This window comes from Phoenix dactylifera, chromosome 6, assembly GCF_009389715.1.
Source record: "Phoenix dactylifera cultivar Barhee BC4 chromosome 6, palm_55x_up_171113_PBpolish2nd_filt_p, whole genome shotgun sequence".
Taxonomy (NCBI): domain Eukaryota; kingdom Viridiplantae; phylum Streptophyta; class Magnoliopsida; order Arecales; family Arecaceae; genus Phoenix; species Phoenix dactylifera.
In genome coordinates this window covers 1525193-1652938 of record NC_052397.1, presented here as the reverse complement: position 1 = coordinate 1652938, position 127746 = coordinate 1525193, and the positions used below count along the sequence as shown (strand labels likewise).

The 127746-nt window shown below is 39.4% G+C and overlaps 9 protein-coding genes across 15 annotated transcripts; 5 read left to right on the top strand and 4 right to left on the bottom strand.

The window, feature by feature from the left end:
* Positions 1 to 26829: 26829 nt before the first annotated feature.
* LOC103701959 (5-oxoprolinase) lies at positions 26830 to 31843 on the bottom strand. The gene is made up of 2 exons (XM_008784191.3): positions 31568 to 31843; positions 26830 to 30841 (listed from the first exon to the last, which is right to left on the bottom strand). The coding sequence occupies exon 2, from the start codon at positions 30802 to 30804 to the stop codon at positions 27034 to 27036; it is 3771 nt and encodes a 1256-aa protein (XP_008782413.1). The 5' UTR covers positions 30805 to 30841; positions 31568 to 31843; the 3' UTR covers positions 26830 to 27033.
* A 4297-nt stretch (positions 31844 to 36140) lies between these two features.
* Positions 36141 to 46008, bottom strand: LOC103701960 (probable apyrase 7). Of its 3 annotated transcripts, XM_017841527.3 has the most exons (4): positions 45846 to 46008; positions 39987 to 42045; positions 36657 to 36976; positions 36141 to 36556 (listed from the first exon to the last, which is right to left on the bottom strand). In XM_017841527.3, the coding sequence occupies exons 2-3, from the start codon at positions 41839 to 41841 to the stop codon at positions 36681 to 36683; spliced, it is 2151 nt and encodes a 716-aa protein (XP_017697016.2). In that variant the 5' UTR covers positions 41842 to 42045; positions 45846 to 46008; the 3' UTR covers positions 36141 to 36556; positions 36657 to 36680. The 3 variants fall into 3 exon arrangements, with proteins under 3 accessions (XP_017697016.2, XP_038983000.1, XP_008782414.2); XM_039127072.1 differs by having other exon boundaries at positions 36141 to 36976; positions 39987 to 42037; XM_008784192.4 differs by having other exon boundaries at positions 36141 to 36976; positions 45846 to 46007.
* Positions 46009 to 56968: 10960 nt separating this feature from the next.
* Positions 56969 to 63177, top strand: LOC103701961 (phosphate transporter PHO1-3). The gene is made up of 14 exons (XM_039127071.1): positions 56969 to 57501; positions 57955 to 58255; positions 59016 to 59409; positions 59618 to 59666; positions 59776 to 59847; positions 60022 to 60151; positions 60243 to 60363; positions 60464 to 60713; positions 60970 to 61074; positions 61160 to 61204; positions 61584 to 61736; positions 61831 to 62109; positions 62328 to 62464; positions 62893 to 63177. The coding sequence occupies exons 1-14, from the start codon at positions 57271 to 57273 to the stop codon at positions 62978 to 62980; spliced, it is 2355 nt and encodes a 784-aa protein (XP_038982999.1). The 5' UTR covers positions 56969 to 57270; the 3' UTR covers positions 62981 to 63177.
* Positions 63178 to 64982: 1805 nt separating this feature from the next.
* Positions 64983 to 68995, top strand: LOC103701962 (ribosomal RNA small subunit methyltransferase nep-1). Its single transcript, XM_008784196.3, has 7 exons — positions 64983 to 65449; positions 66480 to 66572; positions 67161 to 67305; positions 67422 to 67532; positions 67606 to 67691; positions 67780 to 67837; positions 68366 to 68995. Exons 1-7 carry the CDS (start codon positions 65159 to 65161, stop codon positions 68443 to 68445), a joined length of 864 nt encoding a protein of 287 aa, XP_008782418.2. The 5' UTR covers positions 64983 to 65158; the 3' UTR covers positions 68446 to 68995.
* A 644-nt stretch (positions 68996 to 69639) lies between these two features.
* Positions 69640 to 71612, bottom strand: LOC103701963 (classical arabinogalactan protein 9). Its single transcript, XM_008784197.4, has 2 exons — positions 70744 to 71612; positions 69640 to 70032 (listed from the first exon to the last, which is right to left on the bottom strand). The coding sequence occupies exons 1-2, from the start codon at positions 71368 to 71370 to the stop codon at positions 69940 to 69942; spliced, it is 720 nt and encodes a 239-aa protein (XP_008782419.2). The 5' UTR covers positions 71371 to 71612; the 3' UTR covers positions 69640 to 69939.
* Positions 71613 to 77328: 5716 nt separating this feature from the next.
* LOC103701964 (acetyl-CoA acetyltransferase, cytosolic 1-like) lies at positions 77329 to 88650 on the top strand. 2 transcript variants are annotated; one of them, XM_008784198.4, is made up of 15 exons: positions 77329 to 77412; positions 78360 to 78427; positions 80751 to 80849; positions 80933 to 81106; positions 81221 to 81326; positions 82805 to 82943; positions 83614 to 83691; positions 83782 to 83847; positions 84497 to 84582; positions 86280 to 86379; positions 86937 to 87047; positions 87132 to 87173; positions 87366 to 87452; positions 87893 to 87978; positions 88391 to 88650. In XM_008784198.4, exons 2-15 carry the CDS (start codon positions 78388 to 78390, stop codon positions 88422 to 88424), a joined length of 1248 nt encoding a protein of 415 aa, XP_008782420.1. In that variant the 5' UTR covers positions 77329 to 77412; positions 78360 to 78387; the 3' UTR covers positions 88425 to 88650. The 2 variants fall into 2 exon arrangements, with proteins under 2 accessions (XP_008782420.1, XP_008782421.1); XM_008784199.4 differs by lacking the exon at positions 77329 to 77412 and adding an exon at positions 77479 to 77615.
* Positions 88651 to 88682: 32 nt separating this feature from the next.
* LOC103701965 (protein HYPER-SENSITIVITY-RELATED 4) lies at positions 88683 to 94111 on the top strand. Its single transcript, XM_008784200.3, has 3 exons — positions 88683 to 89474; positions 92094 to 93122; positions 93303 to 94111. Exons 2-3 carry the CDS (start codon positions 92139 to 92141, stop codon positions 93723 to 93725), a joined length of 1407 nt encoding a protein of 468 aa, XP_008782422.1. The 5' UTR covers positions 88683 to 89474; positions 92094 to 92138; the 3' UTR covers positions 93726 to 94111.
* Positions 94112 to 95919: 1808 nt separating this feature from the next.
* LOC103701966 (tRNA(adenine(34)) deaminase, chloroplastic) lies at positions 95920 to 103710 on the bottom strand. The gene is made up of 4 exons (XM_008784201.3): positions 99796 to 103710; positions 99612 to 99699; positions 96874 to 97001; positions 95920 to 96411 (listed from the first exon to the last, which is right to left on the bottom strand). The coding sequence occupies exons 1-4, from the start codon at positions 103500 to 103502 to the stop codon at positions 96153 to 96155; spliced, it is 4182 nt and encodes a 1393-aa protein (XP_008782423.2). The 5' UTR covers positions 103503 to 103710; the 3' UTR covers positions 95920 to 96152.
* A 925-nt stretch (positions 103711 to 104635) lies between these two features.
* On the top strand, positions 104636 to 127003 carry LOC103701968 (G patch domain-containing protein TGH homolog). 4 transcript variants are annotated; one of them, XR_005512095.1, is made up of 18 exons: positions 104636 to 104861; positions 107280 to 107370; positions 107456 to 107550; positions 108824 to 108927; positions 110938 to 110999; positions 111104 to 111178; positions 112389 to 112537; positions 112688 to 112763; positions 112850 to 112936; positions 113094 to 113171; positions 114773 to 114914; positions 115131 to 115617; positions 115754 to 116038; positions 116127 to 116255; positions 118343 to 118561; positions 118753 to 119860; positions 125754 to 125861; positions 126754 to 127003. XR_005512095.1 is itself a non-coding variant. In XM_039127069.1 (17 exons), the coding sequence occupies exons 1-16, from the start codon at positions 104730 to 104732 to the stop codon at positions 119818 to 119820; spliced, it is 3279 nt and encodes a 1092-aa protein (XP_038982997.1). In that variant the 5' UTR covers positions 104637 to 104729; the 3' UTR covers positions 119821 to 119860; positions 126754 to 127003. The 4 variants fall into 4 exon arrangements, 2 of the variants coding, with proteins under 2 accessions (XP_038982997.1, XP_008782424.2); XR_005512094.1 differs by lacking the exon at positions 125754 to 125861 and adding an exon at positions 120470 to 120633; XM_039127069.1 differs by lacking the exon at positions 125754 to 125861 and having other exon boundaries at positions 104637 to 104861.
* The last annotated feature ends 743 nt before the right edge of the window (positions 127004 to 127746 follow it).

Here is a 127746-nt window from a genome sequence, read left to right as displayed (position 1 = left end):
CCATGATAAATACTCCTTACAGTTCATGTTCTCCAGAAACCCGTCATTCCTAATCTTCCATCGATACAAGGCATCGGATTGTAAGTGTGAGGACCCGTGCGGGCGTGTGTTTAGTCCCACATCGATTATTCGCTGAGTAGATCTTGGGTATTTATACAGGATCAAAGAACTCAAATAATACCTTCCGGCTAGCCATTTTGGGTGAGGTCCTGAGTTGTTACAAATGGTATCAGAGCGGACTCGGCCCATAACCTATGTGGACTAGGGGACACTACAGCACAGATCTATTGGGACTGACCACGGGCCAATCGTGGTGTTTGTGATTAGATTTGAATAGATATGAACCCTTAGCCTGACGAGGACGTCAGGGCTTGAACGGGGGGAGTATGTGAGGACCCGTGCGGGCGTGTGTTTAGTCTCACATCGGTTATTCGCTGGATAGATCTTGGGTACTTATACAGGATCAAGGAACCCAAATAATACCTTCCGGTTAGCCATTTTGGGTGAGGTCCTAAGTTGTTACAGTAAGTGTGTAACAAAATAAGATTTTCTGACAATAAACCTTTTTAGGAAAAATAAATCTCTGCTTAGAGACCTCCAAGTAAAGGTACCATTTAAACCTTGGATCTTAAATAGAATTTGAAGAGATTGGGGACAATGGCAAAGAGAAGTGAGTAGATGAACAGGTAATGGATATCTGGGCGAAAAAAAAGAAAAGAAAAATCTAAGCTAGTATTAAGAGAAGATTAAAGATCTGGATGAATTGAAATCAAATGATCCTAAACAAGTTCATAATTGATGAGCTCTTCATGTTTTCCCCCTCTTATTTGACTCTTGAACAAAAATGTAAGCCCTCTGTTTATTAAAACCATTACATATCTTTGTTTTGAAGGACCCCTAATTAACCAGTTTTCTGACACGTCATTGAATACCAGTCACTAAAACCTCCTATAATTTTCTTCTTTTTCCATCATTTTGGAGGCCACCCACCTTACCATTGTTATCTCTACTATGCTCAACCGGCATGTTAGTGTTGTGGGATGACCGGGAGTCCCAATACGAGGACTTCACTCCTTAGGTTTTGGACCCAGTCATTTATATCAATCCTTCCCCTTCGCATTAATTAACTGTTTGGGCTAACCTCACAAATGATCCGCAACAGTTAGCACCTCTTTGTTGCCCAAAATTCACATTCCAACAGGATTGCTAGCCTTTATTTTTGTAGGTGGCAGCATATTTATCTCTCCCTCGTTCCTTCTCCATATGATATAGGAGTGTACACTTGCTTTAATAAGAACATAGCATTCTACTATCGCATTTCTTTTATTTGATCATTTTCTATCGTACTGTTATCTTAGAATTTGTAGAATAAGACTCAAGCATTTGACCAATGAATTCATGCTACCTTGAATTATTGCAGGATCTCTAGCCTCATTGTACACTTCCATCTTTATATCTTATTCATTATCAAGATCTCATCATACACATGATAAAATTAAAATTCAAACATCTGGCTATACCGTACAGTTATTTTCAAATATTTATTACCTTCACTTTCACAAAAAATCTGATAGCACCATCAAGTTCCTTTGAACACCACAGATCATTGAAAGGAAGCTCAATTCTATAGCCTTCAGGCAAGAAAGTGCTGAATCCTAACAATAGCTGAGGATGTCCTCTAAACAACTTCCTCCCCCTTATGATAAACATGTTGAGGGAAATCCTGCAACCAACAGGATGATCTGATGGTAAACAAAAATTTAAGCAAGCCTGACAATAGTATCAAAGGTAACACAACATCCAAACCAAACCTCTGTTCCATATAGAGCTCTACGATTTTGAGAAAGTTGGCATATTTTTGTAAATTGTCTTGAAATGCCTCCCTTACACGTGACTTAAAGTCATCATCGATGTCAATTGCTGGTTGGCCCAACATCTTGACCTTCCCCTACCAAAATTGTCAACCATAAAGACAGCCAGAAATGCATTACCTCCAACAGATCAAAACGCCATACAATAAGTTTCTATAAATGCTGAAGTAATTTGAATTGTCAATAAAATTGGGAAAATAAAATATTTGAAAAGAACAAGAACCAAATATTCCTCCGAAGTGGATCACATAGGTTGAAGCCTGTTCCTCACCAGCCACTAGAGAGTACGACAACTCCAAGACATACTTGAGATTGACTCATGAGAGAGAAACTTAGTATTACATCACGAACGCAATACCAAGAAACCCCTTACATTGATCCCCAAACATCAAGAAATTTCTTCTTGAAGTAAACTCTTGTAATGACTTAAGCGAAAAACGAGAGGAAAGAGAACAAACGCTACCTCCTCTTTCATAAATTTCTTCTTGAAAACAGGTAAACTCTTGTAATGACTCAAGCAAAAAACGAAAGGAAAGAGAAGAAACGCCACCTCCTCTTTCATCCTACCATTTCACCGCTCTTCCATTGAAAGAAGAAAAAGGTTTTCGACTTAAATGACTTCTTGAAAAGAAACGAACAATTAAAGAGCGCACACACAAAAAAAAGATCTTTGAATAACAAGAAACCAAGAAGAAAGATTTTCCCAAAAAGATTTTCGCCTCTGCTCCCTCGCCCGACCATCGGAAGGTGCAAAAATTCCAAAAGAACTATAAATATACGCAAGAACAATAAGTGAAGATCGCACATTCAAGAAAAAGAAATCGGAAAGAAACGAAGAGAAGAACGGAGCAGAGATCAAAACACAATAGAAATATACGCAAGAATGAAAGCTAATGTTCAATAGGAAGATAAAGATCCAAGAAGCTCACAGTTGCAGAGGAGAGGGCCTTTTCTTCTCAACTCGGGCAAGAGCAAGCGAGTGACCTGCGCGAGGGGAGAGAGAGAGAGAGAGAGAGAGAATGGCGTGAGGAGGGAAAGGAGTGGGTTTTATAAGACTCTAGTTTGTAGGGACTTAGATGTAATTTTGAGATTCCCTGGAGAATTATGTACAGTGGTCCCTTCCTTAGATTACAATTTGGATTGAACTCTCGTATTATGGACACTGTTACAAATAACCCCCTCCAAATAAATGTTACACGTAAGCCTCAAATGGAACTTGGGGAGCCACGGTAAGTTTCATAAGTTGATTTTTGTAATAATTGCTTCCCTTGGCGGAGACATGTTATGAAACCATTACATGTTACTCAAAAATTTACATGTTGCATGTCACCCATGAAACCTAAATCTCCAATTATATTTTATTCTTTGTGTTCAGTATTCCAAAAATCTCCTATCCCTTGCGGGGATATTCACATTCCACCAACCATGAATCCCTCTTTTCCGGTATAAAGTTTCAAATTGCATTTCCAGTTCCATTCATTTGCATCCTGCTTTGAAATACCTCTTGAACTCTTAAAATGGGGCGATTTGCATACCAATAAGTTGTGCTCCAAATCATCTCATACCATGGTTGCCCACATTTGAATCATATCATTATGGTCTCTCTAAGCATATCTATTTATTTGTATATTGGAATAATTATTGGGATATCCTCTCAACTTAGGGCATATCTCAGAGATACTTCCTCAACTTTAAAAAATTTTAAATTGATCCTTCAAATTTTTAAATTGTTAAAAATAATCCTCCGGCTCCTCGGCCGGTAAATCGTGTTAGCCTGCCATTGTATATAACCAAAACACCCTCATTTTCTTCCAAGGGCAGATGAATGAAAAGGTTTGTGATGCTTTGGAGATCTGTGTTGTGGTTGAATGAAGGGACTCAGCGTGCTTTGATACTTGGGTGGTTGGTGATTCTTAACTAAAGGTTATATAATAAGGGTGCATATTACAAAAGTCAATATTATTGCATGGAGATTCCTTCCTAATAATTGGACTCTTGATCCAAGTTTATTCACTATAACTTTAAAACAGAGCACCATAGAAGTCCACTTGCTAAAAATGCGTATGTATTTATTAAGTTGCATAGAAATTGGAAAAACCTAGTCATAACTTCAACTTTCTGTGAATGAAGCTATCAAGGTTCTGATATTCAGTCATCCATTGTATATTGAAATACAATAATGATCGTCATGCTGGCTACTCAGCTGCTGCAGCAGAAGATAACAAAAAAAAGGCATTGTCTGCTGAACTTAGTGTCAGTAGAATATTTTGTTTCAAATTGTTTATAGTAAAATAGTATGATATATATTTTGATATTTGAATCAAAAAATTGAATATGTTGAAATCAGAGGCCAGACGTATGTCTTCATTGAATGATTACCATGTAGCATAATTTTAGGGTTAATTATGCTATCTTTATCTGAAGTTGTAGAATGTTTGCTATGGAATGGTTGTCCCCCTATCATGTCAGTTTTTAGTGTCTAGTCTACCAACTGAAGTGTCATTTGTTCTGATTACATTGTAAAATGATATTTTCTATGAGAGGGTCATTTATCTAACTGTGAAATTTAGGGATATTGACATAGATAGACAACTATCCGATCCGTATCCAAATATCTAATTCCATTTGCAACCCTATTTAATTTTATATAGCAGTCATAAAATTTTAAGAAAAATAAATAACCATGTTAACATGCTATTAACTTGATATATTATCTATTTAGTAAAATTTAATTATCCGATTTATATTTCTATTTATATCCATCTTTTGGTATCTGATTTATGTCCGTATCCATTTAGAATAAATCTAGATATAGATTTTTGCATCCTACTAACATCCATATCCGTGTCTACATTCATTAAATAAAATAAATATAGATATGGATAACTAGTATTCGATCCGATTTCAGCCCTATTAACACTGTATAATTTTGTTATGGAATGGTTGTCAGCCTATCTAGTGTCTAGTCTAGCAACTGAAGTGACATTTCTTTTGGTTACATTGTAAAATGACATTGTCTGAGAGGGTCACTTAACATTGAGGCTACATAATTTTGTTACCCAGAAAACCCTAGAATTGATGACATGGTACATGCATTTTGATAAATGCATCTTGCTTTGATCTTTCTCCAAGATATCTCCAGAGATTGAAGTTCATCCATAAAGACTTGAGGTCACCAAGTCATGCTACTCTTCCTCTCGTTTTGGGCATAGAATTTTACAGCCTGCCCATTATGCGGAGAGACAATCGGAGGTGGAGATAAACCTCGAGCTTTCATATACCAGAGATGAAAATAATAAATCATTGTATGATCATCAGGGTCAACCATTTCATAATCATTCAACTTAAAGGCTTTACAAAGCATTGCCACTAAGATGGTACCTATCCAGTTACAAGCCAGTGATTGCTTTAATGTGCACCAATCTCAATCGATTGTCTAATCATATTTGGAAACATTGTTAGGAAAACAATTAGTCAGTCAGTTCAGTTCCTTCCAGGATTAACCAACCAAATATAAGTGAAGTCAGCACAGATGTTATCAATTAGATCACACATATTCTCCCGCTTGAATCAAAATTCGGAAAGCTAAAAGCGAATCCAATCACAAATTGAACTTGAATTGAGCTAAAAGCCAATCCTTCCCTTCCAAACTTTGAAGCATGTAGGAGTCTTATTTCTCAAGCATTAATTCTTACTAACCAAAATTTTTTTCGCAAATCCCGTCTCTATTGCAAAAAATATTTTAGTACCACATCACACAAAGATATAAGGGAACCAGAAGAGCTACAGTATAATATGAGGGCATACGAACATTGAAGCCATACTTGATGGGGTCTATGGGTGATCAAAAAGACCCATGGCATAAGCCAGTGGCTTACCTTCTCCTCCTTTAATTAAAGGGGAGACGGATGTCATAATTGCGATCCAGGGCATGCCCCCACAAAATCCTGAATTGCTATTATTATCGTTAACAGAAACATATTAACAATGATTTGTAACATTGTAATCTCTACTTTTTACCCTAACATGCAACAATTTATCAGGATTACAAGTAAACAGACTATATAAAAAAATAAATTGATATGACATTTTATTTTCAGCATACGACAACCTCATCCATGGGTCATAATGACATTTTCAAACCATTAGCATAAGAGGATGTAATTAAACTGCACCACTAAATGGTTCTTTGTGCTACATATCCAGTGCTTGAAAGGGCTTTTACCCCTTTAAAGAAGACAGCAGTGCAAATACAACAGCAGAGATAGGTGGATGACCGAAACGAAAAAATGAATTAAAACCTCTCGTTTTTAAGCAAAAGGTTAATGTAGCAAGCCTGCTTATCTTCAGATGCTTTTCACTAGTTGTAGTACGAAAATGAGTATTAAGGTGACAGCATATCAAGTGGGAAGGCCTGATGAATCAACCAAGCATCACTCTGAGCTCTTTCAATCTCCCAGTCTTCAGTTTGTTGATGTAAGGCGAGCATTATAATATGTCTTGGTGGAATCAGCCTGGAATTAAACTGGATTCCTGTGCCCCTGAAGATGCATCTTCTATATGCAATTTTTCAGCTGCACCAGAAAAGTAAGATTTCATGATCCCAGTTAAAGACCTGAAAGACTAACCAACCAGAACATCTTGCCTAATCGAACTTTATTGGTAATTCATTATGATCTTACCGTGGAAAAACAACTATCAATGCTAGTATGTTGCCAGGAATGTTTCCAAGCTGAGATAAAGTTAGACCACCAATAGCTTTGTGTTTATACCAACCTCAACCCCTTATTTAAGATTTCAAGCTGTAGCCAAGTCAAGCTCTACATACCTACATACATATGCATAAGTCAACCCCTTATTAAGATTTCAAGCTGTAGCCAAGTCAAGCTCTACCTACCTACATACATATGCATAAGTCAACCCCTTATTTAAGATCAAGATCCCCATCATCCAATTGAGACCTGATTGGATCTGAATGGACATCGACTTAAGTGTAGCCAAGTCAAGCTCTACATACATACATAAATACATGCATACGTGCATGCATGCATGCATGTATATATCTCTCTGTGTGCGCGCGCGATCTCTAAGCAAGCTATCCTTGAATACCAATGGAAATGTGGCATTTAAGCATTCCCTAAAAGCTTGCATGGTTGCATTCAAGAGTTTGAAAGATACAATATGGAGACACGAGTTTTCATGAAATAACTCACTGTCACCTGGTCCTGTTTAACGAGACAACGTCCCTGTGAAAACCAACACCTCGAACAATTAGGAGTCAAATAAATTTCACATAGTTATCATTATATCAGCAGATTTTAAACGTAGGAATATGAATATATGGTGGGTAGCTAATGAAACACAAGGTACTAATGATATATCTGTGTGAAAAGATAGCGTGGCATGCCCAAATAAAACATATGCATTTCTCAAGTCCTAAAACCAAAGACAAAAAAACATATTATTAGTGTGATTTGTCACGCCCCCGCCTCTGCGAGGCACGTGAGGCACCCAGTGCCCACGTGGGGGCCACATGAGGGGGGAACACGGGGCTCCCCTGCCAGATATTGTCCGGTTCTGGGGCTTCACGCAAGCGTCCTTCACCCCTCCCCGGTTTTGTTTTCCATCCAAAACGCGTCTGCAGGATTTGGAGACACCCGCCTCATATGCCCAGGCTCTGGAACGAGTCTTTCCGATGTGGGACTATTGGGCCTCACACCCTTCCCACCATCGGATAAGAGCCGTCCTCGGCTCTGATACCAAATGTCACGCCCCCGCCTCTGCGAGGCACGTGAGGCACCCAGTGCCCACGTGGGGGCCACATGAGGGGGGAACACGGGGCTCCCCTGCCAGATATTGTCCGGTTCTGGGGCTTCACGCAAGCGTCCTTCACCCCTCCCCGGTTTTGTTTTCCATCCAAAACGCGTCTGCAGGATTTGGAGACACCCGCCTCATATGCCCAGGCTCTGGAACGAGTCTTTCCGATGTGGGACTATTGGGCCTCACACCCTTCCCACCATCGGATAAGACTCGTTCCAGAGCCTGGGCATATGAGGCGGGTGTCTCCAAATCCTGCAGACGCGTTTTGGATGGAAAACAAAACCGGGGAGGGGTGAAGGACGCTTGCGTGAAGCCCCAGAACCGGACAATATCTGGCAGGGGAGCCCCGTGTTCCCCCCTCATGTGGCCCCCACGTGGGCACTGGGTGCCTCACGTGCCTCGCAGAGGCGGGGGCGTGACATTTGGTATCAGAGCCGAGGACGGCTCTTATCCGATGGTGGGAAGGGTGTGAGGCCCAATAGTCCCACATCGGAAAGACTCGTTCCAGAGCCTGGGCATATGAGGCGGGTGTCTCCAAATCCTGCAGACGCGTTTTGGATGGAAAACAAAACCGGGGAGGGGTGAAGGACGCTTGCGTGAAGCCCCAGAACCGGACAATATCTGGCAGGGGAGCCCCGTGTTCCCCCCTCATGTGGCCCCCACGTGGGCACTGGGTGCCTCACGTGCCTCGCAGAGGCGGGGGCGTGACATTTGGTATCAGAGCCGAGGACGGCTCTTATCCGATGGTGGGAAGGGTGTGAGGCCCAATAGTCCCACATCGGAAAGACTCGTTCCAGAGCCTGGGCATATGAGGCGGGTGTCTCCAAATCCTGCAGACGCGTTTTGGATGGAAAACAAAACCGGGGAGGGGTGAAGGACGCTTGCGTGAAGCCCCAGAACCGGACAATATCTGGCAGGGGAGCCCCGTGTTCCCCCCTCATGTGGCCCCCACGTGGGCACTGGGTGCCTCACGTGCCTCGCAGAGGCGGGGGCGTGACATTTGGTATCAGAGCCGAGGACGGCTCTTATCCGATGGTGGGAAGGGTGTGAGGCCCAATAGTCCCACATCGGAAAGACTCGTTCCAGAGCCTGGGCATATGAGGCGGGTGTCTCCAAATCCTGCAGACGCGTTTTGGATGGAAAACAAAACCGGGGAGGGGTGAAGGACGCTTGCGTGAAGCTCCAGAACCGGACAATATCTGGCAGGGGAGCCCCGTGTTCCCCCCTCATGTGGCCCCCACGTGGGCACTGGGTGCCTCACGTGCCTCGCAGAGGCGGGGGCGTGACATTTGGTATCAGAGCCGAGGACGGCTCTTATCCGATGGTGGGAAGGGTGTGAGGCCCAATAGTCCCACATCGGAAAGACTCGTTCCAGAGCCTGGGCATATGAGGCGGGTGTCTCCAAATCCTGCAGACGCGTTTTGGATGGAAAACAAAACCGGGGAGGGGTGAAGGACGCTTGCGTGAAGCCCCAGAACCGGACAATATCTGGCAGGGGAGCCCCGTGTTCCCCCCTCATGTGGCCCCCACGTGGGCACTGGGTGCCTCACGTGCCTCGCAGAGGCGGGGGCGTGACATTTGGTATCAGAGCCGAGGACGGCTCTTATCCGATGGTGGGAAGGGTGTGAGGCCCAATAGTCCCACATCGGAAAGACTCGTTCCAGAGCCTGGGCATATGAGGCGGGTGTCTCCAAATCCTGCAGACGCGTTTTGGATGGAAAACAAAACCGGGGAGGGGTGAAGGACGCTTGCGTGAAGCCCCAGAACCGGACAATATCTGGCAGGGGAGCCCCGTGTTCCCCCCTCATGTGGCCCCCACGTGGGCACTGGGTGCCTCACGTGCCTCGCAGAGGCGGGGGCGTGACATTTGGTATCAGAGCCGAGGACGGCTCTTGTCCGATGGTGGGAAGGGTGTGAGGCCCAATAGTCCCACATCGGAAAGACTCGTTCCAGAGCCTGGGCATATGAGGCGGGTGTCTCCAAATCCTGCAGACGCGTTTTGGATGGAAAACAAAACCGGGGAGGGGTGAAGGACGCTTGCGTGAAGCCCCAGAACCGGACAATATCTGGCAGGGGAGCCCCGTGTTCCCCCCTCATGTGGCCCCCACGTGGGCACTGGGTGCCTCACGTGCCTCGCAGAGGCGGGGGCGTGACATTTGGTATCAGAGCCGAGGACGGCTCTTATCCGATGGTGGGAAGGGTGTGAGGCCCAATAGTCCCACATCGGAAAGACTCGTTCCAGAGCCTGGGCATATGAGGCGGGTGTCTCCAAATCCTGCAGACGCGTTTTGGATGGAAAACAAAACCGGGGAGGGGTGAAGGACGCTTGCGTGAAGCCCCAGAACCGGACAATATCTGGCAGGGGAGCCCCGTGTTCCCCCCTCATGTGGCCCCCACGTGGGCACTGGGTGCCTCACGTGCCTCGCAGAGGCGGGGGCGTGACATTTGGTATCAGAGCCGAGGACGGCTCTTGTCCGATGGTGGGAAGGGTGTGAGGCCCAATAGTCCCACATCGGAAAGACTCGTTCCAGAGCCTGGGCACATGAGGCGGGTGTCTCCAAATCCTGCAGACGCGTTTTGGGTGGAAAACAAAACCGGGGAGGGGTGAAGGACGCTTGCGTGAAGCCCCAGAACCGGACAATATCTGGCAGGGGAGCCCTGTGTTCCCCCCTCATGTGGCCCCCATGTGGGCACTAGGTGCCTCACGTGCCTCGCAAAGGCGGAGGCGTGACATGATTAAAATGGAAGGAACATATTATCTCATGAAGCTCAATTTCCTTAATCTACTTTCGTGTTCTAGCTATGGGAATGACTTTTAGTTACAAAAACATCAAAAGAAATTGCGAGTCTGTCTAGTTGATATTAAAGTATGCACTAAAATACTCAAATCCTAGAATAAGGCCCAAGGTCTTCATCAACCAAAAAGAAAAAAAAAAAGAAAAGGAAAAGATAGGGACTACCAGGGTATACCGTACCGGCCAGTACGGGCTGGTATGAACCGGTCCGAGCTGGGACCGATACTGGATCAGCGTGGGATCCAGTACCGGAAGTTTTGATTAAAAACTGGCCGGTATGACTGCCGTACCGGTACGAAGCCGGTACGGAACCGGTACGGGACAGTACGGGGCCGGTACATACCGGTACGCCGACCGATACCGGTACGGCGGACCTTAGGAACTATCAACATCCCTAACAATGATAACACTCATAGTAGCCAAAACTTTATCTATCATTTTCAACAAAAAGAAACCGATCAGGGTTCAGATAACAGTTTGATCTATGTGATCATTCCCATATGTCATTTTTGGAAGCAGAACAGAGCAGCAACATATGATCATTTTCTGGATCTTTTACTAACAAGCACTTAGAATTTGATTTCTTGTAGAAACTGCTACTAAAAACTTCAAAATATTCAATTAGTGCACTTGAAATCCTATTTTGGTATTTGAAGTGTAGATGTCTTTTACTAAATAGTCCACCTCGTAATTTATGAAGTGTTTAGAAAGAAAATAATAATTCTTGAACAATGAACTCAATATTGAGCATAGGTCATATATCTAGCAATTGCTCAATTATGTGTTACTTACCAAATCATCCAAAATGTAAATATATTGTAGGTTTTAAGCTTTTTTGTATGTTACAATTACTCATAGAGCATGTATCGGAAAAAGCCTACTGTTTTGTTTCTTTTCCAAGGGATCTTCATGATATACATATGAATGGAAAAGAGGAAATAAAAGTGAGAGTTATCTCCTTCGCATATTTCTTTCTTCTTTGTTGTTGTTGCTGTTGGTGGTCGGGGTCTGCAGGGGGGGTGTGATAACCCAGAAATTTTCTGGGGCTCGTGGGCAAGCCCAGAGTGGCCAGGCCCAGCCCGATCCCGTGCAACCCAGCCTGTGGGCCTATGGGTTGGCCCGAAGAGGCCAGGCTCGATTAGCCCAAAGGCATGCCTGTTGCACGTGATGGAGGAGAAGACTCCAATTGGGAGTCTTCTTCCTCCCACGACTCAGACGAGCTCCGGAAGTCCTAGAACAACCAAAGACTGGCCAAAAATCCCGGGGACTTCCTCTATTTAAGGCTCCTTCCTCCTCCGAGCTCCATCAATGAAGACCCAAGAATGACCGCCGATTTCAAGTCTTCCTTCTGAGTCTACTTGATTCCCTACCGCAAACTTCGTTGAATCTTCGTCGGTAAGACCCAACCCACTCCTCTCTTCTTCTTTCGGTCTTCTAGCCATGTTTTCCTTTGAATTAGGCTGACAAGTCACCGACATTCATCCGAAATAGGGGTACCCTATTTCGACAACTCCTCCTCCCGTGTTTGCTGCCGGCGACCGTCGGAATAGGCAGGGGTTCTTGCCAGAGCTTTGGTCCAGCTCTACTACCACAGTCAAGCCTTGATCGTAGGCCAGTGAGCCACAATACCCAACTCTTTCTATTTTGGGCCGACCTAGCAACTACCTTCTCTTCTTTTTCTCCACTACCGACCGACGTGGGTGTTGATGCCGCCGTGGTTATCGTTGGAGGCCGGACATCGAGCCGCTATAGCCGCCGCCGCTGCCAATCATCGGGGGCTGCATCCATTCCGATCAAACCTCCTTTGTTTTGAGAAAGAAGAAGAGAGTCTTCTCTCTCTTCTTCCCTCCTCTCTCTCTCCTCTCTCTAATTCTACTCTCTTTTATCTCTCTTCCCACTTTCTCTCTCTACTTGACTCGTGGAACGGATACATTTATGATCCAAGATGGCATGTGCCGTCAACGGATCAAACCCAGACCCCTGGCTGAACCCAAGCTAAGATTCTCTCTTCTCTCTCTCTTTCACTCTCTAGACAGACTTAGGGATCCTAGTGTAAGCTTTGCTCTTCTTGTTGCTTGGATCCAAGTTAACCCAGTTTGGAGATCTTGAACTGCCTCGGTACCCGGGCGGTAGCCGGCCCATTACCTTGACGTTATCAAATCTCTTTGCTTGATTTCTAAGATAACATAAAGTTAATTATATTTTAATAATATTAAAGTAGGCGAACCTGACCCGTCTAACTGGAGTGGAATTTTGAAGTGATAAGAGATAAGTAAGCTAATACTTCAAAGTGTGTTTTCCAAATTTTTGGTAAAATGAAAATTATTTGATTAAGTTTGATTTTGATATCTGTTTTATACTTAGTCAAACGAATTAGGCATGTTAATGTTATGATAGTAATTATTTTAAAATATGTTATGTGCTATGTTATGAAATCTGAAAATATGATTGGGCAAATGATGAAAAACTTGTTTTATATGTATGTATTCTCAGCACGGCTATGATCTAGCCCTGCCAATGGAGATTATTTATTGGCCCTATCGACTTGTAATTTGTGAGAACTGGTTTTGACACCGCACCACTAGTAATTAGAATAGTGATATTTGGACACCGTACTATTGATGGTTAATAAATAATAATAGTGGTGTTTGGCACTTTGTGCATTCTGACCCATGCCACTAGGTTACGTAGCCATAATCTGATGTCGGATTTCTAGTATTTATTTATGAAACTAATAGTATACTTCAAAAAAATGCATTATTTAAAAATTATTTTTTTAATTAATATTTTGTGCTTTTAACTAATTATTTGGCATGCTGGACCCCACTTTGGGGTGTTATGTTGTTTACTGGGCTAGTGTAGCTCATTATTATATTTTTTCTATTTTTCAGATCCAGATGCATGATTGCTCGGGACTTGAGGAGCGCGTTAGTTCTTTTGAAAATACTTTCAGTTATTGGAGTTTTAGTCGGACTAGTTAGAATATTTTATTTGATTTATGTTAATAGTTAGCAAATGTTGACTTATGTCACTTTGGAACTATTGTAAAATTTATTTGGCTAAGTTCTTGATTAAATAAGTTTTTGGAATTATTGTTGCTTTGATATGCTCTGCAGCCTTGCATGCTTGTATAGTTTGCCATACAGATATGCGATGTTTGTTACGCTCTAGGTTTGGGGCATGATACGGGGCATGGGAGGGGGTAACAAAATATACTAGGTAACATCCTCCATGCATGCAAATAGATCCCACAAGAAGCATCTTCGAATAGCATAAGCTATAAACATGAAAGACGGTTGGCAATGAGTTCTAGCGGTAGAGAAATAATAATTGAAGTTAACTTTGCAGAAACAAGATTTTCCTTTTGTAATACTAGTAGAAAAGTTCATAAAATTGTTCACAAAATATGTATGTGTGTCATATAAATGTATATGTATATATATGGATCTGTAAATCCGTAGAAAATATTCTATCAATTTGCATCAATTTATAAACTAAAGTGTTTGTTCACCTAAAGGTCAGCTAAGTAGTCCATTTAACATGAATTGGATGGCTTATGATATTTTAGAAAATTAACAATAGTCAGGAGAAACTGCATTAATTTTTTCGAGAAAAGAAGGTGAAATGTACCAAGATTAAGAAAAGGAAATTAAACAAAGAAGGCAGCAATCATAGATTTTTATCCTGGGCATCGTAGAGTTTCTCTCATTGCAAGGAGGGGACGAAGCAAGGCTTCTAGTACTTGTCCTCAAGGGATATAATAAATTTGAGAATTCCATAAGCAGATCATGATGGTCTCGGATGAGCTGCACCACCTATAAGCAGGTAAAAAACAAACAAACAAATAATGTAAGTTGTTGACTTGACTAACAAAGACTTCATGAGAAGCATGTGCTCCAACCGCATGCATTTGTCCTTGTAAAAACATTAAAAGTAAGAGATATACCTGTAGATAGTCATCAAACCAGAGAACCTTTTGCTTCAAATGGAAATCGATAATATCAATGAATGATTTGCAGAACTGTTCATCACTTTGGAAACAAGACTGCTTGCACATATCCAAAAATAAATGAATGGTCCTTAGATAAATACAGAGAATTTTGATTCGACAACATAGCAATCAAGAGAATTAATAACGACTATAAGCAAGAAAAGTTTAAGACAACTCAATCATGAAATGAAGTGATGAATGATACAATCAGAAAGAGAAAACAATAATTAAAAGTCAGATGACCCATGACACAACAGGATCCAATCAGCGGGAGACAGGTTATTATCACTCGGTGCAATGCAGAGATTTGATTGGATTAAGCAAACACAATATAACAATAAGAAACAATGTCTATTCAGCTTTGACTCTAAGTGTTGACATGTTTAGCCAGTTGTCTGAAAATATCCTATGAAGTGAAAAAATACCAATGCTGAAGGAAATACTAACAGGTAAAGCATATTTAGCTCAACATGTTTGCAACTGAAATGATGCTTGTCCCCCTTCATGGTTGTCGCCAACCTATTTTTAACAAACAGTATATAAAGATAGTGTAAATAGTATACCGATGCTAGATTCCTAGATACCTATTATGACAATCATAACAATTGTTATTTCTGTAAAAAGTTTTTTCAACAGTGGAACTTGGCTTTTGTAGACTGATGATAGGTCTGTGATAGGCTTAGAATAAATTATTTGTGCAAGTAATCTACTAAAGGATCATTAAAATATTAAAAAAACAAAAGAATTTATCCAGAACAGACTTCAGTGGGCTCCAATTATACCACAACTTCTTATGTGGAGATTTTGGCTCCAAGTCCTATGTTTGGAAAAATAAACAATATCTTAAATCCAAGTCCTTATGTCTGGAAAAATTGACAACCATCTGTCATTGATTTTATCCTATGAAGTCCAAGTCTGAAGTTCATATCAAGTCTAAACACAAAATTATACTTGGCCTGCTAAGAAAAGATGGTAATGGGAAATTTTAGTGAAAGAACATTAATACCGAAGACTAGCTTGTGTCTCTTCTAGGACTTACAAAGATGAAAACATGCTGCTCCATCTGTATACCTTAGAAAGCATGAATTTCTTATTCTTAGTTGCTGCTTCTTGACTTTTGTTGCCAATCATATCACGTCGTTTAGCATCCACTAGTGTTGGAGTTGCACGATTTGCTCAATTTCAGGCTTCAATCCACCAATATATAGTTCAATGATTTGCTCTTCGAGTTTCTTAGTGCCGCACATCATGAGAAGTTGCTTGAATTCCATTGTATAATGCTACCGAAGATTGTAGAGCTAAAGAAATTTATTCTGGCAATAGTCTTCAGAGAGAAACTTACGCTTAAGCTCACAATGCATCTTGTCCCATGTTTGAATCTGCCACATCCATTACACTAATGACGCCATTTCAGATTTTTCCACCAAATTGATGTGTACTTCTTCAGCTTGATGGCAACTAGCTTCACGCATCGATCATTGGGAACTTCGTTAAGCTTGAAAACTTGTTCAATGGTGTGGAGCCAATTCATGAACTTGTTAGGTTGTAGGCATCCTTCAAAGTCAGGGATATTTATTATTACAGCGCCAATGGATGTGATATTGTCTTTGTTCGCGTTAGCGACAGAAATCTTCTTCGCTCGATCAAGATGCTTTTCTATTGTAGAATAGTTTGAAATCTTCCACTTCTTCACCGGAACACTCATTTCATCATCAAATGGTTCTCTATCAGATTAATGATTGGAACCCTGTTGATGTCGGTGTTTACATTGCTCTTGTGTTGACAAAACTGTTGATTTTCTTCTTGAAGTTGTTCAAGCTGGTGGCACAATTCATTTAATTCAATATATCGCAAATTTTGCACACATTTAACATGTCCATTGATGTTGCGGCGGTGGGGCGGCATCTTGAAATCAAGCTCTATTACCAATTGATGCTAGGAAGATGTTAAACTTGGACTGAAAATTCGAAGGAGGAAGGGTATGTTGATGCAACAGATTGTGGCAAGGTAGAAACCCCACTATGGTATGTACAATGCAAGATGCTAGAATGGACATACTGTAGTTGGAAGAGGAGAAGGGTGGATCACTCTCTTCCAAGGCCAAAAAACACTATCTTGGCTGACCACTCCAAGGATACAGCTCTGACGATGCTCCCTCGCAAATGCTAGAAATCCGCTAAAATGCAGGAAAGAGAGAATAGAGAGAAGGGAATTACAATTCTCATAAGAGAATTCTTACTAATAAATAACTCACGTATCTCAAGTATGATTACAAGAGGAGCCCCAATGGAGGTATCGATAAGGAGTACAAGCGGACCCCCTTTTCGTCAACTGTTCAATATGAGATTTTAAGTCTATTTTGACTCGAAGAACCTTAATTACTAACTTTCCTAATAACATCGAAAGTTCTCAAAAAGAAAGTTAATGAAAAACAAACTTTCTAAAATTAAATAACATCAAACTTTCTTAACAAGACAAAACTCATGTTAGGTTCTGAGACCCAGTCGTACGAGATGCGCGACCCGTGCAGTAGGTCTATGTGCCCTAGGTGCTTTGGCATCATAAACGATCCCAAGAGGTGGGATAGTAGCATCATGTTGCCGTAACAACTAGGACCAAATTGTACAGTGGTTGGCACAAGGAGTTAAACATTTAACCTAGAGAAATATATCGTTACAATCGTAGATGAAGTAGAATCATGAAATAGCTAGTTAAAATGCCCCATGTTAGAAACAATAAATATTGTTAAGAAATGTGAGAGCAATCCATAGAGACCAATTTTAGAAATAGAATTCTGCAATGGAGAGCAGATATAAACTCATGTTACATTTTAGAAAATAAGGAAGGGAAGAAACTAATTCGTCAAGCTTTCAAGACCAAGAACCTACTTGGCAAAAGGAACGATGATCGGATTTGTACTAAAGAAGAAACTATGATTTAGAAGGCCTCTTGTTTAAAGTTCAGGCTGGAATGTCCTAACTTTAAAGGAGAATAGGTCCAATCTGAGATCAGCTTTCATGAAAGAACAAAGGGAAGAAATGGAGATAATCATGTCCATGATAAACAGGCAAATTCTCAACACCAAAGAACTTAATTTACTAACAAATCTGGAGACCCACCTTGTCATAAGGAATAGAAATAATATGGTGGTCAGATTTTAATGAGTTACCACACCTTTTAATTTAATTATTCCACAAAAATGTAATGTCCTCTCCTTGCTGAAAGCTGAAACCTCCGCAGATCTTTACTTCAGGGACCAAAATTGCTTTTCAACATTTTATCATTAATTGGCACAGCTTTAGAGCCTCGTAGAGTGATCTTCTTGCTTGTACATTTAGAGATCACACATCTACTTTAGGATTTTTATATTTATGATGCTCAATCCATGTGTGTTCGCCCTCTTTAATTCCATTTTTAAATATTTAAAATGCTTTTTAATAATAAAACACTACCTTAATGATTGTGAGTGGATGCACACATGTTTGTATTTCTCTCTTTATTTTTGCTACATTGGAGAGGAAACATGACAAACAGATTGGAAATATAAGGATGACAAAGAATAAACAAGGAATCAGACATAAATATGTATTACATTTTCTCTGGTTACCCATCATCCTGTTATTTAACTTTCTTTGTATGCAATACTTTCCCATTTTACTGTACTAAATATTTTTTAACATATAAAGTTAGAATAGCATTCAAAAGCACAAGGTTTATGCTTCGAGGCTACCCTGATTTATTATGGGATTATGAGCTACATCATAAAATTTCCACCTGCCTGATCTCTTTTATAGATTGTCATGTTCCCATCATAAAATTCAGCCACAATAAATGAAGCTTTATTTTCAAATATTTCTTACCTTTGCTTTCTCTACAAAATGTGTAGCATTTCCAGGCTCCAAGGGTATTTTATTTGAAGACCACAGGTCATCGCCAGGGAGTACAACTTCACAATGTTTAGGCAGGAAGGCATTGAAGCCTAATAATAGATTAGGATGTCCTCTGAACAACTCCCTCACCTTTGATCTATATATGTTCAAGTTGATTCTGAAATAACATGGCAATGTGATTGTAATTGAATGTTTGAACAAATCTGAAGAATAAAATCAAGGCAAAATCTGAATCAGACCTCTGTATGCAGTAATATTCTAAGATTGTCAAGAAATCATGATATTTTTTCCTGTTGTCTCGAAATGCATCCTCTACATGTTTCAGATAGTCCTCTGCATCATCATGTTTTCGTCCGATAGCAGCAACATCAAGAGGTCCTTCTATATGGAGTTTTGCCTACCTCCATTACCAACCATAGAGCCAGTCAGAAAATCATTAAAATCCAACATCAAAGCACCAGATAGCAAGTTGTTTCTAATTAATACCAAGTAATTTAAATGATTATTGGATCATTTGGCATAAGTTTCTAGAAAAATGTTAAATGGAATTCTTTTTTGCTGGGAAACAAATTGATGAATTATTTGTTGAACAACACAGTTGAATTGCTTAGGGAAGATGCATTCAATCACAACAGTTGGCATCGCTAATCTATTACCCTGGCCCCTTCACCAACCACTGCGACATCCAAGATCCAACATATGCTTGACTCTCATAGAAAGAAGTTAATACCGTCTCTCATTTAATATATAGCCCAGAAACCTGTGACATTGACCTCAAAATGTTTAAAGAAGAAATTCCCACTGAAATAACTTCTTGCAATATTAGTACAAATGCCACCCTTCTTCTCATCCTGTTATATCTTCATTCTTCAATTAAAACTACCAAAGACCTAAGAAAAAGCAATAAAATTTGTGAAACATATAATTTCGTTAAATAAGAGAGTGAGCCTTGGCACAATGATAAGTTTACTCCATTGTGGCCTCGAGGTCAGGGGTCCAAAATATGGAAACAGCCTCTTTGCATGTGGTTATGGCTGCATACATCTAAACCTCTTCAGACCCCACAATGGTGAGACTCTTGTGCAGCTGCCCTTCTTTATTATTTCTTTAAAAAGATAATTTCTTAAATGATTAGCCACAACTAAAAGCAAAACTTGATAATTAATCTTGCATGTAAATTTCTTCTTCAATACCAAAAACGATAACATTTGGCAATGCTCTTCGCAATGATCTACAATTCATTCTCAAAAAATAGTACCCTTCTTTCAAATCCCATCATCTCCCTGCTATTCCATCAGAATACAACGTGGAGTTGCTAACAAAATAAGACCATCTGACAAGAAACATAAGAACCTCTGCCAAGAAATTTTCATATAAAAATTCCATTTGAAGCAGTATTCCAAGAAAGTTGAAGAGATTGAAGTGAAAGGCCAAGCAGAGAAGAGTAGAGACAGAACCAATAGATATGTATACAAAATGATAAGATTCAGATCAAAGAATTGGGTGGACTGAGATCAAAGTATTTCAAACTGAGTTTATCATTTATTAGTGCAATTTTAAAATTCTTATTCTGTTCTTCTATCCTTTTGGACATAATGAACCACCTTTTTGTCTTTATGTCTACCTTGCAACCATGCCTTTCTTTTTTAGACAGCAAGGAAAGAGAAGGGAAGGAGGCCTACCAGCTTTTTGAACTACCCATCTAAATGATTGGGGATATGCTACCCAAGACTTGGATTTGAAACCCTTTTGTTAGGAGTGTGACAATGGGGGCGTTGCCCAATTCACAATCTCTACTATGCTCAACCAACATGTTTGTACCCTCTTTGTTACCTAAAATTCAAAAACCTAAAATATTACTAGCAGCCTAGCCTTATGTTTGTGGGTGGGTAAATCTCTCTCCCTCTCTCTCTCTCTCTCTCTCTCTCTCTCTCCTCTATATATATATATATATATATATATATATATATATATATATATATATATATATATATATATATATATATATATATATATATATATATATATATATATAATACATATAGATAGCTAGATAGATATAGATACACACGCGCACACACGTATATATACTTAATACACATGCACACACAATATACTTAACACACACACACATATATATATGTATGTATGTATGTATGTATTATGCATATATTATGTGTGTATATATATATGTATGTATGAATGTGCGTATGTATGTGCAACCGATGATGAAGATAGAAATTGTAACTTTCTTCAGAAACAGCTGGATGGATAGGGTTGGAGAAAGGAAAATAAACAAGAAAAATAAGGGATTTATATTCTGCCCCAGCATTCTGTTGTTTTATTTTCTTTTCATTTAATGTTTTCTCATCTGATTGCTATTTATTTCTTATCAAATGTTGGAAAAAAATTATATGCATTATGCTTCATGTCTATCATAAATTATTGCAGGGTCATTATCATAGATTTCTACCTTCTTTCTCTTTTATAGGTTGCTGTTGACCGATAATATTAAATACTTGCAAAATTCAAATGTGAAACATGGAGCTTTATTTCATTTTTTTTTGCCTTACCCTTACTGTATACATAACACGTACAGCATCCTCAAGAACAATGGCCTTTTTCTGTGCAGGCCTCTGGTCATCATCAGGGTAGAACAAGAAACGCTTAAGGAAAAAATAGTTTAAGCCTAACAGTAGATCAGGATGTCCTTTGAACAACTCCCTCAACCTTGAAGTAACCATATTGAAGTTAATACTGCAAGAAACTAGAAAAAATATTATTTGGCCGTAAACAAAATTTTTAACATATCTAAGAATAGTATGAAGATTAATCTGAATCAAACCTCATTAGCCTGAATTCATCCAAGGTGACCATGAATTCATCATATTTTCCTTTCTTGTATCCAAATGCATCTTTAACATGTTTCAAATAATACTTTACATCACTTTTTGTTCTTGTATCAGAATCATCGGTGGGCACTACCTTATGGCTTTTCACCTACCATCATTGTAGCCAGAAAATTGTTAAAACACGGCCAATTAAGAAAGTTATATAAGTTATTTCAAATGCATAACAAGTAATCTAAGTGGTTACTAGATTATTTGGCACATCAAATTTAAAAAGAAAAGGTGAGGAAACAAAAGTATCTTCGAAATATGTTATGTCTATTTGCTAATCAAAGTACTGAGGCTCTTCACCAAGCACTAAAACACTCGCAACTCCCAAAAATACTTGAAAAATACTTGAATTTAATAATATTAGTCATCATCCATAACTATAAAATACTTCAAAAAAAATCAGGTAAAGGATTAAGTGATATTTCTCCTTTGAAACAGCCAAAAAAACATCTCTCAAATGCTCATAATAGACATCACCCTTCTTCTGAAATTCCATCACTTACCCATCAAAATAACATATGGGAATGCAACAAATTGAGATATTTAAGAAGAAAACAGAAAAATATCTGCTAACAGACTCCCGAAAAAGACAGCAGCTGAAGCTTAGGCATCGCAAGAACAATTGTGTGGTGGGGAGGTCGAATTCAGAAGAAGACAGACTCCCAAAAAAGACAGCAGCTGAAGCTTAGGCATCACAAGAACAATTGTGTGGTGGGAAGGTTGAATTCAGAAGAAGGGGCTGTCCATTTAAGTTATCAAACAGGTGAGGGGAAGAGGGAAATAAGTAGATGCTAAACAAGGACCATATCAATGAACGTTTTGTTTAAGGACCCAACAGAGAATCCCACAGCAGATAGGTATCTTCCAGACAGAGAGTGCTGCTGCTGAGGCTGCTTTATAAAATCAGGCATAAAATGTGAAAAACCATTGACTAAATCTTGATGTCCATTAAAAAGCCTGACCACCTGTAAACAGTTAAAAATCCATCAGAAACTGTCAACAGCATTGCTTCTTTAAAAAAAAAGAAGAAAGAAAGAAAAAAATCAACAGCATAATGGAAAAGGCATAAAGGTATGACATGTGTACCTTTTCATAGAGCTCATCCAATGGCATGCATTGTACAGGGTATGATTCCAAGAGATGCAAGAATTGCTTATAGATGCTGTTGGCTTGGAAACGGCTCCGCAAGTGCAAAAATAGGAGTCGGAAAAATGGCTAAGAATGAAGCACCATGGCTTTCACATACATAACAGCACTCAACCATGTACTAGTTTTGTCCTAGCTTTCCTTGTTGACAAGCATAATTGCTTTCACATATCTAAAAGTTCATTTCATGGGTAAAAACCTTTAGCTGGCAAGAAATATGATATATATGAACCAGTAAAATCATCAAGCAGATTTCTTCTTTAACAGAAAAACCATAAACAATTTACATTGATATGTTAAAAAAGAACTAAAAATATCTGCTTTAAAACAAATTACCCCCAACAGATACTCATTGAAAAACATCACCCTGTTTCCAAAAGCCCATCACGTCCCCATTCTTCCATTAATGTAAGTCATCAGATTGTAAGGAAATAAGATCTTTTGACCATAAACCTTTAAAAAGAAAGATCTCTGCTTATAAAGCTCCTAATAAAGACACCATCTGAACCCTGAATATTCAAGAGAACTTGAATAGATTGGAGAGAATGGCAAAGAGGAGAAGAGAGTAAATGAAAAAGCAATAGAGAGCTACACAAAAAATCTAAGTGAAAGTTAAGCTAAGATTAAATATATGGGTGGATTAAAATCAAATGATCCTAAACAAATTCATCATTCATGAGTTCCTGATCCTTCCTCCTCTTATTTGCCTCTTGAACACAAATGTAAGACCTCTGTCTATTAGACCTTCAAAGATCTTTGTTGTGAAGGACCCCTATAAAAATAATAGGTTTTATAACATTTCCTTGATATTAAATCATCCAATAACATTCTTCTTGTTCCATCCTTTTAGAGATCAGCCACCTTAGCATTTGTATGTCCACCATGCTCAACCTGAATGTTAACACTTCTTTGTTGTCCAAATTTCAAATTCATGCAGCATTGCTAACCTTATGTATGGGGGTGGCAGCATATTTATCTCACCCTTGTTCCTTCTCTATATGATGGAGAAGGAGGGTAAACTTGCTTAATTAGAATTTAGCCATCTATAGTCGTATTTCATTTATTCGATCTTTTCCTATCGTATTGTTATCTTAGAATTTATAGGTTAAGTTATTGAGAATGAATTAAGCATTTGACCTTTGCCTTCATGCTACCTCGAGTTATTGCTTGAACTTCAGCCTCATCTACACTTTTGTCTTTAATATCCTTATTACTGTCAAGATCTCACCATATAAGACATAATTAAAATTCAAGCATTTGGCTAACCATAAAGTTATTTTTGAAGATTTATTACCTTCACCTTCTCAACAAATTGGACAGCATCCTCAAACTGACTCAGATCATCAATAGGATGCTCCATTTTGTAACCTTCAGGCAAGAAAGTATTGAATCCTAATAGCAGCTCAGGATGTCCTCTGAACAACTCCCTCACCCTTGAGATAAGCATGTCAATGGAAATCCTGCAACTGACAGGATGATCTGAGGGAAACAAAAATTTAAGCAAGCCTGGGAATAGTACCAAAGATAAGGCAACATCCAATCCAGACCTCTGTTCCATATAGTTCTCTATGACTTCGATAAATTCAGCATGTTTTCGTAAATCATCTTGAAATTCATCCCTTACACGTGACCTAAAGTCGTTCCCGATGTAAATTGCTGGTTGGGCAGATGCATTATCAGTAGGTACTACCATCTTGACCTTCCCCTACCAAAATTGTCAATCACAAAGAAAACCAGGAACACGTCACCTCCAACAGATCAAAACACCATTTAATAAGTTTCTGCTAACGCTAGGGTAATTTGAATTGCTATAAAAATGGAAAAAGGCAAATATTTGAAAGGAACAAGAACCAAAAGTTCCCTAGAATTGGATTACCACATCGATTTAGAACAATGTGATGGATCACATAAGTTGAGCCTGGCTCTTCAAGCATCAACAACTCCGAGAAATAATTGAGGTTGAGTGCCTCATCGCAAAGAAATCTAGCATAACATGGCTAACACAAAACCAAGAAACCTTTTAAATTGATCTCTAAAATGGATAAAAGATCTTCAAAATGGGTCACCTCTTAGAAAGAAGTAGAGCAAAAAGTTTTGCAGAACAAGAAACAGAGAACTCCTCTTCCAGCTTCTTGATCGACCATTACAGTGTGCAAAAATCCGAAAAAATAATCGAAAATAGATCTCATTATCTACCCGTGGACGCAGAATCAGAAAATGTTTGACATGACTCTTATAATTAATCGTCAAGAACACCGTCCATGTACGAAAATCCCATTCTTTTCCCTTTTCTTGATCGAAACAGGAGCTGGATTTGGAACAAGATGACATCAGTTGTCGAGAAACCACAAGAGACTCTTGCAAACAAAACTCCAAGAAATAAAGAACATTCTCGATCTCTACAGCTCAGATGTTCAAGAACAAAAAAAGCATTGAAGAAATCGAAGAGAAGGGTGGAGAAGAGATGAAAACCGATAGAACTGCGCGCAAGAAACGAAGCTAATGTTCAAGAAATGGGCAGACGGAGATCAAAGAAGCTCACAGAGTCGCAGAGGAGAGGGCCTCTTCTTCTGAACCCGCGCGAAGGCGAGCGAGAGAGAGAGAGAGAGAAAGAGAGAGAGAGAGAGAGAGAGAGAGAGAGAGAGAGAGACTTGGGGAGGGGTGGGAGGGAAAGGCGATCTCTTAAATGCGCTGCGGACGTCCTGGACTGGAAATCGTAACAGCGTGAGTCTTCGACAAATTTTAATATTAAACTCAATAGGGGTTTATATGTAAACGTTTGTGCGATTTGACAACGCGCCATTGGTTCCAACGTACAGTGCCACATTTACATATAACTCCCTATAAAAAATATTTCACAGAGTTTTACTCACCTATGGTTGCGTTTAGTGTTTCCTTCTCGGTGTTTATATGTAAAATTGATTATGATAATGTAAAACTGAGTTATACGGATTGGGGCGGACTGGGACCCGTTTTTTGATTCAAAGATACGGTTCCAATTCACGTATAACTCCCTATAGAATCCATATATTTTACATAAGTTGTGCATTAAGTTTGAATCGGTCCCTATAGGCCGTATTCGTTATGAGGTGAGTCGTACTAACATTTTTTATTCGACTCAGCATTTTTACGCATAAATACTTTCCGAATATAAAAATTACGTATTAGTTTTTTTTCTTCTAAAACAGATGTATCCTACATAGCGGGTACGAATACACTAAAAAAAGTCAAAAGATAATAATTTTCAAAGTGCTTCGGGCAAGTCCTCCTCCCCTAGCCAAATGATCTCCAGAATGATTAACCACGTAAGAGACTACCCAATCTGCTGCCCCGTTGGTCTCACGGTACGCATGCTTTACCTTAACGGCCATCCCCCAACACAACATAGTCTGAATGTCTCTAAGCAGCGGGTGGCTATCGCGCACACCACCCGCACTCTGTTGAATCTAACTGATGACTGTCAACGAGTCACCCTCTAGCACTATAGCGTATGAAGATAAAAAGTGACAGACATAATTTAAGTCGGACCGGGCCGCCCTCAGCTCCGCTCCCAGGACACGTATTAATTTACTTACTATAAAGGTTTTACATGAGAAATTTGTGTTAAGTTTGGATTAGTCCCACCACGCCGAGTGCGAGGATTATTTGCAAAGTTAAACAATGCTTAACACATCAATCTCTGTAGAATATGAAAACCATATGCTAGTTTGCATTAAGCTTATACAAGTCCCGTAAAGCTGAGTGTTGAGATCGAAATAAAGCTAACACGCCATTGTTAACACATGAATCCCTCTCGAGCATAAAAATCACATATTAGTTCATTTAATCAAGGGGCACTATGTTTGAACCATTCCCTGCAGTTGGCCTGCTGGGACTAGTTCTACGCATGAGCCGATTAAAAAATAATGATAAGAGGAAAGTCTTGCTGTGTTTGTTTTAGAGGAGATAAAATAAAAAGGAAGTAAGGTGGACAGGCAGGGTTTGCATGTTTCTCAATAAGTTGATTCAAAATGTTAGAACTTCTAGAGTATGGTTTCACGTCTCTGATTCTTAGTGTTTCTATCATATATGGTAGATTCATAGTTAATATTCATCGTCTCGGTACTAGATCCTGTACTGGTACTACACTAGCAAAGTATTGGTACGGTACAAATTTTTTTTTGGCATATTAATATCGATAAACCATCTGTACCATATACTGATATTGAACTAGTATAGTATGTTTCATACCGCTCGATTCGGACTGATACAGTGAACCATATTTATAGTATGAACTCCACGTCTCAGCCCTTACCCCGCATGTATCATGATTTAAAACAGTTGGAGCAGCGATTGCGAACAAAGAAATCAGATTGCTACAGAGCAATAAAGATAACCAGGGCATCGTGAAAAATCTGGATGGCAAAGCATTCCAGATTACACAGGAAAAAGGTCATATTTTCATTTCACTGATGGATTTTTTTTTAAAATGATGCCTTTTATTCAGTAAGGAAATCAATTCCTGAATGCTTCACAAACTTTAATTTTATTTTCCATAAATTCCCTGATAAGAGGATGCTATGCTGCCTGCAAAGGATGAAACATATGCAAAGGAGAATGACAAGAGGCTGAAAGAAGATGTCAACGAGGAGTGCCAAACCCACCACCTCCAGGAGTAAGAATCTGAAGAATCTCACCTGCATCCACCTCGACAGTGTTCTTACCTCCAAGATACACCTTTCGCTTGTCTTTCCTGATCAGATAGTTCGCCCCACGAGCCCCATCCCTTCCTCCCTTCAATCCTCTTGGAGCATGCACTCGCCTCTCTGAGAGAATGCTCACTGTAACAGGCCGTCGGAACTCTATTTCCCTGACAAGGCCATCACCCCCTCTATGATAGCCGTCGCCCCCACTGTTGTCTCGAATAGCAAACCTGTGCAGAAGAACCGGGTACCGCTGCTCAAAAATCTCAGGATCAGTCATCCTAGTATTAGTCATGTGACACTGAACTCCACTCGTTCCATCCCAGCTTGGTCCTGCTCCACTGCCACCTCCAATAGTTTCATAGTAGCCAAAAGTGTCATCCCCAAAGGTCAGGTTATTCATGCATCCCTGGGAGCAGGCGCATGCCTGGAATGCAGTTAAGATAACATCAGTTACCCTCTGGGATGTGAGCACATTACCACCCACCACAGCAGCCTTATCACTTGGAGAAAGGAAAGAACCCTCGGGAATATGGATTTTCACAGGAGCCAGGCACCCTTGATTCAACGGTATATCGACATCCACCAGACAGCGGAGGCAGTAGATCACAGCCGCAGTTGTTACCGCTTCAGGGGCATTCCAATTACTATAAACTTCTGGGCTTGTCCCTTCAAAGTCAAAAGTAGCTTCACCCTTCTTGACATCAATGCTGAGCTTAAGGTGGATAACAGATCCATCATCCATATAGTCTTCTTCTTCGATAACAGCAGACCCTTTTTCTTGTTCAACTCTACCAGCAACTACTTTGAGCATTTCCCTCACAGCATGTTCAGCATTTTTCTGAACATGGGTCATGTAGGATTGAACAGTATTCAGACCATATTGATCAATGAGTTCTTTTATAAGTGTGATTCCCCTCTGGTTTGCTGCCACTTGGGCTCGAAGATCAGACATATTATCCTGAAGCCTACGGGTCCCTGGGACCTTATGACACGAATGTTCATCCCAACCAGGTGTCTGAAGAAGATGAATGATTCCATCTTCTTGAAAGACACCTCTTTCAACAAGCTTGAATGCTTTAATGGCCACACCTTCCTCCCATATAGCTTTTGAGAAGGGTGGCATGCTTCCTGGAGTTATCCCACCAATTTCTGCATGGTGCCCTCTGCTTGCCACAAAAAATACCAGCTTGCCATTATCAAAGACCGGAGTAATCACAGTTATATCAGGCAGATGGCTTCCTCCTGCACAAGGATGATTAGCTACCAAAACATCTCCTTCATAGAGGTTTTCACCCCAATATTTGAGTTGCCAACACACTGTGCTTGACATGGCCCCGAGGTGCACGGGGACATGAGGTGCATTTGCAACAAGTCCTCCATCTGGGCCAAACAAAGCACAAGAAAAATCCAGCCTCTCCTTTATGTTTGTTGAAATAGAAGTTCTTTGAAGGGTCCGACCCATCTGTTCAGCAATGCCCATGAACCGATGGTTGAATATAGAAAGCTGCACCACATCCGCAACCCTGTCTGCAATCTCTACGGTGCTTGGGGCTGAGCTAACCTCAATCTTTATGTTACCATACTTGGTAATGATGGCTCTGCAGTCAGGTTCGACAATCACCGTACTGTTCCCATTCATGATTATTGCAGGGCCTCGCAAGACGTGCCCATAACCCAGCTTCTCAAGCTTGAATAATGGTGTGTCTTGCCACCCGTTACCAAAGTATATCTTATAAGAACCTTCTGCTACAGGATTTGCCAAAGCTGGTTCAAGTTCTCGAGGCTTCAAGATGTTGGTGACTCCAATACCTCGAACCCTCACATCACAGATAAGGATTTTCCTGTTTTGTAGTTTGAATCCATACTCCTGCTGAAACAGCCTTACAAACTCAGAAGCATAATCATTCCCATCTTCCTTTGGTTTTTTAACCATGATGGCCGTATCTGTTCCCTCATATCTCAAGTTTAAATAAGACTCTGTCTTGATGCTTTCATCTCTAAAACCCTGTTCTTTCAGCTTTTGTTTTACTAGTGTTAACAGAGCAGCCTCTCTTCGAGACGCCTCGAGCACAGAATCTGGACCATAAACAGAAGAATATGGCTCCTGTGCCTCTTCAACAACATCAGCCAAGCCCATTCCATAAGCACTCAATATCCCACAAAACCGGTGGATAACGACTTCAGACATGCCTAGTGACCTGGCAATAGCACATGCATGCTGGGGACCTGCACCCCCAAAGCAAGCCAGTGCATGGTTTCTTGTTTCATGCCCCTTCATTTCAGTTAGCTGACGTATAGGTCGGCACATTGTTTCATTTGCCACATTCACAAATCCAAGAGCAATCTCCTCCACCGTCATAACCTTTGCTGAAGGGTCCTGGCTTTTCCTGTAAGAATTTATTTCAACAGATAACTTCTCAAATGCTTTTCTTGTGGCTTCTATGTCCAAAGGCTGATCCTCTTTAGGGCCAAAGATGGATGGGAAGTAGTCAGGAATAACAGTCCCCAATATCAAATTAGCATCTGTAACAGCTAATTCCCCACCTTTCCTGTAACAAACAGGACCAGGATGTGCCCCAACTGATTCAGGTCCTACCCGGAAGGATCCAAATTGAAATTTCAACTTAGAACCACCACCAGCAGCAACAGTGTTTATGTCAAGCTGAGGTGCTTGTATTATAGCCCCAGCAATCTGGGTTTCGAGAACTTGCTCATAGCTTCCATCATAGCGGCTTACATCAGTGGATGTGCCACCCATGTCGAACCCAATCAGTGGTTTAGATGTTTCCAGCCCAAAGAGGGTTTGTGAGTAGCCAACAACCCCTCCTGCAGGACCTGAAAGAACTGCTTTGTGCCCAGAAAAGCTTTGTTCTGGTGCAAGGCCTCCATCTGATTGCATAAACAATACATTCATCTTCTCAGCACCCCCTTCAAATCTTGACATGAAGCCTGACAAGTACTCCTTAATGACTGGAGTCAGATAGGCATCAACACTAGCTGTCAGACCTCGGGGCACAGCACGAACCATGGGAGTCAAAGCTGATGACAGAGAGACATGCCTGAAACCCATACTCAAAGCTAACTGCTCAACCAAGATTTCATGATGAGGGTAAGTGTACGAATGCAACAGCACAACAGCCAAACAGCTTATCCCTTTATCAAGGAGACCTTTTAGTGAAGGTTTTAGTGCTTCTACATCCAGAGGCTTTGCCACCCTGATAAGCTCCCCAGATATTCCTTCTATAGAAGAAGAAGAGTCCTCTTTATCCAACACAAGTTCAATTCTCTCATCCACCTCTATGACTTCCTCATAGAGGTTCGAGGGCTTTGAGGCCATGAGGTCGAAGATGTTCGGCCGAGCTTGGTTTCCAATCTGAAGCAAGTCTCCGAAGCCCCCAGTCACACAAAGAGCAATCCTCTCACCTTTTCGCTCCAGAAGAGCATTTGTAGCAACAGTGGTGCCCATTCGAATCCACTCAATTTTGTCTGTGGGAATCTTGGAAGACCGTGGGATTTTCTGACCGGTATACTCTTCTAGGATCCTTCGAATCCCTTCAATGGGAGCATCATCATAGTTTGATGGGTCCACTGATAAAAGCTTCATCACGCAGCAGTCTGACTGGCCTGGGACTTCTGCATAGATGTCTGTGAATGTTCCTCCCCTATCAATGCAAAACCTGAATTTCTCTTCCTTGATGCTCCCCATTTTTTTGTTCTGCTTTCTTAGAAACTACAGGATCATGCTGCCATACATATCTCAGAATTAAAGTCTTATGATGATGCTCAGAAATTCTCAATCTTTATGTTTGTACTAATTCAATTCTCAAACACGCAATTTGTGTGCAAATATAAGAGATGTCTTTTTATACAGGTAACGAGCCAAGGGTTCATAGCTAAACATGAAAAGGACTGGATTTTTCCCCTCAAACCAAGTAATATCTGCTGAAACGAACCAGCCTTTAAGACTCCAGACTTGGATTCTATTGTTTCAATTTTCCATCAACAAGACTAGGACAGGCATAAACACATCAAATCAAAGTACCCTAGCGGATTAAAAACTTAAGGGCTTCAACAAAACAAGCAACAGCGTTTTGAAGCCCTAAAATGCACTGACAGAAAACACATCACGTTTTAAAAAACGTTTACCTTAAACAAGAGCTGAAAAGGCAGTAGAACAAGCAAAAAAAATCCAACCTTTTGATAGATCCCGAAAAGTTGTGGGTGAGAAACCAGCTCAAAGTCGTACCAAATTCCAGGGTTCAAACTACCCCACCACCGGCGCAAAAATCAGAAAAAAAAAAAGCCTTTTTTTAAATTCCAAAAGAACGCCTTTTGAAGACCAAAAATCATTCCATCTCGTGTGATAAAATCTAATCGATCAAGCAGACGTAGAAGATATAAATCACCCGCAAGACCTATCAAAATTATATATATAAAAAAAAAAACATTCATCAGTCTAAGTAGCTTACCAAATCTCTCGATGGAGGAATCAATATCCAGATCGATCGGTGGAATGGAAAAGCGCTGTTTGTCTTCGTTTGGGGCTCTTGCACAGCCTTTTATTCCAACCATTCTGGGAAGCGATCTTGGAAGAAGACAACAAAAAAGAAAAACGAAAGAAAGAAGCGACATAAAGATGAACCTAGACGGGCGCAAGCAACACGTTCTTGCGTTAAACAACTTGAACCGGACTCAAAAGGTCAGAAATAGGCGGGTAATGTGGACCGGGACATGTACGAGTCTGAGATTTTCTTCAAGTTGGACAACGTAGCCTGATCATTTGCGGCTCACCCTGGCAAATGACGCATAAATTCATGGCCGCTGACCCTCACCAGTTTTTTTTTTTTTTTTTAATAGTCAAAATGGCTTTCTATTCATATATCTCTAACATAAGTACAGACCGCTAAATCTAATAAAAATAAACAGTACAAAACATATAGAATACTAGCTAAGTTTGTCGAAAAATTCTTTTCGAAGTGCCGGACGACATACAAGGCGATCCAACCGACTGCACTATTCGCTTTTCGATGCATATGAGCTATCCGAAAAGGAGATTAACTTTCTCACTAATGTACAGATGTTCCGTATCAATGGCCATCTTCATATCTATCTGCTTTCCTGATCCAGTCAATTATCTGTTCAGGACCCAAACGCACAAAGTTGTGTCATAGTTGAGCTTCTGTCATTGGGCTTGGCCATAAATCTAAATTCAGCAAATACAAGAAGAGCCGCACCATGAAAAAAATACATAAATATAAAATTAAGAACATCTTGGAGGCTATTGAGGAAGCTCAAATTGAGAGACAATGTTCACTAGCCCATGTCCTTGTTCTTCAATAAATGCATCAGTTTAGCCCTACGATTCCCTTATGGCAGGGATGTGTCTCTGAGTTTTGAAGGCCCACCTGCAACAAATAGGCTTTTTGCCGGAAGGAAGGAATTGAAGGGTGATTAAGTTCCAAAGCTTGAATTTCAGTGCGGATCCACGTGTGATTAGCTTCCAAGGCTTGAATTTCAGCGCCTCACATGAAGCCACCATTGGATCGCACGAGGGTTGCTTCGGGATCTACACAAGCAAGTGGATAAATAGACATATTCGGCATGTTCGGGGATCATGCACTGTTTCAGTGCACATGGGCGAGGGCGGCGTGGCGTGCGGCGGGGCTAATATGGGAGGATTGGTCTCAGGGGGACCAATTCTTACGGACCATCCGTTGGTAGTCGGGCAACGCATTGACATGCTAAGAGGCAGTTAGAGCGACCTGCACAGCATACCAGATATGGCTGGCAAGGAATGTTCGAACCTTCGGCGAGCAGAGCATGTCGCCAAAGCTCATGGTGGAGAGAGCCCGGGCGCAGATGACAGAGATTAATCATGTTTCCTCCTTAGAAGGACTTTTGATAGCTCGGGATATCTGAAGTTCCCATTCTGCCTCGGCAGCTTCTCGTACGGTGTTTTTCACCGAGGAGCCCCCACCCCCAAGCTTCCTTAAGGTCAATTTTGATGGGTCGATGTTGGATGGTGGCACAAAAGGTGGAGTGGGATTCGTCATTAGAGATCCGAACTTCAGGATCGTGGCGGTGGGAGGCTGTCAGTTATTTGACTGGACAGTTCCTGTAGCGGAGCTGAGAGCTGCCTGGGCGAGTCTTCAACACGCTCAGCGTGTGCTCTCAGCTAGTTCAGTCATTTTGAAGGGTGACTCGGCTACGGTCATCAGCTGGATCCAGGGGGTCAGAGGGTTGGTGCTGCGGACCATCCTTTGATTTACGATATCTGGATGATGATGAGGAACAGAGAGGTGGTCCAGGCAAAGTATGCATTTAGAGAAGTCAACGGAGATGCGGATTGGGTGGCTACGTATGTGGCTAACCATGCCAGTAGTACCCTATGGGCAGGGAATGGGGAGCTGCCCCGGGAGCTCCGTGATATTTTGTTTTCCGATTTTATTAGGTGTATTCATACACGTATTGTATAAATTATCCGGTATAGCAAAAAAAAAAAAAGTGCGATCCAACGAGTGACATTGTGAAAGAAGATCAAATATTTTTTCGTGTGAAAGATGCAACCTGAACACGACCTTTTTTTTGAGCTCACTGAAGCTCCTCCATAATATGGTCTCTTCCTGTTTCTGAGTTCTTATCTTCTTGTTCAATTAAACTGAGCATGGCTTCCCTTAGTAGATGATCCAGCTTGGCTATTCTTCTCTTTGTTTCTGATGGTTTCTAACTCCATTTCATACTTCTCTTGTATTATTATGCTGTGGGCTCCTCCTCCTGTGGGCGCCAGTCAAGTTTACTAACATATGTTCCTATTCTTACACAGGGGCGGCCCAATGCATTTGGGGGCCTCGGGCGAACTCACTAAATGAGGCCTTTTTTAAAATAATAATAATAATAATAAATTTTTAATAAGTATAAAATACTTTAAAAAATTATTTAAAAATAATCCGTCTAGCTTTTTGAGATGCAAAATTACTAATCAAACTTTTGTACTCAAGATTCATTAAAATATTATTTTCAATCGATAATATAGCTGCTCCTTTTTGAGATTGAATGAGTTTTTCGATTTTTCTTTTTTTTTTAAGTTTTTCATATCCACATTCATATTTTCTATTAGACATTTGAATATAAAAATTATATTAGTAAACAAAACAATTAAGATAATTACTACAAACAAATTAAAATATAAAAGAGAAAAAATAGAAGAGAAAAATTGTAACAAAATTATAGAAATTGCAATAAAATTAGAAAAATTAAACACTGGATGTTGAAAATATAATCAAACAACAAAAGGGGGTTAGAAGGATCACACCATATGTTGTGCACTTGTGCTACAGTGACTAGGCCCACTACCCAGTAAGGCAGTAACCCACTGACTCACTGAGTCACTGTCAGTGTCACAGACTGACAGTCTCTCAGTGATACGGACGGGAGGGAGGGCTGAGGGTGAGGGGACGGCCGGGCCTCTACTGCTTCACGGGACAACGGGAGCCGGGGCCGGTGAGGGAGGCGAGGAGGTCACGCCGTCTGCCGTGCCGTCACGGGATCACGGGCTCACGGCCTCACGCCTCACGGGAGCCGGGGTCGGGGGCGGGCGAGGAGCGGAGGAGGTCACGGCTCACGGACTGACGGCCTGACGGCTGACGGTGTCACAGGCGGGGTCCGGGGACTGGGAGGCGCTCAGGCGGAGGAGACGACCTCGCCGGCTCGCTGGATTGAGCCGGACGGGCCGACGGGCGACGGGGTCACGGCCTCACGAGAGCCGGGGGCCCGAGAGGCGGGAGGGAGGCAAGGAGCCGAGGAGCCGAGGAGCCTGGATGGCTGGATGCCGGGGAGGCGGGGACGGTCGCGGCCTCGCGGGATGCCGGGGCCCGAGGAGGCGGGGAGGCGGACTGGCGGAGGCGCGGCCACGCGGGGGGAGGCGAGGAGGAGACGAGTAGACGACCCAGGCGGCAGCCGGCAGGCAGTCACACGGTCACACCTTCACGGAACAGTCGAACAGAGTTACAGAGTAGAAGAGGTTTGAGGAAATAGGAATGAGGAGCAGAGGAGGAGGAAGCAGAGCTGCAGAAGTAGCCAGAGGATGCGGATGTGGAGGAAGTAGAGCTGCAGGATGAGGCGACCCGCGTCTTGTCGAGGTAGCCGTTGGCTCCTGCCATCCTGCGGGCTGCGGCTAGCTAGCTAGTAGAACCTATATTTCGTGAGCTGGGAGGGTAGAGGCGTAGAGCGTAGGATGCCGTCGAGGGGCCTTCTCCCGAGCCGGGGCCTTGGGCGACCGCCTAGGTCGCCTAAGGCTTGGGCCGCCCCTGTTCTTACAAAGGAAAGCATTAGATTAGACACCTAATGAATTTTTCTTTCCTCGAGAATTATTTTTATTATTTAACTCGAGCTTTAATGCAATAGATGCGAGCTGACGATAATATATGGGTGTTTTTCACTCGCATGCAGAAGGGAGACGAAGCGGTGGAGAAGGCCTTGGAGTGATGGGTTACGTAGGATTCAGTTCAGGCCAATTTGAACTTTGCTATTGCTATATTCCGTATGATAAGATAAAAAAGTGATGAAATAAACAGATAATGGACTTTAGATAATTAGTAGAAATGACTCCTTGTCTGAGTTAGAAGCAAAAGATCCATCGGTTCGGCATTTGTTTCCGGTGGGAACTGTCACTCTGTTGTGATGCTGTTCTTGGAAATTCTATAGCAGCATTTATTATAGCAAACAAAATAGGTTGCTGTGCAATTTACTGTCAACAAAAAAGAATAATGGAAGGTTTTTACGTGGCAGAACACAAAATTTTGTGGTCTAACACCAAGAATCCTTACAATATCCAATAGGAAAAATAATGTACATAAACCCATCATAGAGGAATCATGAACATAAGTGAACATAACTGACATATGACCCCAAAAACATAACCAATGGAAGGCATCCCTCTTCATGCTTGTCGCCCAGCGACATAAAAAGGCAGTTATGTGCGGTGGCATTCACCAATGTTAGTATAAGACTGATGAATGGATGAAAAATAATTACAATTAGAAATATTAAAAAAAATCTATTAGCAATTATGGGAAAGAAGCAATTTACTGTGATGTAAAAATTGAAAAAAGGACAAGGCATCCTGCTGAATCTGCATCACATCAGGAAACAAAATTGAAGGGGAACACAAGCACCTGAGGCAGGAGACTTATCGAAGAATATGCTGCAGTGATGCAGGGTGGCGCATTGTCTTGCAGATTCTGGTTTGTTACAATATCACACCTGCTTCAATGGAATCGCTTGAAAATATTTACAACCTATGAGGATTTTGAGTGTTTGAAAATGAATCAAAAGCTCCACTTCTCATGGTATTCTCAATGTACTATCGAAAGATAATGGCAGTAACCAACATCATGTAACTCTTTCAGCATATCCTTCCGCCTATCTTATGATGCCTTACGGTACAAAATGATTTTTTTCTGGTACAGCGGACAAAATGATTTTTGTTGGTTAAGAGTAAGACATCTAATAGTTCTATGCTATTATAAACATGGCTTGTTAAAAATTAAGGGTCTGTACCAGCTTGTCAACAGCACAGATATGCTAAACCTTTGTTATATGGGCTTCTGCCAATGAAGCACTGAGGTCTTCTCTAGATTGTGATCTTCGGCTTGAAAGAGTTGTCTGACCCCTGTGAGGTGGCCAGAAGGATCCCATTCCATCGCCAGACTGTATCTGACCTAAGCTACCAGTGGAATAACTATGAGAAACACCTAATGGGTGCAAAGACGATTCCGTAAGCTGAATGGTGCTACCACTGAATCCATATCCCATGCCGAAAGGGTGCTGCTCAGAGCCAGAAACAGTAGGACTAAGCGGTGTCTTTACTCTTCCATCACCTGAAAGGAGAAATTCAAATAATTTTCATCAAGCCTTGTATGGGTCATAGCAATTGCAAGTACATACTACATAACTCATGCTTATTGCAGAATGAAAATAAAAACGACATGTTAACGGGTAGAGCACTCGAGAATACAAAGAAAAAATGTTTGGAAAAGGAAAGAAAATAGCAACAAAAGATTCACAGACTCATCCAGTATCTTTGCATCCACAAAACTAACAAGCGAGATAAAATTCTGATACTTCGAGGCAATTGTTACGGGCAGAAATGGGTGCCTAGCTGGTCCCCATCTTGGCACCCTGGCAACCCCACTGCCTATGTGTGCCTACAGAATACAAGGGTCCCAGGCTTATTGACCAAAGGGCCTGCATGGGTCACTGGGCACCTGACAATCAGCTAGTGCTCATACTCGCACCGTTACATATATGCTGCTATTTATAGCCCAATTATAAGTTGTCTGTAGTCCAAATTTACACTAATCCATGCCTTTATGTAATCTATCATGATTATGTTTTCTTGACAAACTAAGGCAAGCTACAGATGCAATGTACTTCATTGATAAATTCTGCCTCATAATCAGAGTTCTAACCTACTGGAAGAGTATGTGTTGATCCGTATATTAGTTGAGTATATTGGAAGCAGAGTTTAGACTCTTTAAACCATTTCATGAAGAGTCCATGTAACTGAAATGTATGCAATTAACATAAATAATTAAGGTGGTGAACAACATACACTTAATATTTAGCTGTCCCATGTCCTGTGCTCCTAATATTTGCCATGCTGTATGTCCATGTGCATTGCCATATTGTATGTCAGTGTACAGTCATATTCTGATATTCATTCCATGTACCAATGTTCATCCTCTCTCTCCAAGCTTTTCCCCATTAAATGTGGACTTCTTTAGAATAAATGGAAGTCAACAAGATCCACAAAAGCTTTTCCCCATTAAAATGAGGGCTTCTTTATGACAAATGTAGGTCAAGAAGATCCACACGAGGATTGAGTGAACTGTCATGACATGTCATCAACTCAATGTCAACCATCAAGAATCAGAGCTTAATTTTTAGTTAGGGTCACCTTGGGCAAGGAAAGACTTTGCTAGGAGATATAAAGACTAGACATGCATGATTCCATGGGTGGATCAAGGGGGTGATAGAGGGTCCCAAGGCCCCCCAAGATCCGAAAAACCTCTTATATAGCTTTTATAAGAGTGCCCCCCAGGATCCGAAAAACCTCTTATATAGCTCCTATAAGAGTGCCCCCCAAAATCCTAAGCCTATACATATATGCCCCCTCTCCCCTCCTGCTTGCATTCAACTTATACATACTAGTTTAGATCAGTAAATCTTGAATTTAGTATAATTAGAATTTATATGGAAATAGAATTCTACAATTTCATTAATACCATGATTGTGTAATTAGCATACCTTCCTTTTCTTTTTTTTTAGGGGGCGGGGGGTGCACGCGGTGTAATATTAGAATACCTTCCTTGACAATCCTTAATCCTTATCCATCCAAATAAGGAAACCATGTTTGTGTGATATCTTTTTCATTCCTAATTTACTCCCCTAAGCAAACCTTGGGTAATAAACATCATTAGCTATTAGTTTCCATCTGGTTTTGGGAAGTGTGAACAATTCATGAGAGAGAGAGAGAGAGAGAGAGAGAGAGAAACCCGGGTTAAAGAAGGTAGTACCATGAGAATGGAAAGGATGTAAAAAAGAAAAAGGAACCTGTAGCATGAAACAATGAGGAGGCTTGCTTCCTTTCTTCTCTCTTTGCTTCATTTTTTTCCCATCTATTATTGATTTTTTAACATCTTTTTGATCCAAGAACTATGATGTATGCATGTTAATTTGCTCTCTTATCTTTGTATGCATATACACAACACCTTAAATACAATCCATATTTTATTATTTAGTTTTAACAATCTTCGGAACTTCTCTCTAAACCACTTTGTCCGCTACATTTTGTTTTTGTAGCAGCACCGGTATCCCTTTGTCTCTATAATTATGTCCTCACTATTTAAATATTTTTATTGTTATGTTAAAAAGTGAAGCATGTTGGATTTTCTTACCTTTCTCTCCTAAATAAACAAAAAGGTTCTAGTTACAAGCATTTTAACACAAATGAATTGGTTTTCCTTTCACTTTTTTTAAAAATCAAGTGCACATGAAAATGTCAATGTGCACAATAATTTAAAAATATCAATAAATTTTGATTAATTGAATATTTGATATGGGCTCCCTCGAGGGTAAAAATCCTCAATCTGCCCTTACATGTCCAATTCATATTCATGAATAAAAAATGGTGAATTTGTCATGGCAATTCAGTTGGGACATCAGAAAAGAGTCCAGCTATTGCAGACAAGATTTATTCACAGATGGATAAATCAGATCTCCTTAGCATAAGGTGGACATGATTCAAAGAATCCTGGTTGCTAACTTTTGTCCCAGTCCTAAGATAGAAAATATAATTTTCCTCATATAACGAAGCAACAGAGGCGAGGGCTGAGCCTTGGTGCAACAATAAGGTTGGACCATGGTAACCAGGTTGTCACAGGTTCAAAACATGAAAATGGCCTCTCCATACAAGGGGGTAAGGTTGGGCACATATGACCCTCCCTAGACCCAGCAATGGCAAGAGCCTCATGCACTGGATGCCCTTTTTTTCTTAATGAAGCAAAAGAAAGCCCTTAGACATGAAAGAGTTAATAATGTTGTTCCATCCATCAACCAACTCCTACTTGATGAATACCACTGCTCAACTTCAGATAGTGAAATCAAGATTGGCCATGGCTCTTAGTTAGCATTTTAAAAAAAGATGGATAACAAAACCCAAGCTTGATACTTTCCTTTTTATTTTTTTTGAAACAATGTTAAACAAGTAGAATTTATAATTGGACATGCAAAGAAAACCAAAGGCCTCAATGCATGAAGCAAATTTATTTGGAACAATCAAGAATTTATCACAAAAGGGCTGGTAACAATGCTATTGGAAAAGCATACCTGAATTTATGGGACTCCATCGTTGGAAAAGAAAAGGAGATGATTTATTGAGAGCCAAGTTGGTTGCACTGTTATGCCTAAAAAGTGGGAGATATGATCTCTGGAGAAATCCTGGGGTCCATTTGCTAACACATGATAGTGCACAAAGTAAGAGTATAATCGACACCAAAAGAAGGAGAAGAAGATAAGTCGGATTTATATCTGTATGGAATATTTTATAGCTCTGAAGATCAATTCTGCTCGACAATGCTCGTCCGGCCTCTGCTAATGCAACTCCCAGTGTCCAAGTAATACTACCAGAACCAATGACCACTTGGTTATCTTTGATCTGCAATCCCTCTCTTAATAGTGAAGCAATGTATGGTGCCCGAAAGCAATACTGTTCTATGAAAGGTTGTGGAGCAACACTGCTCTTCGCAACTTCCCATTTTTTTCCACAGAATTCCTTACCCAAGTTTAGAACATCATCAAGGGTAGCCTCAGAAGTCAAGTTGAAAAACCGAAAGACCACAAAGAAACCAGACATGGCATAGAATTGTCCATGCGGACGAGGTAAATTATCACTGAGAGCACATGGCTTGAGTCTACAATCAACTGCAGAACTTGTACTAGACCATTCAGACAGATTAACTGCTATTCTTGCAAGTGCACTGCATTCTTCCCAATTAGGAGCACCAAGCAGTTCAATAACCATTCCAGCCATTCTAGCATGCCCAGAACTGATTCTCCCTCCAATCAGAGGATTTTCTTCTTGATTAAGTGTAGCACAATGAGGACAGGTATACTCCTCTCTGTACCCCATGTGCAAGCACGGATGCCTAAGCTGAACTTTTCCATTTCTTAAGCCAGCAACAGCAGTGCCTGAGAAACTTTTGAGAAGATAGCTTACAGATTTGTCGAATGCATCATTTAGTCCATAGCCAGACAGAGAATACGCACTTAAATAATGACTCACAGTTCCAATTCTCAAATTTATGCTAGTCTCATCATGCATTGGCTTCTCGGTCTCAAAAGTAACTTGCAATGATGAACCACCCATATCAAGTGCACCAAATGTCTTTTTACTTGGTGAGGAACCTAGCATACCCATATGATGATTAAGAGCAATCCATCCATAATAAGCTTCCTCCATGCCAGTTATGATCTTGACCCAATCTCTTTTACAGAAAAATGATGAACTTTTCAAAATATTCCATGCCTTGTCCAGAAGCCACTCTGAATCAGAACTCCGTAGCCTACGAACCCCAGCTGTAGCATAAAGAAAGAGAGAGGCATTTCTGTGAGCACGCTTGGGTATCTGTCTCTCAGCCCACTGAAGAAGTGGCATTATTGCAGCCTTCAACCCAGTTTCATTGTGGACAAGTTTATGAAAACCAGGTTCCGTTTCCATACGCTGATAAGCATGGCCACTCCGTGCACTAAATTTTCTTTGCGAACCTTCAGGTAATGATCTCAAGACAATAGGTAAATCTGAGTGGCCTTTATTTCGATTAATAGACCAGTCATAGACATAAACTCGAGTACTAGTACTTCCGCAATCAAGTATGACATAATACTCTGATGCTTCATGTGACAAATAAGTACTAAGATATCTTGAACATATGTAAATGAATAAAAATAACAAGAGAATGACAATAACACCTACAGCTGCCCGTATCCATTTCCTTCCTTTAGTTGGGGTTGCTAGAGAGGACTTCTCCTTTGAAAAGCTATATCCAGTAGTACTCTCTCTTTCTAGAGCATGTAGAGGTTTTGCATGGTCATTACTTCTAACAGTTTCAAGGTCAAAGTCACCCTCCACCAGATTTAATTTCGAGAATATTGGCAGTTCATGGAGAGATGTTGAAAGCTGCATGCTGGTTTTCTCTTGTGGTTGACTGAAGCCAAGCTATGATTTTGGCATGCTGGGACAAGAAATTACATGGAGAAACCAAGAAATACAGTAATAGAGCAGAGACAAAAGAATTGCTGCAGTCTTGTTAGATTGCACCTGACTGAAGCTGATTTTCTTCACTAGATAAATTTTGTAAAGCAATTCCAGAACCTCGTATCTGTATGTCTGAAAAGACAATGAATCAGGACACTTGGAGAAGATAAATTATCAACATTTCCTTTATCATAATCCAAAAAATACTAACAGCAGTGACTAAAAAAATGACAAACAGCAAGAATAAAATTCAAATTCCAGATATCATTCAGAACAGTAAATAAATGCTCTATCAAACAATCAAAAGATTGCCGCTACTTTCTATAGCAGTTTAATAGTGCTTGACTAGAAAAGCTATTGGTTAATACACAATAATGCAATCTAAACAGTTATAACATTTTTCTAAGAATGCACCTGCAACTACCGCTTAAAGAAGTAAACAAGAATAGTGAACCAACCATCAGATATAATATTTTGGTCAAACATTGGATTACAAGCATAGAACAACATAATGCATAAATCAAGTAACATAAATTTCACAAGAAAGCCTAATTTTTATACTCTGAGTACTCAAGCAATAATTTGAAAGCTAACTGTTCAAATAACACTTGGATGCCATAAAAGTAGTGCTGTCTTATCAGAATATGGATGAGACACCGAGGAGGAGCATCAGGTGGCAGCTGGCTACTCCATAAACTCAATAAAGGTGTCATTTCCATCATGGAACAGGTTATTAGAAATGAGTTGAGGTAATGCTCTCTTATGAGAATATGGATGAGACACCAAGGAGTCGTCTCAGGTGGCAGCTGACTATTCCATAAACTCAATAGATGTGTTATTTTCAACACACAGCAGCTTATCAAAATGAGCTTCCATTATCCTTGGGTTCAAAGGCTAATCATAAAAGTTCTGCAAATATAGTGCAAATTTGTAAACATAGCATACAGAAACTCCAATTTTAAATTCAAAAATCAACAAAAGGCCACTGGAACAAATTTACAAGTTCTCGTGGCTAGGCTATCAACAAATAGTTTGTAACTGCTCTCTCTCACCTTCATCTACCTTATCACCCTAACCTGCTGACATCAGCACATCAACAACCTAAGTGTATGCAGTCATCATAATTTGAGGCCTAAATATTGTCTCCTGAAAAAGAAAAAACAACTTTTATTTCTTCTTGGGTGGTTGAATTGCCTGATTCGACACTTCCCTTGCCAAGCTAGCTAGTGGAGAGCTAATGCTGGATTGGCAGCTGGAAAAAATGGTATTTCTAAAGATTGGCTAATTAGTGGAGAACTCTATTAAGCACATCCTCTTCATCCAAAACCCTAATCCTAGATCCCATAAACCTTATTGAGTCTGGAACCTGAAATATATGCCGTTTCCTATTCCAGATTTAGCACGCTACTCCTAGTCTATCCAGTATACATATCTTGAACACAGGTCTGTAGTATTTATGGGCCCAGAACCTGTAATCCACTACCATGATCAAATAGTGTCAACTCCAAGTCTCCAACCTTTGTCTTAGAAAAGGCGGCAAGCTATAAGTTGTTCAGCCCCTTCATCTATTTATTCTCTAACTATTTCTTCTGTTTACTGCTTTGTTGAAAACCCTCTTAAGAGTTTATGCCACCACTACCTCCCTCCAACATAATGAAGCCCCTCTTCATCAGCACATGTATGAAGTATCATGTAATTATGTAGTTAAGCCCCATTCATTTATCTTACCTCTCTAATTGCTTCTTTCATTTACTTATCTGTTGAAAACCCTCTTAAGGGTTTCTGCCACCAATAAATCCCTCCAACATAATGAAGCCCCTCCCATTAGCACGCTTATGTATAACACATGTACACAGTATCACATAATTATGTAGATTATACCTATTCATTTATTTTATCTTTCTAATTGCTTTTTCCTTTTACTTCTTTGTTTGACAACCCTCTTAAGTGTTTCTACCACCACGATCTCCCTCCAACATAGTGAAGCCCCTCTCATCAGCATACATATGTGGAATTGCACAATTATGTAGATTTTGTTGCCATGCTTGAGTATATGAATGTCAAGTTATAGCCAATCCAATACTTTGCTATTTCACTATCTCTGTTGATCACATTGAGAAGCATCTATATTGCAGCATGAATGTCCATTTGGTCCAAAAATCACCCACCACCCATGTGACATGGTACATCCTGTTCAACATCATATATATGATGCTATGACATGGAGTCATAGATTAATTGACAACAATTGGCATCAAGGTTTTAAATCCCATGGGATGGAGGCGTCCCGATTTCTCCAAGGAAAGGGACTCCCTGCCATCCCGCCGCTTTCTGGCATCAATCCCGGTCGAGCATTCCAAGGAGTACCCTCTATCTCTCTCCCCATCTTCTTTCCTCTGTTTCTTTCTTTTCTTCCTTTTTCCTTTTTCCTCTTCCTTACTTCCTTTCTTTTCTTCTCCCTTCCTTCCTTCCTTTCTTTTCTTCTCCCTTCCTTCCTTTCTTTCTTTTCTTTTCTGCTTATTTTTTTCCTTTATTCCTTCTTTCCTTCCTTTCTTTCATTCTCTTCCCCCTTCTTTCCTTTCCTTCATTTATTTTCTGTTTTCTTCTCCTTTCATTCATTTCTTTTCTATTTCTTCTTGTTTCTTTCCTTTTTTTCCTTCTTTCTTCTTCTTTTTCCACATGGATGGGTTTTAGAGTCCCACCCCCATTCCGATCCCGGTCATGTTTTCCACAATAATGGGACGGGATGGCCGGGATGCGCCCTTTCCCATCAGGATATAAAATATTGATTGGCACTATATGAGTCAAATGCTGTAAATTCTCCTCCTCCTACCTATTCTTCTTGACCAACAAGGCATGGGGCATACATCTTAAAGGTCTGCACTCCCACTTTTGAATGATCTAACTGTTGATTTGATAAATCCCTCAGGAAACATTCACTACAAAGCCCAGTCAGCTTTCCAATTACAAGTGCAACACCTTCAGGCATCATCTCTGCCATGGTATTGTCCGCCACTACCACACATCACCAAGGTGAGGACATTAAGCACTCTATTCCCAACAAAATTCAAATGCTGAAGCAATTTTTTTTTAAAAAAGAAAAGAAAAGAAACGTTCAACAATGCTTGCTTGTTCTATCCGTTTCATCATAATTCTTTGTCCTCTACACCACCCTACATTTTCCTCCTCTGTCCTGTCAGCCATTTTCTCACTCCTTAGCATGAATCCCTGACAGATATGTCCCGAAGCCCAGCTGCGAACTTACACTACCATCCTTCTGTTTCATGCTATCCAAGGCCATTCCCAAACTCCCCACTCATATGCATCCTAAGAAAACTAAACCGAAAATGATAACATGTAATCTTTGATCTCTTTTTTCATATACCATCAATGATCCAATGTATCCCAGAACTGCTACTGCAAATCCTAGAACATTCCTTTTCCCAAGCTATGGGTCACATTCGCAAAGATCAGCAGGTATGCCTCCTAACCAAAATCCAATTCACATCCACAATTTGAAACCTAAAAGGCTACCTAATACTGTGTTCCATCACTCTCCCCCTAAATCCAAGAAACCTATTAAAAGACCTCACCTTTACGTCTCTCAATCCTCCTGACAACAAAAAAGTTCTTCTAAATGCCATTAGTACACTGCAAATTCGAACTATCCCACCATTAGTCAAAACTAACAAGATCAAGCGCCGCCCTGCATTACCCAGAACACATCTCAACGTAAAAATCCCGGTAGAGATCTAAAGAGGAGTAATCTCTCGATCGAAACTCCAACCAAACAAAACGAGAGGCAGCTTCGATCAAATCCTGGACCCAAACAGAAACTTGAAGGGATAACGAAAAGAACATTATAGTTTTTGTGAATCCTCGAAAAAATTTATGGATAAAAAACTCCGAGAAAATGAAGAACGACGACTGACCTGTGGCTTTGGATGAATCCGGCGGCGGGGGATGCACGGGCGGCGACCGTCCGCGCCGCTGGTAGAGAGAAAGAGATGGGTTGGCGATCGATCGGGGGAGGACGGGAGTAGGACGGAAAAAAGTGAAGGAATTAGATCGACGGTATGTTTATTGCGACCTGAATGTGAAACCTAAAGAGACCAAAACCTATGTTTGTGGACGGGGTCCGTCTTTGGGTCGCATCGGCGCGGTCTTTTTTTGTCTGTACTCTCTGCCGTATCTTCTTCGGATCTAATGTATACCAATGGGGCGTTTGGTATGGAATTATTGTCCCAAGGTCAAAGATATAGGCCGCCACATTAATTGCACCACAGTAATTTTATATAACAGTGATACTAAATGACCTTACCAACTCAAGTCACCATCCAACCCAACGTCCTCAAAAATTCAATATCACCCTAAAAGTTGAGAATAAAAATCTCACTCAATCTAACGAAAAAAATAATATATCAATATACTATTAATATAATATATTAATATTATATATATTAATATAATATATTTAAAAATTCTATTAGTAGGCATTAGTAGGCATTGAAGAGGGAAGAGACAATGAGCAAGCGAGACAAGCGACCAAACAAGCGAGGAGAGAGCGAACACTCTTTTAAATATTTGGCCCAGGGGAGAGGATTATAAACCAAACCAACCCACCAAAATGCCACGATTTGGTGACATTCGAATCACCCTATTAATAGTCTGGTTAAAATGGTGGAACCCGCCAATCCCGTTCAGTTTAAAAATATTAGTACGGATTGAACCATCCCGTTCATGCTAGTACGGTGAATGTTAGATATAATTCTTTTACGTCACCTTTCCATCCTCTAACCTGTGTAATCCCCATGCATCTTTCCTTCCTTTACTTCCCCCTTTCTATGTGATCTCTCTTTTACCCTCTTCATAACCTTAATGAAGCTGGTGTAGCTTCCTTTCCATCGCTAGGTAACTATTGTCCAACACTAGATGATTCTATCAACTCGACTAGTTGGCACTCTCAAAATACAAATATATTAGACATGCACCATGCTTTATGACACTTTTCTTTTTATTATATCGAATGATAGTGTCCAGGAATCCTTCGTTTCTATTCATGTAACAAAAGAATATAGGTATCAACCAATCTACTCTTAACAAGATCTGCGGAATCCACTATATGATATGCTCTCACCTTTACTTCAAAAAAAAAAAAATTCTCTCACCTATTCAATATTTACTTCTGTACTGATGTATGATATGATCCCCGTGTCCAGCAGAAGCATAATGTAGACATGTAACTGTGCTATCATGTGATGATACATATTATTCAGGGAATCAGACCTTTCCAACATTCGAAAATGAGGTCCAAGATAGTTTTTTTTTCTTCTTTTTTACAAGTTCGCAGGTGTAAGGTTGGATGTGTGACAGATGTTGCCAAGGAAATTTAAGAAAAATGAGGTGTTCATCTTATGTAGGCCAATCCTATAAGAGAGAATCTATTCTGTTTTCCTTTTTATATAGATGAGTGAAGACTAGGGTAGAAACTAGAAACCCTATCTTCTCCTTGTGCTTCAAGAGATCCTGACCTTTTCTCTATTCTTCCAACAACTGAGAAGCCACCTTATCCTTCCTTGATGGTAGGAGATACTGTTTTGATGGAATTTACGTCTAGTTCTTCCTTGCGAATACGTCATGATGCCCATGTAAGACTACCAATAGGTTGCAGCATATTATCTTTCTGAACAAAATGATGTATCATATTATTACTTAAAATCCTGAGAACTACCTGTTGCCATATACTCTTACACCTATGTCTGTAGTTCATTAGTCATATCATACACAATCTATTTTGATTAAATTAACTTTGCACATCCAGGCAGTGGAATCATTCCTTTAAGTTGAATGAATGGAAGGTACAGGCCTAGCTTCCTTTTTCTTGTCTATCTTATCAGAGTGCCCTGTTATTGAATCATCTGCTTTCAGGTAAGATAGTAGAAACTGACAAGGGATCCAAAGTATTTGCATAAAGATAAACCATATAATCCTAATACTATGGCAACTTCTTTTTCTCCCCAGCGGCGCAAATACTATCACAATAGTGACAGGAAAACGATTACCTGCTGCTTAAATATCCTATATATATTGAATTTTTTTTGAGGGAAAAATTCCTATATTGGAATTTATTAGTGGATCCTTAGTTAATGATTTATTCTAGGGCATTATAAACCTAATACATGAAACGCTATATGGAAAAGACCAGACCATTGTCATTCATTTTTAAGGTCACTACTCTAAGCTTAATTAGCGTGCATATAGGTAGAACTGTAAGCTAGGATATGAAATGACTGCTAGCTTAATTAGTATACATCATTCTATTCTTTAGGTTTATGTTCATGTCATCAGATCAGTCATCAGATCAGTCAATAGTATCGGCTTGCAGCTTATTTCTTGAATATAACAGGTATTTTCTCTGGCATATTCGAGTTTGAAGAAATGTGAAACTTCAATCTTATGATGAGTCTTGGACATAAACCAATTAGGTAACTCCAATTCTATAACATGCTTTCTGGTCTTCTTTGGCTTCTTAGAAGTCTTGCTTGTTGTACAAAAGATTATGCAGTGCATTAGATCGCATTATTTCATCCTAATATAAAGCAATTCCAGTGATGCAGTCCCAAGAAAATGAGCGGGCCCGATAATAGTTTCAATTGAGTGATTAAATAGGATTTTATAAGTTACCACATAACTGGAAGATAGTGATAAGCTCTTGCAGGACTTGATAGCTAACTTATAGCAGTTACACAGAAATAGGAGCTGCCTATCAGTATTTTGATGCCATGCTTAAATATTCCTTCTAGGAATATCTTGTTATTCTGATCAATTGTGCTGTGATTCGAGAATTCTTCCTAAAATATTCTCTGTCAGTATTTTGAAGAATTAGGCTAGATCGACTGCGTACACATTGGTGACATACATGGACCTTTAATTCATCTTCAATGCTTAATTTTATGAAATATATTCCTTCTACAATGATTGAGAATCAGTTTATCCTTGGTATATTACGCTTATTCTTTGTATCAAACCCATTGATTTATTACAGAAAGAACTTCCATGGACAAGCATCTATAGTCCATACATGTGAGACATAACACTACTAAACTAAGACGAGACACATGGTATAGAAATATGGCCCTTAGGAATAATTAGGTAAGCAATCACCACACGAAAACATTTCTTCAGGACTATTCATTATTATTATTATTATTATTATTATTATTATTATTATTATTATTATTATTCAAAAGATCAAATGATGTCATGAGACAGGTTCCTGGAAGGCATGATCTAAAGGTATATTTCAGTAACTCCTTTTTCCATGTGAATCTTTATCCATAGAATTTTCTATGTCCTAATCTTTGCAGCATATATCAGGTAAGTAGTTGATTCCAGACATCAAACTTACTCAATGGAAGCATAAAACTATGTGCTTGGAGCGCTTAGAGCACCCACACATACCACTGAAAGATGCAAAGCAGAGCACATAGATACTCATGGAAAATTATTCATGGAGCATAGATCCCAACTTCGATAAATGCGCACTTGGAGAATATGCTCTGCTGTATTCGTTAAGAAGAGTTTGCAAGATGAGGATGAGCTGCAGAGAAGCAATGAAGTTTGAGTCTGCTTTATATGAGGTCATGGGTCTTCCTTTTGTCCTACAAGGGATTGTGCCCTTCTGTCAGTATAATACACTGTTAGGAATCCATATCACCTTAAGAATCCTATACCCCAACATCAATCCCTTTAGCTGATGACGAATAAGACTTCATTTTGTTTTTTTTTGGTGAAAATGGGAGGTGGACCCACCCAGAATTTATTTGTATAGGTTATTTACAATGATGATCGAAGTAAGCTGAGAACGGCCCACAAAGGTAGTTGTGGATTAACTCTTGGGATTATTCACGTTGATACGGCCATGCAATGTGACTTCCAGAATCCTCAAACCTGAATACTCTGTTGTTACGCTCTTTCCAAGTACACCAGCAGATGAGCCCAATCTATAGCCTCCGGTCAGTTTCTCTATTCGAAATATTTTATCTAAAAATTACTATATTTTTATTTTATAGAAGTATTATAAAAAAGTCCACTAAAAATAAAACCAGAAGATTGAAAAGAGCTTGTCTAGATCGAGGTGTATGATATACACTACCCGTGATTCGCTTCCTACGTATAGATTTGCGGCGATCTCGTTCTCAAGGTACAACAAAAACTCTTGGTCCGTAGTAGAAACTCTCGAAAAACTGAATACTAGTGAGAAAAAGAGAGATCGAATTGTTTTTGGATTAATTTGGAGTCTATTTATAGACTGATGGTTCCAAAGATACGGCATGTTTTGGAAACATCATATCTTTTCATAAACTAACCTTTTTTTCCCCGAAAAACCACCGTCTCACAAAACTTTTTTAAAAAAATATTTAATAAATAAATATTTTTTAATTAAAACTTCAACAGTTCCTCCATCGATGGAGGAATCGGTCTCATCCTCTACTCCACAAAGAGGTCATGCTGGTGGGCCGTTCCGGTTTCTCTTCTTCAGATTTTCCGCTATGAGAATTTTGTTTCTAAAAGTTAGCCAATTGAAAATTTTCATCTCAGGGGCATGGTAGTTTCCAATTTTTCTTTCCAAATACCGATGATACACCTCCATGACAAAGGAAGTCATAGCACTATTTTACCGAAAACGTTTTGGATTTGCTCCATTTCCACTCTACAGAGTCTTCCTCTAAGGTCTTTTTTTGTTCACAGAAATACCTACACCACCATTCTGTGAGCAGGCAAAAATTCAGCAAACGGATGTTGATAATGCCAAATATATAGTAACCTAGGACCTCACTTACCCAAGATCTTCACATCGAATAATCAATGTGGGCCTAAACATACGCTCACACAGGTCCTCACATACTTTTTTCGTTCAAGCTCTGACGTATTCATCAGGTTAAGGGTTCAAATCAATTCAAATATAATCACAAGCACTATGATTGGCTCGTGGTCATCCTCCATGAACTTGTCATGTAGTATCCTCTTAGTCCACATAGATTATGTATCGAATCCGCTCTGATACCATTTGTAACAATCCAGAGCCTCATCGAAAATGGCTAACTAGAAAGTATTTTTTAGATTCCTTAGTCCTATATAAGTATCCAAGATCTCCTCTATGAATAAATGATGTGTGACTAAACACATGCTCACACAGATTCTCATATAATCCTCCAAAATTTTTGGTCCACAAACTTGCTTCCATCGAACCAGACAGTGGCCACTAGAGCACGCTTCATTGCCTCTCTATAGAAATTTCCGCCGAATAAGACTTAAGACTTCATCTTGAAGTATGCATCGAGGAGTTTGGTTTAGGAATAGCATTTTTAGCCTTGATACCCAACAAAGGTTACATCAATGTGCATACATGTGAAGAGACAAAAAATGCTCGAGTTACAGGTAGGTGAGATGCTTCGTATCTCTAAGCACACCAAATGGTCGAACGGTCCCCATTGTGGAAGCCAACATGTTAAGAAGGATCAAGTGAATTAGATGTGACCAGAAACTTATAGGAAGTAGAATCATCATCATGATCACAAGCTTCATGGCAAAGAGTTGGATTGCTTCCGATTCTCATTTGGATTGGAGAGCACCTCTCTGCCAATCACAGATGTATAAATATGGCGCGACGGACATGATTGAGCAGGGCTCACAAAATCGACGGTCGATAAATCAATAAAGTGAGCATGTTCTAAACAATCGACGCTCGTGTTGGAATGATTGATCGATCTAGGTCCAGTTGGACCTCGTGGAGATGTAGAAAAATCCAATCGATGCTCGAAGAAAGTTTGGGAGCAACTCATAATTCCGCTTTGCTGGCAGATGTGGCACGAAAGAAACTCTCAAATTTTCTCGACAAAACTCTTGATACTAATTTCCAGCAAGATGATGCGATCATTGAGATCTCCTGAATTCTCTGTCTCCTTTGATGTAGCTTCCCATAACTGTTTCACTATTTTTCCTTCATTTACTTACCTCTGTAATTACTCCTTTGTATTAACTTAGTACTACATCTTGGGGAAGTGTTTCGCTAACTCCATTAACCATGAAAAGAAGAAACAAAGCCTCTCCATGAATGACAGAATCTTTTATGCCCATCAAGTTAATTAGGAGATGATAGACATGCTGCTAAAGGATAGCTTTGCAGCATGAAGTGATCAGAAGAAGAGGGAATGGTGGGCGAAATTGCAATCCGACTAGGAGCAGCATTTAGGGTGCTTGTTATTAGTTCCGGGAACAGAAGGGGACTGATGATTCGGAGAGGGCTATCTTGCTGGTCCTCAGAATAAAGCTTGTGTAGTTGTGTTCCATCCAAAGGTGTGAACCAAAAGCCTGAAAGGGATATGGTTGCCCAACAAAAAATGTAAGGTGTGGCTAAAAAAAACAGTACAAAGCAAGATTCAAACATACCGATCCAACGTTTCAACACAATGTAAAAAATTTGGCATCATATTGCGCCCTAATTGACTGTATACTAAAATGCAAGAACAAATGCTCTCACTTTGAATTCTATCATACGAAAAATATTGCAGCAATTGTTCCTTTTTGAGGTGAAGAGTTAGGCAAGCCTAACATTCTTTCGTTAAGGTAATAAAAGATTCAAAGAGTGCGAATAATGCAATTATTGTCTCACTTTGTATTGTTAGCATCCTAATTGTGATTTGTTCATGAGAAGTACTAATTATGGCAATGCACATGGATAAAATCATTCACATGTTTTTAATATTCAAATGCTAGTAACATCTAATGTTAACATATTCTATATACACGCACTAATGCACCGGATACCATCAAAAAGATTTGTATATATTCTATATACGTGGCGAATGTCAAGTCATACAAAGACACCAATATGAATAGTGTAATGTGATGCTCGGCTGGCCTTTGTATCAATGTCGCTAATTGAAGCGAACTAAAGAGAGAATAACCTAAACAATAAGACTAGAATTTTCAAATTCTCCTTTCTATTTCTCTTTGCTCGCACAAAACAAATTGATTTTTTACATTTGAAGATCCAGGATATATCATATGCACGAAAATCATCATGGAACTTTTATAGGGTTCACTTTTAACTCCTTTAGCTTTCATTGTCTATTATGGATTGCGGTGGATATCATGATGCGCAGGAATATCCACTGAACATTCCCCCTTGAAATTAGAATACCTGAAAGACCCTTGCCTGTTTTGTCAACAAATGCCTGATACTCTCATACTATCTACATGCCAGGGTTATACTTTACATACTCTCAACAGCTTTGTGTCCAATAGGTCAAATCACATTTGATCTTACTAAAGTTAAGATCCCTTTAAAAATATAGAATGCTATTCTTCTAGCAGTTGGCCAGCTAAAATTTAAGCATCTTAGATCAATTATCCAAGGTTTCTAATTCCCAAACTGAGTGTGACTCATGTGATAGAAATTTTGCTGACATTAAATTCTAACTCTAATCCTGCATTTGGTTTCAAATCCAAACAAATAAAATTGATAACTTGTGATCAAGCATATCAAGTCAAAGGTCCACTTGATTCTTAGGAGGTAGATCTCGACTTTTATATCAGTTCTGCATTCTGTCGCTCCACTTGATTCTTCTCAGATGGAGAGCTATACCTAAAAAGCAAATTTTTGTTTTGATCGGTTCATTTCAGACCCCAAAAGATGAAATTTGAGCTCAACCATTAGTGGTGCCGCCCCCTAAAGGATAGGGCATCACATTGTAGATCTTGAAAAACTGTCGATTTAAAAAGAAAAATCATAATCTCAATTGAATGTCGTATGACCAAGTTATTGCCTTTGGAGGTTTGGCCTACGATTCGATTTTTCAATATAGCGAATCTTGCTTTTGGACCTTCCATTTTCATAGTGGCCAAATTGATCCATATCGAATATGAGGATCCTTTTGGATCACCCGTCTCATAAAGGCTCACATCATAGTTATCGGCTAGACAAATATACCATGCAATGGAGGGCCCCATCATATGCAAAATTCTGTAAACTCTATACCGACTACCTATACGTATTTCTCCTTTTACAGGTCAATCACTGTCAGATGTCTCATCCCAAAATAACAGACATGAACAAAAACATGAAGGTATTACAAAATTTTGTATAAGATATTTTATGCCTATAGGTCGGGTCGGGTCAAACAAAACATTCGACAAGCGTTCTACGAGTGGAATGGCTTTGTCTCGACACTCAACCATTAGCTCAGACAAATTATTGCCATCCTATATTTGCCCCAAGCCCTTTTCCCAATCGATTTGTTCCAAGCTCAGCATGTGAACTGCACATGGCTAGTGGGCGGCGTCATTACCTACTAACAATGATCCATAAAGTTTGGCAACTAAAGGAGGTTTGCATTTCTACCAAAAAAAATAAAAAAAAAAAGTTTACATTTTAGGTTTAGGTTGTATCTTTCATACAAAAGAATGATTAATCTCCTTTAATGACGTCAAGCGTTAGATCGCAAGAACGATTGATGTTACGAACAAAAGTGAATCATTCTTCCGCATGGAAGATACAATTCCACTCCTTGCATTCTTGCTTGGTTAGACATGCTTACATTTCATTTGAAAAAAAAAAAAAAAAATTTATGCCCTTGATAAGTGTCAATACATGAATATTGTTGGATCAAGAACAGTTCGACCAGTATCTTATTTGGCAACAGTAAAAGGTGAAGTACGGGGTTGGTGTAGTTGATGGAGTTGGCCACCTCTGACTTCCCAAAGAAGTCGAATTTCTGTGGTAGTGTCAATTGATAGTGCTGCCACCGGCGACCAAAGGGAATGCAAAGATATTTAGAATCTTTTTAAAGATAGAGAGAGACACAGTTTGTTCTCAAATTATATGGTCTCAGAAGCTGGAGGTAAGTTGGAAAGTAGAGCTGGAGCGTGTCGTCACATTATATATTCCAAATTCCAAAAAGAGCACTTTGTTTGTAACAACAAACCAAAAATTATTTTCTTTGGTAAAACCAGGATTAATTTTTCAATCTGGCTCTAAAATTTCTACCAAAATCATGGAAACATCTTTAGATTTGGCATTGCTCAAAGAACGTAGTGGTGTGTGAAAACAGGACACTGACCTTGAATGATTGAGATTGTTATGTTAGATTAATATCACAAGCCACAAACAAGTCCAACCAAATCTAATTTTGGCATCCATCATGTGTAGTTGTCACTCATATCACAGTATCAGATTCTAGCATGCACTAAGCCAAACAATTAGCTAGATCGAAATCCTCGACGCTCGCAATATATATATATAAATGAAGGCCCGATCAATTTTCCTATCTGGATGTTACGCCTCTCCGATCATTGGATGACAGAAATAACAAATCATCAATTCCTGTTAATCTTGATATGCATTAAGAATTTCTCATTGGAAGCCACTAACGACGGCGAGTCGATCGAGCGAGATACGCCAACAACTCTTTTGGAGCAAATTAAGGATAAATAATGAGCTCATTGCATGATAATCTAGGTATTCTTTTAAGCCATGCAGCTAATCTTGTTTATCTACAAGATAATCTTTTAAATATTAAAGTTAAGCAGCCTTTTTTGGAGTGGGAGGCTGTAGGGTCTTCAAATACTCAATTATTGAATAAAGGTTCTTTTATCCTCATGGTTAGTGCCCATCCGTCTGGTCTAATGAGACCCCTTTCTTGTGAGCTTATTCAAAGTCCCATACGTCTTTTCCTCTTGTTTCAGCAAAAAGAATTAACCCCCCTCATGAGATGACCATCACACCCTCCACATCCTTTAAATGAAGCAAGGAGAAATAGCTAGCCTTCTTTTCATCCTATTCTTGTAACAACGGTAATCAAGAAATTATTGGCATAAAATTTTAATAATCATGTCAGTGTAGCAATCCTCGTATTTGAGCCAGCTAAGTAATTCTCAGCATGATAGATCTCTTTGCCGACCCATACTTTAACTTGCCTTTTTATAGATGCAAAAAGAGTTTCTTTTGATCTTAAAGAAACTGCAGTCAATTACGTACATTTGCTAGCTTTCGAACATGTGTCTGATTTCAAGCCTTACATTACTAACATCAGCCATCAAATTGAGGCCCTGAAAAATTCATTAACAACACCACCAATTCCTGATTGCTCAAAACTAGAAACGGGAGACATCATTGTTAAACGCGTGGACATCGTGTTGAGGTCCTCTCTTTTTCTTGAATGAAACTCATCGATTAATCTAAGTGACCTTTTTAGCTAAGGAAATGGTGTGTATTCATTGAATCAATAGGCTTTCTAATGTGCCCATAAAGAGTAGAGCATCAGCTTCTTTAAAAATTAAACAAGTGATTCAAAGCACATCAATCATAAAGTTTGGAATGTAACTTTTGACCCAAAGTTTGACCTATACTAAAATGATGTGGAAACCATAAATGTTGGGTCTTTGTAAAGGCCGTTTAGCTTGCACCATAGGAGAGTAGACTGATTACGGAGTCATTATGGGACGAACTCTTCTTACTCCTCTATTTTCTAAAAAAAAAAAGGAGAGATTTTTGGAGACATTATTTTGGGTAGGCATGCAAGACAACTTTCATGGCTTCAGTGGGATCAATATTTAGGACATCTTTATTATGACTTTGGTATAGCCAAATTAGCCTTAGTATCTAACATATATTATATCTATGTTTATAAATTTTGATTTTATGGAGGCAGATGCATCAAGCTTCAGATGAATGAATGTCCAACAAACTTATCATATTTTGAACAAGTAGTGAGTATTGTGTAAGCAAGACCACCAAGCTCGATATCAATGGCGATAGTGTTGTAGTCATTTCCTTTACAATACCCAAGCTGAAAAAGGGCCACTGAAATCTCAAAGCAAGGGCACCGAGGTCACCAAACTCCTAAAATACTACAAAGGTGGCAAAAGCGTGCACTCAGCACCCAATTGAAATGACACCTCCTGCGGCCCCCACCCACTTCTCAAGTTCTCCCTCTCTTACATGCCACCCCGTCACCTTCGAGTACCCAAGTTTTCATCCCAAAAAGATTGCCCAAGAGTTCCCCTCCATTTCGCCCTCCTCCTCTTCCTCCATCTGCCTCGGAGAATCCCTGCCACCATGACCCCAAGTGGAGGAAGGTGCCGAGTATATTAGCACAAATCTTGCACACTGGATACTTAGAATGTGCTGTCCCCCAACACCCAAAAATGATGCTTTCTCCCACCTCCTCCCCCATAACGCTTCCCAATGGTAACCTCATCAAATATATATAGTCCTTCGTGGGCGTCTCTTCAAAGACCCATCCAAAGTCTCTACAAACTAGTCTAACGTAGAGAAGAAGCAGGGGAGCTGAGATGGTGAAGTTCTCCAAGCAGTTTGAGGGCCAGCTTGTTCCGGAGTGGAAGGAGGCTTTTGTTGATTACTGGCAGCTGAAGAAGGACCTCAAGAGGATGCAAGTCCTTGGTGCCGGCCAAGGTCCCACAAACAAACCACCACAAACTCCTTTAGCCCATAGGCTCCTCTCTCCCTTAAGGAAGCTTCCCTTTTTCGGTTCATATGGTCGCAAGGATCATGAAGTCATACAGGCATTTCTTACTACCGACCTCTTTATTCTACTCTCGCATTTACTCATTTAATGTTGTTACATTTAGTCTGGGTCTATGAACTACGTACCGAGTGTACGCATGAAGATTTCTTTGTGAACTCCATTTGCTTCATCTTCTGTGTCTTGGGGAAGTCATTAATGGCCTATCACGTAGCTCCAATACCACTCCTTTCCACGGCGTCCTCATTTCATGTGTGCGCTACTCGAGTAAGGGATGCTCCTCCTCATGCATCCTTCGGCACAAGGACATGGGTGCCATGTTCTCTGCCTCTTCTTTCTTTTGGTTACCACTAGGTGTCATCCCTCTCGACACCACAAGATTCTTATTTAGGTTTCAACCCAAATGGGCGAGAGATCGATCTGTTTGTTGAGTAATGATTTATTCTTTTCAAGGTGATTTACTCGGCTTTGATATACTTTTATGCTAATATAGGTACATAAGAAGCTCACAAGCTCGGCGAGCAGGGGGGTGTTATATGAGACGGAGCTTCTAGATCAGTTTGCAGACACTGATGCGGCAAGGGAGTTCTTTGCTAGGCTTGATCATCAGCTCAACAAGGTGAATCAGTTCTACAAGGGGAAGGAGATGGAGTTTGTGGAGAGAGGAGAGTCCCTAAACAAGCAAATGGGGATCCTCCTTGAGCTTAAGGCTGCCCTCAAACAGCAGCGCGAGAAGGGCTCACTGAGTAATGATTCAAAGGAGGATCCTTCCATATCTTGCTCAATTACATCTGGTGAGAAGATGAACTTTTTGCTCTCTCTCTCTCTCTCTGTGTGCGTGTGTGTTTCACTAGCAATGAAGAAATTTGGTTGTTGGAGGGGAGAGATCACAAGTCTAGATGCATAACAAAAGCATGTCACTTGATCAACTACCTTAACTAACTCTGGCTACTGGATGAGCATTGCATTGTTCATGACCGCCGAATTAAAGATGGGTGACGCTTTACGCCAAAAAAAAAGTAAAAAAAAAAAAAAAAACATGAGTGACGCCAAGTCGTCCACGGTGAGATCTTTAGATTTTGGTGAATATAGATGGTGACCATTTCATCTCAGAGTTCATCAGTTCAATTCATGGCATTGACACAGCAGCAGGTCACAAATGGTTTGTATCTAGTGAATAGTAGAAAAGGGTATTATCCTTGTACTTAGATATTTTGGTAGTTTTATCTCATAGATAAGCAAACTTGTTCGTCTAATTTCATTTTTTTCCAGCATAAAGATAATATCATCATTATTATTTTTTTTTTTGGTTGCCTATGTTAAACCATCCAATGATTGAGCATAAAGTGAGAGCAAAATTTGCATAAACTAAAATGTTCTAATCTACTTATATTGTTCAGGAGTTTATGTTCTAGAATAATGAAAATAAGATTTCCTGCATTCCCACCGCTTATCCTCACCCTCAGCCAACCAAAAAATAAAATAAAAAAATGCCTGTGTTCTTTCTTTTTCCTAGTGTTCATTAAAAGACCATCTTCTCTTTGTTGATAATAGAGGAAGAGTCCATCAAGGGTACCATAGATCAAGACCAACCCCAAGAGATCTCAACAGCTGAACTTGAGAAGTGTGAGGTCCAGTTCCCTGTATCTCCTCAGAGACCAGATGACTCAGGGAAGCTGGAGAAGGCCAGGAGAGAGGAAGGGAAGCTTAGAAGCCTCTCTGGTAGAGTAATCGACTGCCAGGGGAAGAACCTAAAGATCAACATACCCCTGACCACACCTTCGAGGACTATCTCCGCCCTTGCCGACTTACTTAGCCAATCAAAAAAGGGTGGCCCAGAAGGTGGCAAGCTCAACATCAACAAGACTAAGCTTCACCATGCAGAGAAGATGATCAGAGGCGCCTTCATTGAGCTCTACAAAGGGTTGGGGTATCTCGGAACCTATCGGTGAGAAGATGTTCATGTTTCTTATTTTGAGCATTGGTTTTGATATTGCAAATGGAGAAAGGGAGCAGAAAAACTGAAAAAATTCGAGCAGCAAAACTGACGGAGTTTATACCATTATTTTGTTTGAGTGAAGAATTCATACCATTATTGACCTGTTTTAAAGATCAATTACTTTCTTACTATCTTATGCTGAGCATTTTTTTTCCAGAAATCTGAACATGCTGGCTTTTGTAAAGATTTTAAAGAAGTTTGACAAGGTACAGATCATTTCAGCTAATACTTGGAGACAGAACTTGGAGACAGATCAATCTTATAGTTATCCATAAATAAAGATAGAAGGGGTTTTAATGATTATTTATGCTTCAGGTGACAGGACAAGAAGTCCTCCCCACATATCTCAAAGTGGTAGAAAGTTCATATTTCAACAGCTCAGACAAGGCTAGTTTCTTTCTCTATATTTTTGTGCTCTTATATTTTTATACATATGTACATACATGTATACTTAAAAAATTAACAACAAATTCCCTCCCAACTCCTAAGTTGTATATATTTCGTCTAGATAGAAGCATTAAAGGAATAGCCAACGTTCTAACTACCCCTTCATAATAATAGGCAATTAAGTTAATGGATGAGGTGGAGGAAATCTTCATCAAAAACTTTGCAGAAGATGATAAGCAGAAGGCCATGAAGTATCTCAAGCCTTATCAGCATAAAGAATCGCATGCTGTCACCTTCTTCATTGGTAACTGCCAAATTCCTGAACATAAGCATCTGAATCAGTTATGAAAACAGAAGAAAGTATCTTCTAATGGTCCCATATTTATCTAAATTAGGCCTATTCACGGGATGCTTCATTGCACTGTTCATTGGATATTGTATCATGGCACATATAGCTGGGATGTACACCGGGCAATCAGACTCTGTCTACATGGAGACTGTCTACCCTGTCCTTAGGTGAGTACTAAACTAGCTAGTACTCAAATCAAAATTTTGAGTATGAGCCATGATCATCTCATATAACATGCCACTGACGTTAGATTTTTTTTTATTGTAGCATGTTTAGCCTCCTGTTCCTCCACTTGTTTCTGTTTGGGTGTAACATCTTCATGTGGAGAAAGACACGCATTAATTATAGCTTTATATTTGAATTCGCCCCTACCAAAGAGCTCAAGTACAGGGATGTGTTCTTGATATGTACTATGTCCATGAGTATAGTGGTGGGAGTCATGTTTGCCCACTTGAGCCTCACTGCAAGAGGGCATTCTTCTACCAAAATCCAAGCAATCCCTGGCATTTTACTTCTGGTAATCTTATCTTCCTTCTCATGCAATCCATGGTTTTTATACCTCAGCTTTAGCTTTCATTGCAACCTCTCATGTAGGTGGCTGCAATAATTGTGTGCTAATACAAGTGGAGTGCTCTGCTGGGTTCTCCATTATCGATGAGATAAACATCAGTAGAATCTAGAATAGTTTTGATGTGCTACATAAGTATAACATATTCTTGCCACCATATGGAAATATTTTGGCATAACAAGGATTCCCATCTAATGTGATGCAGATGTTCTTGGTGGTGCTTGTATGCCCTTTCAACGTTGTCTACCGATCGAGTCGCTATCACTTCCTTAAAGTTATCAGGAATATCATCTTGTCGCCGCTGTACAAGGCAAGCCACTTGCTGATCAGTAATTGATCGAATCAAACTTTTTCTAACATAACTAGTTGATAATTTACAAACATTTTTTCTGCAGGTAGTCATGGTAGACTTCTTCATGGCCGATCAACTTTGCAGCCAGGTATGTCTTTTGTATTTTAAATTTCTGCAGAAATTTAGGTTAACCACAGTGGATTAATTTTGTTTAGTTCTCCTCTAAGAATTCCATCCAAGATCAGGTTCAAAAACATCTGTTTTATTTCTAGTACATATAGATGACCTAATTTTTCAGCACAGCTCACGTAAACAAAGCCTATAATCGAAGTTGTATAAGATTTTCAGGTTATAACTACAGAGGAATCCTCTTCATGTAATCATGCTTATAACTTACTTCAAGATTTGGTATTAGAAAAAATGCTGCCCCTTGTTCAAAATTGAGTTTAGAGAACATTTCCATCTGAAAGATGATATATCTTATTCTAAAAAAGCAATCAATTAAGATATTCTTCTGATGAAAACAGGTTCCAATGCTGAGGAGTCTGGAGTATGTGGCTTGCTACTACATAACCGGCAGCTATAAAACCCAAGACTATGGGTTTTGCATGAGAACCAAGCATTACAGAGACCTGGCTTATGCAGTGTCCTTCCTCCCTTACTACTGGAGAGCCATGCAGGTTCAACACTGACAATTATTTGAGCAAAAATTATATCTGCTTTTCTTACGATAATAATATATAGAATGAACATTTTCTGCAATGGATTTGGCAGTGTGCACGAAGATGGTTTGATGAAGGGCAGACAAGCCACCTCGTCAACTTGGGGAAGTATGTTTCTGCAATGCTAGCAGCTGGTGCCAAAGTAGCATATGAGAAGGAGAAGACCATTGGGTGGCTCTCCCTCGTTGTTGTTATGTCGAGCACTGCGACTGTGTACCAATTATACTGGGATTTTGTCAAGGATTGGGGCTTGCTCCAACTCAATTCAAAGAACCCGTGGCTGAGGAATGAATTGATTCTTCGTCGGAAGTTCATATACTTCTTGTCAATGGTATGTTCCTAGCTCCCTCTTCATCCTTTTTATAAACGACATTAGTAGAGAGTTTTTCATAGAGCTTGCTCTTACATAAAGGAGGAAAGACTATAAAATGTACATGAAATGAAATGATCTGCAAATGGCCTTCACAAAAAGGGTCCAACATGATTTCTCATCAGTTTATGTTTGATCCTTGCAATGTTTACGTAGTTTCTGTTTAATTAATCTTGCAGGGTCTGAACTTTGTCTTAAGGCTTGCTTGGCTACAAAGTGTTCTTCACTCCAGTTTTGGGAGTTTGGATTATAGAGTGACCTCATTCTTCTTAGCAGCCCTTGAGGTGATTCGGCGAGGGCATTGGAATTTCTACAGGTAAATTGTTGGCAATGTAAATATTAATTGCACATGCCTGATTGAAATTATCTTGGTAAATTCAGAAGCATAAGTAGCTCCACACTTCTCATTGAAAAAAAGAAAGTATACTTGGCATGGGTTCATTTGGGACTAAAGTATATTCTTGTATTTTGTTACATAACCCATATGATCATTTTCTTACCTCAGAAGACTGCACATAACTCCAGTTTATGCCATTTGTGCTATTGTTTTACATTCTTTGCTGCTTTTTTCCATGCTTGCCCCTTTTGCATATAATTATTTGTCTTGGATGAGCATGACAAATCTTAGATGTGCCTCATTTTCTGATGACCTAAAATATTCGATTTCGCCTACACTAAAATATCTCAATTTGCTATGAAATAGAAGTGTATCATTACCTCTAACAACAAGCTACTATATTTCAGGTTGGAGAATGAGCATCTAAACAATGCCGGAAAGTTTAGGGCCGTCAAGACAGTTCCACTGCCTTTTCATGAAGTGGACCAGGATTGATCGGCCGACGACTAACAAGCCCTCAGCATTACATGGCAAAGGAACCGGCCGGAAGGGGTGGGGGGAGGTTTCCTCTTCCTGTGATTGGCAATTTCTTGGATCTGTAATCCCATTGATGTTAGAAAGTATGCATACTTGTATACGATTATTCATTCTTGATGCTACAAATGAAAGAAGCATCATATATCCATGTTCTATGTTTTCCTCTCAAGATTGAAATGACAGTGATATCTTAAAATTCTACAATAAAATAGGGCCAAAAACAATGTAGTAATTGGTTAGGCCAATGCATGCTTTCAGAATAGATAGCATCTCATGATCCCTCAAGTTTCTCTTTTGGAAGTTTTCAGCTCCATGAAATTGATTAGGACATTAGCTATGACCAAGACTATGGAATTGTAGAAATGATCAGCTCTGAGGAAAATCAATAAATGTCACAAACAATGGAAATTATGAATTGATTTATTGGCTTTTTGCCTGTCCAAATCCAAGATTACAAGGTATCTAAGTTAACAGACCGAGCATGCAGCAGGGGCAGATGATCATCAAGAGTTAGGTCTGCAAAAGACGATCATCAAGAACAGCAGCAGCAGCATAAACTAACTGGACATCCAGGATATCATAATTCAAACTCCTAGAACAAATAATCACCTCCACATTTTTTATCTTATTTATAATTAAATTCTATATTATTGTTGTTAAGTTTGGCCGTCTCGGGACTCGACCCTATACCAGTATCATCTTACTACAACATCGGTACATGGTACGGTACAAGACGATGAAGTGTATCAAGTGTCAGTACGGTACAAGACTGCATACCAATTTGATAGCAGTATAGTATGCTACATCTGATACGGTACGGTACCGATCGGTACGGCAGACTTCAATCATTGTAGTGCAGCTCTGTAGCCTAACAACACTTTCCTTGTATTTTTGGTTTCCAAATCCTTTCCCTTTCTATAATCACATTGTGCACTAATAAATTGCTCGCATAAATATGCTCTTCGTGATCAGAATAACAATAATAAGAAGGTTTACCATCCCGAGTGGACCTTTAGTTAACAAGATGCATAAATAATAATAATCTATATAAATACAAATTCATGATAAATAAGTGAAATATTTGACACTTATTTGCCTTTTCTTCCTAAAAATACTTAGAAATAGTATATCCAAGCTGATAACGTAAACATAGCCACCAATTTATCTTATCTAGGGCTATAAGTGGGTCGGGCTGGGCCATGCTATGCCCCTACTCTAACCTGGTCCGAATTTTTTTAGGGTTTTAGGATAAGCTTAGGCTCAAATTTTTTTAGATAATCCAGATCCGAGCCAGACCTGAGCTCAAGCATAGGCCCAACCAAACCCGATTGGGCCAGACCGAATTACCTATTTGGGCCAAAAATAGATCTAGTCCGAACTCGATTGAAGTTTAATATTTTATAATATTGTTTCACAAGTAAATAAGCTAGTTAAAATTAGTTTTTCTCCTATAACATAAGTAAATGATTCATGATACACTATTATCAACTAAACCCATTTTAATTTGTCCTTTACTTTCTTATTATTCTCTCTAAATTATAACATGCAAACACAAATTGGTTTGAGCCTAAATTTGGGCTTGAATTTGAGCTCCGTTTTGGGTCTTATTGGGGCTTGAGCTCGGACCAGACGTGGGCCGAGGCCAATAATATACTCAAACTTGGTTCGAAAATAAAATAGGCTCTATATTTAAGCCGAAATCTAAGTTGAACTCTTTCGAAGTTAGCTCGTAGCCCGACCAAATTAGCCTATTTTCAGCCCTAATCCCATCACTTGCCATAACTTTCTCGTACTTTGGAAATTTTCATCAATTCATGCTTTCCCTATTGGGCATATCCTCTTCCGCATATGAATCAGCCCTCTCCACCAGTGGGCAGTTGCTAGGCCTCAGTCATGGATCAGGTGATCAAGTACCGTTAAATAGTGGGACCAACCTAAATGGACGGCGAGTGATTTAAAGGAATCTTCTAGATATATACACCCCTCCCCTCCTCAACCCACCCCAGCCCCCACCGCCTCTCCTCTCTTCTCCGCCTCTCCAAAGCCTTAAACCCTCAACCTGTTCCCGGCCTCACCTGTGTTGCGCGAGCTTAGAGCAAGGCGGAGAGAGGGCAAGGGGGAAGAGAACGAGAAGAGATGGTTCGTCCTCACGCCGTGAAGGGGAGAAAGCACAAGAAGAGAAGAATGGAAGAAGCAGTAGAAGAGGAGAAAGATGAGGTCTTGGAAGCGGAGGAGGAGGAGGGTGTGAAGGAAGAGGAGGTGGGGAATGGAGGAGAGGCAGTGGCGGCGGAGGACGAGGAGAGGGCCGAGGAGGCTGTGGAGCAGATGGCGGGGATCCCCGTTATGCCTCCCGTCGAGGGGGCGAAGAAGCCCGGCGTCATCTTCGTCCTCGAGAGGGCGTCCCTGGAAGTCGGCAAAGTCGGGAAGGTAAGCGGCAAGCGGCTCTTGGAGTGATTTATAGTGTTCAATATTGGATTCTGGGGTGAGGGTTAGGATCTAGGTGTTAATTATGGTTATTGGATTCCTTGGAATCGTGATTCCTGGTCACCAACGCAGCGAAAGTAAACGGAAATGCCTATTTCGGTGATCCTTGACGATCAAGTAAGGATTTTTGGTTTTTGATATTAGGGCTTTCACTGCAGTTCCGTTAGGGTTTAAGGTTGGATTGGAACTGTGGTTTCTGGTTATCAGAGTTGGAAAACGAGCAAAAGTGCTACTGCAGTTCCATTAGGGTTTAGGGTTGGATTGGAACTGTGGTTTCTGGTTATCAGAGTTGGAAAAACGAGCGAAAATTGCCACTGCAGTTCCATTAGGTTTAGGGTTGGATTGCAACTGTGGTTTCTGGTTATCAGAGTTCGAAAAACGAGCGAAAATTGCTAGCAGGTTGGGATTTTGGGATTAGGGTTTTGCTCCAAGGAGGGCTTTTGAGTTTGGGATTTTGCTTTAGGGCTTGATTGAGTTCTGGGTTTGATTGGATTCGTGGTTAATGGTTGCCAAATTTGGTGGGAGGTAAGTGAAAATGACCACTAAAGTTGGAATGGCAAGTGAAAATCGCTCTTGGGATTGGATATTTTGATTAGGATTTTGCTTTAGGGTTTAATTAAGGTTTTGTTAGTATTAACCTTGTGGTTCCTTGGGAGAGCATCTGTGGAGGTTACCAGGTGAGCCGAAATTGCTTTTCAGGTAGTTCTTACTTACTTCATAGTGTTTTTCCAGCAGATTTTTCCAGGTTCATATCAATTTAGTCATGTAATTAGGAGGTTGACATGAACGGTGATGCCGAATGACAACAGTTGTTTGCTCTGCATCAACTAGTTAGATTTTATACCTGGGTTTAAAGGTTGATTTTTTTTTTTGTTGCAAGATGTTATCACCATGAACGTAGAATATGTATTCTTGAATAAATTTCTTGTCATTTTTTTAGGTAAGTTAACTAATTATCTTTTCTCATGTTCAGACATTCCACATTCTAAACTCAGATGAGCATGCGAACTATCTGAAAAAACAGAACCGTAATCCTGCTGATTATAGGCCAGATATCATTCACCAGGTTTGCCGATTTCTTTATCCTGTTCTTCATTTTAGTTTGCAATTTGTAATCTCCTTAAAGTTACACTTCCATGTGTATATATATTATGTCACTTTAACGGTCCATCTTTTATGCTTACTACAGTTTTCTCATAGCGGGCATGCCCGTCAATTTTAACAATACAAATATCCTACTCCATGAAAATCCCTTAAAAGTGTAACAGCTTATGAAATGGTCTGGCTTCGTAGTCCATGAAAATTATTACTTCAGATGATCAGAATCTTTGCATTTTCAAGTGCAATTAGTTCAAGATGTGGAGAGGTAATTTTCATGTGGTATGATCATTTTTTGTCGAAAGGAAGCTATAAACTAGTAATACCTACCAAATCAGTTTTTCTATGAAAAGAAAAATCAGATTTCCTCAATGCTGTGATGTAGTTTCTGACTGTAAAATGTCTCGTTTTCTTGTAAAGTTTGCCCATTTTTGAATTTGAATCAGTACTCCTATTATATGACATTCTTTGGGTCTTTGGGCCATAGCTTTTGTATAATGTGTTTGTGACTTCACTTGATTTTAACCACTTACATGTCAAATGATTATTGTATCAGGCACTTCTTGCTATTTTTGATAGCCCTGTCACTAAGGCTGGGAGGCTGCAGGCTGTTTACGTAAAAACTGAGAAAGGAGTGCTTTTCGAAATTAAACCATATGTACGCATCCCACGTACATTCAAGCGGTTCGCTGGGCTCATGTGTAAGTTATGATAAAAAGCTATTTTTATTCCTCCGAAACTTGATAAATGTTGTAGTTCTTGTAATTGTCTGCCAAATCAATAAGTGTTGGTGTATGCTTTGTTTTTGTTTTTGTAGTGCAATTACTTCAGAAGTTGAGTATAGCTGCTGTTGGCAAGCGCGAGAAACTTCTTAACATAATAAAAAATCCTGTTACACGCCACTTGCCTGCCAATTCCCGGAGAATAGGTGAGATTTTTTTCCAGCAATTTCTAAAGTATTAATTTTTGTTATAAATGAATGCTTACCACTCAATTTATAGGCCTCTCATATAGTTCAGAAAAGTTGGTTGATTTGAACAATTATGTTGCTGCTGCGGCTAATGACGATGTCAGCCTTGTTTTTGTGGTATGTGGGAATGTTGATAAATCTTTTAAGTGAAGGGGCTTGCTATGATCATATTCATACTTATTACTTTATTGGACCATATGTTCAGGTCGGTGCTACGGCACATGGAGTGATCGATAAGGAATATGCAGATGATTTTATAGCAAGTAAGTTTTCACTCTCAATGAGTTAATGTACTACCAGTGTAGAGTATCGGTGAGTACTGTAGTATGCCACATGATACCCTGCTAAGTCCTCATTGGTATCATGCTTGTCCTCTAAGTTTTAGTGGGTATTTATTAAACTAACAAAAGTTGTGGTTACTTTGTATTAATTGCATATTAATTGGTGCACTGACTCATGACAATGTATGTCAATATACCTGACCCATGTTTTTAAAGAAAGAATCTGTCATATGGTTTGATATTATTTTGACTATGAATTAAGGGTGCTACCCTGTATCATACATTATCCATTGTGCCGGCGCTGGTACATTCCTATCTACATAGGCCTATGTCAGATTAGCCTAAGCAGTATTCCTGAGAGATCTCACGGACAAGTGCCCCATGTTTTTGTGATTCGCTCTATCATTATAATCATAGGAAACCTCCTCCTCTGTAATTCATTGTTCCTTTTTAATATCAACTGCATGATACTGATCTGCTAGTTAAAACTTGCCACCTTGTTCTCTGCAGTTTCTGAATACCCGCTAAGCGCAGCATGCTGTTTAAACCGGATATGTGGTGCACTTGAGCAAAAGTGGAGGATCAGATGAACCAAAGTCCACCCAGAACTTTTCTTCAGTCTTTGTTTATCTAATTATTCGAGCTTTCTTCTTCCTGCAAGCTAGCCTTCCCCAAGTCTCTCTCATCTGTTTATATGATTATGGTGAATTCTATTTATTGATGAGCCTACGGTTTCTCCATTCCGTCAACATCTTGGTGCAAGATATGGGCAAGTTGAGATTAGTTCAAAACTGTACAAGTTCGACTATTTTTGTTTCTATTTGAACACATATTTTTGCCTTATGTGGCTTGATAAGTTTGAATTATATACCGATTTTATGATGACTGGTTTGAGCCAAGGGGCTGGAGCTTGTTTGAAGCGAGACTGCAGAATTTTTTCAATCGGAATTGGCTACAGGGAGTCTGTTCATATGATTCGTTCATTGCTGTGTTTCAGCAAGAGTCATCCTGTTCTAATGGGATGGTTGAACTTGATAGCATGCTGCAGAATATGGCGCATGTGTAGTATTGATCTACACATGCGATTTCTCATAACGGTGTATGTGCTGTTTCAGGGTGTACCTTGTAGCATTTGATATATCTTCTTGGCTGGTATAGTCATCATAGTTAGGAGGATGGATTGAAGATGGTGTGGTGAAATTTAGTCCTCTTTTGATTCTGTCTTTTAGGTTAGCTTGAAAATTATTTCTTCTGAAATAAGTCATCATCCAATGTTAAATTTGTTATCATTAAGTTTAGGGAAACCTTGTAGGGCTGCCATGCAGGTGCATAATTTTGGAGTTTGCAGCTCTACAGGTATCATGGCAATTAGGTCTTCTGCAACTTGAATTCATTTATTCGGCAGACTTGATGATGAAACTCTTGCCAATAATCATGGCTTTTCTCATCAGATGTATGATGCATTTAAAGGACCAGTGCTTGTTTAACATCCTTTGTGCTGTTAGCTGTTTCTGTCACAATCTTATGGTGAGGTGATCAAAAGATATTTCCTTGATGTGTGCTGGGAGCACGATTTGAGTGATGAGCTGAACGCATTGCGTGCACGAGTACAACTTCGCTCTGCCGCAGTGGTTGTCGCTAGATGCCGAGGTTGTAGTTTTAGATGTGATGTTTCAGAATGAGATATGGATTGAAATGCGCATCCTACTCAATCAATGGAAGCTCCCTCATTTAGAACTCAGATTTGGGGAGCCATCATATCGAGCATGCGTCCTACCTCTTGCTCAAGGCTAAATATTATTTTCCTTTTCATCCAGCTTGCCTCAATAAATTGGGGATGCAATTTTAGTTTATACAGAAATGCAGCTGTTACTAAGAATCAATTCAATTTTCTTGTCCGAGACAGATGAAAGAGTTCTCTGGCCTTATTACACAATGAAACTAATGTGCAAATAAATACAAAGATAACATTTGTAACTGGCGAACAATGAAGATGAACATTTCAGCAAAAAAACAATGAAGATGAACCTCTGTAGTATGAGAAATCCCGGAATTGTTTTATGGAGCTGCAAGCAGTGCGGACTTCAGACCATTAACAGCAGCACAAAGAAGGCCAATGTGGTTGGCACCCAGTTTCGGAGCATCCCTCCATTCCCAAACATCGCAATGCTTCCATTCTAAAATCGAAATGAACACGAAGAGTGTTAGGGTCAAGCAAAATCTTGCATCAGCCAAAGCTTTTAAATTCTCCGAACGTGGGAAACTCCAGTTATGATGCAACCGATGATGTTACACTGCTACCCCAAGCAAATTAAGATTAATGGTGGTGCGCTGTGCATTTGTGTTCTATGTATATACTAAGAGTCTAAGATTAATGGTGGTGCTTTTAAAATACTTGATTGTAACAGTCATACAAAAAACTATTGTTTTATTATTTCTTATAAAGTGGTTTTGTCAAACAAGATAAGTCATAAAACATTTGAAAAAACGAGTTTTGTGATAAATAAAAATTTTGCATATTTTATGAAACTTGTTTTATGGAAAATATTTTTTTGTGATTATTTATTATGATGGTTGTTATTTGTGCTATCGTTGTTATAAGGTAAGCATTCTACCACTTAATGGTCTTAACAAACATTAGTTTTTTTTTCTTTTCTCTTCTTTTTTTCTCAAATTTATATCTTTTGTGACATTTTCATTTTCTTTTTTGAGAAAAAATGACCCTTATACATGCATTAATCACAGCTATTAAGTTTATTGTACACTACCGGTAGAGCGTCTGATAAAACATAATCCTTTACTCTTAAAGAATATAAGTATTTTCTTATATTAATCGCACCCACATTAGCATGCCTAAAATAATCTAATTTGAAATTCTGGCTGGTTACCAGATCCATCGGTTGAGGCGCCGGAGTCGTCACATCCTCTGAATCAGGTGGTGTGGGCGCAATCGGTGCCGGCGGGCTCGGCACCGTCGGCGCTGGCGCTGGTGCATGCTTCTTCCTATGCCTTCTCTTCTTATGCTTCCCCTTACGCTTCGCTGGTGCTGGTGCTGGTGCTGGCGCAGATATCGAAGGTGCTGGTGCCGGCCCAGGCATCGCTGGAGGCTTAGCCGGAGCAGGCACTGGCGGTGGTGGAATTGGTGGCGTCACTGGCGCTGGCACCGGCGGTGACGGCACTGGTGGCGGCAGTGCTGGCGGCGGCGGCAATGCTGGCGGCGGCGGCAGTGGTGGTGTTGGCGGCAGTGCTGGTGGTTGCGGCAGTGCTGGTGGTTGCGGCAGTGCAGGTGCTATTGGAACAGGAGGTGATGCCGGTGGCACTGATGGTGGTGGAGTAGAGACTGGAGGTGGTGAGCTTGGAGGGCTTGAGGAGGGTGGTGGTGTCACGGCTGGAGGTGTGGCGGCGACCGGTGTTGGCTGCCCGGAGGGTGCAGCCGCCGGGGCTTGTGCTCCAGCTGTGCCGAGTTGAGTGAGGAGAAGAGAGGTGGCGAAGCAAAGCCACCAAAGGAACTCCATGTTGAAGGACTTGTGGGGTGGAATGGATGTGAGTGTTAACTGGTGGCTGCTTGAGTTTATGAAGACGAGAGAGAGCTGCAAGGATTGGAGATGAAGGAAGGTGGTTAGATTGGAGGATGGATTAAAAGGACCCAGGAACAACCATGGCCTGTATTTGAATGGCTTGGTCTGATCTGAGTCTTTACAACTCCATATGTACAGAGAGAGAGAGAGAGGGAGAGCTGTCTGTGTTAGTGTTGAAAAAGATTTTGTGGTCGTTCATGGTTCACATTTAGTTCATTTTTCAAGTGCTGGCAGGACAATCTTTATGGTTAGATTTGGAGAGAGTTTGAAAGGACTCGAGAACCACCATATGGAATCATTGGAATGCCGTGGCTTGGATCTAATCAACATAGCTGTAAAGGGCTCGAGTGTTGGCTTGAATGAATGCAAGCTATCATGAAGTTTAGCTATTTTGGTTCACAAATGGTTCATACGTGAGCTGTATATCTTTCTATGGAAGATGAAATGTCGACTTTGAAGTGAAGGAAGTAGGTACACTCAACTATATAAGAAACTTGGTATGGTTTGCTATGCCTTGGCGGTGGTTTGAAGGAACTGCCACCTGTTAAACCGAAAAAAAAAAGGAATTGCCAATTCTCATCCTGACTGTCTAAAAACTCAGTTGAATAAGTTTCAGGGAGGCTTTTGGGGGACGAAAGAAGCAAGATCCAGGTGTTGCTTGCTTAAGGTGAGTGGTTGAGACCGGGATAAATCTAGATCACCCTTACGGCAAGTAAGAGAATTTGGAGAGAATTAAGATTTCTCAGAGATCTAGTTGACACCTGTGAAGGTATCAAAATATGGTATAGTTGTTGGGGGGCGGATGGGGGATCCAGAACTTTAGTCCCACATCGAAAGAGTAGCGGAAAGGATTGTGCCTTATAAGGAGAGGACACCTCCTTTCGTACCAGAGGGCCCTTAAAGCTGTGAGGAAAATATTGCCCATCAAGAGCTGCGCATGATGTAAAGCATGTGCGTACTTCCCCAAAGCGGACAAAACTGTGAGGAGAATATTGCCCATCAAGAGCTGCGCACGATGTAAAGTACGTGTGTACTTCCCCAAAACAAACAATACCTCGGGATGCAGTCACTTTCCTGCTCTAATAATAATAAATCTAGAATTCAAATAGATCGGATCGGGTCGGACCAGAAATGCTTGATTTAAGATCTAACCCAATTTCATATTTCAATTATGATTTCGAACCTGGACTCAACCTATAAGCTAATTAGGTCAGGCTAGGTCAGGTCGACGAAAAGGATTTTAGATCCAACTAATCATTTAGGTTGAGCCAAGTCAATCATTTAGGTTGGCTTAGGGTCAAGCATGACCTAGGCCCGATCTAAATTTTTTGGATTTGGATTAAATTGGGTTTACAATTCAAGACAAGTACCTTGCTATTCTTTTATAACTAAAATATAATATTGAATAATTGAATATAAAATTGTTAAAGAGATTAATAAATAGAAAAGAGCTAGTATAGACTTGAACTTTTATTCAAAAATGATTAATTTCATTCAAGTAACTAACCATCTTAAGTTTGCAAACTATAATTTTTAAAATGTATATTGATTCGTGCATTATAAATATGATTAAATCAAATCAAATAATGAAATATGGATATTCAAACATAACGAAGCGAAAACAGATGAGAGAAGATACAATTATCAAGATGAAAAGAAGAATTAATGCAAAAAATAGTTCGTTCAAATTGAGTGAGAAAGATATTTACAATAAAGAATGGGGTTTATATGATTTGGGTTTTTAGATTGAGCTAGATGGGTTCGGATCATGCTGGTTCAGAATGAGAAATACAGGATCCTGACTCAACCTTGAATTTAGATCTATTTTCAATTTGGAATCCAAATTAATTCATAGATCTTGGTACAAACATACTATATCTGTAGATATCACCAACTTTATAAATTTATATTGAGTGAGATAATAGGGTCAATATTTTTTGAATATTTCATATCAGGAGGTGCTCATACTGATGTAGACAAAGATCTTGATTTTTTTGGTACATAAACCAAGATCTTGGTTGACATGAGAACCTATAACTTGACTTAAATCCAAACTAAATTGGCTTTCAATCTGAGACTTTGATACAAATTCAAGAGTATGGACGTGGCAAGCCGCTGGGGTTGAGTAAAAACTGTTAGACAATAACAGGTGAATGAGAAAATAGGCTCAAAAGTAACCCACTTAAAAGGTTGCTTCTTAGAAGAGGTGAGTCTCTTTAAAAGAGATGCATCTATTCATTTGTATGGATGCATCTTTTTATTTTAAAAACATGACTATACGTAGGGATGTATCTATTCATTTAAAAAGAAAAGACATGTCTCTTCACTTGGTGTCTGTTCTGAACAATCACCATGAACTTTATAAATAGACCCTTCCTCCAACTATTGTAAACACTGAATTTTGTCCAATTCATTTAGTTCTTTCATTCTAGAGTTCTAAAAGAGCATTAGTGAGTTCATTCAAAGAGAGTACAAAAATTTAGTTTTTTGATTCGCCGTACAAACAAATCGGTGTGCTCCTTTTGTTTGTGAAGATCATTGTATCCTGGGAGGCAGACACTCAAAAGATCCAAAGTACCTATGTGGAAGGCAAAATTTGTCTTAAGGATATAGTGTCAGACACTAGCCTTGATCTTGCATAGTTATGATAAATCTTCATTCGAGATTAGATTCATTTATTCATCTATTTATTATTTAATTTATTTTATAAATTCATAACACACACAAACAACAAAAACCCCATCCCATATTGCCATGTTGGGTTGGTGCTAGGGTTCAAGTTCAAGAGCATATACCCAAACCAATCTCAAGTACCATCACTAGCAGAGAATTAAATATTAATCTAAAGTACCATCACCCGCGGAGACATGAGCATGCATTGTACCCAAAATTTTCAATTGTTTTGGGGCAAGTTATCATCCCAGATCTATTGAAAAGTTTAGATACGCTTGACCCAATTATACCTAACCTAAAAACCCTATCGACGTCCCCTTAAGAGAAAATCTCTACATTTTGGTAAACGTTCAATAGATTTTGTTGCATCGTTGCTGCCAATCTGGGCATCAGCATGGGAACTGAAAAAGGATAAGAAACGGACAACGTAATCTATGGTGCCCTGACAACAGCCGAGCTTGGGGAGTCCGTCAGCCAATGCAACCGCATGGATCAATTCACCACAAGAAGATGATGCATACTTGATGGAGCAAAGTGTCATGCAATATAAGCAATGTTATATCATTAAAACCTTTAACGATGCTAACGACAATGATCGACGACCAAGGGCGGCTCAATATATTTGGAGGCCTAAGGCGAATTCATTAAAAGAGGCCTTTTTTTTTAAAAAAAAATAACATTTTTTTTAATAAATGCAAAATATTTTAAAAATTTATTTAAAAATAATAGCTATTAGATGTTTCTAAATTAGTGCTTACAAGTAGTGAAAAGCTATGAGAATAGGGCCCATTTATGCTCAGCTATTAGTGTTTAGAAATCTAAACCTTTCAGCACCCTTTAACAACCTAGCTATGTGCATTCATCTACACCACAAATGCTTTCCAATGTATGTGAAGAGGCCCTGGCCCAAAGAATTTACAACATACCTCATCACATTAGAAGATAGCCCAAGCTAAGGCCTTGTTGAAGAGAACATTTCCTTTTATCATGCTCACCACAGACCTCACCCCCTGGCCCCTAGAAAAGCTAATCAATCACAAACAAAAAAAAAAAAAAAAAGGAGGTTGAGCTCATTAAACCACACAATATCACTCCCAATTCTCAGGAAAACCCACCCCTCTACTTTAATGGCCAGATGCAGCCCAAACCCCCCACCACGGCACCATACCACCATACTAAACCCCTCAGCCTCCATCTTGAGTCCCTGACCCAATTCCTCCCTGGCTGGCGCCTGGCTGGCTCCCTCCATCCCTCTCCAGAAGACACCCCACAGTCCCCACCCCCTCCTCCCTCTGTCCCTCACCAGTCACCACCTCACCCCCATGCTCACCCGCCCCAAAACCCCGCTCCCTCAAGTCCTCAACTTCGAGTGGTGCATCGCTCTCCTCCAGACATGCAAATCCCTCCTCACAAAAAAAAAATAGAACAAGATTAGAGATCAAAAAAGAAAAAAAAAGGGAGGTTGACGAGATCGAGAGGGATGGAGCCAGGAGGGACTAGGGAGCCCGGGTTCTTGCCTTCTTGTAGTCGGAGCCGGGCTGCCGGAAGACGGTGGACGTGGACCATGGTCTGTGAACCGTTGGCGCTGACAAGATCGAGAGGGATCAATGGAGCCCAGAGGCCGCGGAGGCCGGAAGTCGGAGGAGCCGAGCTGCCGAGGAGAGCTGGTCGCTGGAGTCTGGAGAGGAGAGGAGGTCCGGACAAGACTCCGGAGCAGGGGCGGCCCAAAAACTGAAGCTTTGAGAAATGGGAAGCCTCAAGGGGGGAGGTTTAGCAAAGAAAAGGTTCAGGAAAGAAAAAAAAAAGCTCTGGGAGAGAGGGGGGGGGAGCACTGACACTGTAGCCCGTTGTTTGTCAATTCTGCCTGCCTACCTATAGCCCGTAGCCTGCTGCCTGCTGCCGCCGGAAAGCACTGACACTGTAGCGGTGCCTCCTATCCTAGGCAAAAAAAAAAAAAATCGGGGCCTTCCTCAGGCCGGGGGCCTTAGGCGACCGCCTCAGTCGCCTAAGGCTCGAGCCGGCCTTGTCGACGACGGTCATTGTAGAGATTACTATAATTTAAACTTTAGATATGATTCTAGATAATGATTATAACATCGGTTTTGATTTAAGATAACAACTCTGTCTTTCATTTGAAACATCAAAAAAAAAAAAGAGCAAAATCTTACTGATACTTACCCATATAAAAAGGAGGCCAACAAATTTGGCACTAGCCATATAAATTTTTATACAAGTTGCTCGCAATTGCAAATGATCCAAGGTTGGATTTCTTATTAGATCATGCACAAAATATGTTTTTCAATATTAAAAACTAAGCGATGTAAAGGCTTATAAAGAATTACCTACACTAAGATTTAGATATGCCAAAAAACAACTAATAGCAAGAAACATCCTACAAGTGCCACCAAGGTATGCAAAGAATCTCCGAGAAAGAAAGAAAGAAAACATTTTAACTAGAATTTTATTGAATGGTGCTGTTTTGCTAATAAAACTTAGGTGTTAGGATTTAATCTTTTCAACTACATGCATAAAAATATCAAATAAAAATAGAATTTTTTTGCATGAATACCCTTCTAAATATTTAAATTTACATGAATACCCTCTTAAAATTTATATTTATTTATGTACTTTTATAAAATACTCTTTTTGTACAAATGTTTTTAATATAACGGTTTTTCTAATATCGTTAATAAAAACTATATTTATTTTAATTAAAAATAAAATAAAATATTGAAATTATTTTTTTGTCCTCCATCACGATCGGCTTATAAGTTTTTTTTTGCACATCCATTAATTTTTTAACGGCATTATATGGCGTGGGTACATATGCAAAAATAAGGATAAAAAAAGGAGTAAAATAGCAAAATATGTGTTTTATTAGGGTATACGTGTAAATATCAATTTTCAAAGAATATTCATGTAAAATTTAATATTTAGGGGATATTCATAAAAAAAATTCCATAAAAAGCAACTTACCTCCGAGATGTTTTGATATCTAGAAGTGGGTACGACCAGGGATGCGGACGACTGTCTGCTTAATTCTGTGCGGATTTACTTCCGCATAGAACAGTTATGCACGCGTCCGTACGTTTCCACCTGATGTATATTTGTATATCCTCAAATCCTCATCACTCGATCAAGATCCGATGGCTGTCGTTTGGTAGCACTGTTCTCCATATAAACCCATCAGTGTATGAGCGTCACACCGCAGTGTATTTAAGATACCTTGCTTTTTTTATTTTTATATTTTCCCCTTCGCCGTGTTAATCTTGTCTTTCTCCACACCATAGTGCGGAGGGAACCGAGGTGAGAGCTCCCAAACTTCGCCATCTAGAAACCCTAGTAATTAAATTTCAAGATTGGATCTTTTCGCCATTTTTGGAAGCCTCGATCGGATCTGTTTCATTACTGTATTTATCTTGAAAGTTCTTGCAGTCTTTTCGGTCTTGCCCACGTTGTTAGATGTCTTTGTAAGAGCCGTAGGTTTCTTGATCATCAGTCGGCTGAAGGTTCGGCTCTTTTCAATCAAAATTAGGGCAATGGTCTGTGATTCTTGTCGGTTTTCCTTGTCATGGATACTTTTCTCTAAATTCCTTCTTTGCTCTGTCGTAAATTCTCTTTGTTCAGATGGCCTGGATCTCTTTCTCTTCCCATGGTTTATTATAATACCATTTTTTTTTGTAATATTTCATAGTTTATACATATATGAAGGCTAGCTCCTTTGTCTTTCTGATTATCTCACTTGAAGGCTTGAGCTTCGGGCTTTTCTATTGGATGATAGGTTTCAGTCCGTTCGCTTGAGGTGTAACTTTTGACATCACATTCATTTGATAAGTATCATTTTCTTTCATCTCTATGTGGGAGAAAATGATGTGTTGGTTTTCAGTAACAAATGTCAATTTTACTCCCCTCCTTTCTTGGTTTTGTTCTATTGTTCCTACGAAGATTATCTAGATTTTATTTCTAGAAGAAATTTTTTGTTTATAATCTATAAGTGCCATAATTATTAAATTGATCCACAAACGTCATGGAGAAAAAAGATGATAACCATTACCGTTATTTTTTGTGCATAAATTAGGTGTTTAAGAAAATATTAAACATTTGTTGGTTCTTTGTTCATGCTTTTTACTGCAAATCTAGCAAGAAGAATAACCTGATTTTTTTCTAATTTTACTGCCGTAAAAAATTTATCTATAATTTGATTTTACGTGAATAACTGATGCTATTTTCTTTTCCTTCATCATTTGCACTAGGAGGTACTCAAGTACATTGTATCCATTTATGGCGCCATCTGGGTTTTGTGACGACTTAAACCCTAGAGGTATATACATTACTTACTTAATTTCCAAACCAGAATAATTGTTTAAGATATTCCATGTTAGGTATTCTATATCTCAGTCATCCAGGATAATATTCCACTGCGTATCCTTCTATTTTCTGCCATGTTTTACTAAGAATTTAACCCTTGAAAGATAGGAGTACCAATGGAGTGTTTGTAATCCAAAATAGATCAGATAAGGCTGACTAGCAGGCAATAATTATTTCTATCATTTTGCTTAACATAACACCCACATTTGTTCTTGTAATATTCTCTGTAAACCATTTTATGGATTTATTATGTCATGGTGTATTCTCGTGTTTGGTGTTAATACTTGAACAATGTAGACAGCTTTCTATGAAAAATGTCTACTGTTTGTCTCAATAGCAATGTCAGCATGTATTTGTCCATCCTTTGGATCCAGTTATTCTCTTTTGTTGCCTTGTATAACTCTTATTGCTCCAATATGAAGAGACATTATACAATCACTTTGTAAAGTAACACTGCAAGTGCAAACATCAATAATCTCTTGCAAAACTTGCGAGTGCCTTGTGTTCATCAATGTTGATGTTTTATTAGGTTATTTCTTGGAGAACAAGTGACTGACAAACAACAAAGATGAGAAGATTATAACGTTTGAACCAACTTTCGCTGAACTAGTACTGGTGGGCGTACCGAATAGTGACCGGTTCGGTATGGTATGGGTTTGTACCGTGCAGTTCTAAGATGTGCCAACACAGGGAGATAGAGAGGAAGAAGGACTGGGAGGGAGTGGGAGAGGAAGATGGAGAGAGAGGAAGAGAGTGAAGGGCCCCCGGGGGGGGGGGGGGGGGGGCTCTCCTGGAGACGTGGATTGATTTGTAGCTAGGTCTCCCAAGTCTGGCGGCAATAGCCGGGGAAGGAGGGGGAGCGAGAGAGAGGGAGGGGCTAGAAGAGGCAGTGAAGGGGCTGAAGGAGGGGGGATCCATGATGGAGCAAGGGCAATCACGAGTGGAGGAGGAGGCAAAGGGGCCAGAGGAGGGGGGAAGGGGGATCTGCGACGCAGGGGGTGTGGGGTGTGGAAGGAGCGATCACGAGCGGATCGAGCCATAATCGACTTGGGAGGGGACTTGTTCATAGGTCCAACCTGCTTACCTAGCCGACAGGAGGAGCGATTCCGGTTTTCTGTTGGTTCGGTTCGGTACGCCCTGTATCTAGTGGTTCAAGATGGTATAGTAAACCTTAATATGATACTTTTAGATAAATGAATAAGTCTTTCCAGCCATCCTCCCATGTTATGGTACAGAGAAATACTTTCTCTCATACCATTTACCTTTTGGGGATTTTATCTAATTTTTGCCTCTTTCACATAGATCAATGCTTATATTGTAAACATTTTGATAATAGAATTGTGAAACATGTGACTATCCAAGTGTTAGCCCTTCCATTGGTCAATGCAGATTGTTGAGTTCCCTCAATTTATTGGTAACTTAACAACAACAACTTAATCTCTTCTACTGAGTGCTATTTTTGGAGACGGCTTTGATGTTCAACACAAAACCCCCGAGCCCTTTGATTTTGACCTGGATTCATGCTTAAGGGCATGAATCTAGCGTTCATACACAAGGAATTAACCTAGAACTTGACCACTACTGATCAATCTCAAAACCTACAAGATCAAGCGCAGGATTTTGCAAAAAATTACAAATTACAGGATTTATCTAGCCTCTCTTCAGGTTTCCAGTGCTGTGAGCTCCAAAATACAAATTACAGTATGGAAGCTTCCCATTGCCTCTCACTCCATCTCCCACCTTGAAATGGTTGAAAAACTGAAAAATATAAATGATTTAAGATGTCCAGCTGGGTACTCAGCAGTCCTCCGCAGTTCATTCTCCGTTTAAGCTTCATCCCTTGATCCAATACAATACAGTGATTCAAGCCCAGTTTGCCATAACTAGGACATAGAAGCCCCTTGCACCAGTTCCTGGCCAGTATGGGGGTGGTACACCTTATCTCCATCCTGTTAATATTACAGATCAATTGAGTTTTTTGTTTTAAGTCATAACTAGTCTCAAGTTGGTTGGCAATGTTACCTGTAGTTTCAAGGCCTTAAGATATTAAATTTTTTGTCCTAAAAATTGTGAAATATAATTGTCCATTTAATGGAAAACGCATATAATAGAACAATTTTATTCATCAATGTCGATCTGGAAAGTTATCACTATTTTTTAGAAGCAATATAAAGAAGATTTATCTTGTGGTTTCATATATTCGTACTGGACCAGCAAACATCATATGCTATGGATGATCGATGACTAATTTTCACTACATTTTCTCTTGTCGACAGATGTTTGTATTGTTGGTGTTGCACGTACACCAATGGGTGGCTTTCTTGGTGCCCTATCATCTTTATCAGCCACCAAACTAGGGTCTATTGTTATTCAATGTAAGATAATATTTTGTTGGTTTTATTGCTCATCCTACCTTCCCCCTTTCTGTGCCTTGTGACATGTCAGCTTATATGTTCAGGTGCACTTAAAAGGGCAAATGTTGACACAACGCTTGTTCAAGAAGTCTTTTTTGGGAATGTTTTGAGTGCCAATCTGGGGCAGGCTCCTGCCAGGCAGGCAGCCTTGGGTGCTGGTATACCAAATACAGTGGTCTGCACTACCATCAACAAAGTGTGTTCATCTGGGATAAAGGGTATGAACTTACTCTTTTGATAGATCACTAGTATCTCTCCATCAAGAAAAGATAGATCACTAGTAGCTACTGCTTAGGTTGTCATAATAAAGTATATGTATTGCTTCTTCACAGCAACAATGTTTGCAGCACAAAGTATTCAGTTGGGAATCAATGATGTTGTTGTCGCTGGTGGCATGGAAAGCATGTCGAATGCTCCTAAATATTTAACAGAAGCGAGGTTTGCAATCTGTTCTCTTGCTTTCCAACGTAATTTTTTGTACATCCATGCATCTAATAAGAATTAATGATATATGAAATCTGAAATTTGTCTCAGGATTTCCTGAGGAATTTTGGAAAATAAGTATAGACTTTTAGTTATGTTATTTCCTTATATATAAGTTTGACATATGTCTGAAATTGGGTTTTTAAAAGAAGGAAGATACAGAAATAGTTGAAACCACAATCGAGTCCTCAAGTGAAGTCTATGAGATACTACTGTTTTTCCATGGAGTACAACATGCGCAAAGAAAAGGTGAAGGCACATAAATTTTATCAATTTTCTTCATCAGGTAACATAGTAGACAAAGATTTAATGCTAGGTGGTTAGGCTTTGTACATGGGTTATCGAACGTATATTAGGTTGGAAGTTTAGGTGTGGGAATCACATTAGTGAAAAAGATTGTGATAGGGTGGTCATCATTAACTAAGGAAGAAAACTAAGGATAGGGTCATCATCATTAACCACCACCCGTACTTCCAGAATCATCATCCAATGTTACTCTTGAAGTTATTGCCAATAGTGTAAGATAATTCTTTGACAAAAGTGGAAAAATGGATAAAATTTCTTAGGATCAATTCTAAACTCACTCCCAGTGAGATCAAAACTTTCATGACCTGACAGCTCTCAGGGTAGAATTGCTTTCTGGTAATAACCTCCAAAAACCAACTCTCCTAAATCTCCCATCAACTAAAGCACTCACATGACTTATGATTTCTGATTAAGTGCTGTATGATAACTTAAAATGTCAACCAAATTTCAACTGATGCACACAAGTCCAGAAATTTTTGTAACAAATTAAAAATTCCTATACTAATTTTAAGTTACATATGAACTTTGTAATGTCCCAAACTTTCTTCATCAAAGGGTCAAGTATCTATACGATTGATTTCTTGTGATTACATAGACATGTAGTTCAACCCCAACAAACGAGGAATTTACTGTGTCTGGTGTACTGATCTTCATTGAAATACATAGAAGCTCGGTGTTGCAATATTTGAAACTTTCCTAGGCATATAACCATCCTTTTGGGGATTATGAACAAGAAATGCTACATCCATGAGTTGGTAAAAACTTTAAGCACTTCTCAGCATTCTTCTTCATATCCTAAGGCAATAATGTGTTGTGTGAGTAACTTTATCCTTACCCTAAATTTTAAAGATTGCCGAAATCACATTCTTGAACAGTCCAGATATTCATGCTTATGCCATAATGTGGATGTTAGAGATCATATGTCTGTCATCTGGAGAATACGTTCTTTCTCAAGTAGGCGATAATCTTGATCTAAAATAGTGTTTTTTCTGATCGTATTTATGGTTGTAGTTAACATGAGTGAAGCAGTTTCTATTCCTCTTTTTGATTGATTTAATGCCATTTAATAAGATTCTTGGCTTCGCCATACTGTCACTGATTTGCCTTGAACATCTCCATTCGTGCAGAAAAGGATCTCGATTTGGAAATGATACGCTTATTGATGGCATGCTTAAAGATGGTCTGTGGGATGTCTATAATGATTTTGGCATGGGAATGTGTGCTGAATTATGTGCCGACCAACATTTGATAACAAGAGAAGAGCAGGTACTTGTATATATTATTTTTCAAGTCATTTGTATTCACGGGAAAAGACCATACAGACTTGGTTTTTTTCTTTTGCAAAAAAATCAAATAGGCTTTGTTGATTGTGGTTTGGTTTTCTTTGAATGGTGTGGCACTAGATCTTAAATGTGATTCATACAGGTTATTATCCTTCTTTATTAGGAGTTCGGTATAAATTGTTTGGATTTATATTCCTGCTGAAGTTGTTATTTAGATTACCTTTGATGGTCTCTTGACTTGTCACTGTGGCATTGGTCTAAACTCTAAAGCACTAGGGAAATTGGCACAATGTTGCTGACTAACCCGACACCATGTGATTTATTAGAGCATTGTGTTAGAAATTTTGTTGAAAATAGTTCCATCAACAGTTTCCAAATTGTTTTAATGTGGTCAATGATGCATACTTTAGTTGTGATTTGGTTTGGGACATTGACCACAAGTGGCACCAGCTATAAAGTTTATAACTTTATGCACCTGTGTTCTATTTCAAGCTGCATCATCTTTGTGCCTTAACTTTTATTCTAATTAATAGTTTTTAAAATCCCTTTTTCTCTGGTCCTGGTTATGTGGTACTAGCATATAAGTAATGTCTTGCAGTCTGTGGTCTCATTTACAAGGAATGTGACTGATTTATTTCCTCCACTTCCTCTAGGATTCTTATGCCATTCAGAGCAATGAGCGTGGAATAGCTGCTCAACATAGTGGTGCATTTTCTTGGGAAATTGCTCCGGTGGGACATCAAAATTTATGGTAGATGCAGGCAGGGGGTTTACCATTTCTTGCATATTTGACTTATTTCACATAATTTCATGCTATGCAGGTGGAAGTTTCTACAGGTAGAGGAAAACCATCAAGAATCATCGATAAGGATGAAAGTCTTGAAAAAGTAATGTCTTATAAAACTTAAGTAGACTCTTTCATACATCACATGCCATTCCACAAAGTATAGATCATAATCAATAGTTATTAGATATATGCAGTCTTTATTTAAAAAAAAGGGAGAATTTCGATAGGGCAGTCTTTAAAGATGCCCTCTTCTCAGTCAGCGAAGGTTAATTCCTTCCTTTTATAATAGTAAAAGAGAATGAAAATAACAGAACTTAAAATTAGGTTAGTGGTTTCAAAAAAATTATCCTGTTATATATATGATAATGATATAACTATATATTTAGATTATGATTGTCGGCTCTACTAGCCTGATTAACAGAATCAAGAATTTTGACTTGAGGTTAAAATTCTCCTTGACATATTTTGAGAACACTGTGTTGTTTTCACTTTAAGATACTGTGGTCGATATCAGGTTGGAAATAGATGGTAGAACTGGTTCATGATTTACCTGCAACATGCAAAATCCAGTTAAAGTTTTCATAGTGTATAGTTACTGTTCAGCCAATTAGTTTTGAAGCTTATGTGATTTTATTCTGGATGCTAAACTTATAGGTACTATCGTCATCCTTCCTGCTTCTCTTTGCAAAATCTGGTATCGTGATATTGATGGAGGCTTGCAATTTTTTTTTTTTTTTTTGTATGACTAGTTTGATCCTGTAAAATTAAGGAAGCTCCGTCCTAGTTTCAAGGAGAATGGTGGTTCAGTTACTGCTGGCAATGCTTCTAGTATAAGGTTGGCTGCTTTCATCTTTGTTATCATTACCATCTTTTTTTCCCCTTTAAGAATACAATATATGTAAATTTTTATTGAATCAGATTTACCTTAGTTTCTTTTCTTTATGTTTATTAGTTTCTGCAGGGCTGCTTGTGGTATAACTTTCTTGCAAACTGATCCCCTAATATGCTATGTGGAATGATAGATTTCTTTGACCTAATTTTCTTTTCAGTGGTGCTGTCCTTGAAATAATTTGTAGCAGAACAGATTCAGTCAATATACAACAAACCATGGATCCATTCTGGCTCCTTATTGGCTTATAAGTGTAGGTTCATTATAATGGACTGAATAGACTCCATGTTGGCTTCTATTCAAGAGAAGTGTTCTCTTTTTCAATGCATGCACTGATATATCCCTGTAGTATTATTAAAATTGTGATTCTCTTACTTCAGCTAAAATCTCGATGATAATGTCTAATTGATTGTAAGTGAAGGATTTATATCGGGTGCTAAATGCTGTAAATTTTATGAAATTTCTAACATCACCATCAACAGATTTAAAGGAGTAATCTTACTTAAAATTTACTGCATAACTAACTCACATATAATAGATCTAATCTGTCTTCTGACAATGATTTTCTATGCTACTAATACTTGGGCCATTTCTAATCTAGAAGCAGCCACTAAGATTTCCCCAATTTTTTCCCTTTTGCTTTCATTAAAAAATTTCCTTCTCAGATAAATTGCTCATGATTATTTTGAAAAGTTGCCTTAGTATATGTGGATTGGCATAGCTGAGTTGAGCTCCCATATATGATGCATCACCTTTGCCCATCCCTTAGAAAAAATGATTTTACCTTTTCAGGAACCCAAGCATCAGTTATAAGTTGACTTTAACCCTGGACATTAGACTTAAAAGAGAGATTCTCCCAGCTTCGCCTATAAGGTGCTCTTGCAGCCAACAGTCTGTTTGTTACATTTATCACAAGATTATCAACATCATCTACTCCTTGTCCAAACCTTCAAGTCTAGTAGACCCAGACAGCTTGTAGAACCGCTCCCTTAGAACAGCAAGAAAGCAAAGAAAAAGCTACCCTGACCTTATTTCAATCCTTGGTGAGAGTAGAATTTTCATCGTTAACCTGCTGCTAGAGATCTCATATCTCCCAAGAGTATGGTGGGAATCAAAAGTTTCAACTATTTTTTTGTTGTGGATGTGAAGATGCATTCTTCTGCAACAGACAAGTGATTGGTGCCAGTTGAACGTCTCTCAATCTGGCCCCCAGAGGCAATGAGGACTTGTTCACATGGAAGAATGATATGCAGTGAGGTTGAGAAGCCGTATCAATATTTTTCCAGCAATCCACAACCCATATCACACATTAGGAAACATCATAAACGTCAAGTCCACCTGCAGCACATTCACCGTTTTCTGGGGAGTTTATCAGCTCCATCATCCGTTCAAAGGAAGTTTGAGGCAAAATCCCTTTAGTCACCACCAGTCTAGGTTAATTATGTTGAATTTCTTCGTTGCATATTTTGCTTTTTTATCCCATGGCTTGGATTTGCACTCTCTGTAATTTTACCATAATTCAGGATTGGATTTGTAAGCACTGACTGGTAATTGGTCAAGTTTCAACCTGTTTAAGCACTTGATGAATTTCATTGAAGCATGATTTTTTTTATTTTTCTCCTGAATACGGTTCTTTTGGACAGTGATGGTGCTGCTGCTTTAGTGTTAGTGAGTGGGGCGAAAGCTAGGGAACTAGGATTGCAAGTGATTGCAAAGATCAAAGGATATGCTGATGCTGCTCAGGTGATTGACCAAATAAAGCAAAAATCTTTTTCATGGCAGAAAAAAGAGAGAGAGGATGCTTCAAATTAATATAGACTGGCTATCTGGAAAATTTCTGTTTTCTTTGGCCTATTTTCATTAAAAGTCCAGAGTTTGGACTAGCTGTTGTATACACAAAGAAACTCAGGGTGTTCCAGTCTTCAGTAAATCTGTAGAGACCCGGAGGGCCGCAACTCAGATGTTTGTGCCATGCAGTTTGGATAAATTATCTAAGACTGACAATCTGCTGTTATGTTCTGAACACTACTCAGCAGAACGCTACTTGGCACATGTGTAGCTGTTAATCACTTTATTGTCAGCTGCTGCTCAATTAATTAACCGAATCTACTTGAATGGTGTGTCGCAGCTGCCAGTCAAGTGAATTATGGTAGTGATTATGCTGAAGACTATTTTCGCTGTTCACAAAATGGCATCGTCTGATCTTTTGGACTCCATTTTGTGTCTGTTTAGCATTAATAAATATCTAGTTAATCCTAAGTTATTTTCTGCTTGAAGCTGATATGAGATTGGTCATGCAGGCACCTGAGCTATTCACAACAGCCCCATCTCTCGCGATACCAAAAGCTATTTCGAATGCTGGCTTGGAGGCTTCTCAAATAGACTATTATGAGATCAATGAAGCTTTCTCCGTAAGTTGAGAACTATCTCTCACCTGGTTTCTTCTCTATGTAAAATTCTTTTTGGCAGAACTTTTAGCTTTTTCATGGTAGCAGGTTGTGGCTCTAGCAAATCAGAAGCTTCTTCGGCTTCCTGCTGTAAGTTACTGTTTTTTCTAAACTGAGGCCCTTACTGCTACAACCTTCTGGGACCTTCAAACATTTGCATTCTGCAGTTTAGATTCATGTCCAGCTGCCTAAATTATGATGAGTTCTTCGTAGACAAGCTGGGCAGGCTTACTACTTCGCCCTTTCAACCTTGTTAACTATCCTACCTCATGCTGCCTGCAGGAAAAGCTTAATGTGCATGGTGGTGCTGTTTCTTTGGGACATCCTCTAGGTTGCAGTGGCGCACGCATTTTGGTCACTTTGTTAGGGGTATGTATCCTAGCATACAAATTATATTTGCATAGCCTGGATCTTCTTATTCTTCCTCCTGCATGTGTATCTGCACATCTCACCGAATGCATGCATATGCATGCATACGTGCATGCGCATGTGTGTGTTGTGTTGTGTAACCTTGATTTCTGCTTTTTCAGAACAAGCATGGATGTTGGTGACTGGCATGTTGTTTCTCCAATTTTTTAAATAAACACGGGATTTTTTTTATCAACTGGCATCTTATCTTAAGAGTTCAGTAGCCTTTGATTATCCATCTGTTTTTTATTAAGGTAGTCTTTCAGGGCATTTCTAGTTTTATAGGAAATAGAAACAGACAACTTTTCATGATTCCAAACATCGTATAATACATGTTTTAAGATAGAGTATTGGCTCAACTGTCATGTAGCTATAAGCTTGTGTTAACTATGGATTTGCAGGTTCTCAGACACAGAAATGGCAAATTTGGAGTAGCAGGAGTTTGCAATGGTGGTGGGGGAGCCTCTGCACTTGTCTTGGAGCTCACGTAAGTATTCTCGGTTTGGCGAGGCTTCGAGTTTGGCATAATAAAACTTTACTGTCAACTTGGCAATGAATTAGATATCTTATTGTAAAACATATATCTTTGGTTTTCTAAAATATATTTTACTTTGGTTTTAACAACCCATCACAAAACCAAGAGCTTTGAGTTTCTGAAGTCCAATTTGAATTTTATTACTGACATTTCTGTGCCGATTTGCTGAGCACTTGATGAAATACACATGGTCCTTTTCCCTTCCCAGGTAATCCTAATCAGCTGTAGTATTTGCATGGTAATAGCCATATCATCTTTAGTCAAAACTTTATAGAACAATCTTGCAGTAATCCCATGTAATTTGTTGAAACCAGAAGTTTATCAACCACCTATTTTCTGAGTGATAAATCATTTATATGTGCAGGCCTCGTGCGAAGACTGAACGCTCTTTGCTATGAGTTTTCTTATTTGGTGTAATTAAGTGTTGTTGTATGAGATCATAAAATTTTGCATCCAGTGTAACAATAAGTATATGATAGGTAAATGTAATCTGCCTATGATGTGGTTGACGTGGTTATGGATGTCTGATATGCCATATCCTCACAACTCAATCATGTCATATTATCTGTTTAATATGTCAACCCTCCATATAAATAAAAAGCAAGGCACGGCTATCGTTACATATTTGCATCTCTGTGGTGTTCAAGTAACATGAGCTTGCATCTAAACATATCTTTCGAATGAGAGTAGAGGAAGCAAAAACAAGAATATTAATTAAAATTGTTTAATACTAGCAAACACCAGTTGTGACACCTGGTCCTCCTTTCAGATGGATAAATTTATTTTTAATGGAAACTCTAGTAGCAAGTTACAATTTTACTGGCAAAGCTTATGCCGAGACTGATTCATGTTTTACAATACAAAAGAAAAAAAATATGGCAGTTTCAACAAGTTGTGACTTATTATTGCATGGTTTGCTGGCTCTTATTTTACCAAAAATAAAACTCTGGCATGCTGCTGCATGATGAGACTAATTCGCGATTTAGGCTTGATAATAAGAAGGTATATCGATGAGACCATTGTCATTCGCATTGCCATCATTGTCGAACAGACCTGGAAATTTTTAAGGAATTGAGATGGAATCTAAATTCTCTAGATTCTAGTTCATCTCTCTCATGAAAATCGCTGTACTTGGACTCCTATTATTTGGTACTGCTTTCTTTACTCGACCTATTTAATGGTTTCATTGCATATGGACTCGACTTACACTAGTGACGCTATATCCAAAAGAGGTGCTAGCTTTCTAAGCTCCGAGAATTTAGACTCTATTTCATGAACTGCACCAGCTTCTTAGTTGCAACAGGATTTGCAGGTTCGTGCTTCTCTAATTTCTCCTGGACAGAGATTGAACCTACGGGAACTGAACCGCATCCTCTGAGATGTGCCAGCTGTTCTAAATTCATCAAAATGAAGAATCTTTAACTAAAGATACTTGGTACAGAGAAAAGGTAGTATTCTAATTTATATTAGAAATCATGATCATATGTTTACAGAAAATATAACGCATATATTTACCTGTATGCATGATCTAAAACTATTCCATAAATATGTCAAACTTCTTAATTTCTATTTTCCCCTGAAAAAGAGAAAATACAGCATACTTTTCATGCAAACTTATAGCTATAATGAGTTCTTAAACTGTCCCTCATCAACTTCCTTCACTTAAAGTTGGAGACATTGTTGTGGATAATTTACATGAAACTTAGGCTATGCCTTATCATGGATACTAGTTTGGACAAATAGCTTTACCTTGTGTTCTTATCACCAAAGATCATGCATGGGACAAAATCTTGTCCACTTGCATAAACAAGTAATCTTGTTAGGTCCCTATCACTCACTTGCATGTTCATGAGGTAGCTCGCTTTTCAGTTGTTTCTATCCCCAAAGTGGGGCTCTGGGAGCGAAGGCAGGGTGCTAGGGATTGTTCATGTAGATTGGTTTCAGTTACACAGTGCCCCACAACTATCAAAGTAACGTGGGGTTGAAACACGAGAGTGCCTACCTCCGAGCCGAGAGTGCCCGCCCTTTCTGTCAAGTAGGCTACTTTTTCCGGAACGCAGTCCGGAATAACCGTGACCGTGTATATAAATATCTTCGATGCTGTCATTTCGAAATGTCCGCTTCAACCGCTGTTTCACCTCCCAATCCATGGCCATTGAAAATGATTTTTTACACCTGCAGCATTTCAATAATGAAGCTTGTATGCGGGCTCAGAACCATGCGATCGTCTTCGTCTTTTTTTCTTCTTTACTCTTTTCCATATAAGCTGGACTTTCTTTTTTGTTGGAGTGACTGGTTAGACTATTTACGCCTTGATACAGCATCCTTTGTGAACCATCCAAACTGTACTGCATAAACTGGTCAGTGGTCACATGTAGAATTCAAACTACTCGTTTTTTGGAATAAGGAATGGGACATGATACTCTTCTGGTCGGTGGTAGTGTATGATTCTTCTAATATTTTAAGGATGGGGAACTTCGAAACAAGAAACTTATCATGTGCTATCAGACTTTATAAACTTATCATCCTTAGTGATTTAATTTATAAAATGGCAATGCCTAGCTGAAAGAAACTCCTATAGTAGAGAGGCCACTGGCTCGTCAACTTTATAAGTTACATGTCATGGACTGTTTGGAAGGACATGTATTATCTTATCTTATATCTGAACAAATTTCTATGCAGATATTCAGATGCACATGCTGCTTTATGGGGACTTTATGACTATAATTGCATTATTCTTTTGGTTAAGACTTGGAATAATATTTATAGTATTTTTTTAATTAAAATTAAAAAGAAAAAAAATCATCTCTATTATAGAATATAAGTTATGGGCTGAATCTTGATACCATATTGTTACAACCTAATACTTCAGTCCATAAAAATTAGCCAAAAATGTTATTTAAATTTCTTTGTTCTGTTTAAATATTTAAATATATAGCTGATATGAAGCTAAATATATATCAATATGAATTTTTTGATAAATTCAAATGAGTCTGAAGAAAGGAATTTGATTTCTATACATGGTTTTGATTTTTAGGAGCAAACTAATCACCTTAAAAGTTTTCTTTGTAATAGCGAGTCTGTTTAAAGCTTTGACCTCGGGAAGGTGGAGATCGAGCACGAGAAGTAAGGAATTTTTTTTTTGAGGGTGCGAGTGGGCAGGTGGGGTATGATAGGGTTAGGATTTAAGAGAATAGATTCCGGTCAATTACATAGCCGGTCAACAATGTTCTTCACAGCGGGGTCCACAGAGGGTTATTTTATAATTTTGCAGCGACCAACTACAAATGGTCAACAAGTCAAAATATGTATAGAATTGTTTTCCAAAGACACAGACCTAAGACTGGATACATCAACGGGTCCTTGCCCTTCCTCCAAAAATTTAAAATAAAAATCTTTCCTCCAAAAAGCCGCTAGGATGTACCATATATTGGATCCAGCGCAAATGGGACTCATATGGTCAAAAAAAAAAAAAAAAAAAGAGTAAAGGGAAAAAAAGAAAGAAAGTCTAAAGTCTTGCTTAATTGGAAGTTGATTTTGGTTGTGAAAGGTCCATCCTTTTTTTTTTGTTTCTTTTTTGAGTCTATTGGTGTGGGAGTTATATTCTTTTAGAACGTTTTTTTTTTCTTCATAATTAAGAGCAACGCTTTTGTTTGGATTTTTTAAAGTCTGGTGATCACACCGAAAGTCTTTTAGCTTTCATCTTTGTAGAATTTCACTATTGTTGATTTCTCTAAGAAATAAATAGATGATTTTTTTGAAAGGTACCTACTGAGATACGTATGGAGATAACTTTTGTATTTATCTCCAATCAATATACACCTCATTTTCTTGAGCATAATACTTGAGAGGATTCTATTATAATTATTATTTTATTTATAATAAAATTTTATTTAGTATTGCTTTGTAATTTTCTTATAAAAAAATTGTATATAAAATAGTTTATTCTCTTTGCTCCAATTTTATTATATTTATATTTGTGAATTTGGGCAAAACCAAAACAATCCTCCTTCCCAGCAACTTCCATCCCCTATGTTTATTCTTTGTCCATCCATTATTTATTGAAGGATTCGGTGTTCTTCTTTCCTCCGCATCCGGCACCGCCACATCCAATGGCCACCACCAAAACATTCCTCACCACCGCCGCCTCCGTCGCCGCCTCCGCCGTCCTCGTCCGCTCCATCGCTAACGACCTCGTCCCCGAATCCATCCAATACTACCTCTCCTCGACCCTGGCCTCCCTCGTCGCCCGCCTCTCCTCCCAGCTCACCGTAGTCATCGACGAGCTCGACGGCATCACCACCAACCAGATGTACAAGGCCGCCGAGATCTACCTCGGCACCAAGGTCTCCCCCTCCACCCGCCGTTTCCGCGTCACGAAGCACGACGACTCCACCGCCCTCGACGTCACCATGGACCGCGGCGAGGACGTCGTTGATGTCTTCCAAGGGGTGCGCTTCCGGTGGCGACTCCTATCTCGGGAATCCAACCGCCCGATCTTCCACACCCACCGCCGCCGCCACTACTTCGTTGACTCCACCCTGTCGGAGCTCCGCTACTTCGAGCTAACCTTCCACAGGAAGCACAAGGACCTGGCCTTGAAGTCCTACCTGCCTCACGTCCTGGACCAATCCAAAACAATCAAAGAGCAGGCCAGAACGCTGAAGCTTTACACCAACGAGGACGAGATGTGGACGCCTGTGAATCTCCACCACCCCGCGACGTTCGATACGCTGGCCATGGAAGACCCGCTGAAGAACGAGGTGATGGAGGACTTGGCCCGGTTCGTTAAGAGGAAGGAGTTCTACAGGCGAATAGGGAAGGCCTGGAAGCGGGGATACTTGCTGCACGGCCCGCCGGGGACCGGGAAGTCGAGCTTGATCGCAGCGATGGCGAACTTTCTGAGGTTCGACGTGTACGATCTAGAGCTGACGGAGGTCCGGAGCAATTCGATGCTGAGATCTCTGCTCGTCGGCACGTCCAACCGATCCATACTGGTTGTGGAGGACATCGACTGCTCGCTCGAATTGCAGAAAAGGGATGCCGAGAAGAAGGTAGACAAGGACAAGAAGTCCTCAAACGATGAAGACGACAAGGTGAGCTTCTTCTGGTACATATTATTTTTGTGGCTCATATCCTTTCATTTGGCATGCTTGCTTGCTTGCTTGTTTTTTTTTTTTTTTTTCAATTACTACACTAGGCAGAATCTTTCTAAGATCTCTTTTTTTTTTTTTTTTTGGTTCCTGAATTAATCTTTCTCATGAAATGATCTACAGGTGACACTTTCTGGTCTGCTCAACTTCGTCGATGGGCTGTGGTCGAGCTGTGGGGATGAGAGGATCATCGTGTTCACTACCAATTACAAGGATCGGCTGGAACCGGCACTGCTGCGGCCGGGCCGGATGGATGTACACATCCACATGAGCTACTGCAGTCCTGCCGGGTTCAGGGTGCTGGCTTCCAACTACCATCGTCTCCGCGACCACCCACTCTTCGAGGAGATCGAAGCATCGATCAAAGAGGTGGAGGTCACACCGGCGGAGGTTGCAGAAGAGCTGATGAAGAGCGACGACGCTGAAGTCGCGCTCCGAGGGCTCATCAAGCTTATCCAAACCAAGAAGAAACAAGCCAGTGCTGCTCCAGATCAAAATGAGAACCAGGAGGGTGGAAGAAAGCTAAATGATGAAGGTCAAGCCTGAGATTTTCCTCATTTTTTCTTCTTTTTTTTTTTGCCGGAGAAACACGTTAAAGAATAAAGGGAAAAGGAAGTCAAAAAAAGATGGCTACGGGGGTAGATGACGACCATACATATAGCGAGGCACTAGAAATTTCCTGCAGCTTGGAGTCATTCAGTGTTCATGGACTTAGAAAATTCCAACCATCAGTCATGGCAGTGGCCGGGGTCGATGGTCATACGTTCGGTAGTTACAATGGATACTCGGGAAAGTCCAAAAAACGCGGACTTCTTCGTCTATTATGTATCTTTCTTCCCTTTGAATCACAAGAAAAAAAGAGAGAGAGGATCCACTGGGAGAAAAAGGGCCTCCTTTTAGACTTGCAGAAGACTTCGAACATTTTTATTTTGCCCCGTGGTCTTTCTATAATTAATGATCTCAAGACCATGTCATGCTAAATATTTCGTGCTTGCTAGAGCTCTGTCCAATGCAGTGCTCATGAAAAGAAGCATGACTGATCCTTATTTTCTAACTAATCTTTTTATTATTTATGATAAACAAGCATCCAGCTATAGAAAGTGTGATTAGTTTCTTTTTCCCTATGGTAAGTATTAAATAAATATTGAATGAAATAGAGACCAGATGGCCTCACGGCAAGACTAAGCTTAGGATCGACATCCAAATTGCTTAAATCCATGTTGATATATAGTGGAATTTTGTCGACAACTTTCATTAAAATAGTACATAAAAATAAAGGAAATAAGCCTACAAGAAATACCTCCATCAACATGAACATATTTCATACAGTTACACTAGGAGTGCCATCCCATAATATCTATATCATTCAGCAATCAGGATCATATAAAAATTGAATCATACCTCGTAGCTAGCTAAAGAAAGAGAATGACATGAAGAACAATAGCCCACTCAATGGAATTTCTTGCAGTGGTCTGCAAGTTTGATCATATGGTCGCGGCCATAACCATACTTTCCTTGCCAAATGAGGAACATGTCTGGAATGCAGAACCCATCGTCGCTGGCCTTCTGGACATTCTTGCATGTCTCCTTGCCGGGGAAGGTGCCGTCGACGGTGTAGTCGATGAGGTCGTTGATGACCTTCATGTTGGCGACGTAGCGCCAGCAGCGGATATAAGTGCCCAACTCCGGCACCACGCTCAGATCCTCCTGCGCCATGGCTGCAGAGAAGGTGAGGGTGAGGGCAAGGATGGCAGCAGCCGTCCTCATCTTTGCTTTTGCCTCTGTTGATAGGCTCTCTGATATGAGGAGCAAATGTGGTAGCTAACAATAGAAAAACAGCTCTATCTTGCGACAATTTCTATCTGCTATTAAATAATGCCAAAGCATTAACTGAATGAATGAAAACCAATCAGTCGATGAGGTCTCTTATTTTAGTAGAATTTTGTTTGGTTTGAGCATGAATGCTGAAAAAAAGTGGAATAGTTGTGGACGTGATCTTTCTTATTTTAGTAGAATCTTGTTTGGTTTGAGCATGAATGCTGACAAAAATTGAATGGTTGTGGACGTGGTCTTCATGCATGGACCTTTTCTTTCGGCTTTGGTGTCTCTCCTCCATGTCAAGTTAATGGTCTGAGAAATAAGACCTCTCTTGCACAACAGTGTGGTCCATATGATTTTTTTTTACTAAATCTTTCTTTTATGGAATATCATAATTATAAAATGTGTTTACAAGGGGCTTCACTCGTCCTGTAAAATTGATAAGAGTCATAAGCACCCATCTAAATTTTCTACACCTCTTTATTTCATCACAAGAGAGACTGTTCATATTAAGTCAGCCAGGTTCAGAGTTCGGAGTTTAGACAGTTCATGAGGCTGGTCTTCTGTCAAGTTTAATTGTACATTTTTAAGCCTGTGACAGACTCTGAAAGAAGAGCAACCAATGAAAAAAAGGATCACCACCAAACAGCATTAAAATTATTCGCAATCTTCATTAAAAGAAATGACAGAAACAAAACAAATCATTGGAGAGATTTCACTCTATATATATCAACAACATGAACTTGGACTTTTCACATATCCCTAACTAATAACTACTATTGCAAATTTGCAAGCAATAGATCCTGCAGGAACCCTTGAGATTTTGACAAGCATGAGAATCTAGACTCTCTTAGGTGAAATAAAATCTGCATACAGCAGCAAAAGATACATTCATTCCTATTGGGTTCTGAAAACAACTATATTTTACAACCAAGGAAAGAAATGTTTTCGCTTATTATACATTTTAAAAGAGAACTTTACAGCCTACATGTAATAATTAGCACATTACTTGATATTATGAGCTCCATGTTCTCAGAAAACACCATCAGCTAACGAAAATTGTTTAGGTGCATGTATTGATACAAAAACAGAGGAATTTGATTTCCTTTGCTGAAAGACATTACAGTAATTATAATCTCAGGTTGACTTCAAATGCTACAAGCAAAACATTACAGAGAACAGGTCATGTATCTTTGTGAAGAATTTTGTCGGGTGAGTAGATACTGGTGGCAGTGATGGTTCTGGTTTTTTGTTCTTCCTCCTCCTCAGTTGAAAGAATTGTTGCATTGCTTCAGAACACTCCGTTGCCAGAACACCACGCCTTATTGTTATACTTGGGTGGAATGGGTGGACAGGTCCGACTATTTGATTTGATGAATCCAAGCTGCTGCTTCCTCCATCCCCAGGAAAAAGCCTGTAAAATAATGGACATATCAAGCCAAACTTGCTATCAATTTGACCAATCAAACCCGTTAACAATGTGGAGTCCACAAACAGCAAAACTAAGCATACATAGTTGAGACAAAGCTGCAGACAACATGCACAATTTAAGAATATTAACCCATTACATTTTATTTCAACAATTCAACAAGGCCTGTTTGATGAAAAATAAGTTCCCTTGGGATAATTAAGAGGAAATGAAGGCCACACAGAGTTTTCATGAGTTGGCTACAACTTTTCATATGGAGCAACATGGTGCTGAAAACTTATTAAAAGAGCCACTGAATACAAAGTATTATGTAAATAACTGAAATAGATTCAATCTTGACAGCATCATAATCAGAATGCCATGATTAAACAAATAATCAAGAGAGCAACTGCAATTGTTTATAAGCATATTCCAATATAATAATGAATAAAAATGTAAAATGCACACCTGACCCAGCTGCCATCAGCTCCTAGTAGCTTGTTGGGCGCTCCCCATACCACAGTATCAATCCTAGCTTGAAGGATTGCTCCAGCACACATTGGGCATGGTTCAAGTGTCACATAAAGTGTTGTTTCCTACAGAGAATTTGCATAAGAAACATCTTTGCTGAGAAAGAGAAATTGTATTCAAACTAAATGTCACAAAAGAAAGCACAGAAGGAACATCTTAGCAATTCGAGGTGGTATCCAATTTGGTGTAACGGCCCGATGCGCATTCTTTGAAAGATAATATTTCCCAAAAAGTGTTCATTTCCCAATTATATCAACTGATAAGCTGATACAAATCAAAACTTTCACATGTTTATATATATATATATATATATAAAAGAATCCATAGTCTGCTTTAGCTAAACCAGAATTCCCTACCAAAACCACATAAGCATCGAAGTTTTCCTGAATTATTCATCAAGCCTTTCTCTTATTCATGATTGAGTAACCTACAGAATTTTAGCATATTGCTATGTGTGATCTCCTGCTCCAATTTAACAACGAAAGAGTGCACAAGCATCGTATTTTCATTTTTTATTATATTTAGCTTTTTCACCTTTTAAGGACCTTCCACATTCATTGTTTTACCTCTATACCATTTCTGCCCTCAACAACAGAATTCGTCTTCTACAATCTCTATTTACTTAACAGGACTTGACATGTTTAATTCATATAAACACAGCATATGAGAAAGACTAGAATATGCGTGTATATACTTGACATATGTGTACTCATGCTTCATTTTAAAATATGCACTTCATATATGTGCATACAGAGACGACCGAGGGTAGTTTTGGTCCAGGCATTGGTCAACATCAAGTATCAAGGCATTCAACAACCTGGCCCACCAGAAGGTCAATCAAGGCCAATACCCTGGTGGGCCAGCCTAGCTGATTCAGAGGAGGATCAGCTGAGATCATGCAACTTTTGGCTTCATTTGTAGGAAGATTACCACATTGTGTTGGGCCGTGCTGGTTTGAGCTTTAATTTGGGCTTTATTCTACATTATTTATTTCCTAATCTGAAATAATCAGGTTTAAGGCCTGTAAGAAACATGTCCAATATCACATAATGTCTCCAAGCCCAGCCTTCTTTTCTTTCTTTCTCATTCCAATGGTTTAGAAATCTGAAAATTAAAAAATGGGTGTGGATATGACCCAACAGGTCAAAGGCTGCTACAACTGTACCCAACTAGCCACACTGGTAAGTCAGGGCTTCTTGACTTGTACCGTGCTCAGGGACCCAAAAGATAATGCGCTGGGTTGGATTGGATAAGATCAGGTAAAGAGGTCCAAGTCCAAATTGCCACCCCTATGTGCATAGAGAGTTTGCTTGAGTTCCTACACACTTAGCATGAACAGACAGATAATTGCATAACAAAAGCAAATAAAAACTTACAGTTTATATTGCACATTTAGATACAGAAAAATAAGAAGCACCGCTTATATGTAAATAGAAGTACAAAGTTCATACTTGAGAAACAAGCATGTACAATCTTAACATACAAAGGGTACTATGCAAAGCAAAGACGTCCTAAATTAAAGGTAATACACAACCGATGCATGTAAACAATGTTGCTCAGCTTATGTGCATACAAACTTACCACAAAACAAGAAAAAAAATTAGCATACTGAAGATTTACAAATGAAAAGTTTCTAACTAGTATTTTATGTATTATGATCAGTAAATAATATCAGTTGCTTGTGTGAATATTAATAATTAATAGACTTTGTTTATATATACATGAAACATGACAAAGTCTTTTTAAATAGAGAAAAAATAATGAAACACCAAATTTGAAGGGCCTGAAGTGCAGCAGATGCAGACATAAAAACTCTACTTACAGCCTCCTTGGTATAAGCCAATAATCTTGATTTCAAGAAACATCCATGGTCACAGCCCCCAGGTCCAGTAATGCAATTTTCATCCTCAGGAGGCCAATTCTAAATCTTAAAGAGAAACAAAATTCCATTTAACTATTAACATCCTGTAACCAACCATACTTAAATTCATTTAAAATTATAATAATCTAAGATCTGGAGACCAGTACTGTCAGTAAATATAGTACAATGTGCAATGCATGACCGACATAAGTGCACTTATTAATGTTTCTGAATGGATGAACTTGTTGTGCATTTATATTATTTAATTACGGTTTTAATTAGTTTCAAACTGGTTTAACAGAAAAAAAAAATTGACCTATATTTTGGGCGCCTTTCTTTTTTACATCAGAACATCGATTCCAAGTATTCACTAAAAAGACTTACATGAAGCAAACTTAGTACGAAGATGCTTATGATAATCATTCCAGCCTAGCAAAAAAAGCTACAGGTTGTACACAAGAAATGTCAGATAGATGATCGCGTGCTTCATGAAAAAAACCATGATTGACAGTCATTTTTCTCCATGAAAAGACCATTCTTGCATTATCATCAAAATGATCCTTCCAAGATCTGCATGATTTCTTTATACAAAGATAAATACACTGATTAAAAAAATTAATGCCAAAAATGAGCCTCGCAAGATATCCACCATCTCCATACACAAAGGCAAAATAATATTAATAAGCATAAAATTAAAGCAAGAAATACACCAATATCTGCATAACGTTCACTAAATCAGCAGCAAGTAATCTTGAAAGGCTAAGACTCATTAACAGTATCACCAGCCGGTAAAGATTTAAAAGTAGAAAATTACTGCAAGTCGCCAAGTCCGAAGAAGATTAGAAGCTTCACGTATGCAAATCATTTCAGCATGTGCAGTTGAATCTCTCAGCCCTTCCACCCTGAACATTAAATTAAGAACCAAGTTGGATTGAAGTCTGATTTTCATGATAGAAGACTGACTAGGAAGTAACATAACATGTAAATATAATACTTACAGGTTACAGCCACGAGCAATGATTTTCCCATTCTGTACCAGTACAGCCCCAACTGGCACCTCCCATGTATCTGCAGCTTTCCGAGCTTCCGCCAGAGCTTCCCTCATAAAAAACTCATCAGTTTTTCTCTGTTCACTTTCAAGCCTATATGCTTCTTCCCACTCATCAAATCTTTCTTTTAAGACTTGCTTATTCCTTTGCAGTTTCCTCCTCTTCAGTTCCCCATCTTTTCCATCAGGTTTACCAACTTCAGGTGATCCCTCTCTAACAAGCTTTTCTTCCAACCTAGTGAATTTGCTCACAGGCAACGGAACATTTCCAATATTAGTTTTATCTTCTTCTATGATGGCTGGAGCTGTATCATCTGTCAGTGCTGATGACTGGTCAACTGTTATTACATTAGAAGGAATACCTTCTCTGCCTTTTTCACCTTCGGTCCAGCCTACTTCTTCCGGTATGGAAACGGTGGAAGAACCTTTGGCCAGTGAACCTGTTTTTGTTATCCCCGTTGAGGTTGATGTACCAGCTTCTGACTTCACTACTCTGTCTCCCAATTGAGGCACTCCAAAGCTTCCTTCACTTGGACCAGCATGCGTCCTGGGATAGGATTCATCAAGAGGTCTTTTAGTCAGTAATGGTTCTTTAGGTGTTCCACTTCTTTTCTCATCGATCTCATCATTGTCATCTGGCTCCTGGCCAGAAAACCAAGCCTCACTGCTTACAGACTCATTTGACGAACATCTTGTACCCGATTTCAGAGCTGGGTTGCGAGATTCAGCATGCAGACCCCAACTCAATCGAATTATATCTGCAACATAAGACCACAATGACCTGTGGGATCTTTGAGCAACAGCATTTTCAGTTCCTGCAGTAGCAGTGGTGGAATCCTCAGCTTCAGCAGCTGTTGGGCCCTCCTCGGGTTCTTCTGTCCTAGAAGTTTCCTGAGAAGTCAGGCCCCTGACATCCCACATTTCATCAGATGGCCCTTTCATCCCTGGCTTTGATGTAGATCTCCTGGAACCTTCTTCTACATACCTCTCATCTTTGTCTTCTGATGCAGCAGCAGGAAGTCTTGAGGGTGTGCCACTAGTTGCATTGCTCGCTCCACTAGGTACTTCTTCTATTTGAATTCCAGGAGAATATTTGGAAGCATAGTCTAATCCATCTAAAGTTGTAATCTCCTGTTGTACCTTGTCGACAAACTCTCCAACATACAATGCAGAGGACCTGTCTGATCGGCTAGCAGACTCTAGTGACCCATCTTTGATTATGTACATCTCACCTCTACTCGCCTGATCATCTAACTCATGGGTATAAGTGTTTAGAGAGCTAGTGCCACTATCAAAACGTCCAGTAAAACCCATTTGCCCTTTTGTTGGCTGCGAACTGTCCCCTGTAAGTGTGCTTCTTTGTTTCCCCAGCTTATCTCGAACCAGCATCGATGAAGAATTCCCTCGACGGTTTTCTATCCTCATATTAGATATCTCCTGTGAAGTGGAAGCCATTTCATTGTCATTTCTTGAGTACTCAGATATATTTGTTTCCTTGGCAGAATCTCGTCTGGAACTGTATTCACAGTTGACACTTTCACTCTCTACCCTCGTATTATACCTTGTATTATATATTTCTTGTGTGTTAGAAGCCCTTTCAGTGTCCCTCCTTGAAACTTCAAAATTTTGGGCATCCCTTTCATGTGTTCTTCTTGAACTGGATTGCTGCATGAATTGTTCATTGATTAGATTCCATTGGTTCCTAGCCGAATAGTCTTCTGGATCATCCATTCTAGTCTCAAGAAGTCTCCGTGAACTGCTGGCCCTTTCAGCATCACCAGCACGGGCACTAGAAACATCAGTGCGACTTTCATTATGCTTGTCTGTTTCCATTCTGCCAAGTACCCATTGATCCCTTTGGCTTCTCTTATCTCTTGACACAGGAACCGAACTCTGAGCTGAAGCAGATCTGTCCTCCCTGTTCCTCACCCACATTTGTTCATAATGCCTCTGAGAGTCGGAGGCACTCTCAGTATTTTTGTCACGGAGCTGTGTTATTTCCCTGGGCTTTTGTGATCTTTTCCTTAACTCTGTGCGCCCAACCACTCCTTGATCAAGCTCAGTATGCTTATTTGAAGTCGAACTCACTTCCCAACCCACCTTCCTTGCATCACCCATGTTCTTGGAACTGGAAGACCTCTTTGTATCATCCTCATGCACATCAGATGTTCCAGTAACCATCCGAGATCCTGGCCTTGACTCCCTTTGCCTGACAACCCATTCATCTTCATAACCATATTCTTCTCTTGCTTCAAGAGCTAAATCAATTGATGAAGCACCTTTCTCGTCTCTGTCCGCAAATCTCAATTCAGCTTGCCCAACTACCCGCTGGTCTATTTCGCTACGCTGCCTCGCAGCCAAACCCTCTTCCCTGTCTACCTTCCTTGCATCAACCGCGCTCTGAAAACTGGAAAACCTCGTTGAATCATCCCCATGTGCCTCAGATGTTCTCTTTCTAGCAATCTTCCGAGATCCTTCCCTCAACACCCTTTCTCCATAAACATTTTCTTCTTTGTAATCACACACTTCTCTTGCTTCATGAGCTGAATCCATCCCCAAAGCACCCCTCTCCTCTCTCTCCTCTGCCTTCCATCCTGTTCGCCCAACAACTCTCTTATCTACTTTGCCTTGCCACTTTCCAGCTGAACCCGAGCCCTCTTCCCTATCAACCTTCCTTGCACCAGCCATGTTCTTAGAACTCAAACCTGTCCTTGCATCATTTTCACCTACCCCAGACATTCTCGTCAATCTCCAAGATCCTTCTTGCCCAGCAACATTTTGCTCTTCATAACCGGGTTCTTCCCTCGCTTCACACCGCGATCTCCTCAAGGAGGCAGCTTTCTCCTCTCTATCTCTAATTTCCCATTCAGATAACTTTGTTGAACTCGAGGCCCTCAAGTTGCCATCTTTTTCCTGAAACTCCGTCTTTCTACTCGAATCCCAACCAGCATCACTCTCCGACACATACCTCTTCTTCGACCCAGCATTATCCTCATACTTCCGAACTTGCCGAACCTCCCTGTCACCAATATCCACTCTACCACTACCATAATTTCTCGAAGAGTCACCACAGACCCTTCTCCCCTTCCCTTCTTTCCTCTCAGAACCACTGTAACAATCCAACTCCGACCCATCCTTCCTCGCCCTGGAAGACCGCCAGCCCTCCCCATCAACCGACTCGATTTCTACCTCTCTCCTCAAATTCTTCCCCAAGCTGACAACTTTATCACAACCGGCTTCATTTCTCGACTCCTCAGCGCTGTAGCCCTCCCGGTAGCAGCTCCTGACCTCGGCCAGGAGGCCGATCATCTCCCAGAAGCCCCCATCGGAGGTCCGGGACCAGGAAGAGGTCCGGCGGCACTGCGGGCCGAGACCGAGCTCCCGGACGGCCGACCGCCGGCACCGGGCGCGGTCGGCCGCCCTGCTGGAGAGGAAGGATCTAGAAGGAGACCAGTAGATCAAAGAGGATTGCCTGGAGCAGTAGCCATAGAGAAGAAATCTAGGGTTGATGGAGAAGCCATGGTGGGAGAAATGGGCGCAGGGAGAGAAGTCCCCACGGCAGTGGTCGCCTCTCTCGGTGAAGAAGGGGAGAGGGGCGTAGGAAAAGGACGATTTTGCCCTCAGGGCGATGGCCGTGGTGGTGTAGCCGCCGTACATTGGGGGGAGGGGCAGAGATGGGAGAGGGCATAAGACCAAGCTCACCTTCAGAGGAAGGAGGAGAATATCGCCGCCGTCCGTGGGGGATCCAAGGGTTGTGGAGATAGCGGTGCGGTCAACCCGGAGGAGGGGTTGGGGGTCTGTTCGCCACTGGGAGGCTCGGTAGGGAAGGAGACGATGGGCGGGGGTGGAGCGGCTGGTCGTCCGGGATGAGGCCCGGTCTGGTGGCCCGCCGGAACGGGATTAGGTGGGCTGGTCGAGCCAGCGGTTTCTGGATGGGGGGTGACGTGGCATGTGTTCATGTGTTGATTGGGTGTCCTATTTGATTGACCGTGCTGATCTAGTGGTTCATGTAACTTTATGGATGCCGTTATTTCAACGAATCAATTTGCGCCACGATGCTGGATTCGTGTAAATAAAATGACCAATGCGACGACAAGACACAATTCAAACCACGTCACGTAGGTTCTTGGTTTTTTTTTTTATTATTTTTTTTTTCAACAACGGCAGTCCAGTAAATTTGGCAAACAAAATGAATGTATGTATAAAAATACATATGGTTGGATACAGCCATGGTTGTAATAACTAAACTTGTTATATTTGTTTGGCTGAAATCATTGGAGATAAATTTGATAATGTTACTTTGTAAATATTGTGCTAAACTTGGCAATTGTCCTCTAAAATATAGTCATTTTATTTAATTTACTTTTTTTTATAGTATTCATTGATGTGTTTGAGGAACTTGGACTTGACTTCTTAAATGAGTGGCTTTTTTTTTTGCGTGTGAATTTTCACTATTCAAAGTTCAACAATGTGTTTGTTTCAAGCATGTGCATTATTGTAGTAAGAATGATAAAATATGCATGTAAGTACCAAATCTTGCGAATAATTAACCATTTTGTATAATTCTCTTTTTTTTTTTGTGAGAATTATAATCCTTTTTGAACAATTAAAAGAGGAAACACCATGCGGATAAGTATCCATAACGCAATGATGTATGAGGCCCAGTGGGTCGGCGGCCTGTTCGTTTCTACCGACCAGGCTTGGGCCGGCCTGAACCGCCCGTTCGGATACTTAGCCCAGTCCCCAGATGCTTCGTTCCACCGCGCCGGAGAAACAAATAGAGAGGTCTCGGGCTCCCCTCTCTATTTTTGCCCCTCCAATTATCTCTCTCTTGGTCGCGGTGATTAGGGTTCCGATCCGAGGCTAGGGTTCTTGGGGGTGGAGATGGATGAGGACGAGGAGGATTACTTGTTTTACGGCACGCCGATCGAGCGGGAGGAGGAGACGTCGGCGCGGAAGAGGAAGGCCGTCGCCGACGCCGGCCAGCTGCGAACCCTTCCCCAATGGAAGCAAGAGGTCATCTCCCCCTCCTTCTCCATCTCAGTCGTTTTCTTGAAGAATCCCCCTTTCTCCTGTATACTTTAGGCTTCTTTTCCTTTTTCCGTCTTCATCTTTAGAATCGATTAAATTTAGTCCAGTATTCGATTTATAGCTCCTCTTGCCAGACATTTGATAGGATTTCCTTTGATTTCTTGCAAGCATTCGGTTTGAGCCCCACTGGGAGTTGAATAAATTACTTAACCACAGGAAAAAATTATCTTCTTCTGGATTTATTAATTCCTGGAACAATCTATAGACCGCTAGTTCTTTCCGGCAGAACCGTCAATTAGATCTCGGGCCTGGGAAAATTTTGAAGGACTTCGTTTGCTCATGATCAATGTCAGATGGGTTTTTAGCCTAGAAGAATGATCGTGTGCCAGTGTTGTGTAGCTGATAAAATTAGTGATCAGATGGCTATAGACTGCAGCGGAAGTATGGGAAGTCCAACTGGATTGGCACTGGAAATATCAGTTGGATGACTACATGGATGATCAAAAATTAATGCATCCAAATTATGACCTGGGGGCTCCACTTGACGGGAAAGATGCTCTCATGTTTATTTTTGAATTTTTCGTCACACCCCAATGTACTGGGGATTGTGTTTCAGCTCAACTAGTTGGCTTATAATTTTGTCCGTTTAGAGAAATTCAATTGCTTGGGTGAAGCCTCATCATCTGACCTATCTGTTTAGACTTTTACCAAGATCAGGGGAATCTTAATGGGGCACCAGAAAGTTTCATAAGCTTAAATTATGACTGATGGGGCAGGTCTATTCTTGCTAGCCTTTTGGGTTTCAGTCTTTCAGAACAGATCTCCCCCCTGCCACTGCAAGGAACTCGACACTAATTTGATAGGGATGACCTAAAATTGTCAACTGGTCAACAGAATGTACTTGATCCCTCTATAGAGCCTTCTTGACCAAGAGTTATGTTCCATAACTGACCCTATTCCAATGAGTGTAGGTTTGGATGGTGATTATGAGTCAACACCTAAGGCATGTTAGAAGGGGTCATCTTTAGCTTTTATTTGTAAAAGAGATATAATGGCTAGCTCAAAAAATAGGCGGAACAATATTGGAGGCCTTCTACATATTATGTGTTATCAATGTCTGAAAAGGCAGGGACATAAGGCGTGGTGCTAGAACATTTAGGTTTTTTTTTTTTTTTTAAAGCAATGATACTTTCTTCTTGGTGATGACTTAATCAAGACCCTTGGGTGTCAATTGTCAAGACATAACAATAGTACCACTCCTTCAATAGTTATGTTGCTAAAAAAATTGACCATATCGATCAGTATAATCATATCTCAAAACTCTAAAACCTGAAGCCTAACCTTGGATCTATATGTACTACCCTATCCCTGTTTGTCCCATAATAAATATTTTATCTAGCTCTTTTACATCTACTAGTTCATTTTAAATTGATGGCAAGCAATGTCTTAAATTTTTGACAACTTGTAAATTTAATTCCTGGTTTAGGAAACCCACTAGAAATTTTGATGTACTTTTAAACCTCTCAATTACCCCTATACTTTTGCATTGAAGATCCAATTTGTAATTAAAACTGTCTTGCATCCAATTTGTTATCAAATTTCTCCAAAATTCTTTATTACCAAACTCTATTTTGCACCCATCTCGGTGTTAAATCTTTCCAAGTTCTTGTTTGCATTTATTTTCTTGTGAGTTGGATATTATTATTCAAATACTTTTCTAGGATCCAATATGTTGATAGGTTTGGAAAGGTTTTAATGTATTTTCAAATGGTAAAGAGTTTGAGGCAGCAAAAGGGGAGGAGAGATTAGGCAGTAACTTTTTAAGGAGGAAATTAACTTGTTTAGGATCTAAGAAAGGTCAATTAGTATAGATGGCTACCCACCATACAGCTTCTAAAAAGTTTAGCTTATTTCATTCTTTTCTTCTTCCTATTCTTGCGTTTAAGTAATGCTCTTCTTTTGTTTAAGTGATGGTCTTATGTTACTATGATCTTTATATGAGGATACCATTGGGCAATGATATGTACTGTGTGCTGCATGATATTCTGAAAAGTACACAGATTTTGTAGGCTTGGTTGAGGGTCTCTGGCTTATGACAGCTTTTTATGTTTCTATACTTTGAGAGAGCAACTTTTTAATAATCCTGTCTCAATGGATCCTACATTTTAATTATCCCTTTCATCCAAAATTCCTTGTTGATTGTTATTCTGAATGAATCCCTGTTCTGTATTTTTTTCTCAAGCTCACAATGTTTATAATAGAATTTGTAGATATGGGATGTTGCATGCTTACCTTTTGTCTGCGTCAATGTGCTATACTAATATCTTTTTACTCAGAGTTTGACCCTACATATTCTTTATTTCTTTCCTCCTGAATTACTAAATTTGAATACTCAAAATTCAGGTCAGAGATGAGGAAGGTCGCAGAAGATTTCATGGTGCATTCACTGGAGGCTTTTCTGCTGGCTACTACAATACTGTTGGTTCAAAAGAGGGTTCGTTCTTTTAAGAATTACTGAAAATTGTTTTATGGGTGAAATTGGGCAGCAGTCTGAAGAATCTGGTAGAAATTAATTGCAGGATGGACTCCACAGACATTTACGTCATCACGCAAAAATAGAGCTGAAGTGAAACAGCAGACTATATATAATTTTTTTGATGAAGATGATATTAAGGTATTTCCTGTGATTTTTTTTTTTGTTGTGTCTCCTGTTCAATATCAGTTGCATTTTCAAGGCATGGAAGATATTTGGCCCTTTATTATCTTCTAGAATAGGTTTACATTTTTCTTAGATTAACTACAGTCAAGGATCAATGTTTTCATTTTGGCAGAGATCTCGGCTAAGATGTTGGTTTGCATTGGTACTGGGCACTCGCGCTCAGCCATTATTATCTTGGCTTATATAAACCAATATATATCAGCTGATGCAATATAAAAACATCGGTCGAACTTCCTTGTAAATATTTTATGATCTTAAAATTTCTCTTTTGCTATTAAATATTTAAGTTAATGTCTTAATGTGTTCGCTAATTTTGCATTTACTGTATTTACTTAGATTCCAATATCTTATTTCTTAAAATACTGGCTGGGCTCTTCTTGGCTGAGACAAACCAAGGCATCAGTCTGTTTTGGTGTTGGCTATCCACTGAGTGGCTGAGTTTTTCAGTTTTAGAAACATTGACAAAATCTTTAAAATCCTACCAAAATAGTAATTTCTTTTTGTATTCTAAGAGAGCTTGCTAAAATTAAAGCACCGTTTTCCATTATTATTATACATAAACTTTAAAATGGGCCTGTTACCTTCACAATACCGCTTACTTTGTTGACATCAGATGCATTCATCTTGTTTAGAAGCACCTCATCTTTATTCTACTAATACAATTATATACAATTATATACACTTTATATATTACACATGCTTTGGTAGTGACTGAAGCACTCATTTGGTTTTTCCTTCACATGCTATTAAAAACCAAAAGGCTTTGGTCATTTTATCATCTGCATTATATATTGTCATTTTGCTTGATTCACGGACAATTTTTTGCATGTGGTTGGATACTAAATCATCCTTTAAATCCTTAAGTAAGTCACCAGGTTCAAGCATGTTATAATCTTTGATTATTGGAAATAATTATATAACACTATACTTTAAGATTAAAATGTCAAATAGCTGTATTAATATGATTTTAGGGTGCCTTCATGTGACAGGTCTTCTGAAAGTATTAGATAAACCAAGGGATCCATTTAGACTGAGTTATCGTGCCTGAAAGTGCTGTTCAATATCCAATCTTATCAATGTTACTTTCTTTTCCAGAAAGCTGTGTAATTTATAGCCTTAGCAGAAAGTGTCATTGATAAGTGTTGGATAATCACAGTTATTTTTATTTGACTACAAGATTATGATCTGGGTTCTTACAAGTTCCAATCATTGTGCTTATGACATACAGGGTATGGGAGGGCATGCGTTGGAGACATCCCTGCAATTTGATACCTTTGGATTTACTGCTGCAGAATTTGCCCGTAAGAAGGCAGAGAAGGAACAACAGAAGAGGTCATTTCAACCTTGTTGTATGGTTTACTTGCCAGAATATAATAAATTTTAAACTTGATGTAATGTTGTTGTAGCTTAGCCTTCATAGACTTCAGATCAAACAAATCCTTTCCAAACAATGACAAACTTTATCCTGTCAGTCTGGGGCCAGCTACATCAAAATCAACCTCAGAAATTTCTTCCAAACTCTTTTTCTACAAGCAGTTTTCCTTTTCCCCACTGCCCCTCTCTTTTCTTCTCTCTCCTCTCTTCTTTCCTTTCTCTTCTCTCCTATAAGTTCTGGTATTCTCGTCCCTCTCCTTCTATCCTTTTATGTCTTTCTTATCACCTCTTAAGAGGGATTGCTAAGTCTTGTCCTCCTTTCTAATTTTATTGTACTGGTATGGACTAGAGTGAGAATGGGTTGGATTTTGGTTAGGGTCAGTTGGCCTATTCATTTTTTTGGGTTGAAAAAAATAAACTTTACCCAACCTATTTATTTTTATATGGGCCGATGCTCTGCCTGGAAACATAGTTAGAGCTCTACCAATCAATTATTTTCCTTAAAAAAATGAAAACAAAACAGAGTAAAAAGAGGGAGTTAGAGTTGGAGGTCCTAAAAAAAACTAAGAGAGAGGAGAGATGGAAATGAAAGTGTACCAAAAAAAAAGATGTATCATGTCCATGGTGCCTGATTCATTTTTCTTTTCATTGCTTATTTATAGTTTCCTCACAGGTTGTTTTGCAATCCAGTGCTATTGTCTCTTTTTTGCATCTTTGTCAAAGTTTCTCAACTTTTCTGTCTAAATGCTTCATTTGTTTATTTTTTCCCTTTCAACAATCTTCCATCTGCATATTGTCATTACTTACCTCCTTTGTTCTTGGGGTTGGCAGTTATATTGTTCTCAATTAGTTACACAACTTGCAAAATTAAATTAGAACTACATGGGCTGTCCCATTATACAGTGCAGATGGAAATCTTTTCATCTAAGTTGGAAATGGAATTTATAATGTGCTTTCAGCATAGTTTAGGCCCTGTTTGTCATCACTTGTGGTTTATGGTTTTCAGTTTTCTTTTCTTTTTTTTTTAAACATGAAAGTTAAATCAGAATGGTGTGTGGTAATTTCATTTCTTTTTTTTTTTAGTTTCTCTTTTTTTCAAAACAAATTGATATCCTGATTTTTTGAAAATGTGAAGCTGAAAAATCTGGTTTCTATATATTTTTTTTTTTTTGAAAACCAAAACTGCCCACGATGCTCACTGCCACCTCTGTTGGCACACCTTGCTGGCCCGATAGCACTGCAATGGGTACCCTTGCGGGCCTAGTAGCTGCTGCCACCACTGCTACTACCACTATTACCACTTCTATTACCACCACTGCCACCAGCATCTTTGCAACCTAGCCGCTGCCAAATGCAATCTACGCGATCATCAAATAATTTTCAGGTCTTCGGTTGTGAGAAATAAAAAATAGAAAACCGGGTTGAGTGATGCCAAAGGATACCTTAACTTAGGGGTGCAAACCGGAAGTGATGCCAAAGGTTCAATTTCAGCAGCTTGATCTTGGCTTGCTAAGAGCTTGTTTGATCTCGACTCATCTAGGAAATCAAACACTTTTTAGAGCTCAGCTCATAAACGAGCTAATCTGGAATGCTGATGTTGTTCAGATATAATGGAAAAGCTTGCCCGGGCTCAGGGCTTAGCCAAGCCACGCTTGAACAGGTTATGTTGAGCTCAGCTCGAGTTTGAGACACGCTCAAGCAGCTGTTTGGTTCCAAGCTGAGCTTGAGCAGCCTGGTACTTGGCCTTGACTTGGCTTGTTTGCACCCCTACCTTAACTTAGTATAAGTGGTGCTACTCTTTTTTATAACACTGGAGAAAATTCATTAATGTTAATTGGAAAATATAAATTCAGTTGAGTTGATTTGTTACTGGAAATATGATCAACCCAGTTGTGACATGAAACATTCCTGGATATTGCATTGTTTGGCCTCCTTATAAATGTAATCCTGCATTTTTTTCCATTGCAGACCATCAGCTATTCCTGGACCTGTTCCCGATGAAATAGTTCTTCCTGCAGCAAATTCTATTGGTTTGTTTTGTTTTTTTATTGTAAATTTGATTCAGTAACCAAATTTTCTTGGCCCAAAGTTTTCTACTTTGGTACCATTACATTTCAATCTTAATTTTCTATAGGTATAAAGCTATTGCAGAAAATGGGATGGCGTCATGGTCATTCTATCAAGGACACACATACTGATTCCTTGTATGGTATGCTTTTTGGGTGCCTTGTGGCATTAGCGATATTTGTGGCCTTCATGTCTCTAAACATACTTAGCCTTGCATTCGTATGTGTTTGATATTAAGTTATTTGCTATTCTTCAAATATTTTTGTTTTGGGATACTGTGAGATTTATGGTACTCAAAACACTTAAGGTTTATTGCGAGTGCCCAGATATCAGATTGACTTGACTATGTAGTGGTAGTTGATAGCAGTCACTTCACCTTATTTGGTCCAAATTTTGATAAATAACAAAATCTGTTTGTACCAAAAAAATCTTGTACTTTTTTAAAGCAACTTTATTACTTTTATTATTTGTGGTTCGATTTTAAATCTTATCCGATCCATATTTTATATTTCTGGTCAGTTTTTGGTAGCTATTTCAATTATCTTACAACTTGTGACCTAATCCTACCAAACAAATTGAATCAAATACTATTAAATATTTTGTTACAAAATTGTCTACTAGAGATCTAATCTTTTAACATTTGATAATGTTCAATTAAAAGATCTCCTCAAACATGCATAGAGTGATAATTACATGTGGTCTTGATAATCACAGTAATGTGATGGAGATCTTTTTTCCCTATGAAATCACTCGACCAGTTGCTTTCAGCTTGTAAAGGTACTTCTTTGTGGCATATCTTTGAAGCAAATTAAGCTGCATTTTATGGATTTATATTATGGAATATACACACATACATATACCTGTATGTATATTGGATGCAAAATCCAGGTTATATAGAACTTCGTACTTTTTTTTGGGGGAAAATTATGGTTTTCTTTTGGTTCTTGGAATTTAAGATACGGAGTATCTATCTGTAGAACTTCATACTTTCTGTTCTTACTTTATATGATTTTATGATTCTTCTTTATTGGAGGGTTTTGGGGGAGAGGGCGGGGTTCTGGGGTTTCACAGATGCCTTTATTTAATGGTCCTGAGGATGGTTTGAAGGGTTGCATAGCTTTGAAAGATATTGCAGTAATGTTCCCAGAGGTTTTGCATCTTGGTGCCTGTATAAATTCATATACTCAATTTGTAAAAAATTAATATGTGAAAACAGATTCTTCCATTAGGGCATCATCATGCTATCAGCTTTTTTGATTAAAATTTTATTGGTGATATCTTTTGTTCTTGCAGTATTTTAGTAAGTGTTGGGATTTAACCATGCATCTGATCTAAATTTTTGTTGCTTTTAGAAGCACGCAGAGAAGCTAGAAAAGCATTCCTGGCCTTTTCTGGTAATGACGGAGGACCAGAACTTGCTCAAAATGAATCAAGCAGGTCTGACTCTGAAGAATGTAGTGAAAAATGCAAGGATGGCATCTATGCTTCTCAAAATACTCCTGTGAGTAATTTGACACAGACCTTTATTAATGAGTTATTTGTTTCTCTATATTTGGAAAATGGTAGTTTTCCTCATATGGTTAACATCTTTAGTTCTTTTCATACAACCAGTCAGAAAACAATGTCTTCTCTTACACCTCCTATATTTTAGATGTATGTACTACATCCGAAGCTGGATTTACATGGATTGGGTTATGATCCGTTCAAGCATGCTCCTGAATTTAGAGGTAATGGAATCTAGTAAGTTGATTATTGTGCTCCATTGCCATACTTGATTGGAATTTCTCTAAGACATTTGATTCATCCTTTTCAGATAGGAAAACATTCCATGAATCTAAAAATAAGGATCGTCATTATAGAAGTGATGTTTCAATGAAGGGGAATCTTTTAGCTTCCAACTGTAAGATATCTTTATCTGCCTGGATTTCAGATTTGACTGCATTTGTAGAATTTACGTAGGAATGTCCCTTTGAGTGTTGTTGCCTATTCATTATCATCATAATACTTCAGCCTGTTGTCACTTGGATTTACAACTTAATCATGGACTCAATCATCAGCAGGAAAATATGCCCCAGGCTTCGGAATCGGAGCACTTGAGGAACTTGATATTGAAGATGAGGATATTTACGCATCAGGTAAGTATTAGCATGATTAACATTCTGCCATGATCACATCATACGTCAATCAATTTTCCAACAATTGGAAGCTAATAGTTTTTGTTTGAAAACTGTCAGTCTATTGACTAATGTTTTGCTGCTATTTTATTTGGATGCAAAGTTTTGCCACATTTCAATAAATTATTGAAGAAGTTTATAGAACAAAAAAGTACTTCCTTGAGAAACAAATAATTGAGACATGCATATGTTCCATTTCCAATTAGGGTAGCGGAATGCCACTTAATTCACATTTGAAGTTTGAGCACAAGTTTTTTAATGCATTATGAGTATGGTGCTTGATAATATCTAAGGGATGGTAACTCTTTTAATCCTTTATCAATCTCGTTGTGGATAGGTCATGCTTTGTTGTCTAGCCAACCAATTAGTGCACACAAAAAGGACTTGTATTACCTCTTAACCGATTCATCATTTTCTTGGATTCTCTTAATAAAAGAGGGTAATTCTTAATGTCCTCGGAAGATGTTTTGGTATTAAACACTTCTATGAAATTCTTGCTAGCAGAACTTGCATTCAAACTAGTATTGTCCTTTTACAGGTTATACTTTGTGATCATACTCACATGAAAGCATATCATTCAGACAATGCAAAACTGCAGGTTTTTACATGTCGTGACATGACAATGAACCCATCAGAATGAAGTTTAACTAGTTTTTATTTTATCATCATATTTCTAGGCATTGCACTTAATAATGGTTAAAAATCTTTTCCTTCCACTCTCTCGCTCCCCTTTTTTCTTAATAATTATCTTGTCTTGAAAACTCAAGTTTTTATTTTTTATTTTTTGCTTCTTCAAATTAAGTGCTTCCATTTTCAATAGTTAAACCAATTTAAAGAAAGCTATTAGCTAATTAATTGGAAACCAACCATGAGCTCTGGCGGAAAATCACTTTATGTTTCTACATTTTTTTAATTAGAAGGTGCAGTCAAAAATAACATTTGTGGGTTTAATGCAACATTTACCTGAAAATATATCCTTTGAGAGTAATATTTGGAAAATATACCTTTTGTTAGAATCACCTTAACGGTTCTATACTTCTAGCTTAAAGGCATCGACTAGATTTCCAACGAATCAATTATGATCCTAGACTACTTATAGATAAAATAGTTATATTCCTATAGAACTTAATTGTGTGCTGTCTCTTACTGGCTTGAATCCTTTATCAATTTTAGATCCAATTGTATCCTGCATGTTCCTTTGATTGATTCTGTTCTGCTATTATACTAAAGAACTGTGTTTTGTTCAAACAAACTATAATGCTTCAGGCCTTTCCATCCCAAGTTTTGCCAGACTGTAACTTTATGCTTCATATGTATTCGTATGGCCCACTTTTTTATTGTCTAGTCTGTCTCTCTCTGAAACATGGGTCATGAATGATACTGATGAGGCAATGTTGTAAGGTATCGTAAGAACCTTCAATCCACAGGATGAAGTTTCTGTTTCTATCGTGATTGTCTATGATGCATCTAGGCTCAATAAAGATCATTTTAACTCAATTAACTGTCTTAGCTTGTAGAGTTGTTCTAGTGCTATTTCTTATTCTCTAAAATATCGTTTATAGGTTTTGACTTTGAACAAACTGAAGTTGAAGAAGTTGAGCCTTCAAGAATTATCAGACACAATAAGTATAAACTGGAAGATAAAAAGCAGGGAGTTCTGCCTGGTTTTAAAGTTGCATCGATTTCCGACTACAATGTTGTAAGGTAGCTTTAACACATCACAAGATTCCCTGATTCATAATTTTGTAAGGCGTTTTTTTTCCTATATTTGTTTTCACCTTCATGAATTGCATTCTTTACTAAATACCTGAGTGGAGCTTATTAGTGGATAATAGATACTATTCATCAATGGTTGGCCCTTTGTTTATTTTGGAGATGCACCTTGACTTATATTGACTTGCTGCTCAAATTTACTTTCAGATTTCTCCCTCCTGTTATTCCAGCTGATTTTGAGCCATATCACAAGTTTCCTACCCCTCTTGAGATGGAAGATAAGTTAGCTGAGTTACCTCCTCCTGAGGTACCTCCTCCAGAAGACAATAATTTGAGACTGTCGATCGAAGGGCTTGCAACTTTGGTTGCTCGTTATGGGAAACATTTTGAAGATCTCTCCAAGGAGAAGCATAGATCCAATCCATTATTCTCATTTCTTAATGGAGGAAATGGCCACAGTTATTATGCAAGAAAGTTGTGGGAGGAGAAGCAAAAAAAAGTTGATCAGCGAAGGATGGAAGATGTAAAATCCAAGTCATCTGTCCAAACAATGACTGCAGACAGTCGTGGAAGAATTCTTGGTGAAAAGCCCTTGGAGAGAAGCTCCAGTGGATCTAGCTCATCTACTGCCTTCAAAGAAGTCGTCCATTTCCAGTCCAATCTTTCAGACACATTTACCAAACCAAACTCTCTTGTAACTTTCTATTCGTCGCTTATTTTCTCCCATCTTATTCAGTAGCAATTTTCTGTCTAATATCATTTAGCTGGATCCCATGAAGTTAGTTTCTTGAGAAGGATAATACTTACACTAAGGCTTGTCCGGGCTGTAGGTCGAGTCATCAGAATCTGTAAAACCTTTCAAAAATGATCCTGCAAAGCAAGAAAGATTTGAGTATTTTCTTAAGGATAAGTACGAAGGTGGCCTCCGTTCTACACAGGCCTTGGGTAGTAGTATCATGTCGGAGGCTGATCGTGCCCGCGAGAGACTGGACTTTGAGGCTGCAGCAGAGGCAATTGAAAAGGGCAAAGGGAACACAAAAATTTGTGTTCCATCAACCCACACAGTTTTGCCAGGACTTGGGGAGCAGTTCTTTATACCATCAACCGGAGTAGAGGTATATTTTGCAGTGTTTGCAGGGTTTCTGTTAGCTCATATCCCTTTTGAGAACTGATTTATGATGCATGTTGAACATGTTCAAGCAGAAACATGACATTTCTCAAGATGAAGAAAAGATAATGAATAAGTTTTACCCAAAGAGAGAAGAGTTTCAGTGGCGACCTACACCCATTCTATGCAAGCGATTTGATATCGTCGATCCTTTCATGGGGAAGGTAAATCTGTCCATAATTAGCATTGCACTGGGAAAGGTTTTTTTATTCAACATGATTAGCAAGACTCTTTTCAAGGTTTTTCTATGTGCAGATTGAGGAATATTGCCTTTTGTCTTCTAGTAATTTAGCTAAATATTGCTTGTCTGAGTTCTGGACTTTATTTTCATGAAGTGACAAGTGGCATCGATTAAATGTCATATTCATTGTGCAACTCTTTATTCCTATTATATCTTACCTTTTTATCTATGTATGTGTGCGTATTTGTCTATGCATGGACAAACACAGACATCATTGTAATTGTTCTGATCGCTGTTTATTTACATGTATGTTCCAATTTTGTTTCACGCCGCATCCATCTATTAGTTGCTATATTTTTTGCTATCATAGAATGTAATTATCTTTTTAGCAGATTTATGTAGTCTGGATCTGCTTCATCGTAGGTTGCTTCCATCTTTGAAACTGTCAGGTGATTTGGTTCTTATAATTGAATGACAGCCTTCCACTTGGTGGTATCCAACATCTGCTTTCCAGATAACCACCTACTAATGGCAGAGTTGAACTTAATTTCAGTTGTGCATGTGATAGATAGTTTTTTTAAGTATCAATCTGGAAATTGATCTTCTTGAACAAAATGCACAGGTTCGAGTGCTTTGCCTGCTTATGTATGCTGTAGTCACACATGCCAACATCTATCAGCCTATTTTGTGGTGCAAATGGTATGGCACATACAATACAAACTTATACGCAGAACATACCCTATATAGTACCTGATGTATTGCAGTGGGGCATCATATGGGGTATCATATGACATATTAAGTTATGTCAAATAACCTGAATAGGAAATAGGTGTTGGATCAAGGTTGCAGGGTCCCAGGAATATAAGAAGTGCCAGAGAAACCACTGAGCGTGAAGATGTTATGAACTAAGACTTGGCAACTATCGTTTAGAATATGGATGACACTAGTTGTATAAATGACAAAAGTACAGATGGTGCAGCTCTGTGGTTGGCTTCCTAAATACATGGAAGCTAAAAGAAAGATTTCTACTGAAAACTTGGTTGAGAGTGCAGGTGCCATGCACCCATAAGTCCTGGAGTGATTACAACACCCTGAGTGGAAGGTCGTTGCTACTAAACCAAAACGTGATAAATCTAAATCTCGCCATTCGTCCATATTTCAACCTTGGATCAGGTTCTGGTTGGATCATGTTCGTCGCAACCTTCTTGCAGTCATTTCCATAAGAAAGCTGAAATCTAATTAGGTTTGTCAAATCTCCAAGAACACGTGTATGAACCATTGCATGATCATTGCCCTGATTTCCTCCAGTCTAGTGGGTGATAATTGAACCCTATCCCTTTTTGACAATGAAAGAGTACCCTTGCCTAGTTTTCTCTAATGCTCTTTGCTGGGACAACTACCAGTTGGCTGTATCAGAATTTAAGGAACTCGAGTATGTTTTGCCAGTATGATTCACAAAAGGGAGTGCACCATTATGCAGTCCATCAACACACACCCTTTGTTATAGCTGATCAAATTGAAAAAACTGCCAGGTACTTCATAGTTTGTAATTTGTATTTCTCTGTGGTAACTGGTAAACTATATGGCTTAATTCAAATTTAAAGAGTCAGAGGGTGATTTTTCCTTTTGAACTACCAAAAGAGCAATTGTCATTCCCTTTTTTGTTATACAATTTTTGGTGAAGATCTATTGCCAATCCTTTAAAGGCATGTCATTATGTTCTATATTACCCTTCAACAAACACAAGGAAAAGAGCCATTGTTCTGAACCCTTTCACCAATACAATTTGGTCTTGAAATTGCTTAAGGTCTTCAATCAGCTTCTGTTGTGTTTCTTAAAATGAGTTGTTTATATTTTTTTCCTTTGTCCATCTGGTGCAGACGTTAAACGTAAGATCTCTAGTTTTTTGTTTTTTTGGCTCAATGTAAGCCTTAATTGGTAGATCTAGCTTTCTGTGATGACTGCATGATCTCATTCTCATGGCTTTTAGATGTGAAAGCCTACTGCAAATATCTCATATTCTCGTCTCCTGCAAGCAGATCTAACGAGATAACTTCTTTCCATTTGCAGCCACCACCCTTGCCTAGACCCAGAAGCAAGATGGAGACCCTTATCTTTATGACAGAATCTCTCAAGAGTTCAAAGACTGAAGAGACAAGTTCTGCTGCCAGAGACTCAAAACACATATCTCTATCAGAAGTACAAGAGGTTCAGAAACAACCAACTGCTAACGAGCCTGACATTGAGCCAAGCACTACAACTGTGCAGAGGCCAGTTGATCTATATAAGGTGCTTACTTGCAATCTAACAAGAGAAAATAAACAAACACTTATTCCTGTTTTTGTTTATTTGTTGTCGTTTTTTTTCATCTGGTATGTTCAAGCTTCTAAGATGCATGTTTGTCATCATGAGTTGCTGTAAAATGGTGCATATGTTTGCAGTGCTCCTCTTATGATGGAGTTGATCTTTATTGGTTGCAGGCCATTTTCTCTGATGAATCTGATGATGATGTGGATGGTGCTAGTCCCAGCCAAGTGGTTGATCCTGCAAGTAAGAATGAAGGTGCTAACACAACTTTAAACCGTTTGATAGCAGGGGATTTTCTAGAATCTTTGGGTAAAGAGCTAGGACTAGAGGTTCCTCCTGATAGGCCCTGCCAACCGTATAAAGCCAACAGTTCAACCTTAACAGAAAATGCTTCCATGGGAGATCTCAAAATCCCATCAACTAATGAAAAATCCACATCTACATTTGAAATGCCCAAAGTGCTCTTGGAAAACAAGGATGAAGCTTGCAAACCATGGCCTCCTGAAAATGGCAAAAACAGTGCTTCTGCTTCTAAAGCATGGGAGATTGAAGTTCCGCCTTTTAATGGGGATGGGCATGGTCATTGTTCCTCTTCGAAAGATAGTTTTAACATCTGTTTGAGGAGTGGAGTGGCTAGTGGTCGTCCTGATGTTAAAAATGATAAAGTTCAAGTAGAGAAAGATGAACTTGATGCTAAAATAAGTCGCTCACACTCAAAGTATCGAAGAAGCAGGAGTAGCTCTCCAGATACTGATTCTTGTGATCAACATTGGATTAAAAAAAGCAGAACTCACTCAAGGCATCATCGAGGCAGGAGCAAGACCCCAGATACAGATTCTTCTAGTGATCAACATCGTTCTAGAAAAAATAGAACTCACTCAAGGCATCATCCAAGCAGGAGCAGAACTCCAGATACTGATTATTATAGTGATCAAAATAAAGCTAAACACAGTAGAACTCAATCAAGGCATCGCCATAGGAGCACTACACCGGATATTGATTCTTCTAGTGATTGCCGGTATCGTGATCTCTCAAGGTCCGGAGTAGAAAAATGTTCACCTCAAGGAAAAAGGAAAAAGCGCTCAAGACACCACAAGCACAAAAGGAGATCTCCGGATAGATATGCTAGCCGTGACAACGACAGGGATCTCACAGATGATAGCAGAAAGGATAGGAAATCAGGGGACAGGGGAAGGCACTCTGCAAAATCAAAATCAGATAGTCATAGAAACTACCGTTGAACATACTTAAGATGAAAGAGATGAAAATCATTCTAGAGTTGTAAGTGCTTTGTTTGCCTATTGCTCATTGTGCATAGTCAAAAAAAAATGCCATGCTTTCTATTTAATTCTATCATGCATTCAATAGTTGTTTGGGATGGGTATCTTTTCTATTTTCATTTGTATCGTGGCTTATTTTATATTCTTGTATATTCCCGTCTATCACTTCAGTGATGTTTCCCACTAAGCAAAATGGCACATTACATGTCTGCCTCTTCCCGTAAGTTTTTGTTGCATTGTAGAAGATGTTTTGCTTCTACACTTGAAGATCTTCCAAGTACTTATGCAGCAGCTTATTTGGTTATAAACTTGAATCAACATGTATCGTGCTATGCATAATCATCAGGTTGCACACTTCTACTAAATCTTGACAGCAATATCTGGTTTTTGATATATAAACAAAAGAATATTGTTCCAGAATTATATGCATCTCTGTAGCTATATAACCAGCATAACAGGATGCTGTAGAAATCCTCGTCAAGAGTATTAATATTATTCAAGTTAATAGTTTCTAAAGAAACAATTACATTCTTGTCGTATATCTGGCTTCCGTTATCTTGTTGTCTTTAAGCTGATTTTGAACCTTATCTTTTTATTATACGATTGACAGGTAGCATGTTTTGGAAATTAGGCATTATGTTCCTTTTAACTTCACATTTGTGTCATGTGTGATGCAAGTGGGAAGAGGAAATATGGATGCTTGCAGTCTGATGGATGGAGTTGTGCTCGTAATAAGAAAGACATGGAAAGGAAAGAATTTCATCTGGATAAATGGTTGGATTTCTCTTTTAGGCCTACTATTTTTTTTTCTGTTTAATTTCCCCCCTCTTATTCTCTTATTTGAGCCTTTCCTTAGACTCTTCCTTAGGTGTTTCAATTTCCTTTCTTGGTTTCTTATCTCATGTGTGGGACTGTGGTTTTTAAAAGGAGGGATATCTGGCCTTCCCATGAATTTTGGCCCTCCTATTAGCTCTCCCCCACCTCCCTTTCTTTTTTCCCTGAAGGTTTCTATCTTATGGATAATTATTGAGTGGAAGTAAGGTTGAACGTTAAGGCACTCACCAGGAGTTTGCTTTACATTATGGTAAAGATAGCTATTGGGGCCTTAAATTGTCACTGAGGGACGTTTTTCAGGTTTTCTCAAACTGGTAGAAGAGAATTTTAACAGAATTGGGACCTCATCTGAAAATATTGCTGTGCTGCTGGCTGAGCTAAGGACTTTAGCTTCTGAAGGGATGGTTTTGCCTTTAACGTGACCTTTTTGGGTTCTTCTGGCTGCTGTTGCTCTAGGTCAATTGCTCTTTTTATCATTGCATAGATGTTTCATAATATTGAAATATCATATTAAATATTTATTTTTAATCAACTCTTCTTATCACTAGTTTTGTAGAAAATTATTTTGTTCAGATACTTAATAGGTGCTTCCGCATCCTAATCTTTTTGAAACTTCCATGAGGCTTCCTTCTTAAACTCCTAGTACGTCCTCATCGTGGCTCTGTTTCATGCCTCATTTCATAGGAAACGTCAAAGTGGTTCCATTATATTATATTCCATCTAGATCCATCGGCCACTTAGGGTGGAGTCAGGGATCTCAGATCTGGCTGAAAGGTGTAGTTGATGACAAGTGAATATTCCTTTACCTACAAGGCAGCAACCAATTCCACTTTCACACCCACCCTCAGTTTAGATATCTAAGGGATAAAATCAATTTGCAAGTTGTTTCTAATAATTTGTGTATGGGTTTTTTGTGTACATACTCTCCTAAATATTGAAATTTGTATGAATACCCTCATAAAATTGATATTTGCATGTATACTCTTATAAAATACTTGTTTTGCGTGTATATCCTTTATTTTTCTTTTTTCTTGCATATGTGCTCACACCATCTAACGCCGTCAAAAAATTAGCGGTTTAAAATTAAAAATGATTGAAATATCCTTAATGGGTAGGTATGCAAAAGAAAATATTTATAAGGGTATATATGCAAATAATACTATGCGAGGGGGTTCATACAATTTCACATATTTAGGAGGGTTTACATGCAAAAAAATTCTAATTTTATTTTTTTCTATTTCAACCTGTTTTAACACTCAGATTTGTCTAGGGTGGCCTTCTACCACATGGACGTGGAGATTGTTAATAAATCTGAAGGGTTCGAAGTCCTTCAATGATTTTGCTTGGGGATGATTGATATTGCTTTTCCACCCATGAACATAGCAATAGCAAGGAAGCTTGATCATTGTAATCTATCGTTTGCCTTTAAGAGATTCTAATCCTTTTCTATATTCTAATGTATGCCCTCATATATGCATCTATAACAATAAATATTATAAGCTATGTTTCGATTAAATAAGATATAGAGGTTGTTATCAATGAAAAAGAATAAAGTAGGTTAATCTGATAATTAGTGAAAGAACTTCCATAACTCTTTTCGTTATCTAATTGTCGAATCAATTTTTTTTAAGCAATTTTCTTATGGAAAACATTGAGGAGCGGGCGCTAGACAAATTCGAGTATTAAAACAAATTGAAATAGAAAAACATAAAATTAAATTTTTTTGCATATAAATCCTCCTAAATATGTAAAACTGCATGAATACTCTCGCAAAGTATTATTTGTATATATACCCTTATAAATATTTTCTTTTGCATATCTACCCTTTAAGGATATTTCAGTCATTTTTAATTTTAAACCGCTATTTTTTGACGGCATTAGATGGTGTGGGCACATATATACAAAAAAAAAAAGAGAAATAAAGGGTATTCATGCAAAACAAGTATTTTATAAGGGTATACATGTAAATATGAATTTTAGGAGGTTATTCATGCAAATTTCAATATTTAGGAGAATATCTACGCAAAAAATCCTTTGTTTATGGAGTTAACTATGATTGAAGTATATGTTCTTGACCTCATGGTCTGGTAAAAACGTTACATCCTTGCTACCCCCTGCCCCACAAAAAAAAAAAAAAAGAACCTGCATATTTTGTTTGATGGCAGTGAGAAAGAAGACTAGAACATGTGAAGATTTTCTATAATTTGTCTCAAGAAGTTGTTCTTGAGACAGGTCATTTGCATGTGCTTCTTATGACGAGAGGAAATGACAGAATCTCTGTTATTGTCCACAAGTTACTTATGTTATAAACCATCACTTTCTTAGCTCTCTCTTTCAGGGGAGATACATGCTGCATGATATGGGAACTATTCTTTTTTTTTGAACAAAGTGGTCTCGGACAATTTATCAGAGTGCTGTGGGAAGTATCACTCAACATGATTTGGTGTGGATCGAACGCTAAATAGCCAACAGTTGTTGTTTTTTTTATAATTACCTTGGACACCATTTTGGAATTTTTGTTGGGCAAAGCCACTAATTCTGCGAAATGGTGATTGAAGTGATGTTTATTCCATGTATTAAAGTTGGATAAACCTGCCTTCCTGGTTTCCATTGACTATGGGTGTAGTTCTTTTTTCAGTTATGTAGCTATTTTGGGAATCTCAGTACTTTTGAATTGGATTATGATTCTTAGGAACAAGGTATGCCATACCATATCGAACCGCATGGTACGGGACGTATTATAATGTACCAGTACGTGGTATCGGGGGCATACCGACACTCAGTATGCCGAATTGGCCCCTGTACTAGGCATGCTGATATAGTAACAGGGTGGCACCAGTACAGGATCCCGATACCCACAGCATACCTTGCTTAGGAATATGGTTGTAGTGTTCCCTTGCTAGTAGGAGTATTTTGTTCACTTACATTGTAGGTGGACGGGTCAAATGCCTTTTTGTATCTGAAGGTTTATTAGAGTCCATAAAGCCTTGCCGACCAAGGGAGTCAAAGTGCCTGTAGGCAATGTGCCACTCCCTTGATAAATCTTATGTATAATGTCTGGGAGCAGAAGCAAAGAATTGAGCATGCTAAAGATCATATCTAATTATTTTGATTGATATCTTATGCAATTTAAATACTTCAGAAGTTTGAATTTTAATTTTTTTGCTAAATTCCTATACAATAGTTCAAAAGAGTCCAATTTCAAAAGATTGCATAAAGTATAGCTATCATAATCTATAAACGGCACACTAAAATTATAAGAATGTAAAATTACTGTCTAGATAACTAAATAATCTGCGATACTGTTGGGCTTATATAATTTATTGCTTCTTGTTGCTGGAAATTGGACCCGGGGGCTACCGCGAAGCCGGGGAAGGAGGAGCTTCGCTGCAGGGACGGTGGTCGGCGGCGCGCCGACTGGTGACGTCCTCCTGGAGGGGTGTAAGTCCTGCAAAAAGCCGGTGGCCGGGCTCCCCGGCGCCGGCCCTCCGATGCTTAAGTCAGAGGGGGCAGATATGTGGAGAGAGCAAGGAAGAGAGTATATGGAGAAGACAGCAGGAATATTTGGATAAGATGAAGAAGATGAAGAGGGTGATATCCTCCATTGTGTCTGTGCTGTTTGTTTCTTTTCACCCGGTCCAGGAGGGTTCTGTCCGGGCGGCCCCCATCCTTTTCCCCCCAGGTTTTCTTTTATAGAAGGATTTTTGTTACCTGAGAGTTGACAGGAGGTTTGTCCTCTTTTGTAATAATTGGGCACGATTTGGCCCATTAATGGCGTAGTGGAGAACGGGACCGAATCGGACCGGAATCAGGGAGTTGTCACGGTCGATCGGACCTGTTGGAGTGGTTGAACCGCCGGCTGTGGTGGGCCTGGGGTCCGTGGATGGTAAGTGCATTTATTACCGAATGAACCGGCGGTCAGGGAGAGCCATACGCTCTGATGGTTCAGTGATCCGGAGATCGTCTTGGGCCGTGCTCATTAAATGACTGGGTGCATCGGAGACTTGAGGGAGTCTCATGCATTAATGGCAGGTCGTGCCGAATACCTGCAGAGATCTTATGCCTTGATGGCTTGGAGATAGTGGCAGGCTATAGTAGAGTCGCGTGTATAGCCGCCGGACCTTTCGAGAAAGCTTGGCGGGGAGGAGTATTAGTTAAGGCATCGGCTCGGCAAGGGTGCCGAGCCGAGCTGGTCGCCCAGAGGGGCGCCCTGTGGCGGGGTTGCTTCTAGTACTCCTGGTCGGCGCCCTTTGGGCGAGTATCTTCTAGCCGAGCGCCTCTATTTGGCGCTCTCTCTAGTCAGCGCTTTCTAGTTGAGCGCTTCTCTGGTCGGCGTCCGCTGGTCGGCTCTTCCTATCCGAGCATCTCTACTTGGTTATTTTGATTGGGCGCCTCTTGGCGCTCTCTCCGGTCGGCGCCCTTTAGTCGAGCGCCTTCCTGGTCGGCATTCTTTGGCCGAGCATCCTCCTGGTCGGCGCTCTTTGGCCGAGCGCCTCCGTGGCGGTATGACTTGGGGTTTTTCCCCCAACACTTCTAATTTTTAAATTAGTAGCAATATTATCAATTATATAAGTAGATGGGCACAGACAGACAGCTTGCTGTTGAGGGAGCCACTTTGAAAGCCAAGCATATGCCTTAAGTGGGCCTATTCAGGTTAAGTCTAGGCAGTAGACCCTTCTGGAGTAGCATCTTTGGCTTCAGTTGAATTAACAAATTGTTTAGCTGCTTCTGTCATCATGATAAAAAGTCCTATCTCGCCCCTACTCATGGCTGATTTTAGTGAAAACATATCATTGCCACCTATCAACAGATACTGCGATACATGAATTACCATTTGTCAATGTTTCGACTTATTTGACACTGCACATTTATTTCTATATCCGATTATATCTTTGTATTCCAGTTTCTTTGTCTTATTCTGATCTTGTTTGCTCATCTACAAGCACTTAGCAGATAAGTGCTGCTTTTCTTTAAACTATCTGTGCTAGGCATCCGATTCCTTGTGTGTGAAATCATGTTTCGTTTTTGATAGTTTAGTCTTTCTATGATCTTGGCATTAGATGTCTTCTGACAGAGGCATTCACTACAAGCTAGGACGGATTACTGCTCTGTGATTTGAGCTGGAAAGAGAAGAATGCAGAGAGCCTGTTGCATGTTTTGTTTTGGTGGTATGCTTGTGTTTTGAGCCTTATTGATACTTCTTTCTCTTCTTGTTATCTCAACATGATATTTGTTTTGTTACTTTATCTTCTTATATTCCATCTAAGAAGGCTTCAACTAATAGTGTGCTAACATACTGGCGACCAGGAAGCTGTTCAGTGTGGAAGCATTTATTTTTGAACAGGAAAATTATTCTAAGTGGTTCGGCATATCATAGCCTTAAATGCAGAAGGCCAGACCTTCTGCGAAAGCTAAATCCTGTAAGCAAAGTTGTTCCTAAAGAGCAAGGAGGTTCTTTAAATTACAGAACACTTCAAAAGAGAAGTTGCTTTTTGTCTGTCTTAAAGAGTGCCTTTGCCGTACCGCAATTAGGAGGTTGAAAACCATGCTTGTTTTGGCATTTGGCTCTTGGATTTTGTTATCATATGATGCTATGACAACCATCTTAATGAATAACGCTCACTGCCCTCCAAATTTGAAACGAAGCATTATATGCCTGGTCTTGCACCTGCCAGTTATATATATATATATATATATATATATGCGACAACGGGGCATCTCTTCCAATGATGAAATAGGTGACTGATAGGTATCACACCGGTGCTCGTTGCTCTGCTATTATTTTTGCATTATTATACTGTTGCTGGAAGTCTGAACTCAATAGTTTCATATCGTATCGACAGAAACAGAGGACCGGCCCCTGGGGGGTTCTTGTAATGCTTGAGAGAATTCTAGGAACCTCGTCTCTCTTTGTTTGATGTGGATGAAAATTATGATTGCAACTAGAAGGATTTTACCCTGGCATATCTAACTAACAGATTGCCGCAATTCTTGTTTGCTGTCTTTAGTTTCTGGCTCTTATCAGATTTTAAGTTTTTTTTTTGATATTTCTGCATACAGGCATACAGCTCAATGCAACCATGGCCGGGAGCTAGAGGAAATGCTTCATTGTTGCCATTGAAACTGCTGCCGTCTTGGGTGACTTTGTTTCCATCATCCTTCCTTAGGCCCACACTGATACTTAAATCATTAACGAACGATTGAAGGGATCGATAATTATTATGTCGCCTCTGTTAAATGGAAAGACCAGATTGTATAGTATCCCGTTGAAACACAACTCTCTTTTAAAGAATGCATTAGTATTTAAATATGATTTTTTGCTTGTTCATCATCCGATTTCTAGTTCTTTTCGAAATGACAATAGATGTGGCTGCACAATCTAATTCTAATATCAAGTAACATTACCAAATCTATCGAGGGGGCCCCTTGGATATAAGTTTATTAAGATGTCAAACTTGCACAAAACCATTTGTGCGTTGGTACCGGTTGAGGGTTGCTAAAGCAATATTAGAAAAATTAAGCTATAATTTAGATCCATCCTCACTGCCAGGATGGCGCAGGAATTGATGATATATATTGATCAATAATTTGATATGGTCCTCTGAGACAAAATAGGCGGTGCTCTTTTGCCAAAAAAAAGAAAAAAATGAATGGGCTGGGTCATCAAAATAGCCTATCAAAAGATAGTGCCAAACAAAACAATTTCCTAGGACGCGTTTAATATTTTGCCGATTTATGGTTGTGAAGTTGGTTTCCCTCTGAAATTCTGTTTGATGATTATGATGTACAAGTAGGTGAGCTGTGGTTTGTCCTGTTAGATAAGAGAGGTGGCCCTTGGGCAAGAATGCATGACCATCACAAGGCAAGCCTAATCTCGATATAGTTTCACCTGCTCTAAGGTTTCTTATTTGCCGTTTGCTGCTGCAAAGGTTAATATGGAGAGTCATAGCTAAAGAAACAAGTGTTAGGTGCTTGATGGGATCATTAGGTGAATAGCTTGGGATCTCGCATTACGTATCTGTTTGGCTTTATCCTGAACTTTGTTTTGGCTTG

Coding starts and splice junctions, on each gene's coding strand:
- LOC103701959 (XM_008784191.3), bottom strand. CDS start 30,804: ATGGGGAGCATCAAGGAAGAGAAATTCAGGTTTTGCATTGATAGGGGA.
- LOC103701960 (XM_017841527.3), bottom strand. CDS start 41,841: ATGCAGCTTTCAACATCTCTCCATGAACTGCCAATATTCTCGAAATTA. Junction 36,977..39,986: donor ATGGAGTCCCATAAATTCAG/GTATGCTTTTCC, acceptor TTCTCCTTTCAG/GTGATGGAAGAGTAAAGACA.
- LOC103701961 (XM_039127071.1), top strand. CDS start 57,271: ATGGTGAAGTTCTCCAAGCAGTTTGAGGGCCAGCTTGTTCCGGAGTGG. Junction 59,410..59,617: donor GGGTATCTCGGAACCTATCG/GTGAGAAGATGT, acceptor TTTTTTTTCCAG/AAATCTGAACATGCTGGCTT. Junction 59,848..60,021: donor ATTTCAACAGCTCAGACAAG/GCTAGTTTCTTT, acceptor TCATAATAATAG/GCAATTAAGTTAATGGATGA.
- LOC103701962 (XM_008784196.3), top strand. CDS start 65,159: ATGGTTCGTCCTCACGCCGTGAAGGGGAGAAAGCACAAGAAGAGAAGA. Junction 65,450..66,479: donor AAGTCGGCAAAGTCGGGAAG/GTAAGCGGCAAG, acceptor TCTCATGTTCAG/ACATTCCACATTCTAAACTC. Junction 67,838..68,365: donor TGCAGATGATTTTATAGCAA/GTAAGTTTTCAC, acceptor TGTTCTCTGCAG/TTTCTGAATACCCGCTAAGC.
- LOC103701963 (XM_008784197.4), bottom strand. CDS start 71,370: ATGGAGTTCCTTTGGTGGCTTTGCTTCGCCACCTCTCTTCTCCTCACT. Junction 70,033..70,743: donor CGCCTCAACCGATGGATCTG/GTAACCAGCCAG, acceptor TTTCGATTTTAG/AATGGAAGCATTGCGATGTT.
- LOC103701964 (XM_008784198.4), top strand. CDS start 78,388: ATGGCGCCATCTGGGTTTTGTGACGACTTAAACCCTAGAG. Junction 83,848..84,496: donor AGGATGAAAGTCTTGAAAAA/GTAATGTCTTAT, acceptor TTGTATGACTAG/TTTGATCCTGTAAAATTAAG. Junction 86,380..86,936: donor GATATGCTGATGCTGCTCAG/GTGATTGACCAA, acceptor TTGGTCATGCAG/GCACCTGAGCTATTCACAAC.
- LOC103701965 (XM_008784200.3), top strand. CDS start 92,139: ATGGCCACCACCAAAACATTCCTCACCACCGCCGCCTCCGTCGCCGCC. Junction 93,123..93,302: donor CAAACGATGAAGACGACAAG/GTGAGCTTCTTC, acceptor AATGATCTACAG/GTGACACTTTCTGGTCTGCT.
- LOC103701966 (XM_008784201.3), bottom strand. CDS start 103,502: ATGTACGGCGGCTACACCACCACGGCCATCGCCCTGAGGGCAAAATCG. Junction 99,700..99,795: donor ATTGCTCGTGGCTGTAACCT/GTAAGTATTATA, acceptor TTTAATGTTCAG/GGTGGAAGGGCTGAGAGATT. Junction 96,412..96,873: donor GCTGATGGCAGCTGGGTCAG/GTGTGCATTTTA, acceptor ATTATTTTACAG/GCTTTTTCCTGGGGATGGAG.
- LOC103701968 (XM_039127069.1), top strand. CDS start 104,730: ATGGATGAGGACGAGGAGGATTACTTGTTTTACGGCACGCCGATCGAG. Junction 111,179..112,388: donor ACATACTGATTCCTTGTATG/GTATGCTTTTTG, acceptor TGTTGCTTTTAG/AAGCACGCAGAGAAGCTAGA. Junction 112,538..112,687: donor ATGCTTCTCAAAATACTCCT/GTGAGTAATTTG, acceptor CCTATATTTTAG/ATGTATGTACTACATCCGAA.